General features: G+C 42.3%; 1 protein-coding gene across 3 annotated transcripts; it reads right to left on the bottom strand.

Moving 5' to 3' along the window:
- Positions 1–24,832: 24,832 nt before the first annotated feature.
- On the bottom strand, positions 24,833–101,661 carry SLC1A3 (solute carrier family 1 member 3). 3 transcript variants are annotated; one of them, XM_026506826.4, is made up of 10 exons: positions 101,201–101,661; positions 99,283–99,553; positions 79,935–80,072; positions 41,730–41,934; positions 38,878–38,920; positions 35,149–35,441; positions 32,495–32,728; positions 31,739–31,933; positions 28,832–28,966; positions 24,833–27,037 (listed from the first exon to the last, which is right to left on the bottom strand). In XM_026506826.4, exons 2-10 carry the CDS (start codon positions 99,461–99,463, stop codon positions 26,833–26,835), a joined length of 1,629 nt encoding a protein of 542 aa, XP_026362611.1. In that variant the 5' UTR covers positions 99,464–99,553; positions 101,201–101,661; the 3' UTR covers positions 24,833–26,832. The 3 variants fall into 3 exon arrangements, with proteins under 3 accessions (XP_026362611.1, XP_044242971.1, XP_044242970.1); XM_044387036.3 differs by lacking the exons at positions 79,935–80,072; positions 99,283–99,553; positions 101,201–101,661 and adding an exon at positions 79,488–79,574; XM_044387035.3 differs by lacking the exons at positions 79,935–80,072; positions 99,283–99,553; positions 101,201–101,661 and adding an exon at positions 79,017–79,102.
- Positions 101,662–144,179: the final 42,518 nt, after the last annotated feature.

Raw genomic sequence — 144,179 nt, 5'->3', positions numbered from 1 at the left:
CAGGTGTGGCTTCTCTGCTACTGCTGGTTATGTGCCCTATTTATTCTGGAGAGAAATCTGTCAGGAGTTACATGTCAGTTTATGTCTTTTATTGCTCTTTCATCTACTTTCGATTCTAATAAGAAACTGTACAGCTTGAAGAGTATGAGACCAAAAACTGCCGAGATACAGAGGGGTTAAGGAAAACACGTGCCACAGCCTCTATGACAGTGGTTCTCAAACTCACCCGCACGTGAGAATCATCTGGGGAGTTCTAAAAGTTCCTGATTCCTGGGATGTACCCAGATCAATGAAATCAGAATTTCTGGGTATGAGACTCAGGATTCAGCATTTTGGAAGCTCCCCAGGTGATTCCAATGTGTTTTCAAGTTGAAGAACCAGTTAAGTCTAGGAAGAAAGAGGTGAATTTTCAGGTTATGTAGGAGTTGCAGCTGGGGAGAAGTAAAATACTAGGAAAGTAGCAAAATCACCATCTCACACTCAGAAATCCAAAATGGGTCTCACTGGGCTAAAATCAAGGTGTCTGTAGGGCCGGGTTCCTTCCCAAAGGCACCAAGGGAGAATCTGTTTTCTTGCATTTTCCAGCTTCTAGATATTGTCTGCATTCCATGGTTCTTGGCCCCCTTCCGTCTTCAAAGCCAGCAAAGCCTGGCTGAGACTTTCTCATGATGCCCTCTCCCTGGTTTTGACTGTCCTCCTCTTCCACTTTTACGGACCCTGTGATTCCATTGGGCCGCACTAAAGTAATCCATGTTAGTCTTCCCCTCTCAAGGTCGATTAGCCACTTAACTCCACCTCCACTCTTAATTCCTCCTTGCTACGTAATCCGACATGTTCACAGCTTCTGCAGTGTTAGGATGCGGATATCTTTGGTGGGGGGCGTTATTCGGCTTACCATAAGAAAATAAGGGACAAGGACACTGGAGAAGAGACACCCTAGGGATTCCTTTCTCACACTCTTTGAATCAGAAGAGGCGATTGGAGGGTCTAAGTCACTCAAAAACTATCATACTATTAATTCAGATGTGATGGGAAGCCTGGTACACTGTATATTCATACTTCTGTCAGAAGCACGGTTAGCCAGAATGGATTGCTAAGAAATTAGATAGTAATTTGGGATTGTTTGGTCTTGTTACTTTTCACCCAGGTGCAAAATTATATCTCAATGATTTGAAACTTCTGTGCAATCACCTGGATGCCTGGCTACAGATAACAGGAAAATGCAGACATACAGCCCTTCCAGGTACCGATCTGTGGCCTTCTTGTTAGGAACCAGGAGGGGCCTACCACACACAGGTGGCCCTGCGGGCTAATTGTTTTTCTCTTTTTAAGCGCCATTTGACATTAACCATTCTAAAATGAAAATTATTCTTTTGGCAGATGTCCTCCAAAATTTATTGCTCTGTATCTAGTAACGGCTGCTGCAGACTAATTCATGTAGTTTCTCTAGGGGCACGTTGTACAGCTAATTCATCCAGGCAGGTTCACTGGGAAGCTTTTGCTCATGAGAGTATCTCTGAGAATTTTCTTCTTTTTGACCTTACTGAATGATTGGTAACACCTGCTTTAAGCAGAGTCCATGCCAAGAGCATCAGAGCCGTGATCCAGCGCATAGAATGCCACAATCTTAGTGTTCACTTGTTGCCATGCTAGAGTAGACCCGGTCTCCTGAGGAAATTCCTGGCTTTGCCACAGGTATCCAGCAGATGCTGATTTTTACCACTTATACCTCTGATCTTAAAAGCAGGGAAGCACCCTTAACCAGCATCTTGGACTGCCTACACATTGGGTCTTTGGACACTAGTCATCTGTGTTTCCCTGGGCCCATACTAAAAGGGGACGGGGTGGAGTTAGGTTGCAATAAGGGAAATCAAGTTGGGTATTTCTGGCTCACTGGCTACCCCCAGTCCAGACTCACAGGATCTTCGGCCTCACCCTTTTGATGCTCTTGCCCCACAATCCACCTTATGATGCCAGTGGCTCCTGCCATTCCCTTCTTTCGAAGCCTGAGGTTGGCCTCATGGGCCCTGGCTCCTAGGTTGCTACTCTGGCTGCCTGGGAACCTCTCTCTAGCTAAAATTGAGGCATAATTCTAGGCTCTCTGTAAGCTGTCTTAGGCTTTCCTTGGTCTTAATTTTCTATTTTTGTTTATTTTGTCCCTGCTGCTGACTCCTTATTCTAATTTATATTATGTCATAATATGATTGTACGGGTTCTTGCTGACAAGCTCCTCAAAACCTCTGAGCACTATTACAGGACACAAATAAGTATACAAGTATACAAACTAGTGGCACTCATGTCCCTCTCCCCATTGAGAGACTGGCGATGAACATCAGCTGTGTATTTTATTCCTCTGCATCAAAAGAGCGGTGGGGATGATGCAAACATGACCCATTTCACTCTATTGATCAAGGGAGGTCTTGGTTGCCTGGGTCAGGAGAGGGGAGCTTTACCCAACCAGGCAATTTTCCAGGTATTCCAGATAGGCAAATGGTCCATGAAACTATCACACACCAGGACTTAATCTCAGGACTGAGTGGGTGGAAAACATGATCACCTGAGTCTTTCATTTGTGTAAAAAGAAAAGAAAGAAAAGAAAAGCTAAATATAGCTAACTGAATTTCCAGTCTTGAAAAATGTTTTCTGGCATAAATTTAAAATATACCATTTTAGCTCAATTGGCAGCATCTAACAATCAGATTTTTTTTAAGTCATTTGGGATTGTGCATCTAGGGTGGAAGTTATGCTGAGGAGAACTTGTAGAGCTTGTCAGTCCGGTTCTTGGTCTCTCTTTTTCTCTCCTCTTTCTCCCCACCCCTGCACCTCTTACTGTGCCTTTCTCCTCAGTTTTCCTCCTCCCTTTGCCTAATACTGGATGGAGTTTCCCTGTGGGCCCCACGGTTGTGCTAATAATAGCGGTAGCTGCTATTTATCAGCCCTTTGCCACTTGCCAGGCGCTTTGCGAAGTACCCTGGATACATGACCTCAGTCGTTCCTCCCGGCAGCCCTCCATGGGGGTGGGCATATTTGTGTAATGAGCCCGGTCAGACGTGGTGCTTAATTCCTCCATTATGTCCTTTGTCAGCACTCCAAATAACAAAGTTATTGGTGTTCTTGACTTTTTCATGCTTGGCTCAAAATACATTGGTAAACATGATGCTGGTTACAGAAAGGAGCTAGCAGGTGGCCTGTGAGGAATTGGAGTTATGCTTTATATATACTTTCAATCCTTTCCCTGAGCAGTAATCACCGGTGGTAAATGAAAGTCCTGGGGCTGTTGTTCCATATTGAAATGTAACTGCTTCCTTGCCTGTGCTTATTTTAATACTGGTAGGGATGCATGAGAGCCTACCACATAGGAAAGTGTTAAGTTTTGAATTAAACTTTCCTAGTAGGCTCAATATTAACCATCATTTTCAATACTTAACCACATGAGAAAAACAAAAGTACCAAGTCTCTCTGCTGGGTATTTCATAGGCAAGACGTTCTGGAACTTCTGACCTTTTGGGTTGGAGCCAATGAATCAGGCAAGCATGGCAGGTCCATCGAGGCTGGAGTTGTTGTTTTGTTTTTTTTCCTGTTCCTGGCGTGTACATCATCTTCCTACCTTCCTCACCGTCCTAGCGAACCCACCTGTGTGCAGAGTTCTCCAGAGTTCTTCTGCTTCCCGTGTAAAGACCTCAGGTTGCTTTCAAAGTCAGAATCTGGAGCTCTGGGGACTGGCACACATTCCCCAGTCAGGCAGCTGAGTTCTCACACGGGGGACAGAGCCAGCTAGTGGGGCGAGAGGACACCGAGGGAGCACAGTCTTGCATCAGACGCTGCAGATCTTTCATCATATGGCTCTAACAATGAGGCTGAACAACCACAGCTGAAACTGATGCAACACGACGGAAGGGGCCCGTAGCGCTGGGAGTTAAGTTGCCCTTGCAAAGGGGAGATGGGAAGGGAAGTTGAAAACTGTGTCTTGAGGCACTGACTTTAAATTACCCACTGCATATTACTGGAGACCATCCCGCATCTTTTAAGATGAGCTTCAAGGGAATACAGTTAAGTTCCTCAGAGGGTAGGTGATAGGGATGTTAGAGATTCATCAGAATATTAGCCTTTCTTAGTTTTGTTAACCTGAATAAGATCTGGACAATAGTTTGATTCTTGTTATTGTCATTAATTTGTGAATGAAAACTTTAATGTTAAAAAAATCCATAACGTACTGTAGTGGGCTGAATAAAAGCTCCCAAAGATCATTGGTCCTAGTAACTGGAACCTGTGACTGTTTCTTTATTTTGAAAAATTGTCTTCACAGGTGTGATCGAGTTAGGGATCTTGAGAAGGAGAGATAATCCTGCATTATCTAGTGGGCCCTGCATAATTATAGCGTACTCCTTTTAAGAAGGAAATGGGGAGGTTTGACATACACAAAAGAAGAAGAGAAAGCAATGTAACTATGAAGACAGAGATTGGAGGGATGTAGCCACAAGCCAAGTAATGCTAGCGGCCACCAGAAACTAGAAGAGGCAAGGAACAGAATCTGTTCTTGAGCCTAAGGAGGGAGCACAGCCCTGCTGACATGTTGATTTTGACCCAGTGATACTGATTCCAGATTTCTTGCCTCCAGAACTGTGAGGGAATAAATTTTGTTGTTTTAAGCCACCAAGTTTGTGGTAATTTGTGACAACAGTCATAAAAACCTAATACACTTACCTAACTTGAACCTAGTGAGTCAGATTCTTCAGTCATAAATACAGATCTCTCTATTGAAAAATATGTCAGAACCAGTATGTGCTTGTAGAGAAGAAGATGTTCCTTGTGCCAAGAAATTGGCAGCCATACTTGCTTCTGGGAAGGGGAATGAACCAAGAGAATAGAGTCTAAAATAAGAGGCAGACTTACTGTTCCATTTTATATATTCTGGTTCTATTTGAGATTTTTTTCAAATGCACATATTTCTTTTTTAAAAAAATAAACTTTTTATAGACACACAGATCAATGGAACAGGATAGAAAGCCCAGAAATAAACCCACAATTATATGGTCAATTAATCTTTAACGAAGGAGGCAAGAATATGCAATAGGAAAAAGACAGTCTCTTCAACAAAATGGTGTTGGGAAAAAATGGACCACTTTCTTACACCATATGCAAAGTAAACTCAAAATGGATTAAGGACCTAAAAGTGAGACCTGAAACCATAAAATTCTAGAAGAGAGCACAGGCAATAACTTTTTTGACATTGGCTGTAGCAATATTTTTCTAGATGTGTTTCCTGAGGCGAGGGAAACAAGAGCAAAACTTAACTATTGGGACTACATTGAAATAAGAAGCTTCTGCACAGCAAAGGAAACTATCAACAAAATTGAAAGACAACCTACTGAATGGGAGAAGATATTTGCAAATGACCTATCCAATAAAGTGTTAGTATCCATAATAGATAAAGAACTTATACAACTCACCACCCAAAAAGACAAATAGTTCAACTAAAAAATGGGCAGGGGCAGGAACAGACATGTCTCTAAAGAAGACATCCAGATGGCCAACAGACACTTGAAAAGATGCTCAACATCACCTATGATCAGGGGAATGCAAATCAAAACCACAATGAGATATCACCTCACCTGTCAGAATGGCTAAAATCAATAACACAGGAAACAACAGGTGTTGGTGGGAACGTGGAGAAAGGGGAACCCTCTTGCACTGCAGTGGGAATGCAAACTGGTGCAGCCACTGTGGAAAACAGTACGGAGGTTCCTCAAAAAGTTAAAAATAGAGTTACCACGTGATCTAGCGATAATATGAAAACACTAATTCATAAAGATACATGTGCCCCTGTCTTTATTGCAGCATTATTTATAATAGCCAAATTACGGAAGCAGCCCAAGTGTCCATCAATAGATGGATGGATAAAGAATATGTGGTACATGTATATACAATGGTATATTACTCAGCCGTAAAAATGAGAAATCTTGCCATTTGCAGCAGCATGGATGGACCTAGAGGGTATTATGCTAATTAAGTGAAATAAGTCAGAGAAAGACAAATACCATATGATTTCACTCATATGTGAAATTTAAGAAACAAACAACCAAAAGGGAGAAAAGAGACAAACCAAAACCAGGCTCTTAACTATAGAGAACAGATAGTTACCAGAGGGAGGTGGGTGGGGGGATGGGTGAAAGAGGTGAAGGGGATGAAGAGTACACTTTTCATGATGAGCACTGAGTAAGGTTGAGAACTGTTGAATCACTATGTTGTACACCTGAAACTAATATAACACTGTGTGCTATCTATACTGGAACTGTAAATAAGTAAATAAATACATACATACATAAAGTATATAAAAAACTTTTTAATTTAGGAGAGTTTTAGATTTACAGAAAAATTATAAACATAGTAGAGAGAGTTTCCCCTATTATTAGCATCTTATATTATTAGTATGGCACATTTTTCACAATTTGTCACAATAAGCCAATATCGATACATTGTTAACATACTTTATTTGAATTTCCTTAGTTTTCACCTAATGTCATTTTTCTGTTCCAAGATCCCATCCAGTATCTCACATTACATTTAGTTGTCCTGTCCCCTTAGGCTCCTCTTGGCTGTGATAGTTTCTCAGACTTCCCTTGTTTTTGATGACCTTGACAGTTGTAAGACGTACTAGTCAGTACTGGCTGCTAGTCAGTATAATATCTCTTAATTGGGATTTGTCTGATGTTTTTCTCATGATTAGACTGGGACATGTTTTCCTTTTTCAGTTATAAACTAGTGAATAAAAAAGGGAATATATTATTAATACAATAAAAATACTTCTGTAGATTATTGTGAGGATTAAAAGAGTATATATGTGTGTGTATATATACAAATATTGTTTAGGACATTATTTAGCACTTACTATACACTGCATAGGTATTATCTATTACTAGTACTGCTATTATGAGGTTAAAAGGTTAAAAGCATACACTAAAATAAATGCTTGGATAAAAAGATGTTATGTAGGACAATGTGCTAGACTCAGAAAGATCTATGTTACAATCTCAGCCCTATCACTTGCTAGTTCTGTGATCTAGGACAAATAACCTCTTTGAACCTCAGTTTTGAAATCAGTAAAATGGGGATAATACATACTTAATAGAGTGGTTGTAAATATTCGAAAGAAAAACGTGTAAAACTTAATGCAGCTACAATAAATTTTGTATTGTTTTTAAGTTTAACATTGGAAGATAAACTAAATACAATGGATTGTGACTAATTTGCTTGTTTTTTTTAAGATTTATTTATTTGAGAGAGAGAGAGTAAGTGGAGGGAAGGGAAGAGGGAGAGAAGAGGAGAGGGAGAGAGAGAATCCTCAAGCAGACTCCCCACTGAGCACAGAGCCTGATGTGGGGCTCAATCCCAGAACCCTGAGATTATGAGCTGAGCTAAAATCAAGAGTCAGGGGCTTAACAGACTGAGCTACCCAGGCGCCCCCAGGCAATCTGTGACTAATTTGCTTGTAATATAGGTAATGTACAAATAAAGCAGCCAAGTTATTGCTTTTTTTTTTTTCTTGAGAGAGAGAGAGAGACAGAGCGCATGAGCAGGGGGAAGGGGCAGAGGGAGAGAGAGGATCTTGAGGGGGCTGGCTCCAAGCTCAGTGAAGAGCCTCATGCGGGGCTCCATCTCATGACCCTGAGATCAGGACCTGAGCAGAAATCAAGAGTCAGACACTTAACCGAACCGACTGAGCCACCCAGGAGCCCCAGACAAGTTATTGCTTTAAGTTACCTGTATTTATAAACATCTCAGCCTTTCTAATTGTGATTTATCTGTCAAATTCTTGTCTGCTAGAGGTGAAATTCTGTGCAACACAAAGTTACATAAGACACAGTGTGCTTGCTTACAGTATAACAGGGGCAGGAATGAAATGGCCCATGAGTGCAGAAGAAGGGGTATTTCTGGCAGTTGGGGTGGCTTTGTCAGAAATACAGGTGGCTAGAATCTTTATACTTTATATTTTCTTGATTATCAACATTTGGATGTATACTGCAGAAAATTTGAAAAAGTATAGACAAGTAGAAAGAAAATATTCAAACTTAATTCTATTTAGGCATAGTTCCTTCCAGTTTTTTTTTTCTTAAAGATTTTATTTATTCATTCATGAGAGTTAGAGGCAGAGGGAGAAGCAGGCTCCCTGAAGAGCAGGGAGCCCGATGCAGGACTTGATCCGAGGACCCTGGGATCATGACCTGAGCAGAAGGCAGACATTTAACTGCCTGAGCCCCCCAGGCACCCCCTTCCAGTGTTTTTAACCATGAATTTTTTAAAGAATTGCTAAGATCATATTATATACAATTATATACATATTTATATAATATACATATTATATACATATTATATTATTTACATATAATATACATATTATATACAATTTGGGATCCAGTTTTTTTCCCCTTAGTGTAACATAAACATTCTTTTGTGACATTCGAATGGCTTCTTAAAGCATCATTTAAAATAGTTGCATAATGTTTCTGTGTGCAAATAGGAAACAGGTTTGACTGTTGTGAAAGAGACACAAAATAAGAGTGGTTTAAACAAGATAGAAATTTGTTTCTCTGTTGTGGCCTCTGAGCCAGTGTTCAGAGGCTCAGGCTCCTTTATTTATTTATTTATTTTAAGATTTTATTTATTTATTCGACAGAGAGACAGCCAGCGAGAGACGGAACACAAGCAGGGGGAGTGGGAGAGGAAGAAGCAGGCTCATAGCGGAGGAGCCTGATGTGGGGCTCCATCCCAGAACGCCGGGATCACGCCCTGAGCCGAAGGCAGACGCTTAACCGCTGTGCCACCCAGGCGCCCCTCAGGCTCCTTTATTGTAGTGTTTTGCCATCCTCAGGTGTGGCCCCCATCTGCAGGATCCAAGACGTCTCACCACCACATGTATGTGAAAATGAGAAAGAAGGGAAAGAAGATAGGCAAGACATACCCCTAACCTTTAAGGACGAAACCCAGAACGTATGCTTTTCACTTCTGCTCACATCCCACTGACCAGCCCAGTCATGTGGCTCTAACTGGCCACAAGGAAGGATGGGAAATGCGTTTAATCTAGGCGACTATCAGTCCAGCTAAAACCAGTGTTTCTACTTCTTTCATTTCTCCTTCTTTAGAAGGAGAAGACAGATATTGAGGGTCAACTAGCAGTTTCTGCCGCACGTTGTGTGGCCAAATACTGCTTCTAGAAACCACATGCTATTGCTAGAGACTTCTGATATTTCCATTTTCTTTTGCTTTAACGATAAATCTTCAACATTTTTGTGTTTACCAAGTGTCAAGTGTTTTACATATTAGTTCATTTAAACCTCACAATAATCTTATGGATAAATATTATTTTCCTATTTTAAAATGTGGAACACGAAGTTAAGGAATTTGCTCAAGGTTATATTATTGGTAAGTCCATATTCTATAAGCACCACTATAGGCTCCTCGTCTTTGACCATGTACTGATGATTTCCTCAAAGAAGATTTCTAGAAGAGGAATTACTGAGTCAATGGCTATGGACATTTTGAAGGCTTTTGATATATTTTCCCCAATTACTTTATAGAAAATTTGTACCAATTGGTCATAACCTCTTATGAAAAGGAAAGATGTCCCCTCACTGGTCCAAAACAAATCTTGCCAATTGGGCACGGACATCATCATCGCACTGTCTCCCTGGAACTGCCCCCTTGATCGACTCTTCTTACACTAGGGCTTGGTTTTCCCCTGTTTAATCCACCACTGTATCCCCCTAGCTCAGAGTAGATCCCCAGTAAGTATTTGTTGGATGAATGAATATATCTACTGGCCCCTTCTTAATGATAACATTATGAAATCTTTGATCCAGAAGGAGTTCAGCAACCCAAAACATAGTACAGGCATACATTAGAAAAAGCTTCAAGAAAAAAACAGAGGTAACAATGATAAACATCTTTCCAAACATAGTGGTGGGAGTCTAATAAACAATGATGTTGGGAATCTACACCTTCTACTAGCCTGGCTCCATATCAGCTTGTGTTCGTTAGCAAATCCGCTTTCACATTTCTCTCCAAGCCCTTTTCTCTCCCTTTGGGGGTCCTCTCCTACCCTGTGGTCTCCTTTTTCTTCCACACTTCAGCCACTAAAATATTCTCATCTTTAATTTCCATTAATAACTCCCCAAGTGCCCCCATTGCTCTCTCATGATATGTTCCTTTTGGCACTCTAATTTGTATTTAAGTGGTTTCGTAATGCATATTTGTTTCTTTGGTCTTACTTTGAATTTCCTGAGGACAGGAACTACATCTCATTTATTTACCTTTGTTTCTCTCAGGCTTGGTGCTCATGGAGTAGGCCTTCAGCAATTATTTCTTGACTTGAATTCCCCTCCGGTTGCTCATGGAAGTCCATGGCAATCCCTCCTCTCTAGCTGTCTTCCTTTCGCACCACCTCTCCCACTCCCCACCCTTCACTATCAACCTACAGTGTCCTGAGCTCAGCCATAACTCAGTGAATAAGACTTTCTGCCCTGCTGGCCATTCCTATATCTGTGCTCTCCAACATGGTAGCCGCTAGCCACCTGGGGCTATTGAATACTCAGCATGTGGCCAGTGTAACTGAAGAACTGAATTTTCAGTTTCATTTAATTTTAAGTAAAATTGGCTAATTAATTTATATAATTGACTTAAATAACTTAGTTAACTTAATTTAAATTAAAGTAGCCACTACCATACTGGATAGCACAGTTCTCTAAACATGGAACCAACTCCTCAACCAGAAGCTCAGACTGGAGAACAGGCTTTTGCAAGAATTCTGCGGAAGTGCATTCTTGAGTCCAGAAATGAGGGCTGATGGAAAGCTGTACAATTCATCTCTAGGCAGGTCATTGCTCACGGTTGTTCTTAGGTTGTCTTGAGCAAGTCATCATGCAATCGATCCATGGACTATACGTGTAGACACCGCCTGTTGTGTATAGGGGGGCAACTCCATTGAAAGAGCATTCATGTCTATAGGATAAAATGGGGGAGACGTCTAAGTGGCCCATTATTGAATTGCCCTAAAATCTCTTCAAAGGCATAGAGACACTAACTGGAAAAAATTCTTTTTCCCTCCTCTTCATTTCTGTCAAATTTAATTTTTTGTTTTCTTTTCCTGGAACTCAAGTAGCTGTCAGGCATGTATCGCTGGGAGCCAAATTTGCCATTTTATCTTCGTCAGTTGAAGAACTTTGATTTTTCTTTCTAGGGGTAATGCATTTCCACTTAGAGGACAGCTAAGTGAAAATGCACTCCCGAAACAAGATTTGTTCTGCCGGCTTCTTTCAGTTTGTCAAAAGGACAAAAAATCTCACCAGCCTCCCTCTGTAATAATGCCTTGAAATTACTTAGCATCATCTTCCACCTACTTTTCTTATCTCCATTATCTCATATGTATGGCAGGGAAGAAGAAAACGAACACTTTTCGAATTTAATGTTCTGTGTATCCGTGTTTTGCCAGAGCTAATTGTTTTGAACAAGGTGTCTTATCACCGATTAAAATGATCAGTGCCTTAGAGCATAAAAGAAACAGTAGTAGAGTTTCACAAGTCTTTCTCGTAATAGAATCACATACTTAACTCTTTCATGTGCTGACACCGATTTCTAAGACGCAAGTCCTGAGTTAAGCCATGATTATCCTTCAAAATATAAAGATGAAAGGCACATTCATTAATGAAATTTTTTGAGGTTCCTCCGTGTGCTATCCAGTTAGAAAGAGAGGCTTTTTTTTTTTTTCCAAAATCCTCATTTACAGAGAAGGAAACTGAGACCACCAATCACTTAAGGATTTTTGCTTTTTCAATCCAACCAGGGATGAGCAATGTTGAATATTCAGCATAACTTTTGAGTCTCCTAAATCCAAGCACCATCTTCAAAGCCCAGAAGGCATTCCTCTTGAGGCTAGCCATTTGCTCCCAACACAGACCTGACGTCTACTGCTTGTATATTTGATGTTAACAATGGGTAATGTAATAGCAGAAAGAGATTTTTATTGTCTTCACAAGGTAGGCCCAGTAGAAAAAGAAGGATAGGATGACCTCATTCTTGCCCTGTCGCCAACATTTTCTTTTCTCTGGGTTCTTCCTCCTTGCCTCACCCTTCATCCCTATCATGGGCAGGCTCATCATGATAATGCTATTCCTGGGTAGCTCCAGTTCACTGTCACCCAAGAGGGTCCCCTGGAGGTCCTACTGTGTTCCAGGCCCTTTTCAGAGCTGATCTTCAATCCTCATGTCAACCCTGGGAGCAGGTGGTGTTTCCATTTCACACACAAAGAAACTGAAGCTCAGTGAGGTGCAGTGAGTTGTCTGTGATCCAGCTGATAAAAGGTGACAAAGGCTAGCTCAGAAGTCCTGTCCTTTGATCCCAAAGCACCATACCATCCTGTTTTACTGTAGAGAATAAAGGTTTGTTTCATGGATGTGGAGCCTGGGTCTCGTGGAGCTTCCAAGTACCATTCTGTTAGAGAAGAGAAGCCTTAAACTGGAAAACCCCTCATGGGAGGAAACCTGGTCTAGGTGTCTATGGCGGGCTGAGTCATGGTCACCCAAGGAGGTCCATGTCCAATCCCTGGACCCTATGAACATGTCACCTAACGTGGTAAAAGGAACTTTGTTAACGATCTTGCGATGAGAAAATTACGCTGGATTGTCTGGGTAGAGCCAATGTAATCACAAGTGTCCTTGCGAGAGGGAGGCAAGTTTAGAGTGAGCGGCAGGAGATATGCCAATGGAAGTAAGAGGTTGGAGGGGGGCCAGGGAGGGGCCACCAGCCAGGGAATGCAGATGGCATGTAGAAACAGAAAAAGGCAAGAATATAGATTCTGTCCAGTACCCCCCAGAAGGAATGCAGCCCAGTTAACACCTTGATTTTAGACTTCTCATCTCTAGAACTGTAAGAGAACAAATTTGTATTGTTTTAAGCCATTAAGTTTATGGTAAGTTGTTGCAGGAGTGAAAGGAAAATAACACAGCTTACTAACAAAGAGAAAACAGCCACCCAAGGTTTGGGTTGGCCGGCTGCTGTCTCCTCTCATTGGAGCCAGTGATTCCTCCCCACCTGTTCTTTTTTTCTGCATAACACCCTGGTGGGGGGACCTTTTATATCAAAAGTATCATGAAGTTCTCACTTTTTAAAAAAGTCATTGAATTGTTCTTGTGTTGTATATGTTTGTTTATATTATATATATTATATATACACACATGTATAATATATGTACACAAATACATACACACTGAATCAACTGCACTGCTGAAAGACCCAGAAGGTAGTACAAATTAAGAGTTTGGTTTCTGTGATTTCATGAAGGAGAATAGGATCTTCCACAATATCATGTACCTTACAAAACGAACAGAGTGCCAGATTGGGAGGAGCTTACAATGATAGGTAACTGACAAGCAAGGGTGTTAGAGATAGAATATCAAAATTCCATAAACACTGTGAATGCCTGATTCAGGGAAGTTATACTCCATCTAGAGTAAAACCACCTTTCAGCTACACTGGTTCTTGACCCAGGGAAGGTTGTTCTCAAGGGACATTTAAAAATGTGTGAGGGCATTCTTGGTTGCCACAGCAACGGGGATGGGAGATGAGGAAGGGTGGTGGAGATGGTCAAGGGGTGGGGGAACGACCAACAGTTAACGTCAGGAACCCAGGATGCCCGATGCCTGTGGTTCTCAGGACCCTGATGAACTGTCTCACCGAAAATGACAATGACATGTCTATGGAGAGACACTGAAAGAGGAAGAGGATAGTACTCAAACAGATGCTAACCCTGGCCATGTGGAATTCATCAAGTTAAAGATGATGCCGTTAAATTGAGAACTTGTTTAGTCTCAGTTCTGCTGTCACCCTGCTTTCAGACACTGGACGGGAAACACACCGAGAGTCACCGGGGCTTTCTCTATCTCTCCTGTGGTTGTCTTACTGTGCAGTCACAAAGGCTGGACCAGACTCCGTTACCCACTTGGCCATGATCACTACCACCGTCATCACATCAACCACCTGGTGAGGGAGTACCTTCTGCAGGCAGAGACTGCTCTGCCTTTGAAATCACAAGCAGTTTGGGAGGCTGGAACTACATGAAAGAAGAAGTGTGGTTAAGACAGAAGACTCTAGAATCGCATCATCTTATTGGAATTCCAACTTCACCGTTGGTTAGTTTTGTGACTTCAGGCAAGTGATTTGACCTAGTTTTCTCATCTGTAGAATGGGGGTAATGATAATAATTATCTGCAGAGTTTTAATAAAGATTAGATGAGACCATCTATGTAAAGAGCTAAGCACATACTAAGCAGTCACTATGTGTTAGCTATTATTATTGGGGAAGCGAAGAGCCAAATTTAGCTGAAAGGTTAAGAGTATGCTTGCTAGACCCACACTGTTGAATTAAAAACATTAGTTCCAGGGGGCGCCTGGGTGGCTCAGTTGGTTAAGTGTCTGACTTTTGATTTCTGCTCAGGTCATGATCTCAGGGTCATGAGGTTGAGCCCTGTATTGGGCTCAGCAGGGAGTCTGCTTGAGGGTTCTTTCTTCTTCGCCCTCTGCCCCTCCCCCCTCTCCAAACAGGCAAGCAAGCAAGCAAGCAGACAAACGTATTGGTCCCACAGCTTGTGGCCTTGGGAAACCTACTTAAACTCACCAGGCCTCATTTTCCTCATCAGTAGAATGGGGGGGATAATAGTCTCCATTTCAGAGGGCTGACAAGACTTGATTTTAACCATGTAAATCTCTTAGAACAATGCCTGGCACCAGGTAAGCCTTCCATAAACCTTTGCTATTCTTTTAATGGAGTAAGGCAGGCAAGCAATGATAGGAAGGAAATAGGAATCTAGATTTTATAGGTCAATTAATGAGTGCCTTATATAAAATGATAAAAGGGGCAAGAGAACCAATTTTTTTGAGTGCTTAATAAGTACCTGGAATTTAACATCAAAGGAGTTGTTTTGAGCATTGAATAAAAAAAGACACCCCCATGCCCACTGTGGGGGGTTGTTTTCTTTTCCCAATTTTGCAGCTGAGGCTTACAGAGGTTTACCCAGGATCTCATGATGGGCGTGATGGGCGATGGACCCTTGGTTACGTTTGCCTCTAAGCCCTTGTTGTTTCCCCCTCCCTGCTGTGTCCAACTACAAGAAGGGAAGTGATGCTTGTGGTGGGGGAGAGGGGAGCAGAACGTGAGGAATTAATTCAGCTGCAGTTAAGATTGTTAGGTTAATGCTTTCAAGTTCAAGATACGGCAGTGCCGGCCTCTTGACGACCACCAGATGTCAGTGCTAACAAGGAATTTCTCCCCTTCATCCTGTGTCCAGAGCTAAGTACCAGAGTAGACTTAATTTAACATTTGGCAAGAAGAATCAAGCCTGGCCTGTGGGGAGCATCGCTGCAGAGCACAGAGATAGACAGTGATTGCATGCCATCAAAGGAGAGCAGAGGATTAAAGAGAAGGAGAGCAGGGATGTGGACAAATCCTCTGAGCCTGGGCAACAGAGCCCCAGACTCCTGTGGATTCCTGCCTGGATGCGAAGGAGCAGAGAACGATGCTTCTGGCTCAGACAACGGGCTTGTGTTACAATCCAATCCTGTTTGGCCTGACTCAATTCCAGCTATAGGGCATTTTCCCAGATTCGTGAAACTTTAGAGTGGGAAAGGACTTGAGATTATTTGCTGCCATCCTGTGGCAGGATCCTTCTCTCTCTCTCTCTCTCTCTCTCTCTCCCTCCCTCCCTCCAGATAAAGCCAGCCTACACACACTGTGTGAAACAAACGTAATAATAACTAATAATAACGTCAATACTAACAGTAGCCAAAGGTGATAGTAAAAATACTTCACAATTGCCCAAGCATGGGTGCTGACTAATCAGAAGTGACGGAGCAGTGAACAGCGGGTCTGGCTGTCCTGGTGCCTACAGGGTTTCAGCCCCAGAAATTGCTACAGCGTATTGAGCACATGTATGTGCCGGGTGTCCCGGGCGTCAGCTAAGTATCACCTAATTAAATACCCATAAAACTCCGCGATGCCAATGATACTTCACCAGAGGAGGAGACCTTAGGTTTAGAGAAGTGGCATTACTGTCCCAAGGAAACACGATACAGAAGTGGAGGAGTGTAGTTTGAACTGGCAGCGCTTGATGGCAAAGCTGGTGCTCAGGCTTAGCCATTCTGGGGTGGCTCGCTGTCTCTTAAGCGCATAGCTGCGACAAGGACAGGGCAGCAGGAAGGGGGCATCTGCTTGCAGTCTGAGAGTTTGAGACAGGTGGGTGGGGCAGTCTTTTCTGTTCTGCTTGGAAGGACCCTTGATTTCTTCCAGCAAGGGCCTCTGAGAGATGGTGTGGCCATCCTGGTCTCTGATTTCCCTTAGGGCAGGAAATACCTAGTAAATGGTGACCTCTTTCCTATGTCAGGGTTTGCCTTGATTTTTTTTTTTTTTTTTTTCTGGGTAGGGGGAGTAGATTTGAAATACATTTCCATTATTTTTACTTCAAGTCTTCTGTCCACTTCAAGAGGGCTCTTGCCTTAGGGAAATGTTTGGACTCTATCCAGGCTGACCCCCCAAGGGCTAGAAGCCACAAGGTGGGTTCCATGATGGTGTCTGAGCTCTAGAACTCCTTAGCTTTTTCCCCAAGCATGGTTCCTTAGTCTTTCTCCCATGGGGCCTCACAGGGCCTCTAAAGTACAGAGAAGAGGTCCAGAGTGACCTGGGGCAGGTCACAACCTCATGAGAGAGACAAATGGAGGAAATAGGAAAATGGAAGAAAAACCTAGGCCAGACATAAAGACCCAAAATAGTTGTAATTTCATAAATGAATAAATCTCAGAGAGAGAAATAAGGATTTCTTAAGTAGAAGTAAAAAAAGTAGTCTTTGAAGAGAGACTGGAAAAAAAATCCATCAAATGATAAAGAACCACAGTGATGGTTTCCCTACCCCCGGGCTTCATTTTTCTGTAGTAATAATAATAACAACAGCAATGAGTATGATTACTACCTAATATTTTGATGGGAAAAATTGACATGATTTTCTCTTTTGCTTTTCTAAATAGGTTTCTGTCAACCCAGCCAAGGCTCCTCATCTGCCTCAAGAAATTAGGGAAATTACTGCAGAAAGAAATTAATAGTATTCAGGTTCTGATTTTCAAAATAGGGTCTTATTTCAAGGCCATAGAGTTGAGAACAGGCATTGTGAAGAGAGATTTTCTAAATTCCCTCATCTCCTTCCTTAGCTTATCAAGACCCAGGCCAGTGAACAAGACCGTAGGGTTTTCATTTGGGAGGTTCATGTAGGAAGAGAAGTGGATGGCAGAAACCCCACCTCTTCCATCCACAGGATGGCTGGAAAAAGGAGGGAGGCCCCAAGAGCAGGTGTCCCCCAAGCTGAGGAGCAGAGCGTGGGCAGAGCGCTCTGACCCCTCTCCTCCCTGCTCCTTCACTCTGCACCGGCAGACCGGCAGACCGTGTGGTCTGCATACCTGAGGCCTCTCTCAGTTCCCGTGTGGTGTGGATGTCAGGCTGAGAGCTGGCAGGTCTGTTGGGGACCCTGGAGTGAGTTCCAGAGCTGGGTGAAGAAAGTGGAGGGGAGGAGAGGGAATGGGAAGTCCAGAGGACTGCCCTGAAAGATGCCGAGCATTGAAACAGAAGGTAGCCAAGTTACCTAAAGGAGACTCTTTACGTGGGGAAGTGCTAGGACTGTTCATCCCAAAGGGCAAAGAGAGAAGGTAGAGATAAAACAAAGGATCTCCGGTCTCTCAAACCCCCAGTGGCATCCCATCACACCTAGAGTACAATCTACAGTCCTCACAGAGGGCTGCAAGACCCTGCCAGAGGGCTTCTCCCTCAGCCCCTCTCTGACCCTGCCCTTTTGTCCAGCCTTCCCGGCCTCCTGGCTGTTCCTGCCACACCGCTTGCACCACACACCGGAGGTCTTCGGAGGTCCCCGGGCTTGACCTCTCACTCCATTCAGGTCTTTCCTAAAACAGAGCCTCCTTGGGAAGCCTTCCCTGACCACCCCATTTCAATAGTGCTCTGATCCCTCTCCAGCTCTTTGCAGCTTTTCTAGTCTTCCTAACAGTGATTACAACTTGACCCACTGTCTTAGTGAGCTTGGGCTGCCTAACAAAATAGGGCAGACTGAGTGACCGAAACAGCAGAGATCTTTCCTATCACAGTTCTGGAGTCCAGAAGTCCAAGCTTCGGGTGCCCAAATGGTTGGGTTCTCGTGAGGGCTCTCTTCCTGGCTTGCAGATGGCAGTCTTCTCCCTGTGGCACCATGGAGCCTCTCCTTGGGGTGTGCACACAGAGAGAGGGCCACCAATCCTGTAGAATTAAGTACCTATTCTTATTACCTCACTTAAGCTTAATTACCTCTCTCCAAATACAGTCACAGTGGAGTTAGGGTTTCCACACATGACTTTGGGAGGGTACATTATCTAGTCCATTATAGTGTATGTTTATTGGACTGTAACTGTACGAACAGAGGGACTTTATCTGTACATCCCTACGTCTACATTACCCATCACTATGCTGGCACTCTATTAAATATATGTTAAATAGAGGAAAGAACTTCATTTTCTCCAGATATTTTACTGGTAGTGCGAACAAATTTATGACCCCGTTATAATAACATCCCAAACTAGCACCATTTATCGAGCATGTATATATGTCAGGGACTTTATTTATTTACTTAAGATTTTATTTATTTGAGAGAGAGAGCACAAGCAGGGGGAGTGGCAGAGGGAGAAGCAGGCTCCCGGCTGAGCAGGGAGGCCAATGAGGGGCTCAATCCCAGGACCCAGGGATCATGACCTGAGTCTAAGGCAGATGCTTAACTGACTGAGCCATGCAGTTGCCCCAGTGTCAGTGACTTCACCTTTGTTTTTTATCTAGCCTTTAATAATCCTAGAAAATAGGAATGATTATGGAGCAAATCAAAGCACGGAAAGGTTAAATGACTTGCACAAGGTCACATAGCTCATAAGCAAAGCCAGGATTAGGATAGCCTGTCAACGCTGAAGTCTGTTTCTTTCTGGACTCTAGACCAGTGTTCTCAACCTTTGGTGCTCATCAGAACCACCTGGAGGGCTTGTTACAACAGATGGCAGGCTCGACCCTCTGAGGTTCTAATTAGGTAGGTCTAGGTAGGTCTAGCATCCCAGGGGATGCTGATACTTCTGGTGTGGGGACCACACTTGGAAGATCACTCTGGAGACACAGAGTGCAAGTTCCTTTTTGCTTCTGAACCATTTTCTGTCTCTATGGCCTTTGCTTGAGTCAATCAGTGATGGGTTTCAGGTCCATGCTGTTTCCATGTGGTCTGGTCGGGAGTGGCCACGAGGAGCTCAGAGAAAGACCTTTGCCACAGGGTGGCAGCAGCACCCCAGGTACAGTGTTTGTTCCGGCCAGGGACAGCTCATTAGCACACCATCCCCTGGGTTCCCACAGAGCAAGGGCCTGACCGCCTCTCCATTTCCCCTTGGCAGGGAGGCGGAGGCTGGAAGGAGGCCTGGCAGAAGGGGAGGTCATTGGCACACAGAGGGGCAGTTTTGTTCTCTGGGAGACTCAGGAGGAAGCTGGGTGGTCTCCTCAGAGTGTCGAATTGTGCCCTTCACAAAACCACCATGCAGTGTGGTGCTGCTGGGAGAGCCAGGCCTAACAAAAGCCCGCAGAGGAGACTGGCAGGCCTGCGGGTCCGCCCCGGTGCAGAGGCCCAGGCCCCTCCGTGAGGAGGCCTGCGGGTTTCTCCTGGTGCCAGTTTCCAGGGGTGACGGGCCTCACACGCCCCCACCCCCCAGCCAAGATGTAGGTCTGCGGCCTCCTGGCCTCTTGGCCTCCTCGGGGAGTTCCGTCCTGCTCACAGTGGGCCCAGATGGGGCCAGAAAACACTCTCCCCTTCTCCAGCGTCACCCCCACCCTCTTCCTCCTTCACTGAGCCAGTTTTGTTCTAAACGTCTTAAGAATCTCTAAGTGCCAGACACAGCGCTGGCGGTGTTCTATTATCATCTGTTTAATTCTCATTACATCCTCCTGAAGAAGGTGGCATTATATTCATTTACGATGAGGAAGTTGAAGTTTAATCTACCGTTTGTCAAGCTTAGTTGACCACAGAACCCCATTATGACAGCTCTGCCAATATAGGGAAGCTTGATGGTAACATCGCTTTGAAGGTTGCGGGATTCACATGCCCCCGTCATACACAGCCGAGGGCACTGGAAGATCAGGTCAAGGTCCCACAGCTGGTTGAAAGCAAGTGAGAGACCAAAACTCCTTTCTCTTGTCTAAGTCTGCTCTCCACTCCACCAGTCGGGTGAAGCTGTTCTACAATTACCATTACCGCGAAGTCAACAGATTCTGTTCCAGGGTTAGTGGGGACGATCCAGGGCCCCTGTGAAAGCGCTCAGGGGCTCAGGTACAGCAAGTGCGGATTCAGCCCAGCGCCCCGTACAAGTTCGGATGCAACCACCGCTCTGAGGCGCAAGGCCTCTAGGTTTTAGGCCGCATGAAGCTATTTTGAGTCTAGTCGTGTTACTTTTCTAACTCACGTGGGCTTTCTCGAGTTTGTTTTCTACTTCTTTGGCTAATAGCTTACCATCAACTTAAATCACACAATGCTTCACAGAGGCCCCACAGTGCCAAGGCAGTGGAATTTGGTGAAACTTTTCAGACTGGTGTTGCTGACAGAATCTGTGAGTGCTGAGTTCCCCCCAGGGCAGACCCATCATCAGTTCCTTTCATGGCTTAGCTGATCCCGGGATGGTCTTTATTTTCTCCTGCCATGTCTGCCTGGCTCCTGGCTGGCTGCCTTCAGGCCTTTTATGATCCCCTGAACCTACAGAGTTGAAAAAGAAATTCGCAAGTTGTCATCTGACACCAGCTTCCAGGAGACTCAGTGCTATCTTTAACATGCGCATATGTGATGATTGGGAAAGAGTTTATGGTTTTTAGGGGCATGTTTTGTCCTTTTGCAGTATCTGTGGGGCCCTGCTTTTCATAGGCTTCAGCCTGTGGTTTAAAGAAGGGGCTTTTGTGGGAATGATGCCCATCCTTGGAGGCTGGAGTTGCCTGAAGCAGCTTTGAAAAATGCCTCATTTCCAACTTTACAATGACTGGAAAGTGGTGGTCTTTGAATAACTCAATATGAAAAAAATATGGGCACTTGCCTAAAAGGGGCACCCCAAATGAAAAAAATGTGTTCACCACTGGAAAAAAATTTTCAGCCCTGTAATGGATTACAGAAAATATTTTATGTTGGATTGGGGGCGGTGGTCAGGAGGAAGGAGTGAGAAAAAGAAAAAGGAATGAGAAGAAAAGAAAAACATATGAATCTTAAAATATCTCAAGTGTAGATATCTGAAATGTTATTTAATTTATTTAAGACTGTTCATGAAGTCTTTTTTTTTTTGAGAGAGAGAGATTGTAGGGTGGGAGAGGCAGGGGCAGAGGGAAAGAATCCCAAGCAGACTCCCTGTTGATTGGGGAGCCTGATAAGGGGCTTGATCTATGACCCTGAGATCATGACCTGAACTGAAATCAAGACTCGGACCCTTAACCAACTGAGCCACCCTGATGCCCCAAGACTGGTCTGTGAAGTCTGGAGCTACAAGACTTACAAGCACAAAATGAGTGATAACGTCCCCTGAGCAAATAAACAGTGGGAAATGTCCCAGATCTGGACTGCCTTTTAAAGCAGTGTTTTTGTTTGTAGAGAGAAATTAAAAGTTATGATGATTATTTTTAATAAGATCACACCAACATTTATCTACAGCATCACTTCATTGGGGCAAACATAAATTGTCTTGAATTCTTCATTTCGCTTGTGTAGGGTTGTTAGATTAACAAAAATACAGGTTGCCCCATGCAGTAGTTCAGAATGAACTTACACTAAAACATCGCTATTTACTACTTATCCTAAAACAGTTATTTCTCTGAGATTCAAAAAAAATTTTTTTTAAGATTTTATTTATTCGACAGAGATAGAGACAGCCAGCGAGAGAGGGAACACAAGCAGGGGGAATGGGAGAGGAAGAAGCAGGCTCCTAGCGGAAGAGCCTGATGTGGGGCTCGATCCCAGAACTCCGGGATCACGCCCTGAGCCGAAGGCAGACGCTTAACCGCTGTGCCACCCAGGCGCCCCGCCTGAGACTCAAAATTTAACTGGATGTCTTGAATTTTATCCCACCACCCTACTTTACTGCGGATTCAGTAAAATGTGACTTTCCAAACTGAAGATTGAGATAAGAGTTTTGTGGTCGTGACGAGGGAAGATCAGCTGGAAAATGTTACCCTCCCGCTTTCTGAGTTTCTGTCTGTGCCTGGGAAACATAAGTGATGGAATGGGAAGATGAGAATTCAGAACAGGATGGCAAAGAAGGCGTTGGTCGGGAAGAGAGGCCGGGCACAAGGAGACAAAACAGAGAATAATACCTGGAAGGAAAGGGGTTCCTGGGAGAGACGATTGGAGAAGGAGGATGACCAGAGAGAAGAGGGAAATGGGAGCACTGAAAACTTTTTAAACAGACTGATGGCTTTCTCTGCTCTGCAGAGCTTGGAATTTCTCACGTGTTTATCAAGCGAGTTCTAAGAAGTTCAGTCCTTGCCCCCCAAGCCCCGCCGCTCCGCAAAGGGCTCCGGGCTCCCCCTGGTGGGTATCTTGGGTATCGTCCCCCCCCCCCCCAGCCCCTGCCTCATTTATCCCGGAGATTCCTTATCTCCCACTTTCCTTCTCAGAAGCTGCCCATCAGCTTCCTTCGCTCTTGCGGCCTTGCTATTTTTCCGTCGGTTTATTCATTCCGAGCCTGCCTTCGGTGTGACACCTCCCAACAGTCCTGGCCCCCGGGAACAGGCCACACAGAGCTGGTCATTGTTGCCCCGGTTCGGGGACCACCCGGGTGGGAGCAGAGGCTGCGCGCCGCTGCGGAGGCTGGATGATTGACAGCAGCCTCGGGTCAAGTGCCCAGCGGCCGCCCGGAAAGAGGGCTCCCTGCGCCCCCCCGCCCCGCCCCCTCCGCCGCAGGATGCTCTTCGCTCGGCTCCCACGCGGCGGGAACCGAGCCTCTCCTCTAAGCTCCCTTCAGACCCGGGCAATTAACAGCACTAAAATCTCTGTTTTCAACATGGTGTGTATGAATAAAGTCTTACAAAAAAGGGTTTTACTTGGAGAGTGAAACTATTTAACTTGGGAAAGGGAATCCTGCTGGGGGTGAGACAGTGGTGCTGAAGGGATAAATATGAGAAAAGGAACACACAGACCCCCAACTTCTCAAAGCGTAGGATTAAAAAATTTTGTTAGAAATGTATTTACTTACCAGAAACATTTTCTTAAAAAGTTAACCTGAAAATTTTCAGTTAAGTTGGTGAACAGATCTGTTTCCTTCCCCATCATCTTCTGCACCGCACCCCCCCCCGCCCCGCCCCGCCAGGCCATACAGTCACACCTTGACAGAGCGGATATACCCCTCAATCATAATGCCGTCTCCGCAGACCTCCCACAGGTTGATGACCAGCTTGTCAGATTTGTACTTGAGGGGGAGGGGGTGCAAAATCCAGTTTAAGCTGCAGAAGTCGGAAAAAGGCTGGTGACTGCTGGAGGAAGCGCTTCCCTGAATGCTTTTGTGTCCAGAATGTCCTACAGGTGTACACATATGGGTCCCCTCAAGGTGGCCACGGCTGGTTTGGTTCCCTCAGGCTGTCAGCAGTCTCCTTCCACTTCCCCAATCAACTATTTGAAGATCACAGATGCCTTGAAAAAAACTAGGATGTACTGATCAAACAGTGATTTGTAAATTTTTTGGTCAAAAGATCCTTCTGACTACCCTGACATTTGTGTTAACTTTCCTCTTCCTAGTTTTTTTCCTTTTGCGTGTTTCTCTGAACAATATTTTGGGAATCTGAAAAGTATATAAGTGAAACTAAAGATCATTTTGGTGAGCATTAACTTCATTATGGTGTTAAATCTTTCTATCCAAGAATATTGCATATCTGTCCATTCATTTAGGTCTCTCTCAGTCTTGCAATAAAGTTTTATGTATTTTTTTCAGTAAAAAAAGAAATCCTTCAGAGAACGGATGGAAATTAAAATGTCTACCCCAGAAAAAAGCAAATACACAGAACTTTCCCTACAATTTCAAGGGCAATGAAAACTCATTTAAGTCTTCACATGGATAACCTAAGGGTTTACAGACCCTACTTAAGAGCCTCTCTGTTACCTACGGGTAGAGGGAGGGTCAGTCTCCAGACGTAACTTCAACCTGGGCATTCCATATTATCATCTGCCAATTCTTTATTAAAAAGCCTGAGAGGACAAAGCAGTAGTCCAAAAGTTGTTCTTTATGAATAGAAGGGGTTCGCTACCACAGGGGCTGCTTCTGAAACATCCCTTGAGATCTTATTCAGCTCTTTTCATAAATGGCAGTAGTAATCACACAGATAAATCTACCTAATTTGAAGGCCAGACAGGAAATTACTTTTTTGGAAGAGCAAATGGTGGCATTACACTTTTCTAATCCCCACATGGAAATGATTCAATTTATCTGAGAAATTTATGTGGACAAGTAAGTGCAGGCCAAAACAGTGAAGTGCTTCCCTCATCAGCTCCTTTTGGCTCCAGTTCCAGGAGCTGGGCAGGGAGAGAACGTGTCCTTCCTTATTTCCTTGGGACTGGCTCCCCCAGCCAGTCCTTCCACAACGTTACCTAGTATCACCTAAAAAAAATCTGCATGGTATCCCTTCCCAGCATTGCCCTGAGCTCATTACAGTACTTCCATGGATGGGACACAGATTTTCCTTCGGGGAGAGGAATAACAACAACATACAAGGTCATAATGTAAAACTAATTTTTTCTTTATTGAAAATACATCTACAAAGTAATGCTTCTCAGTCCCCACGGGGTGCATGCTGATGCAGAGCCTGTGATGGGCTGGCCAGAGGATCATCCTAGAGGACTTGCTTTCCGTAAGAAATGGTTAGTATAAAAAAAGATCACACTGTGTAACAGAATTAATTTGACATGATTAATTTTTTGCTCTACTGGTGTCACGAGATGATAGCCATGGATATTAACTTTTGTAGTGTATTTCCCAAATAGAGCCTCGGCATTAAATAGTTACTCCACCACAGCCTAACGTTAACCTTTGTACACATGTAACGCTCACGATCTATATAAAAAATCTAATTGTATATCGGGGGGTGTATGTCTAGATTTTCAGTCTGTTAGCATAATTAAGTCCATTCTTTACCATTTTCGGTCGGAAACTCAAACACAGCTGGTATTGTCTGTGAGCTCCCACTCCATGTCTTTGAATGAATACTCCTCAGGGGGTAAAAAATTAATCTCCTCCAAAGCTGGGAGCCGCCTCGCCTGCGACTGATGCTCCTGCTGGCTTTTTCTTAGAACCACATTGGCGGTGTCTTTATACTGATTCGTCTTCTACCATTTCTCTCAGGGACACAAACAAAATAAAACCAAACCCCACTCCAGCCGAAGGTTTTGAACGATTTGCTAAGTGGAATTCCAACACAAAGATATCTTGTTTCTCTCATTCTAGGAACTTTTGCTTATAGTCAAAACCTTTTCAAATCAGAGACCACCCACCCAGCTCACGGAACTCTATTACAGAGAGAGCTCATTCATCTGACTTCTTTAAAAAATATAGACGTGCCTATGTTGATAGGCAAACTTCCTTGGGGGATGATTTTGAACTGAAGAGAAGTATTTCAGGTTAAAAAAAAAATGAACCTCTCCATTTTAAATTCTTCCTTAAAGATGGTGTATAATCTTGGGGTTTTTAAATCCTCTCTCTAGTGTCAGTCATGCTCCGTTCTTTCCTACCTGGCTCTTTAGTGTTCTATAGTAAGACCGTGGGCACCCTTGCTGGCTGCTAGTCTTACATTTTACTTTTTAAAAGTCTATAGTCAGTTGAGGAGTGGTGGGAGGCATCCATCCCAGAGCAGTCCCTTCCGTTTGGGAAGAGTAGGAAAGAAGGGAATCCTTCCCCTGTTGGGAAGAACTGAGCAGAGTTTCATGGATTATTCCACTCCTGGAATGGCCTCCAGCCTGGTGACTTGTGTAACTGACATTTTGGACACAGGACCCGGTAAACCATACAGCCATCCCTCCCCTATTTAGAAAGGTTCCTTCCTAGTAAGTGTCCTTTCTGAAAGTCCCATGCTCCATGGAATGGTACTTGCTACATGATGTTCCAAGGAGGAACAGAAGGCAGACTCTTCCATGACGTCACGGGATGTTTGGGCTAGAAGAGACCATACAGGCGTCCGGAGAACTCACTCATTTTACAGATGAGAACACTGAGGCCTGGAGATGAGATGTAACCTGCCCATGGCCACATGGAAATTTCACTCTATGTGAGTCCTCACAGCTGTGCTAGCTGTGTATTCATACTGCCCTGCTGTTAATAAAATCAGGACACAAATCAGAAGAGAAAGGGAAAAAAAACCCTTCTACTCTCCCACTGATAACCGATTACAGTTTATCAAGTTGTTTTAATACTAAAACTGAATTGTATTCTGAAGGATTTTTAACTTTTGAAAGTTGACTTAAAAGCATGTTTTAGCCCACTATTTGACTCTTTAGCTTATAAAAAAATCACATTTACAGTTTTGTGTGCCACATAAACATGTAAGATCTGATCTGACTCGCGAAATCCTCCCTTGTTTTTGGATGAATACTTCCCAATCCTATCAGAGTACCAGGAAAAGGGAGGTAAGGGGGCCTCCTGGAGAGAATGAGTTGTAACAGATGGAAACATTTTACAATGGTTTGCAAACACCTGCTGCTCAAGAAAACATTTTTTTGTGTTAGTCTACATCTTGGTTTCACTGTCAATGGGTTTCTCAGTCTCGCTTTCCTGGGCAATCAGCTGATACGGTTTCTTCATTTCGTTCTCTTCGATGACGGAATTACCCATTTCGACGTCTCGGTTCTTCAGCTCGTGCCGTGACAAGTGCTCTACAATGCCGGCTCCAAGGGAGTCTCCCAGCACGTTAGTGGTGGTGCGGAGGCGGTCCCTGAGGTGGGGGGTGGGGGCAGAAAAAACGGGGCTCCTGTGAACATCACGTGATTTCAGCTCATATTTTGAACCAGCTGCTAAATCTATTGAGGCATCTTTTAAAATGCTGCAAACATCAACGGCAACATTACATAATAGACACGTCTGTTTGTAACAGTAGTTACTCAAAGTTGTAAGAACACATAGATGACCAAGGTTCAATTACTACAGTACCAACAGTGGGGCATGACCTCTCCCTTTCTCCTATTTAAAAGTTCTCTTTGCCTGTCTTTCCTACAATTCACCCTCCTTTATACCAGTCGTCTTCAAAGGGTGATCCAGAGACCCCTGATGGCCCCCGAGGTCAAAACTATTGTCACAACAATGCTGAGATGGTTTTGGCCCTTTTCATTCTCCTTTCCCGATGAATGCCTGGGTGGGGTTTTGCAAGAACTACAGCACAACACTAAAGGTACCACAACAGACTGAGCGCAGAAGCAGTTAGGAGACCCCGGCTGTCTTGTATTAAGCCAGACACTAAGGAGATACCAAAAATGTAAAATGGTATCGTTCTTTTCCCTAAATTTTTGGTTTGGTAAATGATGTTTTTTTTTTGCAAAAACGTTATTTATGTTAAGATGTAATGCATTTATTATTGTAAACTTTACATGAATTTAACATTTAAAACATTCTGTTTTCCTAATATGATAAGTGTTGATAGCTAAAACCCACACAGATAAAAGCTTTTTGGGTCCTCGATAATTTTTAAGTGTAAAGGGGTCCTGAGGCTAAAAGCTTTGAGAACCACAGCTCTATACTGTAGAAGTCCTCATGGCAGTTGAGTGCTGACTGGGCCCAACAGTGGGCGGAATGCCAGGCATCACTGCCCGAAATCCTTAAGCACCATGGGGAGGTGGGTGGCATTATCATCTCCATGTACAGAGGAGGAAACCAGGACAGCTGGGAACCTGCCCAACGTCACACAGGGCTGGGATGCAAACGCAGATCCAAGCGACTGTGGGACTCATGCTCTCAACTGATTACCCTCCTCCCACTTATCGTGCCTTCAGCACACCCGTCAGCTCTTCATAGTCCTTCCAGCGAAGGCAACACACAGGAGACTCCAACACCTACTGTATCCTTCTAGGCCTTCACTTTGGGCATCCTGTGGAAAGTCTTTTTTCCAAGTGAAAGGGAATTTATGAGACAAAAGATGTCAGCTAGAAGGGCGTGGGGAACATGGAAGAGGGATGGGCCCCCCGAGATTAGGGTCTGAGGGGATGGAGGGTACCTTTCTTGGAACTTTCCCCAGAGCCACAGTCAATTCTACTTAATGACGCTAGTGCTCTTCCCACTGCATGACCGCCCCTCTCCCTCCTGGGTTCAGACGGGAACATCTGCGCTGCATTACGCCATTGGAACGGGAAGCACAAGGAGGAGGGCCTGAGCCAGCGTGGGAGGCCTGTCGTTCTGCTCTGGCCACCGTGGGGATGTGTTGCGCAATTCGGAAAATGCCTTGCTGATTTATGTTGGCTTCGCAGACGGCCAGTTTCCCAATCGCTGAATGGCTTTATGGAGTGAGAAGTGTACTTGCCGGCTGTGCCCCACGGGCTGATAAGGGCGTAAGCACACTTGGCGTAGGGGCTGGGTCTCCAGATAAGGGCAGGGACTAAGCAGTGACGGCAATTTAATCACAGGCACGCTGCCCCTCTTGGTGGAGCCCTTCTGGCAGGTAGGCCAAGCTGCCTGGTGCCCTGGAGTAACAGAGGGGGCCTTGCGACAGCACGCTGGCCGGCCGTCCAAGCATACTCACAGGAACCAGTCCACGGCGATGATGAGCGTGATGTCGTCGGTGGGCAGGCCCACAGACGTCAGCACAATGACCATGGTGACCAGGCCCGCCTGAGGAATCCCAGCTGCCCCGATACTGGCAGCCGTGGCTGTGATGCTGTGAAAAGAAGTTCCAAAACATAAAACATTTGCACACCTCCCCCCAAACAGAGAGTGTGTCCTGCAGACCACGCCAGGGGCAGCAGTGTCTGCCTTGCCAAGTTAACAGAGCAGGATATGCTTTAGAAAAACTTAAGGAGACTGTAAAAAAAAAAAAAAGCCACTGAGCTAACAATAATATTAACTAATATTTATCAAGGGCTTATTAGGTGCCATCAGATACGCTAAGCATGGCTTATCTCATTTGAGCCTCACAACAACCCTTAGGAAGTCGGTCCTATTATTATAGCCATTTTTAAATGAATGCATTGGTGCCAACAGACTTTTTCACATACCTGAAAATATTTAAGGTCAAAAATACTGTAGAGTTACAATAACAATTTGTTTCCTGTTAACTCGTCTATGCAAGTAGAGGATTGTAAAGATACTGAACTTGTACGGTTAATGTGGTCAGAAAAAAAATCAAATGTATTAATTCAAAAGCAAAATGATTCATGAACAAATTTCTGTACCACTATAAGTATTTTTTATGGAGGTGGTACAGACCTGACTTGTAAGGCACACAACCTTGTTTGGGACTCTGTTAAATATCTATTTGATATAGGCTGATGTGAGAAGGTGAAAATGTTTTATAAAGAGTAAAATACTACCTTGATATAAAGTGGAATTAATAAAAGTCAGTCTGTAGAAGAGACTATCGTGTTCCCTTATATTGTTGCTCTTCTATGGTACTAGAAGCTTTACCTGGTCTACGGCTGCCCAGCGTGAAGACTAGAGGCTGGAGCTTAGACTAAGTTCTGGTCAATGAGATACGGGTGAAGTGATCACGCACCTTGCAGGCTGTGTCCTCCTCCGCTTCACAGGGGCTAGGATTCGAAGGTGGTGAAAAGCTATCCGGACCATTTGGACGAGGGTGCTACCTCACGGATGATGGAATCAAAGCCTGGGTCCCTTACCCCGCATATTACACCGCATAAAACACTTACCAGCCTTGAGGGCTTTGTGGAGTAATGGAGAAAGTAAGTCACTCTTAGTGTTATTATAATGTTTTACTCTGTCACATGCAACTGAGCCTTTTTTATAACTCAGGGCTTTTCAACCAGTTTGCCAAGGTATGCCCACGAATGGGTTATGGTGAGCTGCGATATTCATCTCCTAACCCCAGTGTAGCTAGACTGTGCTCAGGGCTCCCAGAACGCCCAGGCCAGTCACGTCTGGCTGTGACCAGCCTCATTTTTTTTTTATAAGCTATTATTGTTTTCTAGTAACTCAAAACATATATACAGAGTCTAACATAACTTATTTCTAGATAAACATATATGTACACACACACACACACACACACACACACTCACTCACAGTGGGGGAACTGACAGAGATTAAAACTAGACTGAAGTGACATGAAAACCAAATGCAAGCCATAAATCTGGACTTTATCCTGGTCTAGGGGAAAAAGTTATAAAAGACATTTTTGGGGCAACTGGGGAAATTTGGATGTATACTGGATATTCTTCAAGTATTTTAAAGAATCTTACTATTGTGGTTTTATAAAAAATGATTCTTATTCTCAGGAGACGCATGTTGGACTATGTATATGTAAAATATAAAGAAGGCAGAGAAAGAAAGAAGCAAAAATGGTAAAATGTTAACAATTCTTGGATCTTGGTAGATGTTTGTTGTAATATTATTTCAACTTTCCGTTTGTAAGATAATTTTTATAATAAAGAGTTGTAAAAAAAATCTGACTTATTTTGATATCCAAAATAAATTGCTAATAATTATTAGAACACACACAATGAACAGTAGAGTCTGATCTGGCTTGTGAGGCTTAACGTCTCCCTTACACTTACTTATTGGTCTGTTGTGCAGAACGGACACTCAGTAAGCCAAAACAGGGCGTTATAATCACATATACACATGCATATGCGTGGGCTATCTCCAGAAGAACATAAAAGAAATTAGCAAGCAACAGTGGCTGCCTCTGGAGAAGGAAATTGAAAAATCAGGGGAAGGTATGGAAAGGAACATTACCTTTCACTAGACACCTCAAATATAATAGTTAAAAAAGCAGTCCATAGAAATAAAATTCTCAACCTGTTTGTCAATGGGGTCTCTCACTATTTTATACTGCCTAAAAATTAACCCAAGAGAAAATGCTAATCCAGTTTTTCAAGTGTATTTTAGTTTTTTAATACTGGCAATAAAAGCCAACATATTTTAATGCCTTTTAAAACTGAAGAATAATCTAACATTTTTAAAAAAGAAATATCCATACTATGTATTCTGTAGATTTTAAAAGAGCTAGATGTTTTATCGACGGTACACTGATAAATCAATCCAGGGACAAGCAGTATGCATGGCATGATTCTATTAATTATACAAAGAGTGTATGTGTGTCTAGGTGTCGGAAAAGGTCTTTATACCGCAAACATTAATAGTGGTGACCTACAGAAAGATGGGGGTGATGGTGGCAGGGAAGTTCCATTTTTTTGACTTCTACATCTGTTTTAGTATATGTGCTGCCGAAGCGAGCACAACTTCTACATTTCTGTATCATTAGAACTTCATTATTAATAAATGTGTACATCTGTACTTTTTTAAAAAAATGAATAAAAATATCTAAATATCAAAAGTAAATCTACTGCCACAAACCCCAACCTCCTGTTTATGTTCGATCCCCTTTCCAACCAGTTTCTTCATCCAATCCTGATCATCTTCTCATCATTTAAAGGCATTCTTAAGAAAATGCTGTGTAGAATTTTCCTCATACCTGATTGTAATGATCTGTCCAAAGTTCAGCTCGAAGTTGTTAACTTGAGCGATGAAAATGGCAGCCAAAGCCTCATAGAGGGCGGTCCCATCCATGTTGATGGTGGCCCCCACTGGGAGCACGAATCTGGTGACACGTTTGTCCACACCGTTGTTCTCTTCCAAGCACTTGAAGGTGATGGGTAGGGTAGCAGAACTGAGAATGGTAAAAAAAAAAAAAAAAGGGGGCGTGTCAGCTGACCCTCCAGATCTTTTAGACCACGACTGTATGTTTGGTATTTTGGACAGAGTTCCTTCCTCTCCCATGCCCTAATTTAAAGGGAACTAAGTCAGCACTTGTAGAAATAGGGGAACAGGGTTAGAACAGTGTGGGTTGCCTCCCTGGGTTATGTGGCAGCTCTCCCACTCCTGGGTTCTTCTGTGAGGCATACTTGTGATTATTCCCCTCTCCCCACACCTGTGCTGAGTGACTGCCATCTTTCCCTCAGGCACAGGTCAGCTGGAAGAGAGAGAGGACGGTGGGCAGGAAAGGAATAGCTGATTTCCATATGTCTCCCCAAAGGGTATACAGCCAACCATTCCCTGAATCCCAACTAGGTCTGATTAGCACCTGCGTGAAAATGCCAATTCATATACCCGGAAGTTTAAAACCCAGAACCGCCCCCCCACCCCACCGCCACCACTACCAGGATTCTGGATCAAAGTTAAGTTTGAGATACATATTCTGATAGGAGTGAAGACACACATACGTACGCACCTGGAGGAGGTTCCGAGAGCCGTGATGAGTGCTTGCAGCAACCCTCCGATAAAAACCCAAGGGTTCTTCCGCGTTACCAGGAAGTAGAGGAGGGGCAAGACAATGACGGCGTGAATGAGCAGGCCGACGATGACAGTCACCGTGTACATGGCAAGCTGCCCCCCAATCACTCCCATGTCTTCCATCTCAACAATTTTCCCTGCAATCAGGAAGAGGATGCCCAGAGGGGCGTACCTATGCAGAAGCAACACAGGCACGGTTGGAAGTCTGGTTTCTGACGAGCTAACCAGCTATTCCACAGAAACGACCAAGTGACAAGAAAACGCGACAGAGAGCTGATAGCTGAACTTTCTGTGCCCAGGATACTATGAGAAATTGCAGAAATCGTTAAGGTTTTTTTTTTTTTAAATATAAATAACGCATAATAAGGCCTTCCGCTCACTCAGAATTTCTCTAGGTCACAATTTTTTTTTTCTTTTCTCCTGAGCCTATGAAAAAAAGACAGGTACAGAGGTTTTTAAACTCACTTCTTTTTTCTAGATCACTCTCCTTTCACCCCACCTGGGTTACTTTTGCGGTCCTCAGATGGCACCCAACTCCCCCTGCCTTCTGTTCTCCTTCTAAGTACTCTGAACAGCCAGAATCCACTGACCCAATATCCAGACTTTTGGGAGCATTTCCCACATCAGAGCCCGATTTCCAAGTTAAAGCAAGATGCACACAATACCATTTCAGTGTTTTAGATTTGCAATCATCTCTCTTAAAAGTCTTTCTTTTCCCACGTAACACGCCACTTACAATATTACTTAGTATTGGTCCTCAAATCAACTCTTAAATTTACTCTGAGAGTAAGTTTTATGCTATAGTGGGAATGGAAAACTAGTACCATTTGCCGCAGACTGAAGGCAACTATATAATAAATGCAAAGCTAAAATTAATAATGTGCATGTATGTATTACCACGATCAGGTTATAGGTGTTCTAATTAAGTAATTATCACCCACAGGCTGCTACTGGTATTTGTCATCTTCCCCCTGCAGACCGGCAAGAAGAAACAACTGAGACACAAAATAACTTGTACGTAGAACCACCTTTGTTGCATAAAGGTCCCTCTGCCCCACTTTCAACTTCCTTTGTCTGATGGGCACAGTAAACTGCAACCAAACTCACGTTACCAAAAACAGAGGGGCCAATCACCCTTGAGAAGGGTCTGCTGGGAACTGTGGAGGTCTTATTTCAAGTTGAAAATACAATGCTTCTTTTAAAAGTCCTTTCAAAACACAGGCCAGGAAATTATAAGAGTACCTGTTTTCAGAAAAGTAATAACTCAATGTTGAACGTGCAGGCGAATGTACAGCTTGAAAAGCTACATGTGAGGTTCGTTCAGCAGCCTTGAATGGGTTTCTTTCATGAAAGAGGTGAAAGGTGGAGGCATTTTAATAATATGAAGATAAATGTCCACTTTCAGCTCTGCCAGGATTTCAAAGGAGGGGCCCCAGGATTTCAACCGAGGGCTCCTGTGGAGATCACATTCTGATCAGCCTTCGTGCCCAAGTTCATATCCACCTCGTACAAGCTCCTGAAAAATGGATTTCTCTGGGCCTTGGTGGCCATAAAGACAAAGGGTATTTTTAATCATGTTGGTGAGTACTTTTCTTAGAAATGGATGCCTTCCTCCTACCAGTGCCAAGAAGGGAGTCTGGATTAGAAAAAAAGGATAAAGGGAAAGCAACCCCCACATGAGGCCTAAACCAATCAAAGGGTTCTCTCCCAGCTGGGGAGAATTTACTTTCCAAGGTCAATGTTCCTCTGCGGATTTAGTCTTTTCCTTTGTGTCCTACTCTCAACTTTACTTGAAGGAAGTTTTATTATGAATTGTGGATTGGCATTCTCTAACACTTCCCATGAGTCCTTTGGGCAGGCAGCAGGACTGCCATGATTTTACATTTCTTTCCAAGAGCTAAAAATGGAGGAGAGGAGATCTCACTTTTTCTGACAGTCAAGGGGCCTCTACGTGTGCTTTGCCCTCTACTGTGAATGCTCTTCTCTTGGCACACTGTGTGGCTAGTTTCTCTGAGTCATTCAGATCTTAGCAAAAAAGTCACCTCCTCAGAGGCCAAAATCCAAGGCAAATTTTGTGCTTCCTCCCCAGTCACTTTTTATCACATCACATAAAATAAAATCTGCTGTTTTACTTTTTCACAGTACTTGTTACTAAAGCATTCGGTTGATTTGTCTATTTTTCTATATCCCTTAAAAGACTGTAAGTTCTGGGACATCCTTGTCTGTTTTCTTCACTGCTATGTTCAGAGTGTGTGGCACTGTATGCTTGGTATATAGTAGACAATAAATAAATATATACTGAACGAATAACTAAATAGATATAAAATGAAGGAACGAGGAATGGCATCCCACTAGCCCTGGAGTAAAGAAGTAGACACCTTTCAAAAACGAGAAAGCAAACTTGTTAAGAGTGGCTTACAGACAGGATCCAAGGCCACTACAGGCCCCGACAATCACTAGATTTCTTGTGCTTACCCCAGTGAGATTGTTGCAACTGGCTATCCTGCCTGGCGGCATCTTCCTCAGCATAGAACCCATGCTGATGGCAATGAGCACCTGTAGACAGCGTATACAGCAAATGGAAATACGTACCACATTATCACTGCTACCAATCTCATGATGGCTTCATTAAGAGAATCAAAGAACTCTCTCAGGGCTTGCCCCTGCTCTTTCATGTTGCCAATCACAAATCCAAAGCACATGGAGAAGACAACCAGTCCCAGGGCATTGACCCCATTCACAGACCCTGGAACCGGGACCAACTCCTCTCTGATCCTTGTAAGAGTCTCCATGGCCTCTGACACATTGTTTATCACGGCACCCACGAGCGTTTCATTGGACTGGATGGGCACTTTAAAGCTTCTCTTCTCATAGTTGGTTTTAAACTTAAAAAAGAAAAGGCACAACAGGGGTTAGAGGTGATTTTTCTTTTTACTTTCTTATTCTCCAAATTTTCTCTAATGATATACGTTACCTCGCATTTGGAGACTACGGCTATAGAAGGTATCTCGCATCTGACCTGTGACAAACCTCTACTACTTCCTCAGCACGGACACACACCCCCAATGCAAGACAATCGTAACAGGAAAGAGGTATCTGGTTGAAGAGTCTGGACTAGACATATACATGTGTTTTTGCCTTCTTCTGAAACCCTAAAAAAATAGCCAAAATGGGCTTTAAAAAAACCCGTAAATCCAAATATTCACATCGTCCCTTTACTATCTATAGGATCATGCTATGGGATCATGAACAAATCTCCAATCATCATTTTGGTCTTACTTACATCTGTGAAACAGAAATAACCACAGTGGTTCTATCTCACAGGGCTGTTGATCAAATTAAGCAGAATATATGAGAATGCCTTGTAAGTTTTAAAGTACGACACTAAGGTTGGCTAATGGGGCTCAGTAACAAAGCCCTTTGGGGACCAGACTTAGTTGGAGATTTCAGCGAACATTAAAAATTTAAAAATCCCCTATGCACCTCTACGTTTATAGCAGCATTATCTACAGCAGCCAAATTATGGAAGCAGCCAAGTGTCCATCAATAGGTGAGTGCATGAAGAAGATGTGGTGTATACATTTACCACATGGACTATTATTCAGCCATAAAAAGAATGAAATCTTGCCATTTGCAACAACATGGATGGATTGAGAGAGTGTAATGCTGAGCGAAGTCAGTCAGAGAAAGACAGATACTTAAGAAACAAAAACCAAAAAAAGAGACAGACAAACCAAGAAACAGACTCTTAGCTATAGAGAACAAACCGATGGTTATCAGAGGAGGGGGTGCAGGGGATAGGAGAGGGGGGCTATAGGTGATGGGAATTAAAGAGTACACTTATCGTGATGAGTACTGAATAATGTATAGAACTGTTGAACCACTCTATGGTATACCTGAAATTAACATAACACTGTATGTTAACTATACTAGAATTGTAGAATTAAAACAAAACTTAGTGAAATTAAAAAAAAATTTAAAAATCCCAAAACAACCGTCTTCAAGGCATTTCTGATAGAATCAACGCATTTCTGATACTATCAATAGATGCTTGATTAATAGCTGAGGGTGACAACCCAATTCTCAAGTCTATAAAGGAATTTCTCTTCCTACTCAAGTTAGTCTTTTCCCAACAGCTTCTGCATAGATGGGCCAGACAGAAGATGCAGAGTCGATGATTGTGACCGTATAAAACAATCAAGCCCATCCATCTATCTATGATTTTAATGAGAGTAGAATCCCCAACCTTTATGTTGACGGTAGTAAAGGATCAGAGAGTAATGATGTACGGATGTTGACTGGGTCTACAGTCCAGGGGAAGAACACACAGCTGTACATGAAGTGCTGGGCCATTTCTCTACCAAGAGCGAATGGGAGGGGCCCCTGGGTGGCACAGCGGTTAAGCGTCTGCCTTCGGCTCAGGGCGTGATCCCGGCGTTACGGAATCGAGCCCCACATCAGGCTCCTCCGCTATGAGCCTGCTTCTTCCTCTCCCACTCCCCCTGCTTGTGTTCCCTCTCTCGCTGGCTGTCTCTATCTCTGTCGAATAAATAAATAAAATATTTAAAAAAAAAAAAAAAAAAGAGTGAATGGGAGACTTTTTTGTCCAGTGGGGAACCACTACTCTCCAACAAGGACATAGCCAGCTGTCAATACTATGGACACATCCCTGAACAATCATTGATACTGCTGGTAATTCTAAGTAACAAAGAAACTGGCCCGTTTTAGTCTCCTGTTCCAGGCAACTCTCAAATCTCTATTTCATTGGGATGCTTATGCATTTTATGGACTGTCTAGGTAGATTTCCTATCCTGATTAGCCTTTCCTATGGCTCCAACTCTTTCCCCTCAGACACAGTTTGTAGCGTACAGAAATTGCAACCTCATTTGCATTCTGGTCTAAGACAAATAGATCTGGGAAGATACATTTGCTTCCCTTTCAAAATCTTGTAAATGCAATCCAAAACCAAATACAATTAATCTGCTCGAGTCAGCACTTTTCCTAGTGCTGCTAGAAATCAGCACTTTTGATGTTGCCCAGTGCCAGCTAACTAACTAGAATAGTCAGCCCCATGGTGCTGGGGTTGGCTGGTTGGATTGAAAGGGGTTTATTATTTATGGTTATTGCAGGTTTTGAATAAAGAAAATTTGATTTTGGCTTCTTAGACTCTCTTTTTTTAAAAGAAAGGATTCTGTTTGAATTTTGCAGTGTGTGCATTCATTACCTATTAAAAATAGTCAATAAAAATTTTAAAAAGGGGGGAGGGAACCAAAGCATGACTTGAATGTATAAAAGTTAGTCCTCCATAAAGTAGGGGTTTTCTTTTTTTGCTTTAGAGATCCTAAGGAGAAGGGTTAGGGGATTACAACTAGGATGAAGTGACACCACCTGGAGAAATGCTGGGGAACTATTACTTAACCCAGAATGTCTAATTGTTTTCCTTTTAATATTTTGGGCAACAAAGCTTTTTTATTCAGGTGAAGTTACAACGAACTTTACCCCCAACAGTAAAATGTATTTGTATCCGTAACACTGAGAGCAGAGAATCGAGTAGATATGGGCTAAAAGGAACTGGACCTCACTATAGCTTCCAGGCGGGTGTCTCTTCCCTCTCCAGGAAGCAGAATGCAGGAGCAGGAAGAGGGCAGAATTTGCAGTCAACGTGATGAATTTGAATTCTGGATCTACCATTTATTACTTGTGAGATCTTGTGCCTTTTAAATAATCCTTCTGAATTAGCATAGATGAGTTGCCTCATCAATGAAATGAAGACAATGATACCCATTCCATTCATGTGAGGACCAAATACAACATTAGTGCTTGGCACATTGCAGGCATTCAAGAAATGATACGGTTCCTCCTTTAGAATCTATAAGGCCCTTAGTAGACTTCTAAAAAACAACCCATTGGTTTTTAAAATTAAACCCAGAAACTTGAATAATCTCCCTAATCTTTAAAGCAAGTTGTAGATGTGTTTATACTGGAATTTGTTTGCTTGGTGGGCTTTCATTTGTGGAATGTGGGGGCATAGAGAGGGAGGGAGTGTTCTGATTGGCCTTCTTAATAATTAACAGAGACTTAATCAGTTATTTGTATGCAAGATTTAGAGTATCTGGCAACTAGTAAGCCTTCAATACAAGGTAAGACCTCCCCACCCCTTGCAAATTCCCCAGAAAACCCGAGTGCTTTCTATCTGGTTGGCAAGAGTGTTCTTACTGTGGAGAAACGGAAAAAATAAAATAAAATAAACAAGAGGGTCCCAACTGTGTGGTATGCCAAAGAGGAATTTCAAAAGTGAATTAGTGGCTATAGAGTGTTTACCTGTTTAAAGCAGGCTTCCACCAGATTTGGAGGGAACATATTCCTGCAAAGAAAATAATGGTCATTTAAAAAATGTCTCGAATAGTAAGTTTGCTTCTTAAATACTTTTTCATTGGGTCTAAGGTAAAGATGTATTGAACTAAGCAGCAAATGGATAAAAAGAAAGGTTTTGGTGACTTTTATGACTTGAAGTGGGACATACTGTCATCCCTATGTGGGGCCCATGTAGTTCGTATTTTTCAGGGAAGTCTCAAATTCAACTCATCTGTCCTTTTGTCAAACAATGGGATTTTTAAATTTGGTAATTATCTCATCAAATCCTGCTCCCAGGAAGAACCAAAGTGAGAACGGAAACACCTTTGGTTATAAACATTCTGGTTAACTGAGGTATTATTTAATAGCAGCCATTTTGATTTTATGCCATGTGTCCAGGGACCAAATGTTCTGAATCAAATGTCATGGTCAGACTGTGGCATTTTGTTCCCCACAAAGTCCTTCCAAAGGCCAGCTGGGGGATGGCATACTGACCCTGAATTGCTGGCGCTTTTGAGGCTTTTTGGTGACCAATGGGGAGACGGCTCACGAAATTTAAACTTGTGGTCCATGTGGCAAGGCTTGTCACTTTCTCAGAGCAGTGTTTGAGTTCATGGTGGAGTTCAAGGGGCCATAATCTACCTGGGGAGTCTCTAACCGGCTGCATGAACTTGGCCAAGTCACTACACCCATTTAGATCTCTGCTGATTTATCTGTTAAAGAGGAGATTGGAATAAACTATCCTTAGGGCTCCAAGGTTGAAGACTGTGGGACGAGGAGACATGGCCCAGGAACTTGCAAAGCCTGAGATTCTAGCAGTTGTGTGCTATCAAAGTCATGTTTTAAGGTCATCAACTCTTGTCCCTTTCTTCTTACTGCCTAGACAATCCTGTTTCCTTTTCCTTCCTATCTATGCTCTATGGATCTGTTTATATAAATCTTGAGAGAAATGTGAGTTCAGGAGATTTCAGGAAAAATGCTTGAGCCAAGTGACTGGTGGGGATAGGCTACTCATACACCTACCACTGGGGCAAGGAGAGGCAGAAACACACAGCACTCCGATGGATCAACCAGACTTGGAATGACAAGATCCCAGTTCTTCAAACAAGGAGTGGAAATTATACAGAAGAGAATATAATAAAATACTCCTAACCTAACCTACCTGATGGTAAAGCTCATGGAAAAAATGGTGAAAAGCTGTAATTAATTTTATGAACTACATAAAATCATAGCATCAGGTGACAAGTTGATATGAAATAATGTTATAGGGTGGCTTCTTGGCTTCTTACCTTCAGATAATTGTGATTAATTCCCTACAAAGGGCTTTCAAGAAGAGGCTCTAAGGGGCTGGGTTGTGCTTATATACAGATGGGACAAAGTCATTCATGGTAGAAACAGAAGTGCTGCTGAAGGGAGCCTTTGTTGCTCAAATCTCTCTTGAATCTACCTGTCAAAGACCCATCCCTTGAGATGGCATGTGGTATCAAGTCCCTAGGAGGAGTTTCTTTCAGATGATCAGCGAGGGACCCTTTAGAGTAGGCATCTAGGATTGGCCAACAAGTCACTCTGTAAGGAAGTCGTACAGAAAGGAGGAGAGCGCTTGGTTTCGGGAGGACAGGCCGAGAAGGCTACATGGTGGAGGAATGCTGAGCAGGTGAGAAATCTAGAGGCTTGTGCTGGGGTACCTTTCATTTGCCCTTCTAGATCCACTCTCCATCCTGCTCTGTGCCCTAGAAGGCTGACCCCTCAGGTTGTAGCATGTGGGCTCTCTTGCCTTCTGGCTTCCTTTTTGGGTTTGTGCAGTGGGATGTGCTGACAGATCACAGGGTAGGAGGAGAGAGAAGTGGACGGATATATTCTTCAGCTCTCTGACAGGTTGGCAGCAGCTCCCTCCATCCTAATTAGCACTCCTGTTCTTATCATAGGGCCCTTTTCCAAGACCACAGCTCTTCCCACATCCCTTCCTTTGCCCCTCAGAGCTGGGGTTGATAACAAAACAGCTTCCTGTCGCTGGTAGCGCCTCGCCATCCCTTGTAAGTTCCTTAACCCTGCCTGTACCTTTCTGAGCCCCTTTCACTGATCCTTTTGAATATGCACTATGCTTCCTGCCAGGATCTGACTGATGCAAGGGCAGGTGTGGAGAGAGAGCAAGCAGGAAGGTGCGAGGATCAAACACTGGTTTACTTCACTGTTCTGTGTGAGATGACTCTACCATCAAGTCTGTTTCAAGTACTGGGTAAGACTCATTTGCAATCGGTGTATGGTTTGTACACAGAACAATGCTAAAGAAGCCATCCTTTAATCTTTCATTGCTGGTCTGCCAAATCCTTTCTTCATGAATAGTATAAAAGGAAGACCTTAGAACAGGTATGACCAGATGACCCTTAAAGTCCTTTCTGGACAGAAACTGTTGTGCAGAACAGATGATGATACAGATGACAAATTCTACATTAGAAGAGTCCCACCAACAGGCTATAGTTGAGTAAAAACTAGCCTCCAACAGCAAGGCAGTAGGGTAAAGACTTATTAACATTCCAAGGTAAGCTGCACAGCTGAGAGGAGAACTGAGTGATCAGATTCTGAACCCTAAAAGCAAGACACTCAAAATCTGTATCCCCTCTCTGCTCCTCACCTCTTTCCCATTAGATCAGAAAATAAAACCTTTAATTCTGTTAGGCAGAAGTAAAGATGTGACTTTCATTACAAGCCTAGCGAGGTTGGTTCCGTTAGACACCTGTTCTGCAGTCTGACTAGCTCCCCAAAAAGAAGGGCTGCAGTGGTCAAAACACACCCAAAGGGGCGGGCTTGCAAGGACGTACCTGATCAAATCCAGGAAGGCGTCTGCAGCTGTCACTTGTACAATTTTGCCTTCTCTGTGCATGTTTTCCTTTGTGCCCTTCCCGGGATGGATGATGATGACAATGATTATGCCAATCACCACGGCAATGATGGTCGTAGTCATGTAATAGACTACGGCTCGCATTCCCATCTTCCCTGATGCCTTACTATCTAGGGCCGCCATTCCTGGTGAAGGCAAACAGAAGGAGATTTTCAGGAAGTCAGTCCAGAGAATTCTCCAGAGGAAGGTAACGGGGACAGTAATTCCTTCTACACCCCCTTACCCTCATTCCACCCAGCAATGGGATCTTACACAAGTTATGAGAACCTGGCATCAGATTTCATCAGGGCATCATAAAAGGTGAAGGAAAAAAGCCAAAGAACGGCCAGTCATCAGCTGTGTCAGCAAACACCTGATCACCCGTTTCCTGTCTCAAGAGCTGATTTCACATGGCTCTCTACTGATTTAAAAGGGCAATCAAATTCTTTCCCAGGTGATTACTGGTTGGGGAAGCTATGCGTGTAAATAGTGAGTAGTGTGTGTGTCTCTGTAGATGAAGAAATACTCAAAAAAATTTCTGGCAGTATAACCTGAGCATATCTCAAGTCACTGTGGTGACTCACACAGATAAACTGGCATTAAATTCTTTTAAAAGACTTATTATTTTATATGTGTACTTGGGAGTCTTTTTTTTTTTATGTTTTTATGCAAAATATAAGCCATTATTCTGATCACCTAACAATTTATTGTCAATTTGCAGTTAAATTAGACATTGGGTTATAAAACCAAAGTTCTCAAATAGTTTCTCGGTGGTTTTCTCATCTCATCAAAATTTTAAAAAAATTCTCTTTTTTGGTGGGGTTCTTCTCCTGTTTCCACCTTCTCCCCTGGGCATGGAGTACCTCATCCCATGTTAAACATCTTCGCCCCCTCGTTTTCAGGACATCTGCAAAGTCTACCTCAGGTGAGGTGTTATCCTAGATAAAAAAGGAGGTGTGACTTTCAAGATTTCCCTTCCTGCTCTAGCAAACGAAAAGATCTTAGTGTCTCTTGGGATGGTAAAAAATTGGAAATGACACAAAGCCCTCAAAAGATTAGATTATAATAATATGGGCTCTTCTGTTTCATTAGCTATTTCTTCACTTTTCTTCTTTCTTTCCCCTCCCTAATCTCATGAAAACACGAAAATCCAATTATAGTATAATCCAATCATAACAAATGGGACTATTCTCTTTACTATTTAAAATTGCATTTTTATAAATGTATTAAAAGGTTATACTGTACTCCAATGATCAGTATCAGATTCTAATAGAGATTTAATCTTAGGTAGTGACCCTGTTCATACCAACATATTTAGAGTAAGGTAAAGTATTGAAAAAAATAGTATCCATGACTGGGCTGAGTTTGCCCCAAAATGTGATATAATGGTAATTCCCATGAGAACTGAAGCCAGGGCTTTCAGTTTATCATTTCATTTGTATTTGAATATCATTTATAATTTTCATAATAAGCACTTACTTATACCTGATATGTTCTTACTTTTAACAACCCATAATGCAGATTAAAAAACACTTAAGTGACTGTCTAAGGTCTTAGTCAACACCAAGTAAAACGGAGTGGGAACTTAACTTTGCTCTTATGTCACTAATTTTCATATACTTTCTGCTCCTGAGGAGACAGCTGCAGCTCCCACAAACAAGGAGACCAATTTGGCTTTAATGCATGAACTTAGCTTCTCTTACCCTTGCCCTGGGTTTCCATTTACTGGGATGGAGCCACTTCAATACTTTGTCAACCTTAAAAATGGGCTAATCTGTTTTCAGTCCAATGTCCCCTCCCCCCATTTTCATCCTCAGGTCTGAATCACATCTCAAATATCTTGGCTTCCCGTGCTTGCAATAATTTCTCAGAAGGGGCCCACTCTCTTTCCCATTATTGCCTGAGCTTGTCACCACTGAAGCCTGAAATTCCTCGGCGGCGAGTGGTGTGGGCACAATAGGCCGGATATCTCTGCTAGGGGGTACCAGGCAGCAGTATTTTCTTCCTCCGAGATGCTTTCTTTCCCTCTCGCCTTCTATTCTGTGGTGCTGTTCCGTTCTCACGCCAACTCTTCTCTGACGCTCCTGCCCACTACTCCCGACCTATAGCTATTCAGAGAGAGCGCTAAGTGGTCACGGCAGAGCACTGGAAACCAAAGTGGCAAACAAAGGAGGAGGCTTAAATCTCCCTCCCTCCCACTGCAGGGCTAGGGATGGGGGGAGTTATCCCAGAGTCCACAGCTATACGGCTATCAATGGGAAGAAACGAAGATTCTTATTTATAGGATTTTTTTTTAATTTAAAAAATGAAAACCAATATGAGAGTGTTTTCTCCATACTTTTGAATTCTGAAATAGCTGAAGACAACCACCAAGCCATGTTTTCAGCAGTGAGCCCAGAAGGAGAAGCGACAGTCAAACGAGAGGCTCACCAACCTCTACATATTGACCCTTTTCATTTGCTAGAGAACAGAGCAACAGCTGCTGTGATTTCAGCCAAGGAAGGAGGGGTGTGTGGGGTAGGGCAGAAGAGCTTCATGAACCAATTCTCCAAGTAGGTCCTTTCCCGAGAGGGGGCCCTGGTGTCCCACACAGGCTGCTTGCCTCTCTCTGCCCCTGGTCCTCCACCCCTCTTCACCACCTGCCAACTCTGACCACTCCCCTTTTCTCTGACACGGGCTCTTAAAACTAAAGGTACCACCATGAACAAGGTGTCGTGAGCACAAGAGCAGGATGGATGTGGACAATCTGCCAGACACAGGGCCTGAAAGAGAATGGTCCTGATACCGGTGGAACCAGGAAAATGGAGGATAAGCTCCGGAAGACAAAACCTAATGTGAGCGGTGTCTCTCTTCCTCTCTCTTACTCAAACCCAGTGACCATCTCTGATCCCCAGCCTCATGAAATCCAAGACAAAGCTCTACACCAGAGACTACACACAAATGTTCGAGGGTCTGGGGGCAAGGGAAAGTACTAAATCACTTTGTAGAAAAGGGAACTTTGGCAGGAAGTGCCCTAAATGTTTGGGAAGGGAAAATTTTAATTGAGTCTTGTCACTTCAAAATACGTGGAAGAAAAGGAAGAAAAGAGCACCAGGGCAAGGCAGACAGGAGGTCACTTGGGTGTGTAGGTACTGACGGGAGTGTGTTACAACTATGCGTTTGTCTAAACATACATTTGAGAAACACATTCCAGAGCAAGTAGTAAAGATAAGGATCTCAGCTGGTCTCCTTTTCTTCATTTGATCTGGGTTTAGCCAAACCAGACCCATTCAAGACATCTTGACATCTTTATTACGAAAACAATCTGCCATCAGAACTGAGACCCTCTTGAAACCCAAGAAATACTATATTGCACAACTGCTACAAGTACTGTGACTGGTCTTCCAATTATGATGACGTGTTTGTTCTCTTTATAGGCTTTCTATATTTTGAGTTAACTTGTGTGCTAGTTCCCTAACTCACTCGCAAAATCCCACCCCCAACCAATGGCACATGTTCATCTAATTTCATCACAACTGGAGGTTGTAGATGTCACTGATATCATTTTAAAGGTGAAGATACCCAAGATAGAGAAGTAAAATACGTTATCCAATGTTGCACAGCTAGCGAACGGCAGTGGCAGAATTCCAAACCGCACCGCCAAGGGATCGCCCTTTCCCCTACACCTCTCTTTTAATGGATGGGCTGGAGGAAAATTCCATGGCGGTAGGTAACTGGAAAACTCTAGCACATTACTCAGCATTCCCTACCTTCAGCGGAAGTGCGTTACACTGGTCACCAGAAGGACTAGCTAGAGTACTGATCGGTTAGTACGGATCTCTCATCATTTCCAGAGAAACAGCCACGAGCATGTTCTAATGGAGAGTGGAGGCTCACGGATACTTGCTGGCTGTGGGTACAGGAATCTCATTTTCCTTTCTAAAAACCAACCCATCAAGAACCAGTCATCAAGAAAGCAATCCATCGATCATTTCTGCAAACCTATTACATGTTCACTGATGAGTTAAGCATCTAAAAGGGAGTAAACAGACATTTTTTAGAATGTAAAAGATTAAGACTTTGCTTCAGAAACCTGGTATTTTAGGCAGCAGTCACTTTGAAGAGAGGAAGGAAGAGAAGAGAGTTTCTTAATGCAAATAGGTAAATATGCATTTACTTCTTTATTTATAAAAGGAGTCTTTTGGTAATTAACAAATATGCACCACATTCGTGGGCTTTTGCACGGATGGAGTAGGGAGAGAGGGTCTCATAAATACGTACGCGGAACTCTGTAAGTCTGTATTGTAAGTCAGATCTCTTTTGGTATAATATTTCGTATGACTTCTTGGATAAATGAAATATGTACTCAGCCGAGTTTAGAAGGATAATATATAAATAATGTCAAGTTCTCAACGCTCTATTATTTGCATGGATTTTATTCACCCATCTGCTAAAACTCCATGTCTTATCCATTCATGTGTCTTACTTTACTTTCCCCAATAATTCCTGTCTCTGGTTTTGAAAAAAAATTTAAGGAAGAAGCCTTCTGTGATGAATTGTCTCTCTACTCATTCTCATGGTGTTTCATTGTTCTTCCAGGAACTGGACCAGGCCCAGAAAGAACAGAAAAGGGGGGATGGCAACTGCTGACTCAAGAATGTTGTCTGTTTCGGTTTTTGTTTTACTTTAGAGGCACTCCTTTTCCACAATGGGCTCAAATACTCATGTAATGAAAGCCGCCTGTTCTCCATCCTCCTAGAGTTTCAAGATGGGCAAACTTACAACAAGGAAATCGAGGATGAGCTCCAGCCTATACCATATTCATTTGACTATAAGGTGATGATTTTTTTTTAAGTAAAGTTAAATTCAAAAAATACAATGTACTTCCTGTTTACAGATTGAAAAATGAGCTCTTGTGTCCTAAAGCAACTGCCCACTGCTGGAGCAAGGGCACACTGGAACCCTCAAAAAGGAGAGCGAGCAAGAGGGTCAAAAAGCTCGGGGGGGGGGGGGGGGGGGGGAGAGGGGCAGGGGTGGAGGGGTGGAGGGAGCGAGCATAAAATAAATCATTTTAAATCGTTCTAAAACTATATTATGTTTTTCTTCACTAAAATATTTTCTTCTTGTCCCTTTATAGACTAGATTGTAAAAAAAGTGAAGGTCTATGATTCTATGGGTTCTGTTAGGTTGGAAACGGTTGCTAATGATTGTATCACAATTTTGAATCACAATTAGAAGCAGGATATAGCCTCAGAACTTAATCTAAAAGACAATAGTTCAGACTAAAGGCCAACCTCACGCACTTTTGGAAGCATATTCTTTTTTCTCTTTTCCTTTTTCTTTTTTTTTTTAAATTATAGCTCAGCGATTAAGAGTTTAGGCTCTGAGGTTAAGAATACCTGGATTCCACTTCTGGCTCTGGTACCATATGACCTCTGTAAGCCTCTGTTTCCTCATCTGTAGTATGGGCGTAATGACGGCTCCTTCACTGGCTTTTCACTGGCATTAATGGGACTTCCATTCAGAAAGCACTTCGCATCGGGGCACCTGGGTGCCTCAGCCCTTAAGCATCTGCCTTCGGCTCAGGTCATGATCCCAGGGTCTTGGGATCGAGACCCACACTGGGCTCCCTGCTCGGCGGGAAGCCTGCTTCTCCCTCTCACACTCCCCTTGCTTATGTTCCCTCTCTTGCTGTCTCTTTCAGATAAATAAATAAAATCTTAAAAAAAAAAAAAAGCAGCACTTTGCATAGTGCTTGGCACATAGTAAGGACTCAACAAATGGTAGCTGTTATTAAGTAAGCAGAAAAGTAATAAACAAGCTATTCACTAAGTATTATTTGCCTTCTCTAAGCCTCCACTTCATCTAGGCAAGAAGCTAGTAATATTTATACTGCAAGCTTAGGGAAAACTTACACAAAGAATCTAGATAAAGCAGGTTCTTGATAAATGCTAGTTACCATCACTGTATGTGTCTCCCTCTACTAGACGTTTAGTTCCAAGAGAGCAGAACCACATGTTTTAGTCACTAATGTAGCCTCAGTGGCTAGAACGGCGCCTGCGCAGGAAGGCCCCCAATAAATACTGGTTCAACGGTCATTCTTATCACCATCGTCGTTGTTATCCTGGGGAGAGGCCACACACACTTTTTTTTTTTAAACATTTAGGTGAGGTTACTGTGAATTACAAGTACTAAAGTTGCTTTTGTTGAAAATACTCTGAAATTCGGATTCACCAATTTTAGTTGCTCTTCCCCCAGTTACACCAAAATAGTGAGGTTCATTCTATCTTGAAGAATGAGAGACAGCTCTGGTGGGTAAGAGTGACTCGGCATCACCTGGAGCTTCATTTCCACAGCTGGGATGGGGGGGGGGTGTCACTCATAGCAAGCTGCCCTCGGGATGGTCAGGAAGGCAGAGGGCTGGCCCGCCTCCACTACTCACCACCGGGAGCACCCTCCCTCTTTCTCTTCCTTCTCTCTCTCCCACTCCTGTGTTATCTTCCCTCTTCCACCACCATGATGCCCTCCCGCAGGTGAGCCTATGTAAGTAACCGCTGAAGTCCTTTTCCCATTGATGAAAGAGAACAGAACAGAAAATACTGAAGGGGTATCCCCTGTGGTAAAGGTAAGTATTATTTTGTGAAACTTTTTTCAGCTGTGTGTATGTATTGTGTGTGATGGGTCACAATGTAAACTATATTTGTGGGTGTGGGGTTTTTTTCCTTTTTTTGGAGGGGGCACCCAGATATGAATACATTTGTAGGTTCTAGTAAAAAAAAAAAAAAAGTAGTTTGCAAACACTGGTAGATACCACATTCAGTTAAAGTAGAGGCTTTAAAAAGGAACCATGAGCTGTGGTCTCTCCTTCCTGTCGTCCTTGCTTGCTATGACTTCGGGCTGCCCACAGCACCCAAGAATTTATTTCACCTAGCCAGTGGAGACCAAGGAAGTACGGATGCCGATGTCTAGTAACTGGTCAGTTGAGTTGAACAGAAATTCTGGAGACGTTGTAACAAGGGGGAAAGTTTGCAAATAGATTCGCTTCACACAATTTTGAGCAAAGAGGCATTTACTTTAATCAGTGATTCTCAGTGAAGAAGAGTTAAACCATCTCCATAAGCAGCTAAGAACAATTTCACGGAATTCACAATTAAATCACAAGTACCTTCACAGGGGTTTTCACCCTGGCCAAAATTTCCCTCCCATATAGCTGTTTATAATGTCACAAAACTTGATATTTCGTTCACCTACAATATCACTTAGTTTTATGAGGTTATATTGCATAAGAATGACAAGGAAGCTTCTCTATGAATTTATTGCTTGTGATAGCATATAATTTGCTGGGAAAATTGATTTTTTAATTTGACCCTTAAAACTGTCAACAAAAGTCTTTCTTCGAGTTCCACTGTTCACTAGTAAAATGAAGTGTGGAAAGGCAAAAGGGAAACATTCTATTTTGAAAGATTGTTAAACAGAAAAATCCCAGGGGAGCAGACAACATAATTAGTGGCATAAAAATTCACATAAATCACCCTTTATCCTCAGCAGGCAATCCCTTTTCTCTGGCTATTGTTGTCCCCTGAAAATGAACTTTCACCCGGGAAGCAGTGAGGGGAAACTGAGGCCCAACTTTAACTGCTGCTACCTCCAATATCAAAGAGCATCCAGTGGCCTCCTTGACCTTTGGGGTGGAGAACGCTTCTCCTGAGTTACCAGCCGGCAAGGTCCTCTGAGTGGTCAAGTTTGCTTTTTCTCTACGCTAGTCTTAACCCTGCAACAGACGCTCATTACAGCCTCGCTCAGCCCTGCGGTCGTTCCAGTGCCGCGATCTGCCAGGGAACCCACCGTGGGGACTTCCTGTCTCTGTCTCTGCAAGGTCTCAAGAAAACCTCTGAAGAGCCAGCTCTGAGATTCACTTCTCACAGGCACACAGCTGCCGGCGCAAGACCCACCGGGAGGTGATTTCGATACCCATTTACCCTTCTCATTAGCCCATCCTTCGCTCACGGCATTGGAATGTGCTGCACCATATGCTTTTCTGAAGAGGAACCAGGGAGTAATTCATCTTCTTTATGTGTGCTAAGCAGAGCAAGAGGGAGAGGCGAGCGGGACCCACGATGAGCTGGGGAGTAGTGATTAGTAACAGCTGACAGCCTCAGACCAAGACCCTTTCTTTGGTTACCTCATTGTAACAGCCGAGCACAAAGGAATGACTGTCCTCTCGCCAAGATTTAGAAACCCAGGACCACAGAAAATAGCGGCTCAAAGAAAAAGCGTGGGCTGGGCCATGGAGACCAGGGGCTGATCGGACCAGCTCTCGGTTATACCTGTGAAGCCTGGCTTTGAAAACAGACCTCCATCGCGTGCAAAGATGTGCCAACACGCAGTCAGCCATCGCCCAGCCCCCGCCAGGACCACCGATGTGACTGGGGAAGAAAGTAGGCAACTTCACTCACAGGAGAACGAGTGTGTGGAGAGCAGCAAACTGCTTCAGTTTAATGAGAGGAAGTTCTTTGAGGGCCAGAGCTCCAGCCCCCTCTGCCCTTTTCCCCAAAGAATCATGATTTACAACCAACCACTCAATGAGTAGTTTGCAGTTCCCAAAGCAGCTCTCTTTACTTTGGTTTGAATTACTTGCTGTGGAAAAGACCTCTACGTTCTGGGTCCCACGCGACTTTCTTAGGAAGATGATGGTCAAGACAGCACGTTTCCCAGCTGGCAGAATGCTGAGAGGGACTGAATTCCACAACTGGGCCAGACTTGTCCAAAGTTAATCCAAAGGCATTTCAAGCTGACTGCAGAGCATGTCAGACTCAAGGGGTTCCCTTTCTTCCCATGGAAGGCCTGTCCCTCACAGGAGAAAAGGAATTGAAAGCCTCACAGAAACTGAAAGCAACACATAGACATTAAAAACCAATTCGACCTGGCCCCGATTCCCAGAACAGTTGAGACAGGACTGTGTCTCCACGTCCTGAAATGAGGCTGGGAAGCAGCAGAGATTCCTGGGGCCAAAGGAGCCATACCCACGGTTGCAACCCAACATCCACCCCACTCCTTGCCATCAAAAGATTCTGGAACCATAAGCCAATCTGAGAACTTGGAAATGGACTGAGGTTAAGTTTGTGGCTTGAAACTGAAATTCGCATATTTTAAAAAGATGTGTTTCTTATATTAAAAAAGAAATGATAGAGAATAAAATGCATTCCCTTCAGCTATTCTCTAAATTAACTCCAGGACACAGGATCTTATATATGATATACAAGAACAATTTTTAAAAAATTTTACTCCACATTCTGGCCAGTTCAGAGAGCGTGCCGAGGAAGTCTGGAGACAGAGCTGGGGTTGAGACAATGACAGGAGGAGAGAGAAGAGGGAAAGACAGGGAAGGCAGACTACCCAGCAGAGAAGCGTGGAATGGAGAAAAAGTTCTGTGGGTGCTTTTATCTCAGTCAGCATATTTCTTGGCCTCTGGCCAACACACCCCTTTTCAGTTCTGATTAATTTTCTCAGCATTTAAAACTTCATCAGTTGTTCTTATCTAATCTATAAAGGAATAGTCGCACCCAGGGAGGGGGAGATTATGCTCGCAGCTACCTGACCCGAACAATAAAGCAGTATCACTTCACTGAGCGAAAAAGACTGTCCAAACTCTGGTCTTGGTCGGCTTCCCTTACCTCTGCCTGAAGTGTAGTAAGAGAACATTCTCTCCTTGAAACAGGAAAAGCTGCATTTTTGCCCCCTGGGCCAAGGGCGACCTAGAACTGAGTTAATCCTGATACAGTCCACCCGGACCGGCACCAGACTGCCGCAGCTTTTCCCTTCCCCCGAAGGGAGCTGGTTCGGCCTCTTCTACCTCAGTCTTCTAACACCTATGGAAGTAGTTTCTACGTGCTTCTCAGTTTCATATTTTGATTTTTTCAAGGGGTATTTAGAAATTCCCATAAGTGCTCCAAAGAGAACTATGGACAGCCCCTTCTATCCAACTCCACTTATCCTGAGTAGTCTTCAGGGATCCAGGAAGGTGGCAGAGACAGGAAGTGGAAGTGGTGTTTGGTTGAATCGAGACTGATGTTGCGTGGACTGGATTGTAAAAGTTATTCTTTAACTTGGAAAATGGGGATAGGGTGGGTAACGATGCAGTCGCCAGTGCTTGGAAAAAACACAACTACTGGATGGGTCTTGAGTAAAACCTAGTAACATTCGATGGCAAAAAAACAAAACAAAACAAACCCAAAACACAAAAAAAGGGGGGGGGAGTGAACTGTGGACATTGTTGCTAAAAAGATATGAGACAAAGATTTATAAATAAGGTAAATGAAAGGAGGATGCAAAACTGAATTCAAAGGAATGATTTCTTTTTAAAAGATTATTTATTTTACAGAGAGAGAGAGCGCGCGCAAGCAGGGGGAGTGGGAGAGGGAGAAGCAGACTCCCCGCTGAGCAGGGAGCCCGATGTGGGACTCGATCCCAGGACTCTGGGATCACGACCTGAGCTGAAGGCAGATGCTTAACTGACTGAGCCACCCAGGAGCCCTTCAAATGAATGATTTCAAATGAATAATTCAAACAGGCACCACAGCCCCATCACAAACCATGGAAAGAGGCAGCAGGGTAGTGAAGTTATATTAAGGGTAACTTGTTTCTTTTAAAAGTGGCTTCTACAATTAAAATTGTTTCACTTATTCATGCATTCATTCAACTTTTATGAAGGAACTTCTCCACGCTCCGGCCAAAGACATGATTGATAGGGCCCTCACATATTTAGTATAGTAAGATTTCAAAATATATTTTTGTGAAACAGCCCTGAACAAATAAAATGCATAAAATTATCCAGCAGAGTGATTTGGAATGGAATTGGGAGGAAAACGGGGAACTGTGTTGGTCCGTATTGGAAGGAAATAGTTGTAATAAACTCTAGAATGTGCTTTGTTTGAATCCTGGCTCCCTCACTTATTAGCTTGGGACAGGTTAAGATACGTAACCTCTCAGTGTCTCAGTAAATGAGGGATAATAATGGTTTACTTCATAGGGTCGTTCTGAGGATTAAATGAGTTCAACGTGTGATGCCTTAGTATAATAACTGGTACATATAACTTAGCCACGATGATGATGATGTGTTTGTTTTGTTTTATAAAAATATTTTTGACTCTGAAGGGGTCCTTGGAACACGACTATAAAATGTGAAAACTCAGTCCATAAACTCCACCCTGCTAGGCACACTCACTAAGGTTTTATCTCATGAAATCTCCCAGGCAACCTACAAGGTTGGGATAACAATGGTCACAGATTAGGGAACAGGGAGGTTAAGTCACTTGCCCAGGATCACACAGGTAGTAAGTGGCATTGCTGGCATATGAACTCAAGTCTTTCTGCCCCCAGAGCTCCTGTTTAATCCCTTCATCGACAGCCCTGGACAGGGATTCTTTGTAAAATAAAGTCTCCTTTGCACTGGACTTACATCAATTGTTGACTTGCATTTGATTCACCTAATGGGGACTTCTGACAAAAACCTGTCAAATTCGGATTTGAAAGGATGCTATACATCCCAGCTAAAAACAATGGTGCCCATGTTGAAAAGTAAAGCACTGATGATGAGTGGCTACTGTCAAAGCACTGAGCAGCCTGCATTAGAATTAGTCTGACATCTTATTGAACTGGGGAGTTCTAACATGCAGACTTTATTCAGAAGTTGATACAGTACTGGAGATCTTAAATCAAAGAAAGAAAGAAAGAACACTCAACCACGGATAATTCCACACTACAAAAGCCTTGGGTAATTCCTAGAACTCCCATGTCTCTTGGTGAAGCTGCAGCATTCCCCCTACACCCCCCCCCCCATTTCCTTTAGAGTATCTGTTATTAAACTCTCTCTGAGCCTAACCACAATGGCGCTCACCATCTCCTTGGCCAGCTCTTCATTGTTGGGTAGCTTTGAATTTTACAACAGAAAGCAGCTCAGAAAGATGCAAAATCTGATTCCTTATAACCCTTTTCTCCTGAGATAAAATTTTCCTTCTGGAAGAATATCAAGTGAGTCTGGTTCACATTTACCAGAGGGCCCTTGGTCTTTTCTCCAGACTAAAGACTCAACATTTCTCCAACTGATCCTCGTGTATCATGACTTCCAGATGTTCGCCAACCTGTAATCGCTCCCACTGCCTACCAGTCAGTGCCCTCACGCTCCAGTCCAAACCTTCTTTGCCCGGCTTTATTGCCTGCTGAGACCTACCCCATTCTTCCAGCAACTTCGCATACTCAGTATTCCCTAGCTGAGCCTTGAGTGTTCCTGTCTCTCCATCTTTGCTTTTAAGGCTTCCTCTGCCCTCGTCCTCATTTGCCGTGGAAATCCTACCCTTGGTCCAGCCCCTGAATTCCCACAGCCCTTTCTTTGTGCTTCTTGGCTTCCTAGTCGGCTTTGTTTCACAGTCATGTGCGTACCTGTCCGGCTCTCCATTTACTTTTTCAACTCCTTGAGGCTATAGACTGGCAACGTCTCTTCGTTTCTTTATTTCCCACATCGGTTAGCATGCTGCCTGCCCAAAACAGGAGCCCAATACGCGCGTCTTGGATTGGATTCGACACCCTCTTAGTAGCTACTTTGCTTTGTCAAAGTCACTCTTGAGTGTGCTCAGAATTAACAAATCACTCCCGATGTAGTGTGACCAGTGCAGAGTACGATGAACTATTAATAATTTTAACTGACTAGATTCATTCTTTTTCAGCCACCACATCCTATTGCTGGTTCATATTAAGCTTTTAGTCACATGAACTTGTGCCAAGCTCAGTCTTTCCCCATCCTGTAATTGCGCAAGTGCCTTTTGAATCTAAAAGCAGAAATATACATTTATCCCCCGCTCAACTTCATTTTGTTGGTTTCCATCCAGCACTGCAGCCAATTGAAGTCATTTTGAATCATGATCTTAGGCATATGTGGTAGAGCCATTCTTTTGGGGCTTATGTCATCTGAAAACCCAATGTAGGTGCCTCCTAGGTCTTTAAGTTTTTGATAAAAATATGAACAGGACACAGCTTTTAAAAAGTTCAACAGCGTACTTCACTAGGTGTCTTTCCAGCTTGATACAGGGCCTTAAACACTCCTCAGGTGTAAACGTTCAGCCAGTTTAAAATCCACTTCGCTATTTTATTAGGTCCTATTTTATTGTCAAAAGTATCACAGAAGACTCAAAACTTTTGAGAATGACCCAAACAAATAGTAACAGGAATCCCACAGCTAAAGGGAGTATTTTCACAATATAAAGAGTCCTTGTAGTGCCTGGGACAAGCTGTTTTGTGGGAATGCAGTAGGCCCCACTTTGTAACTTTAGGAAACAATTCTCTTTTCCTAAAAGCATCTGTGGCATCAATCTAGAAAGGTACATACTGATAAGTATCTTTTTCTACTAAATGGGAATGCAGTATCATTTGAATAAAGATATAAACATATCAAGAATTAATACAAACATAAGTTATTCATAGGAGAAAGAAATAACAATTATTTTAAGCTTCAGGAAAGTTTACCGGCTAGTTCAATGAAAACAATTCTGGATGTACTCTCCTGATCATAGAAAAGTTCCGTATTTGATTATACGCCTTTAATTCATCTTTGCTTTTACTCCTTCCACGGTAACACATCAGCTTGTGATTTTCCAGGTTATAGGCCTTCAGTTATAAACATACACAATGGCCCATATTTACTGTTATATGCCCAGTGGCTCTCGCAGTAGCGACTCAACAGATACTCGTTGAATGCATGATGACTGACCTAGTCTGCAAATTCAGCAGGTGAGACTAAGCAAATGTAGTCAACCCACAACTCAATGAGTTATTGACGTTAACATCTACACAACACAAGCTCACTGCTGCAACCAGAGCCGGGATGCAGATGTACAAACAGGAGCTCCTACTCCCAAGGAGATCTCTTGTTGAGAAGACAAGTCATAGTCTCACCAAATAATCAAACGTTAAACCACAGATGACAAAAAGTTAAGGGCACAAGAATGGGAAAATTGTGGAAAATATTTAGTTCATGTGGAGAGAAGACTCTACCATACGCAGTAAAATTAAGACAAAAGATGTGCTTTAGCATTATAAACTGATCCAGCACAATCTAGAAGCCGCAGTACATTAGGGGCTGCATGGCACTACAGAGAGGGGGCCTGAGTGACAAACGGATCTGAGTTTGAACACAGTTTCAGCTCCTTGCCAGCAGGGAAACCCTGGGGACGTTTCCTCGGCTGGAAAATGGAGACAGGAATATTACAATTTTGCAGAAGGGGTAATACGTATGTGTGTTCAACGCCTGGCATGTCTTTTATACTCAATAACTGCTAGCCAGCCTTATGGCAGGTGAAATACAAATGTCACTGTCCAATCAAAGAATAAATCAATCTGCAATCCAGATGATCATTTTATCACGTCAAAGTGAGAGCACGATCTGAATGATGATGCCAATGACCTCACACATTTTTCAGCTTCAGATGTAAACCACACATTATTGAGCTAATGACTGAGGAGTTACCATGTGCCAGGCTCTGTCCCGGGCTGAGTAAACCATGGAGTATTGGCTCTAATTTGCACACATCTTAATGGTACGGAAACTTGATTGCAGAGAACACAATCCCACAGGGAATCTGCGGACCACCTTGGGAACCAAGTCTATTATCAAAAAGCCAAAATTAAATGCCTGAAACTGGGGCTAAGTCATGGCTGAGGACCTCCAGGTTTGGAGAGTGAGGCCAAGAAACCAAGATTTGTCCATGTGATGTACAAAATGATACCACTGGTTAGTGGTGAGGCAAAAGCGGAATGAAAGCTTCACCAGGCCTTTGCCTAACGCAATACAGTTTAAAGCTTTGCGATAGCACACCAGCTTGAGACGAAGTTTATTAACAAATCACATTTTCCCAGTCTGGGAAGGTTGGGAACTTCCTGGCAAGTGGGTTTTTTATTCTAATGTAGATAATACAGTGATTTCAGCTGCTTACTCAGGCTCACCCACAAGCAGTTCTCTCATTCACAAATGCGGAGAAGTACCAGTAGGCATGTTATAGGAAGCAGCAAGTCAGCTGAAAGGAGGTGAGGTTACATGCGACAGGAGCTCTGAAACTGGCTACCACTCAGTGACAAAGGCAAGCTGGTGTTGATGAGGATGCCTCACATGGCCTGGGCCGACCGTGAGGAAATGATTCTCTCTGGGCAGACCCCGCACGCACAAGCAAGGAAGCGCCTTGAACCTGGCACTCACCACCAAGGAAGCCAAACGGGACTTTCAAGTTGATGTTCATAGTATCGAAGCAGAATCTGAGAGGCAGTATTCACCAACGTTAGCCGAGTGCCTACAATTCACGTGAAGCATGCTCACAGCCCCCATCTCAACTGAGCTCCCCTCGGGGTCCCCTGTGTGGCATGGACAGCCAACGTATCGATTACTATCACCACCACTCTTTCCACTCCATAAATGAGCCCTGGATGCCAAAGCGGCTTCCCCGTCACAGCTCGTCAGTACCAGCGACGCGTTTAGAAACTAGTCCGGTAGCTCTGAAGCTTGTGTTCTTAAGAACCAAACAGGGATCAGCACACATACACAGAACCCGAGCGAGCCTCCTCGCCAACTTCTCAGCGTAAACACTGCGTCTTTGCAGAGGAGGAGAGCCAGGCTCTCGGCTTCCTTCCTCGGCACCGAGCACAGCCCACGGAGCAGCTCGGTCCTGAACGGATTATTCGCCTCGACCAGACAAGAGCTGCTGTGCGCGACGCAGAGCACAGTCGCCAGCAGGACAAGGAAGGGAACCAAGCGGGAAAACAGACGGCAGATGCGTAGGGACTACTTCGCGTGCACGCAGCGAGACCGCAGCGCTATACGAGGCCTGACGACGGAAACAAAGGACAGCGCGCACTCTGCGGCCCCCCCCCCCCCCCACAGGTGCCTGCCTCCCGAATACCTGCAGAGTAACTCTCCCGTGAGTAGACAGGTAAACTATTTCAGGTAGGGAGACAAACTCTGCACCGCCCACGGGGGAGCAGGGCCCGAAGACGCAGACACGCCCCTTGATCCACCACTGAGTGTTCTGAAGCGTGAGGACACGTCCACGGGCTCCTCCGACCCACTGTGGATTTTCTGTATGCACCGACGATTACCTGTATGCTCCCTAGTGGCCCCTGCAGGGGCATCCGAACCCCCTCAGAGGTGGAGGCTGACCTTAAAGCAGACTGATAATAAAATATGAACTATTTTCCTTTCTCTTGGCTCACTTGAGATAAATTTATTGAGCCCTTATTGTATGCCAGGCTCAGAACTACAGATGGAAATACAACCTCGTGCTTGCTCTCGGCGCTCACAGGGCAGGCAGGGCAGTGGGGGGGGGGAGCCTCAGCCGGGGGAAGGGGGTGCTGAAAGAAGGGATGGGAGTGTGGCAGAAGAGAGGGGCCCTGGAGAAGGGGATTTGGGGAGCGGTAATAACCTACCCGCCGGAGTTCTGGCAACACTTAACTTTGCTGTCAGGGAGAACTTGAAAAGCACACTTAGAGAGAAGGAGCAATTTTAGTGCCAAATTAGATCTGCCCATGCACGTTTACCAGATTGGACTTTGAGAGCCAAGGATTTAGTAGTGATGTTGTCAGAACCAATAAACGGGTTAGGAGAACTGCTGAGGGGTAAACGTGGAGTCAGAGGTTAGGTATTTATGTGAACACTGGAACACATCGAAGGCATACAGGCTGTTCAAAGTCTAACTATGAGACATGAAATAACCCGAATTTTGAAAACTAGGACCCCTCAGAATGCTCCCAAACACCTAGCATCTGTTAAAATCTATTAGGAACCATTTCCTCAGGGAGGGAATGTGAAAGAATCGCAAGCAGCTGCCAGGAAGTGTGCTTGCAGGGGATGCCTGAATTTACGTGTGACCTTATTCATTAAGTAATACCACTGACCACGGACAGGCCGCAAAACGGGCGACGCATTCGTCACGAAGCACATGTGAGGTCAATGCTTCCAAGAGGTCATAGAACAATTCAAGAAGTTCCTCTTGGGAAACACACTAAAAAGCAAACTAGCACACGGGCCTGACTCGTCACACTTGGTTTATGAAGCGGAGCCTGATCTCTGCAGTGGAGGCACTGCAATTCTCAGGACCCTCGCCCTATTCATTGCAAAGCCTGTAATTTACAGAAGCTGTGTCAGTTTCTCTAATTCAGCCCTCAGCCCGTTTAAGCGTTTTGTTGGCGGGTTCCTAAGACTTATTTTCGGTGACATTTTCTTCCACCGGGCGTTTACTCACAGAGTCACTGTGGGAGGAGAATAATAAAGCCATGTGACACAGCAGTGTCAGTAACACGTAGCTATATTGGGTTACTTTCTTTTTACTGAACATTTTAGGCCCAGTTTTGCTCCCTGGGTGACTCTGGGAATTCTCCAGAGGCGTGCAGGAGACGTGAATCCAGCTCTTTGTGTTTGTAACTGTACACCTGTTATTGATGCAGGGGATGAAAAGAAAACACCAAACACACATTGTTCTATTTTTAAGCCGTTGTACTCCGTTCCAGGGGAGGGAAAGATGCCCTTTCTCCCCTTGAAAGTTACCAAGAGGCAGCTCTTCTGTTGTAGTGAAACGTAACTTCCCAACTTTCAAGACAGATGATCTTAAGTACCAAGGGAGAGAATATGCAGTGTGTGCGTGCGTGTGTGTGTGTGTGTGTGTGTAAGCATGTGTGTGCACACCGCTGGAGCTGGGGGTGCCAAAATACATCTTTCCTCACATCCGGAAATGCCTATCGGGGAAGCGAACTAGCTGGCACCCAGAAACCGCTCATGTACTGCTCACTGTTCTAACCGACGCCCACTCTCATGTCCTGGGGCAGAACTGCCTGCCTGCCATGCCTTCAGCCGGCACTCTACTACATGTGAACTGAAGACTGAATCAGTGAATCTTTCCAGGAATAGCGTGGCGAAGCACTCTGCCTGTTTCAAAAGCAAGCAAGCAAGAAAAAAGCCAACTGCATAAATTGGCAGGAGGTGTAATATTTCTCTGTCAAGAGTCCAAATGTTGGCTTTCCTATTCTGACACCACTCAAATAAGCCATGTAATAAGTTTCAGGAACAGCTAAGTCACCTTGGAATTTTGACCCTTCTTCCCGCCTATGTTCAAATCTCCAAAAAATGTTATGCAGTGTATAACCCTGTTTTACATGAGAATGGAGGCGTCCCTGAGACTTTCTAAAATAAGTGAAAACACTCTGGGATCTCAGAAAATGAGTGTTGCCAGCCCCTGGGGTTCCAGTACCAAATAAAATGGTTCCTTGCTTTCAACAAACTTACAGCTGGGTGGAGGAAGTGGGGAATGACGATGGGGCCACCTGGTTACACTGCAAGGGTAGGAAGGGTTTCCTGGAGGAAGTGACATCCTAGGTACGAAGTGAGGGTAAGGGGGGCGGGTGTTCAGGTGAAGAGGCTGGAGAAGAGTCAATGCAGGCACAGGCTGTGAAAAATCAGACAGAAATGGATAAGTAGGACCTGCTCACAAGTCTGACCTTTATCCCAAAAGCAACGTGAGGGTAAGGGCAGAGCTGAGTTTTAGTTACACTGTACAGTCTTCATGTAAAAAAGTAGGCAGGGGGACAAAGCAGGGGAATTGTTACAAATTAGGACTGAGACTCTGTTGGACGAAGGTGGGGACGGAGGCCTCGGTCAGAGTTAAGGTCAGAGTTAAGGAGGAAGAATCGACAAGCCTGGGGGTGGGGGAGGGGCCGGAGGAGGAGACTGAGTTTCTGGTTGAGCTTCTGGTTTCTACATTTCATTTGGATAAAACAACAATAACAACAACAACCCTTTTTAATAGTTTTCCTGCTCTTTCTTTCTAGATTGAAAACTGCTTAATTACCCCTCTGTATTTATATTTTTTCACCAGGAATAAATTTATTTATATGAACTCACTATTTTTATAATAATAACCAGCTCTTTAAAATCTTAGTAACTTGGGATGCGTGGGTGGCTCAGTCAGTTGAGAGTCCGACACTTCATTTCCACTTAGTTCATGATGTCGGGGCTGTGGGATCAAGCCCTGCATTGGGCTCTGTGCTGGGCATGGAACCTGCTTGGGATTCTCTCTCTCCCTCTCCCTTTGCCAGCACCCCTCCCCCCACCGTGCTCTCTCTCTCTCTCTCTCTCTCTCTCACACACACACACACACACACACACACACACACAACCTTAGTAACTTGGAAAGGACCAGTGGGCCCCTTTAAAGCCAGGAGGAGAGTTTAGAATTATGAAGTCTTTACTGGGCCTTTAAGCTTATTTTGCATACAGTTCTAGTTATGCGTATACCTGGTGACTCATTCTCTAGTTCTTGCCTGTTTTGAGAGGAATGAAAGAATCGCATCCTCAAAGGGCAGCCCTGCCTAACTTGATATTCTCTGGCCAGTTGAGTTTTATCAGCTCCTAGAAGCTGTGGCCACTAAGGCCCTTCAAGGCCTCTTTCTGTTACAGACTTCTAGGGCTGGTTATCTGTTTGTGAATCTCTTGGCCTGAAACCATGGTCTGAGGGATAGAGAAAGATGTCACACAACACTAGAGAGGTTATTATCAGCAAAATTCAGATTGTGGAAAGCTAATTTTACATGACAATCAAATTGCAAAATGACAATCAAATTGCAAAAGAAAAGGATGGGACAGAGAGAAAGAGAGAGAGAGAGAGAGAGAGAGAGAAATCCTATAGATTAAGAGATTTACAAGTACAAAACAAATCCAACCTAAAGATATGGCTTGGTTCAAACCAACAAACTATAAAAAGAGAGGGAGAAAAGAAGTGGGGATATTTGAAAACCAACTGGATGATACTAGTAAGAGATTACTGTTAATTTTTAAACAAATGATAATGGGCCTTATGGCTATGTTTAGGGAGAAGAATTCTCTTTTTCGACATAAATGACTTCAACAGAAACCAGACTTCCCCTCACACTACAGAAAGTCCTGATCCTGTATCGAGGAGACAGGCTTTCACTCTCACCCCAGAGCCAGACGTCGAGGTAGGAAGAGTGAACAAGTTCATCTCACATTTAATCTTATTTCCCCACCTGCTTCTGCACTAAGAGTTGCGATGCCCCAGACAAAAACAGAAGGTTGACTGATGTTCCCAGACTTTCACGTTTGCCCAGCAGTTTATTAGAAGCTGAAGGCGAAATCAATGATCCTAAAAGTTTGAGTCAAATTTTAAATGCACTAAAGCAATCCACACTGGAGCATTTTATAATTTGTTGGTTTTGGAAAATGCACAGTTATTCTCAGTTGGAAAGGCACCTCTTTACCAAGAGTTGGGATTCGAGGCGGGGGGGGGGGGGGGAGGATGAGTATCAGGGTATCAGAAAAATCCTTAGGGTCCTTTTAAACTACACAAGTTTACATAGCTCCTTCTGCTCTCCCCACACCAAAAACAAAACAAAACAAAACAAAACAAAACAAAACAAAACAAAACAAAACAAAAAATACACACACACACACACACACACACACACACACAACCAAAAAAACCAAACACAGAGATTGTATTAGCTACTATTAATTACTAAGAAGAGTGATTCTTATCCCTCAAGTATGTTGGGACTGGAAAAATTTTGAGAACCTTTGATCTGGACCTTCCTTTAGGATATTTTCTCAAGGTGAACTATACCTTGATCTTTCAACAGTCAGAAATTGTTTTAGAACAAATTTGTTGGAATGACGTTCCTGAGAGAGGAATATCTTTCTTTTTAACAAAACGAGCTACGCTAAGACAAAAGCCCTGCTCTTTATGTCACTTTTGATCTTGATCTTATGAACCAACAGAAGAGAGAGGACTGTTTTCTTTGAGAATCCCCGAAATAGGAATTTAAGCCAATTGTCCATTTTTTCATGATAGAGACAACAAAATACAGAACATCCTTTACCCATGAGCTAATCAGATAAACTCATTCAGTTAGGATTGACGTGGTGACTTTTATAATTAAACCTACATATTAAGACTACAATAACTAACTGTACAATTAGGGCTGTTCATTATACGTAGCACAAAAGTGTGTATTTGCAATGTTTCTTTTTTTTTTCTTTAAAGATTTTATTTATTTGACAGAGAGAGACAGTCAGCGAGAGAGGGAACACACGCAGGGGGAGTGGAAGAGGAAGAAGCAGGCTCACAGCGGAGGAGCCTGATGTGGGGCTCGATCCCAGAACGCCGGGATCACGCCCTAAGCCGAAGGCAGACGCTTAACCGCTGTGCCACCCAGGCGCCCCGCAACGTTTCTTTTGAGGGGGTTTTTGTTTTCGTATTTTTTTCTTCTACTGAAATCTTAGTAGCGTTTGAACCACAGGTCATTTATGCAGTTAGAGTCATGAGAGATGAAATCCTGCACTTTTGACATTGAGACTTTCGACAATGTATGAGGTTGAAAAGAAAAAGAGAGAGAATCGCCATCCGTAAAGACCAGTAACACGCTGGGCCTACTCAGGCTTAAAGAACTTTTCAAGCCCCTTTCCTGACGAGGCAGCATTTTTGAATGTGGATTTCAACGACCTTACATGTGGGAAGCTGGTATCCGTAGCTCCCTGTCATAAGAAGGACAAAGGGTTTATCCTACAAGAACATGGTGATTGGGGACAAAGCCCCTAGAAACGATAAATACCTCCAAGGGTAACCAAAGTTTGTAGAAGTCAAACTCTCAGACTGCGCAGAGGCGGAGACAGTATGAAATACACGGTACGGAGAACATCTGGAGGATGTTCGAAGAGCTGATTAATTATGGGGACAAAAATGGTAGATTTTGCAGCCTCAAACTGATTTAAGGACTGTGTTCTAAATTATATTAGTCATCAGTAAAAACATCTTATTGACACAAACCTCAAATTCCTTGAAAAGTCTCTAAGCTAAATTTTTGAAACTTAAATTTGTTGCTCAGAGTGGTATCGTCCTACGTGTAGGTAAAAAAAAAAAAAAAATCAAACATACAAATCTTTTCCATTTTCATCTCAACATGGAGACAGTGCAGTAATTTTTAAAAGCTTAATAATGGGAAGGTATTTAGAGAATAAAGTACTATTTCTTGCACATCTATGTGTTTGGTCCTCAAAATAAAAAAGGATAAATATAAACCAATTGGTAGGTTTGAAGCTGATTAATCCCTAATTAAAAGAAAATTCTAAGTGATCACACAGAAATGCAGAACAGTTTACATTAATCCTAATTCTATAAAGCTAAAGAAAATAATAGTCATTCAAGTAACAGGATTCGAAATGCTCACTACAAACTCACAGCCCTCAGGGCCCCGTTTAGCCTCCTCCACGTTAAGGGCTGGGATAAATCAAAAACAAGAAACAAAAAAGGCATGAAATTACAGTGATAAATTGTGATAAAAAAAGAAACTCCTCTCTTTTAAAACACAGTAATGGTTGTCACTGCTGCCTTTTCTCAAAAACTGATTTCAGTTGTAAAAATAAAATAAAATGGGTGATTGGAGTCTGGATGTTTGTTAAGAAAATAGCCTTTCGGTCAAAATTTGACCACAATCTGCCTTTTCCTGCTGCTGACAAAAATCTCTTTCCATGAAAAAATCGTTGATTTAATCTTAACTTTTATATGTACTCTTTCGTGTTAAGTAGACCAAGGGGTAGACTGGCAGGAAAAATGTACCAAAGTAAAATTGATTAAATTCGCTCTAATGTATTTGATCTCTGTTCTCTCTCCTACCCTTTCCTGAGCAAAGCTGGGACTTCTGAATGCCAAAGAAAATGTTTACTTAACAAAGATACATTTGAATTTGAGTGCATCTTGACTGAATGTCGAAAATGAAAACATTTATTTGGAAGGATCGCGTATGCTTTGCTCCAGAGTAATTCATGGCAGCCAATTTTGCCTTTTGTACATTAAAAACCATTAAATTATTTCATTCGAGTCCTCTTAATAAGTTGCATGATGATCGGCATGTGGCTGAAAATAGAAATTGGTTAACAGTGAGTGCTTGCTGAGTACTCACAAGACTCATAAAATATTTTAAGAGGAAAATGATCAAATCAGATTCTTGAAACGACCAAGGAAGAACTACACATTTCCAATAGGGTAATCGAAGACGACAAATGAAAATTAAAGCTTAGCAGTGCAGAATCGTGAAGCTTTCTTTGCATCTCCCACGTGAGTCTGATGTAGGGAGAGTCTAACTCTATCACAACTCTCACCAACATGTAGTCTAGAACGTGGTGTCGTGTGGGATGTGTATTTTATTAGAACAGATACATTTTGGGCTGTGGACAGAGATCATTTCAGTAAGAAACATCCCCGGGGACCAATTCTATCCCTAACTTTTATACCCCCAAAAGCACAATGAACATGGGATCTCTGATTCGCCCCCAGACATGAAATTGTACCCCACAGGAATTACTAGTACCTGCAAAGTTTCAAGGAACTTTTCTTTCCTCCCTCAAAAATTCCTCTTCGAGCATTATTTATGGGTAATGTAATTTCGATTTCTCGCAAGAAGAAATATTGAGATACAAAGTTTTCAAAGACTTAGGAACCACTCAGTGGAATCTTCTCCTTAAAGAGACCGCAAGTAGGATGCCACAAATCATTTTTCTTCTACCATCCAATTCCCCTGTCGCGGCAGGGAGGGGACACTGTCATCGTCAACAAGGGCAAACCGCTGCACAGCACGGCGCTGGGGGCCCCTCCTGAGGACCTCGAGTACAGAGCTGACCCAGAGCGGAGCCCCCGGTCTGCCTTCGTGCAGCCTGCGTCTGGAGAGGGCACTCCGGCCCCGAGCCACTGAAGCAACTCACAGGGCTGAAGAATAAAGCCGACGCACCTACCAGAGTGTGGTTCTGTCCAACCACAGGGGGCAGACATCACCCAACAATGTCTAACATTTAGATTTCCAAAAAGCTTGGGATATTTTGTTTATTTTTTTGAGGGTTTTAATCTTATGCCCCTTGTGTGGATTTCAACACAGAAAGGATAGTCTGAAACAGCAAAATAAACAGAGGAAACCAATTGTTAGTGAAAAAATCCAGCCCTTGTTATCAAGGATAGTTCATGTCATACTCTATCGGTTCTTTAAATTCCAGAGTTCCCTTGGTTAAACCAAAAACCCATCCTGTGTCTGGCAGCAGAACCAATGCTGCCTTCCTTGATAGCAACTTCAAAAGACCCAACCAGCTTTAGTTTTCCCTTAATAGTATAGCGTGGTTTTGTTGGTTTGTTTTGTTTTGTTTTTAAGAAGTGTTCACTGGCTTAAATTTAGCTTATACCAAAGAGTCTTTGGGGGTTTCTTTTAATGAACACAAAGGAATGACTTCTAATTAGTCCATACGTTATGTCTATCCCTGTAAAAGGATGTCCATATCAACACAAGAAGTTGCTTGGGCCATAGCCCTGTTCAGGCATAAAAATTAGCAATAATAAGGATCATGACAAATTAGCTCATCAAGTAAAAGTAGAATTCACCACTGGGAATTCAAGAAATAAGATGGAAGCTGAATGTAACAATCCTCAAATTAACTGAGAATGGTCAGTTGGCAAACATCACCTTGGCTCTCACTGATGGTTAAAGGGCAGTAGAAGTTACTCTTCAAAGATGCCGAGTTAAGATTTGGATCTGAGGTGTCCTAAAAAAGGAAGTGTCCTAAAAACATAACTTCAGGGGCTCTTGTAATCACCCAAATGCAGACACCTAGGGAAAGCAAACATTTACTTTCTGGATTGAAAATTACTGACCTGGGATAGGAAATATGTAATCCGATAGTACTGCAAAAGATCTGAACAGAATTTTCACCAGTGGGGCATGGGGCCACTCCATAAATGGAGACGTACCAGGCTGCTGAGACAGCTCCTAAAATCTACTTCCTACTCCAGTCTCAGCACTCCAGTCTTGGCATCCACGTTCCTTGAGTCAGGGGGCTTGGCTATGTCACCCAGAGGTTCTCTTGTTTCAGTCTGTGTCCTCCCCAACCTCACCCCCAAGCACCTCTTCAAGGCAACTACAGGGGTGGCTGAGGAAATGTAAGTTAGAGAGATTATCTGATCATGGCCCTCGAGAACTTACATTCTGGCTAACCCGAGTGCCTGTATTACACATTTCCAGAAGTGAAATCCAGGCACAGGGAGACAGCTCTACGGCTCAAACAGTGTGTGATGTATGTTGAAAGCTTTGTGTAAAAACTGTGACTGCGGTAGGTTAGAACGATGAGCAAACAACCGTTCAGAGTGCCCCTTCCAAAAAATTGACATTAAAATGTTACACCTCCCTTAATCAAAAATTTTTTAAAAATTGTGTTAAAATCATATGACATAAAATTTACTATCTTAATTCTTTTAAAATGTACAGTTCGGTAGTGTGAAGTATATTTACACTGTCATGTCACCTGGCTTATTTTTTGAATTAGCTTTATTTTTATTCACTATAACTCAAGAAATGAACATATTATATTTTAATGTAAAAAGTTACAATTGATTAGTCTACATATATTCTAAAGGATTTCAATAATATTTTAATATAGCTAAAGACTTCGCACTTGAATTTTACTATTTTTGAAATGAAAATGCACAATTATAATGCTCAGACTACATATCTTATGACTTCAAAAGTAAAAACATAGATTTTTACAGGCAAAAGCAAAAGAAAAAAAATTAGCAAGTGCTGACAAGAATGTGGAATAACTTGAAGCCCCATATACTGCTGGTGGGGATGTAAAATAGTGCAACTTCGGAAATAAGTCTGGTAGTTCTTCAAAAGAGTGCCAGAGTTACCATATGATTCAGCAATTCTGCTTCAAGGATATACCCAAGAGAAATAAAAACATATGCCCATAAACGTTCACAGGAAAATTATTCACTATAGCCAAAAAAAAAAAAGTGAACCACCCAAACGTCCACCAACTAATAAATGGATAAATACAAGGTGGTACGTCCACACAATGGAATATTATGTGGCCATAAAAGGGAATGAAATACTAAGATGTGTGACAACATGGATGAACCTTGAACACATGCCAAGTGGAGAAGCCCGTCACAAAGGACCGTGTATTGTAAAATTCCAGGTAGATGAAACGTCTTGAATAGACAGATCTATAGAGAAAGAAAATAGATTGGTGTTTCCTGGGGCTGGGGAAACGGGGTAATTAGGGAATGATGGCTATGAAGTGTGGGGTTTCTTTCTGGGGTGATGAAATGTTCTAAAATGGATTGTGGTGATGGATGCCCAACTCTGAATGCACTAAAAGCCACTGAATTTTGCACATTATTTGGGTAAACTGCATGCATGTGAATTATATCTCAATAAAACTATTAAAAAATAAGTGCCTTCTTGAAGGGGGTGCCTGGCTGGCTCAGTTGGTAGAGCCTGCGACTCTTGATCTTGGAGTCATGAGTTCAAACCTCCCATTAGGTATAGAGTTCACTTAAAAACAAAAACAAAAAGAAACCAGTAAATCCAAACAAACCATATTTAGGGGGAGCCTGGCTGGCTCAGTCAGTAAAGCATGTGACTGTTGATCTTGGGATTGTGAGTCTGAGCTCCACGCTGGGTGTACAAATTCCTTAAAAATAAAATCTTTAAAAAAAAAGGTACTATCTTGAAATAAGATAAGCCTAAATCTATCAATACCAATGAATAATTTTAGAGGCTTCATAGGGATAAAGAATCTCCCCCTCTATGGGAAAAGGGCTTCTATCATTTTGTCTATCTATCTCTATCTATCTATCTATCTATCTATCTATCTATCTATCTATCTATCTATCTATTCAGCCAGCCAGCCAGCCAGCCAGCCATGAATCCCTACACCCAACATGGGGCTCAAACTCATGACCCCAAGACCAAGAGTCTCACACTCCTCCAACCGAGCCAGCCAGGCGCCCCTGGCTTCTATCATTCTCAGGAACAAGGGAGGTTAATGGTGGATGGCAAAGGTTTTAATGCAACAGTCTCTAGCAGTTCAAAGTCTGATACATGTTGTTATGTAACTGTTTCACATAAGGAAAGCATACTTATGTGATGTATCAGGCACTTGACCTCACTTGGTAGTTGTTAAGTTACTGTTCAGATGTTTATTTAATAGGAAGTTATGGAGACTTTCAAGCCATGTTCCCATTGAACATCTGTGTTCTGTTAAGCTAAACCCAAATGTTTTCGGCTAAAATCAAAGGATACTGGGTACTCAATTCAGAGGGAAAAGTGATGAATAAAGTCAATAGATCGAATTCTCTCAGTTTAAAATTTGTCCACCGTGAATTTTTTTCTTTTCTTTTCTTTAGAAAGAGAGGGAGTGCGCGCAGATTTGGGGAAGGGCAGAGGGAGAGGGAGAGAGAATCTTAAGCAGGCTTCATGCCCAGCGTAGAGTCCCACCTGGGGATCGATCTCATGATCCTGAGATCATGGCCTGAGCTGAAATCAAGAGCTGGAACTTAATTAACTAAGGCACTCAGGCGCCCCCACCATAAATTTTTCTTATGGCTTTCTTGACTTCTACTGAACTGAATGCTAGCAGATAAAAGGGCTTGAAAACTATGAAATACTATACCTAAATGGTATTAGAGAAGTTAAAATTGCCAATCATGCTTAGGTTAATAGCTTATACATGGAAATATGTTTACAGTTTTGCCCTTACATTGCATGAGAGCCATACTGTCTTACAGTCAATGTGCTCCTATATCACACAGAATTTAATATGTAAACATTTTAACGTACCCATAAAAGTGTTATGCATTTTCAGTTTGTTATTTCTAAATATGATTAAGAACTACTACATTGCCTGGCTCTAAAACTGTGCTTGGGATCCTTGCCAAAAAGGAATGCTTGCAGATATGTCATTAAGCATACATCCCAAGATAAGACTCCCAAACTCAATTATAAAATTAAAAAAACATGGCAAGGTTCCAGTATAGAAGCACTAATGTTTCCATTTTTTCTTAAATACTTAGTGTGTAGGTCAGGTGTACTGATATTAAGGATTTTTTTTTCTTAAATTTGGGAATCTTTTGTGACATGCTTTTTGGTAGATAGCTTTAAAATAATGAAACTTCACCTCTTAGCACACACACCCTTGAGAACATTGCATTCGTATTATAGCTTACCTAGAAATAATCTAGTACAGGAACAAATTCTGGAAGTTGTAAATTAAAAGAGTTACCAACAGTTGAGGCACTGACAGACTTTCTTGAGTTAGAAGGACCTTGGAAAAAAGAACGAATATACAAAGCTATGTGTGCACATACACACACCCTTGCTGTAATGAACATTGTGCCCCCAAATTTCATAGCATAAACACCTATTGCATCATCCCCTACTAAAGACCTGCTCTGGCTGCAGAAGAGTTCGGTAATCAATGTAAAGCACTGGTACAGGAGTTTGTATCCTAAATGGAAAGAAAGTAAAGTGCTTGGTTGACAAAACTTTCTTCAAGTGATTGACAGCTCTTGGGGTATGTGTGTATGTGTTGTTGGGCGGCGTAGGACATTAAAGAAACATTAAACATGTTAAAATCATCTTAAAATATTATGCCTATCTTATGTTCCCTTTGCTTTTCTGTAATGAAATATCTGGCATTTGCTTCAAAATCATCCAGTAGTGGGACAGAGTGTAGGTCGGGGAGGAGTCCCAGGGATACTACAGATGAAACAAGACTGTGTATGTATACATACAGATATTTTTGCCAGAAAGTACTGGTAAGTTCTAGTAATATGGATGTTGTTTTAGCAGGCTGGATCTAGGAGACCAATAGTCATGTGGATCTTATGGAACACTTTCTGAAACATTAGCCAACAGCTCCTCCTGACTTGTTTGCTTGTCTCCTGAATCAAAAAACTCAGAAACTGGCCACTTTCCTCCAACACCCTGTGAAAGGAAACCCCCTTAGTAATTTAGGGGAATTTTCATTCCTCTGAAGACAGCTCGGGTAGAAACTCAAGCAATTGTTGAAAATAAATAAATAAATAAATAAATAAATAAATAAATACACAGATGGCAAAACCTCTTTCCCCACATGAGGAAGTTCAGGAAGGAACATTTGAAAACACTCTTACACTGTGCACTGGCTTACAGCCTGGGGATCTGCCATAATCAGGCAAACATCATCTTCCTGAGGAAGCTAAAAAGAAGCTTAAAACCTAAAATCCAGATTCTACCCAGATTCAAAACTGGCTGGATTATTCCAGCAGAACCATCCACCAGCAGATCAATCCTCCAGCAGAAAGTAATACCACCCCAAAATCTTCTTTCTGCTTCTTATGAGATGTTCTCTAAACACGGAACAAAGGGATGACGGGGTACTTAACATGCCTGGAGACGTACAATCCATGACACTGTCACAGAAAGCCTTGTCTGGCTATACAAACTCTCTCTCTCTCTCTCTCTCTCACTCTCTGGGTACGTGCGTACATGCATGCGTATGTGTCTTTCTGTTGGTAGACACTCTGGCATCTTTTCTCTTGGCTTTCTGGGACACAGACAAGTCTATTTACTTATTTATTTAAAAGATTTTTATTTATTTGCGAGAGAGAGAAAGAGTGAAAGAGAGCGAGTGAGAGCGAGGGGAGGAGCAGAGGGAGAGGGACAAGTAGACTCCACGCCCAACTCAGTCTCACCACCCTGAGATCATGACCTGAGCTTAAGTCAAGAGTCGGACGCCTAACCAACTGAGCCACCCAGGTGTCCCCAGGCGTCCCCAGACAAGTGTTTTATAACGGACAGAGGTAGCCAAACGTTTTCAGGGTAAGTAGTTCTCCTAGCAAAAGTCCATTCAAATCAGAATCAAGAGACTGAGCGTCTCTGTGTTTGGGAGTACTTTCATGGTTTGCTCTATGTATTTCTATATGTTTTGCTCATACAAATGGTAAGCACTCATTTTATTTAAATGATTTTAACTAAAATCCTATGGAATGAATAATGCTGTGCCTTTGGGAGCATGCATTAGTAGGGGCTAGAGAAAAGCCAGAGAAAGCTTCCTGGAAGACCGGGTATCTGAACTCGTAAGAACCTGACCTGAGTGGTCATACTCCCAAAGAACGAGTCTAGAAAAACTATAAAGTGGTAGTCCTTAACCCTGGTGCACAGTAAAATCATCTGGAGAGCTAGAGAGAAACATCAATTCCCAAGCCGCATTTCAGACCAATTAAGTGAAGAATTTGCGGGGGAGGGGTGATGCGTGGGCACTACGTCCCATGTAGTGTAATTAACCTGAATGGGACAGTATAGACTCTGAGAATGTGAACTCCAGAAGTGAGTGGTGCGGAAGATGCTGTCTAACTATAGAAGCACCCCATCCCCCGCCCTCACCCACCACTTCCAGTCCTTGAGCATAAATCTCCAGTCAGAATTCCTCAGGTAACTTACTCTCCAGGAAGCCATCATGGCATCAACAGAAGAAAAACATCTATTCCCAACACCCCCCAACAGACCTATAGTCCTACAGTGGTTTGAAGGAAATTATCAAATTGGTAATGTAAGGGGGAGAATTTCTTTTTCTTAGAGAGTGATTTAATTTTACAGGAAGCTTTTAAAATTTCTTTTTAATTTTTTTAAGGAAGCTTTCAAAAACTTCCTACCAACCAGAACTGATCGAAACCACAGGCTAACTTGAAGCTTCTGCAATTTACAGATAAGAGTTCCCAACTCACGCAGGCCCAAGCCTGCAACTTTCTGGAAAGTTGCTTCTGACAAAGAGCCTTGAACCTGTGGCCTCTGATCTTCCAACTCAAGAACTGTTCCATTTTTACCACAAACATGTTTCCAGAAACATTCAGTTCTGAGGGGTAGGTGACCACAGGCTGGACTCATCTCGGCCAATAGTTTGTTGCAGCTGATACGACAGCTGGCCCAAACCCAGCCCGTGTGAGCAGAGGGTTGGGTCCAGGTCAGTGTCCCTACCCCGTCATGTGACATCTGGAGCACTGGGTTCAATTCTGGGAGTGGAGTACAGGGGAGGGAAACCAGGGTGGTGAAGGGCCCTGGGATACTCAGCTTGTGTTTAGGTGGCCTTTGCATCACTCGAAAAACTGTCATCCTTCACTGCTCCATATGGCACAATTAGGACCACTGGGAGGACCTTACAGGAGACGGACTTCTCAACAGTTTGGAGCATCTGAGAGTGGAATGTTCAGGCGGCCGCTGACAGCCACCTTCCAGGGGTGTGGAGGGATTCCCGCTGGTGCCAGGCTGCACTGTATCACCTCAGCGGGCCTTCCAGCTAGGAGAGCCTCAAGTCTCCTGGCTCCCCTCCTGAAAGGAAAGTTTCTGTGGTCGAAACCCTGTCAGGAGACTCTCCTCTCAGACTTAACATTCGTGAGGCCATATTCCTGGGGGGCGGGGCGAGGGGGTGATTTCTGCTGGGAAACTCGCAGGGCCCCACCCCTGGCTCTTACTACACTTAATGAGGAAGAGTCAGGTGTGAGGAAAACAATGAGAACAACCCCAAGAGATGCTCCTTCTCTCCCGCTAACAGAGTTGTTTCCTGCTAGGGAGCACTAGTTTCCTGAACACTGGAGAGTCCGGAAGACGGATGGTCGCATTGCTCCTTGTGTCCTTTGTTTCCCCCTGGGCTCATCCTGCCTGGGTCACCACTCCCTGTCATACTGCCATCTCAGGCCTGTCTCCCAACCCGACTTGGAACTCCTTGAGGTCAGGGACCTTGTCTTCCTCGTTGTGGTATCCTCAGATGCTAGGAAAGTGGCTGGCATGTTTAAAGTCTCTACACATGTTTACTGAATGAAGTTGTCTGTAACAGAAAGGTAGACTTCTTCTGAGATAGCTAGACTTAAATGATTTTGTCTACATTTCAACAAAACCCCGAAATCACTAAAATTTTTAAAAATAAAAATTAAAAAATAATTACCCAGATTTCCTTTCAGTATGATGCAGAAAAGAAAAAAAAAAAGCCAGATGATCTCTACCCCACAGATGGGTCTTCCCATTATATCCTACCCCCTCCTTCTCTAAATGGACATTCCCTGCCTCCCCTTCCACGTTTCTGAGCAGCTCTAGAGAGAAAATAAAGCAGGACCAGCCTGTTGGCCTTAAATGAGCTGGGCTGAAGCTTCTTTCTGGCTGGCTTGTTTCCAGGGCACCACAAAGACTGTATGCGTGTTGAGACAGAGACTCAGTTTGTCTCAAGTTTTGGTTTGCGGGGAAGGCTCTGCTCACAGCATGGGGAACCCGGGGCCCTGTGGATTCTGGGGTGCCACACACTGGGCCTGAGTTTCTCAGGAAAGACTGTTGTATAACCAATGAAAATATTTAGAATTGTGCAGCTGGGATAAGGTAATCACTTCCCATGCTGGAGGGCAGAAACCAATCCCATCCAGTGGTGAGGAAGGAATTCTCTCTGGCTCCCTTGTTGTTACTCGATTAACTTCATGGTTTCTTAAATTTACCTTCAATGGGAAAGTGATCGCGGCGAGGATCACACACAGGAGACATGTGCAGTCTGGACGCTTCGTGCCATGCCTCTCAATGGAAGCGGCGTCCTCTCGCTCTAGAACTTGCCTTTATACAAAGCGGACCACCAGGACAGCTCCTACTGATGTTACTGTGATGGCCAAAAGCTTCCACTAACTGAGCACATGCTACGTGCCAGGCATAAACCCTCACAATTTAGGTACCCAAGACCCAGGTACTGTTATCACCTTCCTGTTACAGAGAATGAAAGGGAGGCCCAAAGAATCTCCTCCCCACCTAAGACAGACACTTTTGTTTCTTCTGTAAAATGTATGCATGGGGAAAACAGAGAAATCTACAGTCCCTTTTCTCATACATAAATGCCTGGAGTATTTCAAGTAGGCTTTAGCTATACCCCAGAGCCATGACAATCAATAGTTTAAGCTATTAAATTTTTCTTAAGTGATTTTGGCTTTCATTTTTGCAAGCCCTTAATAAGCCCTTTATACGTCCAAGTAATCGATTAGGAATTGTCTAGCTCACTGTTTGCCCTCTCATGTTAAAAGAAATGACAAACCTTTAGGTTATTCTTATTGTAACTGCCGTTTTTCCGAAGCCGGAGGGATAGACTTTGAGGTACAACATTTATTGTACTTTTTTTTCCTCTGGCAAAAGAGCCCTTATTGGCCTTAAAGATGGTTAAATTCTATGTTCCACCAACTGCATTGGTCAATAGATTGGGGAGGAGGCTGCCCAAGGAATATGTGACATGTCACAGAGCTTGTCACATGGAGGAGGAAGTACAGTCTGTTTTTCTGGATAAAAATACTTGTTTGATTTTGGATATAAATAGAATTCTTAGATTTCTAAGGGCAAATGGGTTCTAAAGATCTTTTGTCCTGGGGACTGTTTAGGCAGAAGCTGGACAGTGACTCGGAGGAGATACCGGAGGCTGGCTGGACCAGAGTAGTGCTTCCACAGCGGAGTAAATACAGTGGCATACATCTATTCTGGTGGGACAGAAACCCCTCCTTAATTAACATTAACTCCCACAGTGAGAAAGTCATTCTTTTCAATTCTCTTTCAGTCCTTGTATTACAGAAAAGACAAGTCTTACTATGGTACTAAATGCATTTAACACCTCATTAACGCCACCCCCTTCCCCCACCAGGCACCTTTTTAAACAATGAGAGCACAAATCTCAGGCTCTCAAAACCTTTGGCAGGCAATAGTAGCAATCTGGAATTTTATTACGTTGTAATTTCACAAGACAAGTAACAGGAATGTTCTGTAATGATTTAAAGCATTGGAAGAAAAGTATGTTGATTTCAAGAACACTTTAAGTAAATGAGAATAGGGATGGTAGCCACATACCTTTGGGATGGAGATGCCATGACTCAGAAAGTCAGATTTAGGATCATGTTCCTAAAATCAATTAAATGTCTTTCTTGTTGCCCTGGTTGCCCTCCCTGTACCTCACTCCCAGAACTGAACCTAGTGCTCCAGATGTCACATGCCGGGATTGGGACACCGACCTGGACCCAACCCTCTGCTCATACTGGCTTGGTTTGGGCCAGCTGTTGTATCAGCTGCAACAAACCAGTAGCTCAGAGGAGTTCAGCCTGTGGTCACCTAACACAGGTCACCTAACAGAGGACCAGCCTTACTCCCTCGTAGCTGGAATCAGGATTTGCTTAAAATATTGTTGTGATTTCAGAGATGCAGGGTAGCTCTCCCTTTCCACCCAACATACATCCTCTTGGGGACCATATCTTTGTGTTCATATATCTCTTGTGCCTAGCTCAGTGTCTGACATAGTAAGAGCTCAGAAAATAGCTGTTAATGAATGAGTGAATGTTAAAAGATAAACTTCATCCATCTTATAACCTCAATTCCAGAGTGCCCTACCATGGGCCCCAGACACAGCTCCCACTTTATTGCTGTTGGCATTCCCCCCCAACTCCCCTTTTACTTACACTATACCCAACTCCACAGAGATCGTTGGTCAAGTGTTGCTCCCCACTTCAAGCAAGCTGGAGACACAGTTTGAGGGAAGAGATCACAGAGGAATGCACATTTAGATGAGAAAAGAAGAAAGTACTAGTTTTCTGAAAAGATGGAGGAGGAGGTGATAGTTATGTCTACAAAGCACAACCTGAAATGGAGTTTAATTATTATCTAGCAAATTTAATCAGGCTAAGCCAGCCAAACCAACTCATATTTCTGGCATGAAACACCTAGTTGGTCTGCCTATGCTGACCAAGTCAATAGAAATTGGCGCCAAACCTCTATTTTATTGTGTGGTGTGTTGGCACAGACTTACTCTTCTTGTTCAAAAACACAGGTACTTGAGTACAAATCCAGCCGTTAGACTTGCTCCCAGCTTCTCTCTGGCAGCTCTGGAATGCTAATACACACCAAGGGTATTCGGCAAGATTGGAATTTCAAATTTGGGAAGAGGAGAAAATGGCTTACTGGCGCTTTAGAGCCCCAATTCACAAACATGGATGTTTCAAGTATGAAAACCTAACTTAGATTTCTGAGTTTAAATAGGATTTAACACAATTAAATGTACATAAACTTTTAAAACAGAGCACCTAATCCAACAAATGCAATAAGGGCTTCGTGCATTTCAATGTGTGTAGAAACTCTGGGACTTTTGACGTGGAAGCATTGAGCCTGTCAAATATTTTCCCGCCGGGAAATATTTCTAGGGGAGCATGAGCCCCGAGTTTTGATTCTGGTATTCCTGTCGGGTGCAGGGAAGTTCAGCACAGATCTGACACAACGTGGTTATACCCAGAAGATGGGCAGGAGAAGTCTTCCAATCGCTATTTGTTTAGGTGGCGATAAATGTTCAGTAATACCATGGCGAGTGGAGTTTTGGCAAGGGACCGTCAACAGTTGAAGGCGGCCGTAAGGGAAACCCAGTGACTGCTCTATGGCGCACCCTTAGCAGTGCATCTTACAATGAGTAGCACTGACGTTCAAACCCGAGTTCCTGTACTGGCAGCTCAGGAGTTGGTTTGGCCTGCAGACGAGCTTTGTTTGCCTTGCAGTGTTCTGTTCTGTTAATTTTATCGACACTGAACAATCTGGAGGTTCTTAAAATTTTTTAGATTTTTGGACTCTTGAAAAAATCACATTTGGGTCTCGGTTGACACATGGCAAAAATTTCGTCTTGTCTACACTATTCTGCAGCTGGATCACTTTCCACACTTATCACGCTTGTCCCTGTTACTTCTGTCAAAGAAAACTATTTCTGTGTATCCATGGCTCTATCAAAGTAAGAAAACAAAGGTAGCCTGAAAGGGCAGCTTCATACATAATCATCACCTGCTTGGCCACGGGAGGCATTTGAGTTTGCTTTTCCATTCTAAAATAATGGCCCTGACTTTGTTCCCTCCCTAGGCAACACATTCTCCGACACTTTATCCACATTCTCTAGCGTCTCCCAACACACACGGGGGGTCCTCCAGGGATGCATGCAATTTGCAGAAGATCCCCCTCCCCATTCCCATTGGGTCATACAGCCTGGCCCCCTTTTCGGTTTGGAATCACTGTATTTAAAACCCTGAAGGAAAGTCTTATTCAATCAATCATTCATCGTAATTGATCATAAGTATCCAAAATACTACACAGCTTGGAAATTACTGCTATGAGGTTAACACCTTAAGAAGATCTTTAGCAAACTAAATTATGTCCCTTGTCTTAACACAGTCCCAGAAAAGGGCTGAGACTCTTTCCATGGTCCCAAGTGGCAGCATCCCCCAACTTGCAATTAGGTTACATTTTAAAAGTTCATTTAATATTGGTTGCTTGCAGCTTATAATTCCTTTCAATATTATAAATGTTGCTAGTTCTTCCACGGTTTACCCACAAATTTCTTTTCAACCATGTGAAGGGATTGCATCATGGTGTGGGGTTTTTTTTCCTGTAAAATTACTCAGTGAAAGCTCGTATTCCTTCAATAAAGTTGCTGTGCTAAGTATTAGAAAACATCACGAAAATCCACTTTGAGGTAACTGTTAAGTAGGATTGCTACTAAGGGGAAGTAATATTTTCTCTAGTTGTACCGAATGAGGGCTTTCTTCTTAGAATGAGTGACACAGTGGGTTTTAGCACAATTACCAGAAAGCAGAAACCTCTAAACCCTGGTCCCACCCTTGGAGAGACAGTATAAAGGAATCCAGAACCCCTTAAGTTTCCATCCAGGAAGACCGCAGCGACACAAGTCAGATGTCAGCCAGTAGGGATGGGGAAGAGGGATGCCCTGCTCCACTACGTAAAATGACACATGTGCGTGCGTTCTGCCCTCTCGGTGCCACTGCAAGAACTTGCTTCCCAGAAAAATGTCAATACATGGATAATAAAATGAGAATGTCAGCTCACATCAGCATTCATCTAGCTTCTGAGTTAAGAGCTGGGGCTGCTAAGATTACCCCTGGTCAGCAATGGGCCAGGTCACTTCAGAAACAAGCACCTCAATCATCCTGCCTACATGATTGTTTTATGGGCACTTCCTCCTCCAATGGGAGACTCCTGTACAGGCAATCACTTGTTTAAAGACCTGAACAAGTGGAAGCCAGCAGAGATCCGCGAGGCACCGGGGAAAGCTGACACAGTTCCTGTCCAAGTAAGGCTAGCCCTCCCAGGCATGCAGTCCTCAGAATCTTGCCCCATGACTTTCGAGTTGTGCTATGAAGTTCTTACTACACATAGATCTTGAACAGAGATTATAAATATCCTTGAGAATCCCTGGGAGGGGAGAAGATGCTCAGAGCCAGCTCACACAGAGGTGGACTGATGTGCCCAAGGAGGGACAGTGAGCCAAGGGTGGAAAAGAGAACAAGGTCAATAGTACCTGAGTTCTGGGTTTTAGCTACAAACCCAGAAACCATCCTGCTGGGACAGTGTCTATGGACATTCTTTCTTCATGTCAGAGATGTGCTGTGGGGAAAGAGAAGAGTGGGCAGGAAGGAATGTATAATAACTTCTTTTTTTTTTTTTTTTGCAACTTCTTGGCTCTGTTGGAATTCACCAGTCACACGTACAAACGACTCTTGAAGCATCTCCCGTGCAGGCGTCAACTGCCAGCGGAGAGTCACAGAGAACAGATCCTACCCTGCAGAGCCCCCGCTCGCTGCAAATCCAAGTGTCGATGGACAAAACAGCCAGATGGGGAAATCTCCCGCCCCCTCCCCATTCTCCCACCAGCGTAAAAGGTTAACGGGGGTGGGGGACAACTGGAGAAGGAAACGAAATCATGCGGGTTCACCAGGAAAAGATCAAGTGTTGGTGGCAGCAGAGTTGGTGAGTGTGTTGTGGGCATTACCTCTCGATGAGGCTTCCAAGAAGGCTCCCGCTCAAGTCCTGGCGGCTCTGAGAACAAGCATTCTTGCATCAATAGCTAATAGGCTGTCCAACCAGATGTTATCTGGGTGGGATAAGAGGGTGAGAAAACAGACCTGTTGTACGCTGTTGTCAACTGCATCGCTGTGGTCAGAGAAGGCTGGGTGTGTAGTGTTTAGCGGGGTGCCTCTTTCGTAGTGAGGCAGACCAGATTACGTGGTGGTTTAAATCCGTTTCCTCTTGTGATTGGTAAAATACGAGAGTTATAATCATTCATGCATTACTAAAGCCTCCTTTCCATCATTCTGAAGGGACTTTTTTTTTTTTTCTAGAACAGAGCATGCATCCAGCAGAAACCTAAAGCGTTTGCTTTTCTAAGCGATCTTTTGCAATAAGCACACTTAAAAAAAACACAAACCGCGTATGGTACCTGTAACAAGACTGGAGATGATCAGCGGTAACACCAGCATCTGCAGCATCCTCATCAGAAGCTCCCCAGGAAAAGAGAAATACTTGACTTCCCGGTAGCTCATTTTGTACGGTCGGAGGGTAAACCCAAGGATTGTACCTGGAGGGGGGAAAAAAGGAGAAAAGCTGAGTTTTTTTAAAAACCGAAGTCACAGTCCTAGGGAAATGAGGAACTATTTGGCTGGTGGTCACTCCTGTCAGACAAGTGTACATTTATTTAAGCAGTAAATATTTGTGCTGCTTTAAGAGCTAGGGGTATGCCTGTCTCTTCGGTTGTAGTCTGGAAGGGTCTGGCTGAATCCAGGGCTTTCAGTAGGACTTAGAGAAAAAATGTTACTGGCTTCAGCAAATGAAAAATTTCTTTGTCTAACTTGAATGCAGTAGAACCCATTTTGACACGGCTTAGTACAGAGTTACAAAGATAGGGGCATAACTGGGAGACAAATCATGTATCCATGAATAAGGCATATAGGGGGGAAAAAAAAGCCCTTATGATGAATTTCCTTTGTAACAACAGATGTTAGGACTGCTAACATAACCACTTACAAAGGGTAGTGTCATTTTATTTTTTTCCAATTAAAAAAATTCCTCTTGTTCACACTGTTAATCCATTTGCATCATCTCCCTGTCTGCACACCATGCTTTCTGTCTACACACCATGCTTTCTGTCTACATGGTCTTGATATTACCTTGGCAACTGTATTGTACGGCCTTGTTAGTTGCTGGCAAAAGGAGGCTCCAAAATGAGCAGAGACTTTTTTCCAAAAATTTTCCCTGAAAACTTAGGGAGGAGTAAGAGAAGGAGAATGCAATTTTCCCCTTAATTTTCCTTCTGCTCCTGGAACTTTAAAATATATTTTAAAAAATAACTTTATCTGTAAATTAAATTATGCACGATAGCTTCTGAAGTGCTCGGAAATCAACAGACACATTGAATAAATGTACCCCCTCCCCCCTTTCCCTAATTTACTTTCCTTGCCCAAGAAAACTTACTTATTCCAGTATTGTAAGTATTTTCAAAAACTCTGTCCTGCTATTACTAAAACATGTGAGTTATAGAGAAATACTGAGTTATCTAGAAGCTAGAGGTTGGGGACGGGGAGAGAATACTGGGTAGACGTAAGTTTTTCTAAGGGAAGCAAACAGTTCTTTAAGGAAACCGAATCATCCTAACTTCTTATGAAATGGGCTTCTTCTCTTAAGAAATGAGGCACAAAGTTCATTTCAGTTGTCACAGCAACTCCAATTTCATTTCTTGGGTCTCAGCAACCACGAAGTATCCATGCTCTGATTATATACGTGATATTCCAAGTAAGAGTCTCAATCTGTGTGACTAGAAAATCTGGCTGATCCAGTTTGCAGGGCCTTCAGGAAAATGTTTATCGCGTTTTCCCAATGCAATGATCCTACGTTCAAGCGAGAAAAGGTGATCTGGAAAACACAGGAGAGAGAGGCAAAAGCCTGCCCGTGTTGGTTCTACACTAAACAGCATATCGCTAACGCTCACCGAGCTTCTGCCAGACGCCAAGCGCTGTCAGTGCTTTACTTGTGTTGGTATATTTAGTCCTCACAAAAACCCCTGGAAGTAGGTCCTTCTTCACCACCAATGTACAGACGGAGAAATCTAATCACGGAGAACTTCGAACTTGCCAGATTCCAACAGCTACTCAATACCCAAGTCACAAAGCGACTCAAGTGACGGAGCTAGGATTGAAACCCAGGCACTTGGACTCAGAGCTGACACTCTTGACCCCCTCACCGACTTCCTACCTCTCTCGTAGAGCCAAACAACCACTGTTAGTGTGTCTGTGAGTTTCTTTTCAGAATGTTCTCATAGAGCTAAATATAGGGAAATCACACAGAATATCCTTTTCCATATACAGTCACCATAAGCATCGCTTTTAGCCTCATGATATCGAATCCAATGGTTGAACCAAATTTACTTAATACTTCCTTTGTCATTGAACAGTTAGGTTGGTTGGCATTTTTTCACTTTTATGAAGAACACCACGATGAATGCACCCGTTTTGTAACTAGGAATATTTTTTTAGTGCAGTTTAGAGAAAGGAAACCCGTGCATTGAAGACCATGATGACTTTGATTGACGTTATCAATTGTTTTCCCAGTGGGTTGGCCCCTCAGTTTAATGCTTTGTTAGTGAGTGAGAAGGCTTTAGTATTATCTCTACCTCTAGCAGCTGAGAGAATTTTCATAAAAATTGTTTAAACAACTTGTGAATGTGATGAGTAAATTGTACATATTTTTTATTTCTTTTCAATTTACTTAACATCTATTGAGGTCAACCATTTCTCCTAATTGTATATTCTCCAAGCATTTACTAAATCCTAATAGTTGAGGAGTTTATGTGTGTGTGCTATGTATTTGGTTATAAATTCCTTGCATAATAAAGATAATTACCCTTTGCCTATGTGTAAAATATCTGCTCTATTTTTCTGATTTGCTGGCCATTTATTATTATTCTAAAATACAAAGGTGTTTTGCATTTTTATAAAATAAGGTCTGCACACCTTTTTTATTAGGTGATTTCTTCAAGAGTTATACACTTTAATTTCTCTCCTCCCAAGTTTGATAAATCTTTAATTCATTTTTCCTGCTTTCATTGTTTGCTGGCTTTGTTTTAAAATTTTGAAGTTTTAATCTTCCCGGAACTTGGTTTGGGGTAAGGCACTGAATTCTAATTTTCAGTGCGCATTATTCCACACAGCACCATCAACAGCACACAGGAATTATAAAAGGCACTGGTAATATCTAGCTCTTTCCTGCCTGTTCAAATAAGACCAAGTCACACTGAAATAACTGCTTAATCTTATAATAAGTAAGTAAATAAATATTTATAAACCTTACTTTACTTCCAATCAATTTCACTGGAATTGATTGTTTTCAGAACTTTATTTAACTGCATTTAAACACTTGTCATTTAAGTATAAAATGTGCACAATAAACTCTAGAAACTCATTTTGGTCATCTGGAATTTGACCATGTCAAAATATTAGGAATTTCAGGTATCTCCCAAATAATAATTAAAGACCAGTCTTGGTTTTATAAGTTCATTTCTAAGTTGGCTGTTTGTTATTAGAAATGTATTTTTTCAAATACAACACACTGTTTCCAAGAATGGGTAGGATCCTGGCTAGTCTAGAAGTTAGTTATTAAATTGAAGTTAAGAAATTTGAATGAGTTAAGGTATCATTTAGAAGAAAATGGTAGAACAGCTGCTCAGCCAATGATACAGGTTCTAGGAGCAAGAGACAAGTCAATGTCGATGAAGGAAGGGATTAATCTTTCTAAATACTAGGTGCATCAGATCCCATTTCCCAAGGTCTGACTCTTGCCAACACTGACTGTATTCTTCTCTCTACAGCCACACCAGCTGTATCCAGACTCTCTCTCCCTGGGAGCTCTATGTACTCTCTCTCCTCTCCCCCCCCATCAAATACCACATTTATCCAGTGCCACCAATCTTCATCTAGGTGCAAAGCGGGAAAGTAGGCTAGCTCACTGAGTCCCAGGCAGTGGGTAAATGATGTCTCTTAACCCCAGTCCATCAGGTAGATATCTAACAGAGCAGCAGAAATACAGCCAGGGGGCAAAGTCTCAAGAGGTGATGATATTTTTCTTCTGTTCTTCCAGTCAACAGGCTTCTTGCTTGGAAGCGTAGTCCTGGCATCAGCTAGTCTAGAACGTCTCAGTTTCTTTACATTATCCGATATGGAACCCCGATTTTCTTAAAGCTCTTCTTTATAGCAGGGATAGCAGATAGGAGTCACCATTTATTTCTTCATAAGGGACAGTTTCAGGTCAAAAGCTTTGAAGAGAAGAGTTGTTTAGAGTGACAGCACATTGCCAATACTCTTTCAATCAGTTCTGCCCCTGACTAAGCTTTGGTCTGTCTACTATCTCTGGGTTTACCAAGTGAGCCATTTCTACTCCTAGGACAGAGGAGATGATGTTGGGAAGGGGAGTATTTATTGAGCCCTTAATGGGAGCAATGGTGGCCTGATCCTCATCACAACTTTATGAGGTAGATAGTGTCACGTCTATTTTTTAAAAATAAATACATCGATTGATGCTCAGAAGCTAGTTAACTTGCTCAAGGCTACCGAATTAGTAAGGGCTTGACTTGGGAATTTTAAAGAAAACCCAGAGCGCTTTCTACTACACTCTAATGCCTCTCAAACACAGACATATCCTTGTAGCCTGGGCCTGAGGACAGTTCTCAAAGGAGCCTGGCTCCTGGGTCTTCAGCACTTCCAACCCTGAACTCTGGCACTTGAGTAATAATCTTGGATCTGCTAGAGATGTCCCAGAGGCACCCAGCACATGCTGAAACCCATCAGAGGTCCCTTTATTTGTTGAGGATCTCACAATACGGTCATCACATGTACAAAGTCATGCTGACCATGACTACGGTCAACAGTACTAAGTCACTGTTTAAAAGGGTTCCACCCAATTCCTTTCAATGGAATGATTTAATTAAACTTACATAAAACTTATAAATTAAAATAGCTTGCCTCTTCACCCCACTTCACACATTGTAATCCTTGGAAACCATCAGTAACAAAGCTGGAAAGGACATTGAGTGAAAACATGCTTCAGGCGCCCATGTTTGAGGACAAGGGCTAGCAGTCATCAAGTACAGGCAAGACGCTGTGTCCTCATGAGCACATTGCCTCACGGAACCATGGAGGCCAGGATTCATATTACCTACACTTCACAGATGAAGAACGGGAGTCATTGAGAGGGTAGGTAAACTGCCAAAACCTCACAGCTGGTACAAGTTGGGCCATGGTCAATGCAGAGAGGGGTCCAGCTGCTTCCCCAATGCCAGGTGAGTGGCTGAGGTGGGCTTCACAAGCAGGCTGTCCAGCTCCAGGGCCCGGACTCTCACCTACTGTGCTGTACTCCTGGCTAATTTAAAGAGCCTTTAGGACACAATATTTCGCCTGCCTTTTTGTTCCATTTCAAATTAGTTTAACTCATATGGAGACCGAGTTGGGCAAAGGTTTTGTTGGTGTTCCTTAATGAAGTCAACATCCAGCTTTTTTCCCTTCATTTGTTGAATGAATAAACAAAAGACATTATTTTTTTGGCTGTTGCTCTGCCAGGCAGCATTAGAGGGGAGGCCAGGGCGGGAAGGTCAGCCAGCTACCAGCGTCCAATCAAGAGGAGCAAATGCTCTGAATGCGAAGACTGCTTTTTTGGGGTAAGCAGTTCAGGTTTCTGATTACACAGCCCAGTGATGAGACAAGTCTTCCCCGAAACATCCTCACAGACTTCTCAGAGCCCTCCACTCTCTGCCCTTCCGACCAACCAGAGGCAGCAGGGCGGGGTGGCCTTCTTCACTGTGGTCAGCGGCTCACTCACAGCCTCTGAGGAGCTGAGGACTCTGCACGTCCTTGAAGCACATCGATTGAGGTTCGCAGAGCTAATAAAAACCTTGATGGCCACCAGGTCTTTAGTGCGAAAGAACAGATCCTTTATTATTGATTACTCTGCAAAAACAACGATACAAATCCGAATAACCTCCCCATGGGATCTGTTACAGCTGAAGTAACCTTTGTAGTGTGCACCTTGGTGACATTATATAAGACACATGTCACAATGGGGCGCCTGGGTGGCACAACGGTTAAGCGTCTGCCTTCGGCTCAGGGCGTGATCCCGGCGTGCTGGGATCGAGCCCCACATCAGGCTCCTCTGCTAGGAGCCTGCTTCTTCCTCTCCCACTCTCCCTGCTTGTGTTCCCTCTCTCGCTGGCTGTCTCTATCTCTGTCAAATAAATAAATAAAATCTTTAAAAAAAAAAAAAGACAGATGTCACAATTCAATTCGGATTGCACATTCTCAGTCAACAGTCTTCTTCTATCATTCCTGTTTTGGTATTTTACCGGATGTTTGGAATCTAGTCAGTATCTTAACTGGAACGCTGAAGGTGATGAAAATGAACTGTGCTGGTTGAATGCGATGAACAAAGACACATTTCTGTTTCAAGATGTTCTCCTAATACAAAAAGCTCAAGAAGTGAGTCCTTCAGGGGGGTTCGCTGTCTCCCCTAGAGAGTCGACACAACAAACACTTCTTTGGTAGATTAAATATCACTTCGCTTTCCTAAACCAAGACACAACGTGGACACTAGAGCCTCAGAAAGAACACATCACCACACGCTTCCTTTTGAAAGCCCAACACGTACAGCAAGTTAAAAGCTAAAGACATCTTTTAAGAATTTGGCCCATATTTAATCAGATAAAATTACTGAAAATATTAAGAAGTCAGAAAATATTTAAGAGTAGAAAAATGAGGCACAATTTGAAGTAAAATTTGGACCGATTCAACTTCTAACTTTTGATAAATGTTGGAGTTTGAAATAGTAAAATTTTATTCAAGTTCCCCTGCCCTATTTCCAAACTGTCATGAACAGATTGGCAGACCACAGCTTTCTAGAATAATTGCTCACCATACAAAATTCTCCAGAAAAAGACAGGATGCCCCCCAAAGGGCTCAGATACCAAAAGGAAATCTAAAAGTCATAGTTGCACTGATCTTGAGGGGAAGACTTTCTGTTTTGAGGCCACAGTATGAAAACTACCAAATGTCCACCCAGGATGAGCCAACTAGCTCTTCTAACACTGACACTGCAAACCAGGCAGCGGACATTCGAACTCCTACCAGAATAAGCTTGGCCTGCAGATCTGTAGCCAGAAAGGGTCCCTTGCCATCCACTTGTATGCAAGATGGCTCAAGGAAAATGACGATTTCACAATTTGTGCTGATCGCACACACTGGTTTTATGTGACAAAATACTACTATCCCCCAGCTGGGAGCTTTTCATTTATGTAGGAACAGTAACAACAAAAGACCAGCACTATCCTGTCCCAAGGCGACAATGGTCAATGTATGAGGAACAAAAGCAGGAATGAACCCACCATCTCTGCTACATTCTACTGGTTAGAAGCAAGTCCCGGGTCCCACCCACACTCAACCAGTAAGCGGCCCTGGACAGTTAGGGGCTGACTCACAAGCAAAGGTCTTTCGGCCCCTTTATCCAGCTGCTCCTCGTGTGGTATAGACACATGCAGAGACAAGATGCTCCATAGATGTTTGGCGAATGAATGATGTTGGGATGGTAGTCCTAGGCCTGCCTTTAACTCTTCATGTGACCTTTCCTAGGCCTCATTTTTTCCCCTAATTTATAAAGGAAGAATGCTCCAAGATTCAAACATCACCCTCCTTCTTGCCGGGGCCTATTGCACAGCTTTCCAACTGGTCTCCCTGCTTCCACTTTGCCATCCTACAGCAAGCACCCTCCCCCCCCCGAAATACTACCCAGAGGGGCACTTTCAAAACCCAAGTCAGAGTGTTGTTCCTCTCTGTCCCCTCACGGCTCCCCACGTCACATGGGGTAAAAGCCAAAGCCAAAGCCATGTGATGGCGGCATCTGGCCTGCTTCCCCAGCTAAGCCAGATTCAGAACTCACCCCCCCCCCCCCCCCGTTGTTGTTCCACCATCAGACATGATCCTGCTCTAGGGGCCTGGTGCTGGCTCTGCTTCCTGCCTGGGACACCCTTCGCAGAGGTTCCCAGGTTTACTTCCAGTGTCACCTTCTTACTGCAACCTACCCTGAACTTTCTTCTCCCTCGGCTGGCTTTGTTTCAGGAGCTCTTACCACCTTCCAAAACACGATATAATTTTCTCATTTCCTGTGCTTGCTGTTTATTGTGGTCTCTGCGTCCTCGAATATAAGCTCCAAGGGATCCAGATTTTTCTTTCCTGAGTATTTGTTTTTGTTCAGCGATATATACTAAGCCCCTGAAACAGTTCCTCACACATACCACGTGCTCAGTACGTTGCTGAATGAACGAACGAACCGCATGGCTTAGCTCTCTTTCAGAAGACCCGCGCCCAGCCGTGCCCAGCCGCCGGCGCACACGTGTACCCGATGGAGGGATCTGGAGGAATCGCTGTGCTGTGCGCTTCCCCACCGTGTTCTGTGAGCTCAGTAGCTTACCCTCAGGAACAGCCCTTCTTCCAAACCGTCATTTCTCTCTTGTGATCTGTGAAACTGGATCGCAACTGAACCACGATTTCTCATAGGGCTTAGGTTTTTAGAATCACAAACGAGGAGGGATAGTTCCCGATTCCTGTTTCTCCCACAAGGCTTGATTTTTTTGAGTATGAAGGAGAGCGGGTGTGAGGCTACAGAAAGGTCATGGACTGAGATTTCAGAGATGAGGTTCTGGGCCTGAGGCTGCCAGCAAATGATGCTGGTGGGTACTTTAAAGATTGAATCTTCCTATCAAACCTGCAGCATTTAATTATTACCCTCTTACGAATGAGGAGACTGAACCCTTGAAAGAGGAAGCTGCTGGTTCTGGGCGACAGGACCAGTGACTGATGTTGGCAGAATGGGGTTGCAAACGGAGGTCTGCCCATTTCCACAGCCCACGTCTTCAAATCATGACACCTCTTTGGACCTCTCTCTCTTTTTTTTTTTTTTTTTGTCCACAAAATGGTACGGATAGATCAGGACAGGCAGTATCTAAAATCCTCTTGAACTTTAATATTCTCGGCGAAAGGTTCTGAGTTTAAGCTGAAAGCATTATACATCTTAGCTGCCTTACTCTGAATGTATCTTGTTTCTTCTCATGAATTCTCAAGTCCTTGAGAAGGCATAGGAAAGCATTTTTTAATACGTCAGAAAATGCTTTGTCACCTTGGCCATTACAGTTATTATGGCAGGTAGGCAATAAATTATTTGAGAGATCAAATAGAAGTTTCTATTTTAGAACTTGGCTAGCTTGTAGCCCAGGCTGGAGAAGTCTTTTAAGTCGGTCTCATGCAAGCCTGATGAAGCCGGTGTGCATGAAGTTCCAGTAGTTTATTTTTACAAGAAGGGCAAGGGCGTAATGGTGAGTTTACCTGCCCAAGGGGTCTGCTGCTCCAGGTCTTTGGTTTCACCCCAAACTTCCAGGCATTTCCTGGAGAGAAGCTACTCTGTGGGAGGCAACCTTTCAACCCTCCCCCACTCCTCTGTTCCCACATCCTTCAGAGATTTGGGCCCTGGCTTGGCTCATTCTTTTGTCCTTTGGTATTTCCTGTTGCTGGAGGTGGGAAATACCTGATCCAGCCTTGTTCTACCAGTGCCGCCCAGAGGAACCAGCCCTGGGGACTGATGCAGACAAGTCCACTCGGCGAGCAACTCGGAGAAGACAACTCTGTCAGAAGAGCCCTAGGAGTTCTGAAAAGCCTGGTGCTTTCTTCCTAAAACTGCACTAACGCAGGCTATGTGAAATGGCGATTAAATTTGCAAATAATCCTACAGGTCTCTTAGTTTATTTTTTTTTTAATTTTTATTTATTTATTTATTTATTTATTTATTTATTTATTTATTTTGTTCAATTAGCTGATATATAATACATCATCCGTTTTTGATGTAGTGTTCAACGATTCATTAGTTGTGTGTAACACCCAGTGCCCATCACCACACCTACAGGTCTTTTAAATGCCCAATCATTAGGACCTGTTGCATTCCTTTCTGGTAAAACATAAAATAGTGATATGAATGAGCAGAAATTGTAAATGCAGTTTCAATTCTGGGGATGTATCCGCCAGATACACTTTACCTGGGGGAAATCACTGTTGTACAGGAATATTCATTGTACCATTTAACAAATGTATCTAAATGCTAGGAACAATCTGAGTGCCCATCAACTGGGAATTACTTAAATAGATGAAGGTACACCCATATAATGCACCCCCAAGAGAGAAGGAGGGGGCTCTTGATGTGCTAATAAGGCACGATGTCCAAGGTATATTGCACAGTTAAAAAAGTAAGGCATAAAAGCAGGCTATATATATTATGCCAGCACTTGAATACAAAAGGCAAAAAAGGGATAGACATGTATTTTTTTATACTCATAAAACAATTCTAAAGGCGCACAAGAAACTGGTAACAAGATATTTATATCCTTTTGAATTTATTTTGGGCAACGTAAATGTATTTTATAAATAAAATAACAAAATAAATAAGCAAAAAGATAATTGGCTTTTTTTTTTTTTTTTTTAATCTGACTGAATTCAGGGTGCCTGTCTGACTCAGTCAGAAGAGCATGTGACTCTTGATCTCCCGGTCATGCGTTTGAACCCCATGTTGGGTGTAGAGATGAGTTAAATAAATAAAAACGAAACTTGCAAAAAAAAAAAATCTGAATTCCAATCTATGTATTTCTGCTAGATGCTTGGATCTTTCTAAAAAGTCACTTTGGGTCTGGGTTAGTTTCTCCTCAATCTTGCTTTAATTTGCTTTAACACTGAGTTTACTTAATTTGGGCCATGGAGAAGAAAGTCACTAGCTGTGCTCAGATTTCTAGTGAGTGGGTCACTTTCCGACCAAACAGTTCTCTTTTTTCCTGGAGACAAGGAAGTGAATCTGAAAAAACTTTGAACTCAATCATGATAGGATCACATTGGCTTCCACTCATTAGCCCTTGGAGTAATGAGTGCCCCAAAGCTGCAAAGTCGCCTCGTCAACCAGTAGGCAAAGGTAACAGGCTCTTTCATCATCCATCAGACGGCGTAAAGCATGGCAAGGGCAGCACGGACAAAGCCCTGGGAAGTCTATGGAGTCTCAGCTTTTTTATATGACTATTTCATGTGCCTTAAAACAAATCCAAGAGGAAATAAGAAAGAAAGAAAGAAAGAAAGAAAGAAAGAAAGAAAGAAAGAAAGAAAGAAAGAAAGAAAGAAAGAAAGAAAGAAATAAGAGTCTGTTGAAAGACTCACAATTTCCTTCTCGATTGTCACTCATCACTCACATTCAGCAAGAAGCTGGAAGGCACCAGGAAACACATGGATCCCTGGGGTCTTGCCTTACTCGCTTTAAAGATGAAATTTCCAGGGGTGCAAAGTGTCTAAAAGCAGGGGCCGTCTTTTCAGGATGAGAAGGGCAGTGGTTGTTCCTCTCTCATTAGGGACAAATGAGCTTCATCTTACAAGATTCTGAATAGAAAGTCTCTCGCTAACAGCCATTGTTTCCTCTCTGGGAAGCAGAAGCCAGTCTGCGGCCTGCAATCATTGTTGCAGAACTGGAGAAGTCTCTTTGGGTATAAGAAGAATGGAGGTGCCCTTTCTGGAGAGGGGGACTCAGTCTTGAAATTCAAAACTTAAGGGTGCTTTTAACTCGCTGCTCCTACATTTACCTTTGAATTTTCGATTTGATACGCAGAGTGAAGAAGGAGTGCCTTTCCCCCTCTTGTCTTAATTCATCCAGGGAATACCTTCCTTCATCTAGTTTTGGGGCTTTCATTCTTCTTTTTTTGGCTTCAAAACCACTCGGGGACCTCTCTTGACCAGGCACAGTGATGGAAATATTCTTGGGTTAGGGAGTAAGCGCTGGGCAACTTTGGTAGCGGTGAAGCTTGACCTAAAACTCTTCATTTTTATACTCGGTGAACACAATGGCTAAACTTCATGCCCTCAAGTGCTCTGTGTGTTTCCTCACCGCACAGCAATGATACAGCTCACCCAGCTGCCAGACCAAATAGCTGATGAGTGATAGCACCCCAGTGTTCCATAAATATCAAGCGCTCCAACACCTGGAATGCACAACTTGGAAAAGACAGTGCTTAAATTCCAGCGGCCTTTTCCAGAAACTGTAGGCTCTTCCCTGCCTTGCTGGCTCTATAGCAAAAACAGAGAACTCGCAGCTCTTCTCCTCTGATTTATGAGGGATGGGCTGCAGGGCAGAGACGGCTTCAGCATGCCTCACCCGCGGGCTCCAACACTGGTTATCCCACCCAGACTGCAGGAACATGGTGGTCCTCAAGAATTTAATGGGAGAGAAGGGGGCTGCTTGTGGATGGGAGAGCCTGGCTAGAACGGGCCGGGAGACCAACGGTATAGGCTAGAGGTCCCTGCAATTGTACAGCATGAAGGGGTGGAAAGAAAACACTGTCATGCTTTACTCCATACATTCTGCTTTAGAGGAAGGCAAATCAGACGTTAAGTGATAGAATTTTGTAGCTGGAAGCAGACGTTAGTCAAATACATGATTTGCTGACGAGGAAACCTGAGGCCCAGAGATTTGTCCTGATCATAAAGTGAGGGAGTTGATGGCAGACCTGGGTCTGTAACCAGGACCTTTAGACTCTCAGCGCTTCCTCAGCTGCATTCCAGACACGTGCAGCTACTGCTCAGGAACACGGACTGGGCCCAGGACTTGAACTGCAAGAGAGAGCACTGCGCAAACGCTTTGGAAACTGGACACCGCAACAGTGGAAGGTATCGCTACTGCAGGCAATTGTTCCCAACACACCTGCTTATTTGATAACCTACTTAAGAGAAACAAATTTGAAGTTGCCTGCTCAGCTTTCTCATTATCTGAACAAACAGGAAGAAAACAGCAAAATAAAATCCACAAATAATCTTCGAACTACCATCACGCCCTCTACCCAGTACCAACTTTCTTAGGAACCAGCAACACTCCTCCCAGGTTTCCAGAACCCCTCATCTAGCCTGTCTGGACTCTGATGAGGTGGCCGGTAACAGGGAGTAGACCCCAAAACGCTGGAGAAAAGGGAGAAACCAGGGAGGTGGTGAACTTGCAGATTGGTCCCAAGTGGTATGAACAAAAATGCATGACTGAGCAGGTTACAACATTTATTGAACACATCTCCTCAGCAACTCTCTTTGCCCGAGAGAGACATCTACCGTCAGGCAAGCCCTCCATTGAGCAGTCTACCGTGATAAGGGCTGCGCTGGGGGGATTACTTTCTGCTTCCGTTCAGGAGGCCAGGTGGGTGAGGGACAGATAATGACAGTATCTCTTACTCCCAGCCTTTCATCTCGGCCTCTCGAAGCTCTTTACAACCACTAAATCTCTCCCTACAAGTCTTCTTGGCTCTCTTCTCTCGCCAAGGAAACAGAAGCCACTTCTAGACCTCAACCAGGTGACCATCTACTCCCCTTCCTGGCCTGTCCTCGCCGCAGCCCTGGCTCTCAGTTCTCTGGCAGAAGCAGCATCAAATCAGCATGTATTTTCACTTGGTGCCCCAGCAAAGTCCCACGCAAAAGATGAGGGGTTTATGGTTCCTATGGATACTCTTAGCTGCCAAGCCCTTACGGAAACTATGAAAGGTTACGTGGTTGTACGTGGCGGAACTGGGGTATCAATCTTGGCAGAGGTGTGAATTATTCTATTTTACACATGAAGGAACAGAGGCGCAGTTCCAGAACGGGGACATAAACGTCAAAGTGTCGGACTCCAGACTCCATAGCTCTGATCCACTCCCCTGTACTGTCCTGACTACACCCCCACGATAGGAGGCAGCTCCCTGGTTCGAGAATGAAATTGAAGGCCAGGATCCAGGCCGGCCATGAGCACATGTCAGATACTTGTGTTATCGTTGTCCCCGACAATTTTTTTCTGTATTTCTGCTCCCTGGGGGAGAAGACAAAGCAGAAGAAAATCCCTAGTCCCTACACCCTACCTTTGTGTCCCTTCTCCAGAGCAGGGCATGGTGAGTCCACGGCTTCTGAGCTCCTGAGGCCTAGCCCCTTCCCTCCCAGCCCCTGCCCCCAGGAGCCTCTGTGAGGAGCTGGGGTCCAAGGCACCAGGCGAGGGCCTACCCCAGAAGCCAACTTTTCTTGTAACTTCCCGAAGCTCCCTCTCTCTTCTCGTTTCCAGGAAGTGTTGAAGAAACCATAAACCCCAGCCTGGAAATCTTTCACCATTCTTTGGATTCCTGTTGTGCAACTGTGTGGAGATGCCCGTCTCTTGGTAAGTGGAGAGGCCGCCCTCATAGGGGCCGCACGGGGGCCGCACTGCTAACTCAAGCCATCGGCTCCTCTGGTCCCGTTACCAATCACCTGAGCACGGCAGCCGCTGGCTAACCACATCACTAACCTTGTCTGACTGAACTGACTGACTCAGCTGGGTAGTGTGCACGTGTGCAAGGCACAGAACCCCACTACGGCGTTTCTGGGAGAGTCTCGCTTTGTGCACAGAGAAGGGCCCTAGAGTTAACAGCGCTCTGAGAAGAGTCTCTCTCACAGAGTAGCTTCTTCAGGAGGACAACCCGATTCACTGATCACTGTTCATTTAACATTCCAAGACAGAACCTGTCCTGGTTCTGCTTCGACATCAAAACACCCTCAAAATCTCCATGTCCAGTGAGCCTCTTGCACTGTATCTCTGCGGTGGCATTTGCATCTCAAAATCCACACGTCCAAGAAACTGAAGTCGCCCCTTCCATTCTTGCCCCAACCTTCTTCCTGTAGTCTACCCTTACTGGTCGCACCAGCATCCGCAGTCACCCAAGTCACCCAAAGGCCTGCAGGCCAGCTCTTCCGCTCATGCTCACATGCAACCAATTGTCGGGACACAGAAGTGCCTCGCGTACTGAGGTCTCAATTTCACCCCTCCTTTCCTGTCGTTGGGTCAGTGCACACCCTTAGCTAACTGATGTCATAAAACAAGAAGGGACAGGTCCCGAGGGCAGGCACCAGCACTCAGAAGAGTGGTTAAGAGTCTAAACGTTGGGCCAGCATGGTGGATCTGAATCCCAGTCAAATATGCTTCAGCTGTGGGAAAAGTATCTGAGCTGTTTCCTCATCTGTGAAATGAGAATAAGAACACCTCCCTCCCTGGCTTGTTCTGAGAATTAAATAAAGCTAATGTGTTGACAACACTTACAACAGTGCTTGGCACACAGTATAAATGTTTGCAGTGTATATAATATGTGTAATGGTAGATGAGGAGACCAAGGCGCAGAGCAGTTAAATGCCTCGTCCAGGGTCATACAGCTACTAAATCATACAGTTGGCATATACATCCACTCTGTCCTTCATCAAAAGCCACACTCTTTTTTTTCCCCACATGGTTTTTTGTTTTAAGATTTTACTCATTTATTTGAAATAGAGGGTGAGAGAGAGTGCATGAGTTGGGGGCAGAGGGAGAGGGAGAAGCAGGCTCCCTGCTGAGCAAGGAGCCCTACGCGGGGCTCCATCCCAGGACCTGGGGACCAGGACCCAAGCCAAAGGCAGACACTTAACTGACTGAGCCACCCAACCACCCCCCACATAGGTGTTAGTAAGAAAGTAGAAATTCGGGGCTCCTGGGGGGCTCAGTCGTTAAGCGTCTGCCTTTGGCTCAGGGCATGATCCCGGAGTCCTGGGATCAAGCCCTGCATCAGGCTCCTCTGCTGGGAGCCTGCTTCTTCCTCTCCCACTTCCCCTGCTTGTGTTCCCTCTCTCACAGGGTGTCTTTCTGTCAAATAAATAAATAAAATCTTAAAAAAAAAAAAAAAAGAAAGAAGAAACTCTAAGTATCAACACAAAAATCATGTATTATATAGAACAGTACTGATAATATGATCTCACTTAAAAACTGTTTAGAGATAATTTAAAAACTCTCTGGTACTACCTCTGAACCGTGTCTATTTGTCTGTCATCTCATTTTATCCATTTCTCCTATTAAACAACCTGGGGGAAGAGACTCCCCACTGCATAGCACAGGCCAGATACCCAAACATTCAGCATTTGTTAAATTGCTGAATCTTTAAACAAAACCACACATTTATTTAGCAGATAATAGAGAATAGTAGATAATATATGACTGTGGTAAAAAGCATTCAAACCATACAAAAACTTATTTAGAGGAAAGTAATATACCTTCTATCTCATTACCAGATACCCAGCTCCCATCCCAGAGGCAGCCACAATGACCACTTTCTTGTATATCCTTCAGAGATATCGTGGAATTGCATCTAATTATAGTGCAATTTACATTCATTGCTGGAGAGCATTAGCGAATGATGGGAAATGTTTTCTACACATTTAGTCAGTATGTTTTCTTTTCTGGAAAGTCACCAATTCTTCTCAAACCCATATAAAGGACAACCTAAACATAAAAGGTGTGTGTATAGACAAACAGTAGAGAAAGGTGCTAGTCGCGGGGTTCCTGAGTTCCCTCAAGTCAAATCACCCTCCTATCTATGCAATGCTATTTAGTTTCCTTCTCCTTGCAGCTGATCTTATGACCCATTTCTTCAAAAATTTTTAGCCGGAGATTTCATTTTTATTGTGCTATTTGTTCCCTGGACACGGACAGATGGGCATTCTAGGATTTGAACACGACAAAGGACTTTCCCTTTCTTTCAGCGAGGTGTCTGAGGTCACTCTCAACCCACTTACCACAGTTTGAACCGAGAAATGCTTCCTGGAGGGAGAAAGATAGTAACCACTCTCCTCAGTGTGGTTTTCATCAGACAGATGTCTGCAACAGCCCTGGGAGACACTTTATCTAATGCTTTAATAATGAACCCTCTTAAAGGGACTAACACTTGGCAATGCCTTCTCTTAGGTTGCAAATTTGTTCCCATTACACGGCCTTGTCAGAGCATGGCACATTCCGACTTTGACATCGCTTAGAAATGACATTAGACATTAGGCCTTCTTTTTATTAAAAGTGATTAAAACCTAAGAATTTGGTTCTTCTCACCTCCTCTTTGGGAAAAATAACTTTTCTTCTTCCTTGCTAGCGTCTTTCCAGTTTTTTTCCTACGATGCAGCGAACGGGTTAGAAAGTTAAGTCCAGACATCTTACTATTCTTTTAGGGCTGAAGTACACATGGTACCCAGTGACAAGCTAAATGGGGCCTTTGTTGCCTCCACTGGGCCCTCAGTGGAAGACACACCAAGAGATAACGGAAGGATTCTTCCTTCTTTCCTAAGTCTGTTTGCTACTGAGTTGTCTGTTTGCCTTTCCAAGTCTTTGGTGTAGACTCAGTGGTCTGACTGTCAATGAGCTCTTTTTATGTGTTTCTTTGTTAGTGCCTTCTTCTTGTTATTTCTACCTCTTCAGTTTCCATTCGTAAAGCCAACCATGAGGACATCCTGCCAAGTTATCTACCCCGGCGTAGCCAACTCATTGCAGTTCTCACAAATGTTAGGAAAGTCCTCACTGGGCTAGAAAATGATCCCAGAACTCATAGAGAAAATGGACTATTAAATCCTGGCATTATCTTCCTTCTATTAGAGATTTGTCTTTGTAATCACTTAGGAACTTGCTTCTCCATCAATCTGACTCCCATGTGCAGGTTTTATTACTTTCCCTTCCTCTATTCTTTAACTGAAATATTTCTGTTCTAGAAATCGAACTCTTCTTGTGTTTAGAACATCGTTTTGAATACGTGTTTCTGCATCTTTTCCAAACATACGCCAGTAACACTGAACTCTAATTAAGGGTGTAGGATTGCAGAATAAATGAGTATTTGTTAAATGAATGAGAGGGATGTGGCTGAATCATTTGTCGGAGAATTACAAGTTTTCTGCTGATTTAACTGGGTAAACCATATAGTAAAATGACAGTGCTATGTGAATGGACCCAGCATTGCTTGCTAACTGGCCTCTACCAAGACACACAGCAGCATTTCTCTTCCTGGCATCTCTCACGAGACACCAACCAGTCCACAGAGCAAGAAGGCAGGATGGCAAAGTGGGTAAGAGAACAGCCTCTTGGCCGGACAGCCCGAGTCTGACTTTTAGCTCTAGCACTTACTATCTGCATGACGTTGGGCAAGTTGCCTGATCTCTCCTTGCTCACTACTCTCATCTATAAAATAAAGATCATACTAGTCATACCTTCCCACTCACCCACAGGCTTGTTTGAGGATTAAGTAAGCTAATAAAGGCAAAACACCTGGAAAGTAGTTGGAGTAGCACTGCATGATGTTTGCTCTTATTACTCAGCAGCTACTGTTTGGCTTGCTGGCTGTCATTCAAGCATTTTACATCAACTTCCAAGACAGTGATACAGCACTGAACTACTTCTCCCAGGAATGTATTTCAACCCGGGAATCTGGGGCGCCTGGGTGGCTCAGTCGGTTAAGCATTCATTGCCTTTGGCTTAGGTCATGATCCCAGGGTCCTGGGATAGGGCCTTGAGTCTGGGCTCCCTGCTCAGTGGGGAGCCTGCTTCTCCCTCTGCTCCTTCCCCTGCTTGTGCCCTCTCAAATGAATAAATAAAATCTTAAAAAAAAACAAAACAAAACACCAAGCAAACCACAACAAACCTGGGAACCTACTAAAGAAAGCCACTGCTTCCCTGAGTCAATCAGGACCTTTTCTCTCTGAACATCTCTACAATTAGTTAAACGGTCATTCATCACCAACAATTACTATAAGGAACAAAAGATGTTGAAATGGAATACATCTAAAGTCTTGTGACAAACTATTCTCCTGTTGTACTCTTATTTGTCTACACTTTAAGAATCCTATTTTTTTGGATAAAGTTCTAGTTATATTTACATGCTACAAAATTTTCTTAGTTTTTATTGTCATTACCTCTTTATATTTGATGGAGATCCTGGCAAACTCAAAGGTAGAGATTAAAACTGTACACAATGCCCCCTCCCCCTTTTGGGCCACACCGTAGAAATTTACGTTAGACAGTTTTTACAACATGGCATTGGCTTGTATGTTTACCAGCCCAAGGACTTCTGTATTGGTTCGGCCAAAGATTCCAAGTAAGTAGCTTCTTCAGCTGTATTTTAAAGTAGGATCCACGCCACCCATAAGTAGTAAGTGATAATTTCAGGTATCAAACAAAACAATGTTTTATTAGTACAGATTGCTGTTAACACGCTACATTTGTAAGAGGCTGAAAAGGGATAGACAGCTATTTATGGCAAGAAATAAATGAAAAAGATCGGTGTCAACATTTTTCTCAATTCACTTTTTCCAGTCACTGGATGGGGGAGTGCGAACACCAAAAGACTCAGCCTCTACCTCCAGGCATGATACTCAGCTTCAAGTCAGCACCAGCTAGAAGATAATTACTATTAGGATCCTGTACCGCATTTTGGGTGTACTAATTGTATAAATTAGTTTTAAGTGAAAGTGACATCGTATAATGATTACATTTTGTCCAAATCTAGCCTGCCTACTTGTTTTTATTGTTATTTAAGTGCTCAGGCCTAATGATTAAATTATCACTCCTTCATCCTTACACGAGATGGGAAAACATTTGATTTGTTTCCTTTCTCCACACAATCAATTGATTTGCACCATGCCTAATGATGCTTCTTTCAGATTCCCATGTGTTTACCATATATTGCTCCAAACATGCCAACAGACTGTCATTTATGGGAGAAAAAAATCTTCCAATACAGATGAAAGCCTGGACTATTATTTTGAATACCTACAATCAGTCCATCTGATAATATGCTCAGGCAGCCAGATGCCCCAGAGAAACAAGATCCTTTTTTTTTTTTTCTTGGTTGTTATCAAATGACTTACCCACAATGACTGCAGTGACAGTGAGCAGCACAAAAGCATTCCGAAATAGGTAACTTTTAACATCCTCCTTTGTGATATTCTGCACTTTCCTCTTGGCCAAGAGTGTGCGCTTCCGAACTCCTCGCTGGAATCTCTCCATCCTGCCCCCCATCCTGGGCTCTTCTCCATTGCTTTTAGTCATATTTTACTTCTCTAGGAGTCTCTTCTTTGCACTTCAGTGTCTTGGAATCACCCCCGGAAAGCCAGACCTCTTTGGTGTTAGAGAACACAACTAGAACCAGGAGAGAAGGGACAAGAGTTACAGCCTGCAGGGCTGAGAATGCAGGGGTGAGAATCAGGGAGGCCCCACAGCAGGGCAAGCTGTTGGCACACCGCATGATCTGGGTAGGAATCAGGGGCTAGAGAGCCGCAGTGCCAGGTTTCAAGGCTGGGATGTGCATATTTTACTGGACCCCTTGTGGGAAATGTGCATAAATTCAGAAATACGAGCAATAAAATATGTATGTATATACAAGCAGAATTGTGTGTTCTATTTTAAAAAAAAAATTTTGCCCTTCCCATTCCAAGGAGGCTATAAAAGGGTTCATCAGAGCCCTGAGTGTGACTGAGCAGACCCCACCCCCTCATCTCCCCGGAACCTAGCCAAGTGCTTTTTGCACAACGTTCACCCTCAATAATGTCTAATTGAACTGAATGCACAGGAAGCGCTCAATAATTGCTTGATGGCTCATGTTGCGTACATGGTGAAGGCATAACCAGGTCAATAAAATGAATTAAGATATTGATATTTCACTTTCCGAGCTTTGTTATCTATAATAAAGTAACGATTTTCTTCACTAAAAAAAACATGATAATATCAGTTGGTAATTATGGGCATGAAGAGAACGCAATAAAAAGAATACATGCCCAGGACTTTGGAAATATATTTGACTATTTTACAGGGTCACTTTTTAGTTTTTTCCCTGAAATAAGCAAAGATCTCCGAGGCCAACTATACATTATCTGAAACGGTAATTCATTTCCATTTTTGTTAAAAGTAGAAAGTAGTATCTGCCTTTGTGGCAATCATATCGGAGTCTTCTCAGGAAACCATCAGCGACTTCTGGGCATTTCAAAATTTAGGATTTCTAGAACAGATGAGATGAATCCAATTTTCATTCCAAACATTACAGTGTGTGGTTTCCATTTCTTTAAAGTGCTCCTAGGTTATTCAAATAGATCTAAGTCCATCTCTCCTCTGTGGAAATCAGTTGTTTTGAAGAAATCAAAGGATTCCTCCTGCTTTATAAGATTTGTGATCCATAATCCTTCCCGTGATCAATCCCAGTGAAAATGAGTGGTGCCTGTGGACGTGTGTACATGGCAACGCAAGCAGCCAGCGTGTGCGGCTGTGGGGGAGGTAACTGGAAAGCAAAGACTCCTCCGAAGCTTTTGGCAAATCCAAGGGTGGAAAAAAAGACTCGTCTTAACAGTTTTGACTTTTAAATAAAATTGCAGGTTGGGGTCAGTGATAATACGACCTTACAGCTTGCTTAAGACTTCACAGCAGATTAGAAATTGAGGGAGAAGGGAAGGAGGGATGACACGAGAGACCAGATTTTTTTTTTTTTTCCTTTTCATTAATCTCTGGTTCCCTTTCCAGTCCCTTTTAAACAGACCAGCTGAGCCTTGATTCTTTTCTGGCTCTGGAACCACCATCTACCCGAATCCAGCCCGAATGACTCAACTCCAAATTAAGCGCGGACGCGGCATAAATAGACACCATGCGCTGGTTACATTAAATTACTAACGTGGACTTTATCTACCAAAATGGCTAGCTTTCTACTCTCGCTGCTCCTCCGCTAGCGAAACGAAATACACGGGTGGAGAAGTGCAACCAGGAGCGAAGCCCAGCAGGAATACAGAACGTCAGACTTACCTTTTCTGATTTTGTAACGGGTGGAAGGGACAGCAGGCAATGAAAGGTGAATTCCGCAGCAGGTACGGCACAGCCACAAACGCTGTGAGCAACGCATGCACGCGCTCTGAAACTGCAAGTTACTATCAGGGCAACTTAAGAAAAGGGGAGGAGTCTGCGCCCGGGAAAGGGGGAGTGGGGAAAAATGAAAACACCACAGGGAAGGAGGGGGCAAACCCGAGGTTTCTGGAATATTGATTAATCTTGGCTCACCAGAAGCATGCTTGCTGGCTTTGTTTTGCTCCTTAGACCACTTTCACGCTTTGCCAGTTCACTTTCATTAGGAATGCAAAACCGGGACCAGGAAGAATTGCAAAATAAAGCTCACACACACTCAGAAAGCTGGAAGTCTTGATCAGAACGTTTCAAAGAAGACCGTGCTAAGACTAAATTTAAATATCTCACTTCATTGCAGGTTTCCTCCCCTGAAGGAAACATGAGAGTGTGCTCTTTTGCCTGGTTGTGCAACTGTTATAAAGAGTCCCTCGTTTTGGAATTGGGGGAATAACTGACGTTTCTTGGGAAGACCCAGAACGCAGCAAGTATGGAGAAAGAGAAATGCTTACTACAATTCTGCAAACTTGCCCGAAGTTACTCAAAACGCAAGATGAGGCATGTCTCTATGTTAGCAGTTTAACTCTTCTTCTAACAAATCTAATTTAGCTCAAACTGCCTGCATTACAAAGACACACACCGAGACCAGTATCTTTGCTGAGCTATAAAGTAAAAAGCGTTTTAAGACCAAAAGTGTAAATGCACACCTGAAGGTTTGTGATTTCAAAAGATAAGTTGCTATATAGATAGATGCTTCAATTTTAAAGGATGCTGAATATCGCCCCGCCCCCCCCCCCCCCCAGCCCCGGCGCCATCGTTTTTTAGGAATTAGAAAATTCTCATTGCAGTTTTAGCCCTCTTTTCTTAGAAAGGAAAATAGATTGTGGAAATAGATTTTTAAAAAATGAAAAAAAAAACCAAACACATTTTTTTAAGCCTGACTCGGCTCCAAAACTTTGAACTTGTTTAGCATGAAGACCAAAGTTTGAAACAAAAACCCATACCAAAAATGACAGCCAGAGTTCTGTACTCCTGTTCGTTAAATCTCGTGTTCTCCATGCAAAATCTGCTTCGTTCGTGCGTCTGTCATCCAATAGGGAGGTGTGTTTTTTCCCTCGTTAGCAAACCCAGGGAGAGTCTAAAGATATGTCTCCTGCCAGCTTCCCTTCCGAACGGGTTGGAAAGCAAGGGCGAATCGTGTAAATGACTTAAAATTACAAACGAGCAGCATTTGTTTAACAAATCATAACAACTTTTCAATTTGGCGTAATTTTAAGAGTTTATTGAAAATCACGCTCTTGACAGTCTCAGCCCTCAGGGATCTTTCTCTTGCTGTGATCTCCTAGGTCACTTAGCATCTGTGCCACATTGTTTAACACTTAATTACGCTCTGTCTTCTGCTAATCCTGTCTTTTTAAAATCATGTTAAGCTTTGGCTTCTTGACCGAATTATAAGTTCTTTGAGGGCAAGAACCAGTCCTATGCCTGATACAGAGCAAATATTAAACAGTTCTTAGAGGTGGACGGCGTAATGTAAAAGTATGAAATAAAATGCTTTTCAATCTTCTGTGTTAAAAGGAAGTTGTTTGTTTTTCTGTTGGTGCTTCTGGCCTAGGTGCGTGGAGCAGAGTCATTTCTTAACACCATGAGCACATTTGAAAGCATTTATTTACTGCCCTAAGTCCTATCCGAGCCATGGGTTTAAGAGTAATTTGTCCATATTTCTTGTGGAAGTGACTTGTATTTTAAGAGAGCTTAAGAGAGAAATCTTTAAATGATTTTAAATGGAGTTTCAAGCCAAGTGGCATTTCCGTTTCTAAATTCTGTTTTTTCATAGGCAACAAAGAGGACTAGAAAAACCACACTTTGGTTAGCATAGAGATGAGAAGGCCCTACTGCCCTTTCTTTTTTTCTTTTTTCTAATCCCTAAGGCTTGGTTAAAAACCATTTCATTATTTTAGTTTGCGCAGACATTATGGGAGTCTGGTGTACCCTTGAGAGGGGAAGTAATTCACCACTGAAAGTTTTGTTGGCTGTAATAAAACCTAATGAGAAAATGAGATGCAAAGAGTCTCAGTTCAGAGTTCATCTGAATTACAAGGTTTTAGTCTGGGGGGAAATATCGAGAATTACTTCTTTTAAGCACCACTTTCTCTTTGGGAAAGCTATTAACAATAATGCCCTTGGGGCGACCTAGGCCCCAACTCAACACACATTTCTACCTTTTCCCTTACTTCATAAATAAGACCGTTAAGCATTAAAATATTTTTTTCCTTCATAGAAATGTGAAATAAATGAAAGATGAAGAAATTATGAACAAGACTCTATAGGCTGGATTTCATTTAAAGCTACTTTGGGTAGGAGACACAGAGCCAGGGAATCATATTAATTTTGGTATTCCAGAGTGAAAAAAAAAAATCACATGGGGCAAACGCTGCTCCTTTTGAAAAATCTTCCAAGAATCCTCTGTGAACATACTATTGTAAAGTATGCTGTACATATATTCTTTTTTATTTTTTGAGAAAAAAATGTCACTGGAACAACCACCAAATCTAACGTATTCTTAAAGGGACTGTTTCCATTCATTAGCCTGAAGTACGAAGGATCGTGATTAACGAGTAAGGGCTGGAACACAGTACAGAACAATTAATTTCAGTATTCAAGATAAGGGCATTCTGGAATTAGAACAAGAAAATGGATTAGAAAATATTTTAACCTTTACCAAATGTTTTCTACTTTTATTTTAATTTCATGTTTTGGGAGAGATTTTGTCGTCCTTTATTCAAATAGCTTATGTTTTAGGATCATCAATAGGGAGTGTCAACTCTCCTATGATTTGGAAACTATAGAATGTGAAGACATGAATGGAAATTGATTTAACCTGGGTGGAAATGTTAGCGTTGTAGTTACAGTAGAAGCAGAACTTATGGTCGTTGGTCTTTCATGTTGTCTCGAATTTTTTTTCTTAGGCTTGAATGTAAAAAGCAAAACAAAAAAAATCTGTGCTGAATTCTGGTTAGTTGGATTTTTTTAACCGACTGGGTTTATTTTAAACCCAGATGAAGCCTGAAAAACCCAGCTCTAGGGGTGGATTATAATTAACCTTTATCATATTCATTCATTCGTTCATTCAACAAACCTTGAACAAGTATTGTGCTCCCAATGCCAGTCCCTTTCCTCAAGGAGCCCACAGACACACATCTGTAATTATTTTTTTTTAAAGATTTTATTTTTATTTATTTGACAGAGAGAGACAGCCAGCAAGAGAGGGAACACAGGCAGGGGGAGTGGGAGAGGAAGAAGCAGGCTCCCAGCGGTGGAGCCTGATGTGGGGCTCGATCCCACAACTCCGGGATCACACCCTGAGCAGAAGGCAGACGCCCAACGACTGCGCCACCCAGGCGCCCCACACATCTGTAATTATTATGCAGTGGGCAAGGGGAGAACCCCACAGGGAGTTATGGGAATTCTGGGTTGGGGCCTATTTACCAGGTCTCTCTACGAGACTCAGAGTTCCCTGAAGGAGCTGGGCCTGGCTTCACGTTGTATGTACAGAGGATCCGAAACACCATATTAAAGAACTTGAACTCCCAGGCACAGGAGTGATTTTAAATTTGGGGTTGATGCAAATCCTTTACGTGAGGAAGACTTGAGTTAGGAAATGGAAGTGAAGAGAAGCATTTACCAAGTGGGATAGTTCACACCTACATTAAAAGGAATAGTTTCTGTTGAAAAATACAGACAATCTCATAATATCGAGGCCCCTCGGGATAGGCTGGCATTGAGCAAGACCTCCTGCAGTAGATGGGTGTGTACTCCCCACGTCACTGGCCTGCCCTCTTTGGTTTTAGTTTCCTTTAACATACTCTACTGTTTGGACCTTTGGAAGTGGTTTGAGCAAGGGCAGAGGCCTAGAGAATCCCAACATAAGGGGGAAGAAGAACAAGAGGAGCTCTCTAAATAGACCCACTCACGGTGAGAAATGACACCAACCACGTGATCACAAGTTAGCTAAGAACTGGATCTCATGGTGGTTTAAAGAAATTGAGCACATTTTCTTCATACTGAAACTAAGGACGGTCCACTTTTTAGTGAAGATTTCACAATTGCTATTAATTGTGACATATTGTGAAATGGCTTTTTTCCCAGTTGCTCCCAGTTGCCAAACCTCTGAAGGACCAGAATCTTGGTTTAGTTGAGGAAAATCATGTAAGTTAATTGGAATTAGTCTTTGGCCGAGTGCTAGCAACAATAATAGTGAACATTTATATAGCGCCTCACAGTTTTATAAGGACTTTTATGCATGTGATCTAATTTAGTCTTTGTGACAATGCTTGAGGCATATTCTATTATTACTAGTCCTGTACACCCAGATGCTGACATGGCGTTTCATAGGGATTAAGCAGTATGCCCAGGATTACAGTCAGTGAGTGACAAGAGTTCACAATGATTCTGAGAACTTGAGTTTCTTGGGGTGCCTGGCTGGCTCAGTTGGTAGAGCACGCAACTCTTGATCTTGGGGTCGTGAGTTTGAGCCCCATGTTGGGTGTGGAGCCTACTTTAAAAAAATAAATAAAATACTTAAAAAAAAGAAAAAAAAAGAACTTTAGTTTCTCATCTTTTTCCAAAAGAAGTTCCTGGTAGCTTTTATTAAAGATAGATAGAAAAGAGAGTAAAGAACATTAAAAGGAGGGCCTACCATCTGTTATTTCTTCTGGAAAATCAAGAATAAATTTCTCCTCCACCTCTTCCTCCTCACCCTTCTCCTCACCCTCCTCCTCACCCTCCAATCCTTGATAGGTTGATTGCCCCTCCTGTCTGCTCCCAGGGCTCCCTGGGCTTAACTCTCTAGAGTGATTACCACTCTGTTCTTTGTAGACTGTGGGCTCTTTGAGGTCAGAGCCGGTGTATACAACCGCTGCATACTCTGTAACCAGCACAGAAGGTCCTCCGTGAGGAGTCGCCATGAACAAACGGACAACACAGCCATACATCGATCCCTCTCTAATCCTAAGACTTGGAGAAAAGACATCAACAAACACCAAACTTTAAAAAGTGGGGGGAAAAAGCCAATGAATTTCTTTTTCAGTCTTTACGATGTAAAATAGATCCAAGTGGGGCCACTCTAATTGAATGGGTGGGAGGTGGGTGTCATGGTCTATTTCAGTGTCCCCCTTCCTCAGTTAGCCCCCGAGGTACCTCACCAATCCATGGATTCCACCCATGGTCCTTGAAAACAAGATGAATGACGAAGTCAGGTTGGCCTTTGCTGTTGTTCCTTAGGGCTAGGTTCAGGTTTAGAACTTGGGTCCCCCATTCTTGCTCCCGTGGGTTTTCAGTCACTAAAGCACATGTTTCTCCCCTCCCGATTTTGAATGTCATCTGTAGGATGAGGTGGGACTACATTATTTCCTCAAGTTGCTTTCCCTATTAACATTCTATGATTCTAGATCGTGTCATGCCAATAATGGGCTTGCCTTATCCACTTCTGCCTGTTTAGGTAAAGACACAAATTTTTATATGCTCTCAATGATTAATGGCTTCTCATTAGATTTCTCTGCCACAAACTAAACACAAACACATAAACAGTCACAAAGAGGAAGCTCATTGAAGGGCACGGGTTTTATGAAGCACAGCGATGACATGAATCTTTTATAACTGTTTGCTGCTATAGAATCATAATTACAGCAATCAAGAGAGATACACATCTTTTGTAAGGAAGAAAAAGTAATTATAATTTAAAAGCACACAGCTCAAAGTTGCCATCACAAAAACGACTATTATAGCAACTATTTCGCATTTGGACATTTTTTTGGCAGGAGGTCTGGGCATTGTTTATTGTGAGTCAGAAACAGGCACTGAGAAAATATGCAAATTTTTTAAGCAAGAGAAAATGCAGCTTTGAGTTGAGAAAACAGGGTGAATGGTGGAAACTGTCTGGGCCTTGAACACAAATCAACCTTAGCTGCTGAAATCATTTTTGGTCATTGGATGCTGTTACAGGGATCTGGGGTAAGGTCAGAATAAAGTTATTTTATGTTTTAAAACATACATTCAAGATTAGGGCTATGCGCCCGAGTCAAAGTCTCTCTTCTGCTAATGCTGTGTCTATGGATTGATTCTGAGTAGAAAGACCAGGGAAGAAAGCCACCAGAATGCTCATGGATCCCATTTTCCTCGGCCAGGCAGGGGAACTGCCGTTGCCTGGTGAGGCAGTTCACCTATGGGTCACAGAAGAGGCAAAGGCAAACCTCTTTCCTCACCCAGCTGCTCCCCCACACAAGATCACACCTGCTGAAGTGAAGTGAACTCCGGGTGACCAGTTCATTCCTGTCAACAGGTCTCGGCTGTGAAAGGTGTTTCTATTAGAACTGCATTAAGTCCAATCAGTTCTTAAAAAAAAAAAAAAAAAAAAATCTCTTAATATCAACAGGTGAAATGAAGGGAGATAATATGATGTTGGACAAAAATACACTAAAACTGGAGTGGGGGTGTGTAAACCTTGGCAAATATTGTGGCCCTGCCCTCCAAATGAAAGGTGAGACAAGGGCTGGGTTTAAAAAAATTTTTTAACCCTTTGTTCAAATAAAATCTCAGTGATGAAAATAACAGCAATGTGGCACATGAAGGATAAGCCACTAGGTTTGCCCTTCCTCTGGCTTCTCCTTCCCCTCCCCCTTTCCTCGTCTCCACTGCCAGCACCTGGACCCCGAATGGGTGCCCAGGGTCAGATACGGAAGCAACTGAATCAGGTAATTCAAAGTACTCAAATTCTAAAAACAACCCCTGAGGAAAAGACAAAAGACATAAAGTAAACTCTAAGAACCCAAGTTTAAGTGATGCCTCAATTAATATATTTTATAGAGGCTGCCTCATTCTAGTAAATTCCATGATAGGTAAGATGTGTAGGCATATGTGTTTCAGGTCTCAGGCTTAGGTCTAGGGGTTTGGGTGGTGAAGAGACAGACTGGACTGAGGGACTGGTCATGTTTTGTATGGCCTTGTGACCTAGCTAAGCCCCAGGACAGATGTGAGAAACGAAGCATGGCAAAACAAATGGTTTGCCCCAAACCAACCAAATGAATGTCAGAGTCAAGACCAGAATCCAGTGTTCACTCTCAGTTCTACTCATTTTCAGAGAAACATATTGTCCTTTAATCCCAATTACATTCAGTGAAAGAAGTGATTTGATTCATTCATGAGGCCAGTGTTTTAAAATCCAATATTTTAAATCTGTGTTTTCTAATATGGTGGCCACCCTCGACATTCAGCTATTGAGCACTCAAATGCAGCTTGTGCAAATTGAGATGCGCTGTAAGGATAAACTATACACTGAGTTTTGAAAACTTGATCCAAAAAATGGTAAAGTATCTCATTAATAATTATTTTTATTTATTATACATTGTAATGATAATAGTTCAGGTATTACATATATTAAAATCAATTTATCTGTTCTTTTTGCTTCTTTTAATGTGACTAGTAAAAACATTTTTAATTACATATATGACTCACCTTCTATTTCTATTGGGCAGTACTGTTATAACATGGTTATTCTTTATAGAGGAGTTCTTGTTCTTTATAGAGGAGTCCTTGGAATTGTCACAGCCGGCAAAACCTCTTCTCTAGCCCATTCTCTCCCAATTCATTTAAATAGATTAATGTAAGGTGAGAATATTTGGTCTCTGCTAGTGGTCATACTACTACTAATAAAAACAGCTACCATTAGTTGAGTCTTTCCTATGTGCCAGGCACTGTGCCAAGTGCTTTATATTTGCCTTGTTTACTTGTCACAACAACCCTTTGTCACGAAGTTTTATTATTCCCACTTTACCAATGAAGGAATTGAGGTTCAGAGAGAATCAGCAACCAGCCAAGGTCACAAGCTGGTTAAGTGGTTGGACTGGGATTCCACCCCAGGCCACTTACATTCAAAGCTCAGGCCCTGGAAGGCCACACAATTCCTCTTTGCCGGAACTAACAGTCTCAATGAAAATACTGCCCTCAGAATTCTACAAATTCCCAGCATGTTTAAAAGCACTGGAGGGAAGGTAGAACACACAGAGAGGGCCAAAATGGTTGCAGTCCTCAAGGACATCACAATACAGTAGGAGAAAGCAAATGCATGATGAAAGACAGGACAAAATAAAACCTGATGAAATATTTAAAATGGATTTCTTTAGACAGGAGAGAGATTAATTCCAGTTGTGGGGAAAAAGAGTTTCACGGAAGAGACAGCATTTCAGAAGGAACTCTGAAGATGAGGAGGTTTCTCCCACAGTTCGGAATAGCTCGGGAGAGTCATTCCAGGTGGAAGAACAGGCCCGAACAAACACAGAGTAGTGTGAGGGGACCAGCAAGGACTCCAGATGGGCTCTTAATACATGGCTAAAGGACAAAGAAAAGACCAAAGAGACAGGGTATACCATGTTTTGGACAGAAAGGTGGGACGACACTAGAAACAACTTGGCATACCTGGAGTTCTTGACGTTGCAATCAGAGCATTTCTTAGGTTGGAAAAAAAGTCTTTAGGTATGACTTTCAAAATCAGACAGTTTTGTACTAATGCATTTCATAGAATGCTAAAGTCTTTTTTTCTAGAATCTGGCATAACAAGCAATACCATTATCACAAACAAAATCAGTCCCTAAGACCTTCCAAGAACTACCCAATCTTGATGAGCCAAAAGGAATATATCCATATGTAACAGAGACGCCATGGGAGTGACCCCCCCTGTGGCCAACACTCTTCCATATGCCAGAATCTCTATCAGCAGAAACAGAATGCCTTCTCATCCCCCACCTTCACCCCAATCCGCACTCTGGTCAAAATCTCGGTTTTCTATTCGATTAGAGGAGGATGGGTCTTGGTGGTAATAGATTCACCAGGAATAACCACTACTATTTACAAGGCAGACAGAAAAGATTAGAAAAACACAGCTTTCACCAGACGTAGAAAAGAGTGAATAATTTTATCAGGTAATCTGTTGGAGTCCCTTTTTTAGGTGTCTGCCTTGTTTTTCAAATGTAATATTTAAGATAGAAATCACTCCTCACATGCTTGACACAGTGGCGGGTGTTTCCCCTTCCTCTAGGGCTGCTTATACTTGCATCTTTCCTCCCCTAAATCCAACAGGACTCAGAATTTTTATTGTTCGTTCTGTGTTCAAATTCTTCTAGGACATTGGAGCCGCCAGGTGAAGCCTGCTGTTCTGGAGTAGTTTAATGATTAAAATGTGGCCCCAATCTAATCTCAGCCTCACGGCTAAAATGTGTGGGGATGGGACTAATGAAAAGAAGCATGCTGGGGGGTAAATTTACTCCAGGTTAACCACCCTCTGCACTTTTTGCTTCAGACTCCTCACCATAGCCCCGCACTAGCAAATCCTACTCCTCCTGAGACTGGCCCTATTCCAGGAGGCGTTTATTGTCAATCCTGGAGCTATCCCTCTGGCATTCCTTTTATCCACCAGGAATATCTGGTTTTCCCAACTTCTTATCATAGAGAATTCATTGCTTTCTTGCTGGCCTTTTAGAACTGTTTTCTTGGGTCTTCTTGATGCGATTGCAATCTTTGAGATATTGGGCTTTATGGTTGAAGGTCCTTCCTACAGGCTTGTCTTGAGCTGCTGAGAGCTGTCTAGAGATTTAAAAATGCACATTGACTGCATGATGTGACTTGTGTGATTAGGGTGAGAAAGAGGAAAAGAACAAATGAGAGAGTGGACAAGGGCACAGATAATCTTCAAAAGGATAGAGACAGGCTATGGCCAAAGCTGAGATTTTGTTTATCACAAAGCCAGTGTAGATTAGAGGAAGTCTCCTTTCTGATCTTTCTCTTGAGGTTGACTTAATGTTTTCAGATTCCTCAACTGTACCAGCATGGGCCCTATAGATCTTTCTCTTATTCTAGTGCCCCTTCAGTCTTGTATTGAGCTTGCTCTTGTTGACACATTTAAATAAATTTTTTCTCTTTAAAATGTTTGAAGACTTGGGTCTTCAAAATATCTTCTCTTCACAAAAGAGTAAAATATATAAAGTTCTTCGTGTTGCCTTTCTACACTGCCTCACACTCTTCACCTTCACTCCCATTCAGAAGCTTGTTCACTCTTCATGCAACAAACATCAATTGAGTCCCCATTCAATGCCAGCACTGTAAAGTTGTGAAAAAAGGAGAGGAGTTTTGACTCTCATGGAGCTTACATTCTGTTTGGGAGGAGACAAACCCTGTACAAATAAATGCTCATTGCTTCTGGAAAGGGCTTTGGACCTCACTCTGAGTGGGACAGGAAGCCATTGTAGGGCTTAGCTCCATGCAGAGGGGTGGGATGGAATGGCTTTTAAAAAGGCTGACTCTGGCTGCTGCATGGAGAGTGGTTAGCAGTACGGAGACTAGTTAGAGAATTATTGGTATAGCCCAATGAGAGATGGTGGTGGCTTAGATTAAGGTCACTAGCCAGAGAGGTGGTGAGGAGTGGTCCCATTTGGGGATCTACTTTGAAAGAACTGTCAGGATTTAATGACAAATTGGACAAAGGGTATGAAAGAAAGAGGGTAGTGAAGGATGGAACGAAGGTTTTAGACTTGATAAGCAGGTAAATAGAGTTTAACTGAAATGGGGTGGAGAGCCTAAGGTTCAGGGTAGGTGTAGGCGAATAAAGAGTCCTGTTTGGGATCCTCTCAGATCTCCAAATGGAGCTGTCCAGGTGGCAATGGCATCTAAGAGGAAGAGAGCGCTGAAATTCCACATTTGGAACTTGTCACACACATGGAATTAAGAGCTTCAGCTCTGTATAAACATGCCAAGGGAGTGCGTGAGAATGCATGAAGACAGAGAAGATTCATAACTGAAATGGAATGGAATAACTAAGAATTGAATAGTTGAGGTTGTTGCGTTTAACATTATACGCGCTAGTACACCAAACATTATTGCAAAGGCTAGAATTGTATCTAATGGAATCTCTATTATTCTGCCTCATATTGTTAGCCAAATTTTTATAGGCATTTATTGCCTCAAAAAGGATGACACCAAGGTTTTTGGCCTGAGAAACTGGAAGACTGTAGTTGTAATTTACTCATTTGGGGAAGATCCGGAATAGATTTGTGTGGGGTGTGGTCAGGGCAAGGAATCAAAACTTGAGATAATCAAATGGAGATGTTGGATAGGCTGTTAGATATAAAAGAAGGAATTCAGGGGAAAGGTCTGGTTTGAGATTAAATTTGGTGTTATTAACATCTAGATAAGGTATAAAACTATTGTACATTTCAGCAGTAAAGGACTGGATGTCAACTCCAGGGGTGTGAATGTAGCTAGAGAAAAGATAATCAAGGACTGGCCCTGTGGGCTCTCCAAAGTCTAGAAATGGAAAATACATGGAGGAATTGGAAGAGAGACGGTGAGATAAGGGAGGAAAAAACAGAAGCGTTGTCTAATATACCAAATTATCTTAAACATTGTAAGTACTTAAAATATTACATAGTCACAAATTCTTCTAAAACTTAACACAAGTATATTGGGGAGCCAGGGTGGCTCAGTCGGTTAAGCGTCCGACTCTCAATTTCAGCTCAGGTCACGGACTCAGGGTGGTGAGATAGAGCCGGGCATCCAGCTCTGTGCTGGGTGTGGAGTCTGCTTGGGATTCTGTCTCTCTCTCCCGCTGCCCCTTCCCTCCCTCTCTAAAAACAACAACAAACCAACTTAACACAAGTATAGAGTCCCATAGTTTTGATTTCCATTGTCTCTGTATTTAATTCTAAATCTCGCCAGGATTATGGATACTTGCCTTTGGAAATAATTACGTCATCTAAATAATTTCAAGGTTGCTTTTCCAAAGGAATATTTTGGAATTATGTTTGGTGCTATACCTTTTCAGCTAATTAGCATTGCACATTGACCAGAAGTTTTGGCAGGGTATGATATTAAAACTGCAGACATCACAGCGTGGCTTCTCAACCCCTGACTGCCATGCGGAGGTGCTCTTTAGAGTCTCTCCCTCATGCATTTAGAGGGTAGAGTGTAGGGTGGTCACATAACTCAACCCCCAGGGGCTGAGTTTCTTCCTCTAACACTGAAGTCAGGCTGGAGTCTTTAAGCGACCACAGGGGAGCTAGAGCATTCGATTGGACTTTGCATTTCTTTGTCTTTTGTGATTGTGTCAAGGTCTTTCAGGTCTCTCCCTGGAATTCTGAACCTAGGGTTTGAAGAGCCTTCCGAAGGCTCTTCTGGGAATAGAACCAAGGGATCTGTGAACTTGGATGGAAAAAAAATTACATCTTTATTTTCATTAACTTTTAACTGAAATTCAGCAGTTTCTTCAATTATGAACGTAGGCAACATATCACATTCGTATCAGTTGTACCCTGATTTTGATACCAGTAGTAATCACAGGTATTATCACATTGCCCTACAATTATTTCAGATACCCTAAAATGTTGTCTATGCTCCTCATGATTTCAAAATTGCATAGTTGTCAGACCTGACACTTGTCTTTTTCATTGTTGGTAAAGAAGCACAAATACATATAATTGTATTTCAACATAATTGGTTCCCTTTGTAATATTTTGCATTTTATTTTATGTACTTATAACTTTTATTTTATTTTGAGGAGGGACTTTATTAGTCCAGCAAAAAGGACAATGGTGCAGAGAGGCAGAGAACCTCTGGTGTCTCTGACTCTGTCTCAGCGTTCTTTCCCTAGACTTCTCACTTCTTAGCACCAGGTGACAGAGATAGTGTAATCATCTTCTACTGGGTATCTTGGGGGTTTGGTCAATGGCATTATCTTTGTTCACAGCATCTTTTCTCCTCTGAGGTTTTTAAATTTTAGGTTGTCCAGTGTGCTATTAATTTTTTTTTTACGGCTTCCAGGTTTTGAGTATTTCTTGGAAAGATCTTCCCCACTCCAAAGTTACACAAGTATTGTACTGTACTCTCCAATGTTTTCTTCCAACATTTTTATACGGTTTTTGTTTTGTTTTTTTTAATCTAGCACTTTAATCCAATTGGGATTTCTTTTTATATCTGGTATGATGTGTGAAATGAAATAAAGGACACCTCATTTAAAACGGAATTGGGAGGCCCAGAGAGCGAGTCCTCATGCCCTACCACTTTGTTGTCAGTTGCAGAACCCAACAGGAAGAGCCCTACTTTCTCTCCTACTCCAGCAGGAGGAAAAAAAAATTTCTCCTCGCCCCCAACAAGCACAGCCAATGAGAAAATACCACAGTCCAGCCAATGAGAAACTGTCACCACCCTAGTCTTTCGTGTTTCCTCTAATGGACTTCCATTCAAAACAGCCCCTCCCGACCGAGAGGTCTCCTTTTCCCTGTAAAGGAGCTTGCTTCTCCTTTTACCTCTGGATTTGCCTGTGCTTTGCCATGGTTTACCTGTCTTGGATTGCAATTCCTCTGGTATTCCCAAATAAACCCATTTTGCTGGAAAAATAACTGGCTGTTTTGCCTTTAAGGTCAATAGATGTAAGAATCTAACTTTTTTCATTTGTTCTCCTAAAATGGTAACCAAATATTCTAAAACCATTTATTAAATAGTCAATCTTTTCCTCATGTACCATTGTTTTAGAAGCTTTGCTGAGTTAGCAATTGATACACAATAAACGCCACATATTAAAATTATACAATTGGATACATTTTGACATATGTATTCACTCATGAAACCATAACCACAACCAAGATAGTGTACTACCCTTATTTCTTAAAATCTTCAATTTTACTTATTTATCTTTTGAATAGTCAACACAGTCACATGGTTGAAAACGTAAAGACATAAAATGTTTTATTATAAAAAGTTCCATTACTCATACCCAATCCCAGCCTTGATTGTTCATTTCCCTCTCTAGAGACAATCAGTGTCACTAGTTTCTTTTGTATCCTTATAGAGATGTTTTTTTATACATATGTTTATTTTTTAAATTTAACTTTATTTATTTTTTGAGTAAACCTGCCCCCAATGTGGGGCTTGACCTCACCACCCTGAGATCAAGAGTGGCATGCTGTACTGACTGAGCCAGCCCCACACCCCCATATTATTATTATTATATAGCAATTATACCTCAGTAAAGTTGCTGAAAATATGGTAAATGAGGAAAAGATCGACTACCCCAAAATAGAAATATTTTTGCACATATAAGCAAATACATACACAAATAGGATATAATACTAGTATATAATACACGTTGTTTTTCAACTTCCTATTTTCCCTTATTAATATATTTGGACATCATTTCATACCTATATTTAAAAAAATTCTTCATTCTCTTTCACCTCTTAGAATTTTATTGTATGTATATACTCAACAAATATTTATTGAAAACATAATATATGTGAAGCACTTTTCTAAACTCTGAAATATTAGTGAACAAAACAAATTCTTTTCCTCATAGAGGTTATATTCTAATGAGATCTATCATAATTTATATACTCAGTTCCCCGATAATGGATATTTAGATGGCTTTCAGTCTTTTGCTCCTATAAACAGTGCTGCAGTGATACCTTGTATAAGTCATTTTACACCTGTGCAATATATTGAAAGAATACAATTCTAGTGGAGGAATTTCTGGGTAAAAGTGTATGTACATTTGTAATTGATATGATCAAAGTATTCTTGGTAGAGGATTATCAGTTTATAACTCCTACCAATATTGTATTGATAGTGCTGGTTCTCCATGCATTGTTCCATGTGGATTTTTATTTTTGCCAATTTAATAGGCAAAAAAATGACAAGGCATTGTAGAGTTATTATGTGTTTCTTCTGATTAATGATGCTGGGCATTTTTTCATTTATGTAAGAGTCATTTCATATTTTTTTTCCTTTTTACCTATTGAGTTGTTAGTCTTTTCTTGCTGATTTATAGAATGCACGTATTGGAAAGTTTTGGCTTTTCTCCCATGATTTAAATTTCTAATATTTTGACCACTTTGTCATTTATCTTTTGATTAGGGTTATTATGGGTTTTGCTATACATAAATTCTGATTTTTATAAAACTGAAATGATCAATCTTTCCTTTTGTGGCTTATGGGAGGTTTTTATGATACTTAGAAAATTTTTCCCCACTGTAGGATTATAAAAGACTGTAATGATTTTTTCTTGAATTTTTATTATTTCATTCTTTGAATTTAAATATTTAATCTACCTGAAATTATCTTCCATAAAGAATCCAGCTTAATTTTTTTCTGTATGACTGCCCCAACACAACTCATTAAATAATTTTTCTTTTCTCCATTGATTTAAAATGCCGTCTTTATAACTATTAAATTTCCACATATATTTTCTGCCTTTCTTCTCTGATCCATTGATCTGTCTGTATATTCAGTGTGCTGAATACCACAGTTTAATTACTGTAGCTTTATAATCTAAAAACCCATTTTTTTACTAGTCTCATTTTTCACAGCTGTCTCAGCTATTCTTGCTTATTTCCATGTATACTTTAAAATTAGCTTATATTTTCCAATATCTAATTATTTTGTTGGGATTTCCCAGGAGCTCAATATATAGCATTTATTTTCTCTGTCCACATTTTGAACAAATTGAGAAAAGAAGGTAAAGAGCTAGGCAGATGGGGAATAAACGTATAACCTTTATTAGAGACCAAAACTGAGTTGGATAGCTAAGTATACTTCCAAATAGGTTTGTGACCTGAGCCTCAGAGCCAGGCAGATACTTTGAGTCAGAGGTAACCTCTTGAGATGGGAGCTGTCTAGGCAAGACTTTGGAACCAATGCTCCTTGTAGTCTGCTCACTTCCAAAAAAAGAAGAGGAAGAAGAAGAAGAAGAAGAAGAAGAAGAAGAAGAAGAAGAAGAAGAAGAAGAAGAAGAAGAAGAAGAAGAAGAAGAAGGAGGAGGAGGAGGAGGAGGAGGAGGAGGAGGAGGAGAAGGAGAAGGAGAAGAAAAGAAGGGGGAGGGGAGAAGAGGAGGGGGAGGTGAAGGAGAAGAGGAAGAAGAAGAGGAAGGAGAAGAAGAGGAAGAAGAAGAGAAAGAAGAAGAAGAAGGAGAGGAAGAAGGAATGAATCAAGAGGGTAGATTTTATTCTTCCCAAATTTGTCAGAGGACGAGAAGGAGGAATGAGCAAGGGGTTGGAAAGATGCCTTAAAAGTTACCCTCCGCCCCCCACCCGCACCCCGCCACCGGTATGGGAAAGGAAACTGAACCTTTCCCTTCTAATAATGTGATGCTGGTAGGAGTAAATTATTATCCTCCTTTTTAAGATGAGAGACATAATACAAAGAGATGTTAAGAAGTGATACGACACCTTCGTCTTCTAGCTCGGTTTATTCCATAGGCAAAGTCTTTCTTGCCTTTGACAAATCCCCTACATTATTTATTTTGGAATATTCTCTCACCCCAACATTAACATGAGAGAAATGATAAAGATACATTTCTCCATTGATTTGGGTTTTTTCTTCATTAAAATGATTTGGAAATGATCTTTAATATCATCTCATGGACAAATAATCCTCAATTCAAATTTCAATGGCTTCCAGGTGCCAGTTCAACACCAAGCTCAACTCTCTCCAGTGAGACTTGTTCTAGGACAGCATCATCTACCTTTCTTGGCATTTGTCACCCAGTTTGGCTCTCTGACTCTCTCACCTCCAATTAAGTAACCCCAAAGTGATGCCAACCTGCGTGCCTAGTTTCGTCTACATGGGGTGTTTTCTGGACCTTGACTGTGTCTATGGGATTATTGCTGTGGATCCTAAACCTGGGGAGGAAGACCCAGCACCTTTTCTGATTTGCTACACTTGAGGCTAGAATGATTCAGGGCTAGTTATCTTCCCTACCCCCGTTCTACTGCCCCATGAGATCTGGCTGCACTAAAACGGACCTGTCTTTTGGAGGACCATATCTCTTCAAGGACCACTGAACTTCTCCTAATCCACACATTCCTCTAGGTGGTAGACCCCCCTTAGCCCTCCAACTCTTGCGCTCCACCCTGGGACACATGACTCTGTGGAATTCCAGGGCAGGGGCTTTATTCCCAAACATATGCTCTGAAACCAAATAATGGTTACTTTTATATCACTATGTTAATATGGCAGGTGCCCACAGGAAGAGAAAGAATAATCTTAAGTGTATGTCATTACTGGAATCAAAAGAGAAGAGTGAATTTATTTTTGAATGTGCTGATGAAAAGGAATTCAGCTTTATTGCATAATCTCCTAAAGAACTAATGCAAGTCATGATCACAGCAGGCTTTTATGGTCTTTCTGTGTGTGTGTGGTTTTCTTTCCGTGTCTTTCTTTCTTTCTTTCTTTTTAATTTTAAAAATTATTCTCTATCTTTGTGCGTCCAAGTTCAAACACACTCTACTTAAGAGCTTGTTAACGTTCATCACAGCATCTGTGTTGTATTTTGGGAGGTCCATGGAACTTAATTAGAAAGAAAGTTGGCTCTAATTTCGTCTTTTAGTACCCCCACTTGAAAAAATAAAGACTGGCTGTTTGAAGATCCTTTAAAAAATTATTCTTTAGTTTCCTCTTGATTTGTGTTTATTGCTCCAAGTCTTCCCAGGGAGGGCTGGAGGCAACTGTAGGACAGTTGAGGCGTTCTGTTCTATTCCTTTTCTACCACCGAAGGGCTCCAGATAACAGCCCCAAAGAAGGGAACACATTCAGGCCTCACAGCAGGATGTCAGTACTTTATGATAACCTCTCCCACAGCCTGAAGCTCCCAGCACTACTCACTTTGTACTAGCACCCTTAACCCAGCACAAAGGAAGACTTTGAAAGTCCCTGGACCCCACATCCCTGCTGAGAGCCTAGGATGCAGGATACTGCACAGCAGTCTTCAAAAAGCCCCCTAATTTTATTTCCATCTCTGATTTCTGGGCCAGAGTCTTCTGCTTGAAGGAGGGGGAGCACAGCTGTGTAAATAAATACAGATGACGGCAACAAGCTGAATGCTTCCCCAGCCGCCTGCGGTACCCATATAGGCTCTCCCCTGACTGTGTAGGCTGGGTAAGCACATGGACCGGAAGTGCTGCGTATATGGTATTCTTCAGGGAGGAAACTGTCTGGTGTTAAGCACCTGGGAGAGTGTTCTGTATGAAATAGGGATGCTGGGCTGCCGGGTAACCAGAAACAGTTAACTGAATCCTATTATTGTAGTTAGGAACTTTCAAAAAGCCCGTCTTCCTAAAACCAATCAATCATTCATCCAGAAAACATTTGTTGGGTATCTACGACACACAAAGCATGCTTCTAAGTGTTTCTGGGGACCCTTGGCAAACCTCAGTGAGGTCTGTCCGTGTCGTTAAGCCTGTGGATCCGAGCCAAGGGATAAGTAGTGATTAAAAGTGTAGTTTCTGCAGTCAACTGACTGAGGCTTGAGTTCTAACTCCATTGTCCACTCACCGTGTGGCCTTGGGCAACTGGCAAACCCTTTCTGAGCTTCAGAGTCCTTGTCGCTAATATTATTTTACATATAACATCATTGTGAGGATTAAATGATGTCTTGGGTCTGCCCCGCAATAAACTTTCAATAGAAAGATTAGTTATCCTATTAGATAGGGCATAGACTAAGCTGATACAGAAAAAAAAAAAAAAAAACCCACCCCAAATTCAGCAGCAGAGCAAAATAGAGGTTTATTTCTCTGTCTAGAGCCAGGAAGTGTGGGGCTGTAAGGGTATCTCTGTCATTTTCAACATGTGGCTTCATCTCTAAGGCCAAGATGGCGGCTCCAGCTCTTACCACATCCCTGCCAGCAAGAAAAGGAGGGGGCCGGGGAGGGCATGCTTATTCCTTTTAAAGGTACAACCCAGATGTGGCACACGCTATTTCTTCTTACACTCTATTTGCCAGAACTCAGTCATGTGATTGTGTCAAGCCGCATTAGAAGGGTGGGAACTGCAGTGTCTAGCTAGCCTTACGTCCGGCTACAACTCTTAACCACGGTGTGTGAGACAGTGGGCTGTAAACCAGCCTAGCCACCGCTGTCATTGTTAGCTAGCCATAGGGCTAGGGACAATCACTGCTGAAGGAGACTGGGAAGATCGTAGGAGGTAGACCCCTGGACATATGGATTAGAAAAAAAAAAATCCAGTGGAGGGATAGACAGCTCAGAGACATCAAAGAGGGGATTTGTTTAGAGTATATTGAGAAGTCTGGATTATCTGGAATGCAGCATGCAATAACAGAGCTGTGTGCCGAGCCGAGCCAGAGCATAGTTTAGCAGCAGCTCATGCAGGGTCCGAGACATTTGTACTGTATTTTTCAGGCAGTGAAGAGATAGTACAGATTTCTTTAGTAGGGGAGGGAAAAACAGGGGATGTGCTTTAAGAATAGATGGGACGGCAGTGAATAGGTAGGACATGAATGAGCAGTTGGAGAAGTCATTTTAGTAAACCTGGGATAAGATTTTGAGGGCCTGCCCTGGGCCCTGGTGGTGGTGAGATTGTGAAGACAGAGCCACTTTTGGAAATAGAATCAACAGAATATGAGAACCGACTAAGTATGGGTGTGAAGAAAATGGGTCAGGACTGCCCCCCAGATTTTCTGCCTTCGTTTTTATCAGGACAAAGATGCCATTAAGAAGCACAAGGAAGCCAGGAAGAGGGGAGAGAAGAACTAGGGTAAGGTAAGGTTTTGTGAGCAGGTGAAGAGAGTTTCATGGTACCCTTATAATTTAATGAATGAATGAATGAATGATTTTGATAATTGCTTAATGTCTGCTCATGCCATCACTACTCTGTAAGCTCATCTATAGCTGTAAAACAAACCATCTCAAACTTTGTGGCCTGAAACGAGCAAGAAAGGTCATTTATTAATATCTTTCATGGTTCTGACGGTTGACTAGCCTCAGCAGAGTGATTACCACTAAGTCTCTCATTTAGTTATAGGCAGACAAGGACAGAGTTGGAATCATCTCAAAAACCCCGCTGTCTGGTAGTTGATAGTGGCTATCGGCTGAGACCTCAGTGGGGACTGTCAGCCAGAACATCTGTATGTGACCTCTCTGTGTGGCCTGGGTTTCCTCACAGCACAGTGACTGGGGTCCAAGAACACGTGCCCCAGAGAAACCCATGGAGGAGCTTACTGCTGTTTATCACTGCTCCACTCGGGGGCATTTCTACTGCGTTCAGTTCATTAGAACCGACTTACCAAGCCGACTCATATTCCAGGGCTTGATGGGAAGAATGTGAAAAATCTGTGGACATGTTTTAAGATCTCACAGTCTGTGAGGACAGGGCCCAAACCCTGCCAGTTTTTTAAACCACTATAATTTCAGTGCTTAGGAAAAAGTAGTATATGGTGTAGTCAATAAAAATTCATTGACCAGTGAACGAAGAGAAAAATCAAAGTGCTTCAGTGCACAGATTATTCATAACAAAGACTAGGGAATGTCGGCTCTTAACTGTTATTAGCGGCCCAGCTGTAGGGCCGCCATGTCTACGTGGGGGACTCGATTTTCAGCAGCAGCCACTAACACCACTGGGGAGCGAGAACATTATACTCAGAGGGCCGTTGGCTCCTGAGTATGGCAAGTGGCTCTGAAAAGTGTTAAAAGATAAACTGAGGTGTATTAACATTTTTAAGAGTTTATTTGAGCAAAAATCTGCTGGAATGGACAGCCTCCAGTCTAGCAGATAGAAAGGAGCTCCAAGGAGCTGTACAAAACGAAAGACTTTTCTGGGCAGAAGGGAGCAGGAACAAAGAAGTTATACGAAGCCAGAAAGCAGGTTGGTTATTGCAAAGTTACTTTCGTTTAGGGAGCAGCAGGGCTCTGTCAGGCGGATGACCCAAGTAGTTCTCATCAGGTGATTCCTGATTGAGTTAAGATTCCACTTCTCGGAGAGCACAAACTAGGATCCTCAATATGGCAGCATGGGGCTTAGCATAAGCTTCTCCGGTCTGGTTTCTAAGTCAGACCAGGTCTCACCCCGAACCAGTCCTGTTCCTAAGTTGGGCCCAGCTCGACCTGGACCAGTTTTTAAGTCGGACCCAGTCTGACTCCGGCCAATGTTCCAGCCAGCCCCCATCCAGGACGCAGCGAGGAAGCAGCCCCTCAAGGGCTCCACAGGTACCCATGTTTGATTGCTCTGTTGCTCCTGGGGGGACCCTTGGGGTCTCCTCGGTTCCCTCTTCTGATACTTAAACTGTTGAAAGATAAACCGAGGCATATTAAACATGTTACGAGCTTGGGCAAAAATTGATTTAAATTGGGCTGCATCTGGTCCAGGAGATAGAAAAGAGTTTCAAGGAGCAGTACAAAATGAAAGACTGTTATAGGCAGCAGGGAGCAGGAACAAGGGAGTTACATGAAGCAAAAAAGCGGGTTGGTTGTTGCAAAGTTACTTTCCTTTAGGAAGCGGCAGGGCTCTGTCAGGCGGACGACGTAACTAGGGCTCATCAGGTGATTCCTGACTGACTGAGTTAGGTTGCATTTCCGGGAAAGCCCAAACTAACATAAAGTCAAGTCTCAGCTTTGTTATAAGGCTTAGCGTAAGTTATTCCACTTTGGGCCTGTCGTCTTGTTTTTAACAGGGACAACACCTGACCCAAATGCCTACACCTACTGGTGTAGCAGTTTTTGTTTTTGTTTTCTGTTGCATTGCAAATTACCACAAATTTAGTGGCTTAAAACAACAGCCAACATTTATTAGCTCCTAGTTCTGTAAGCGAGAAGCCTTGGGTTCTCTTCTAAAACTCAAACCAAGGTGTTGGTCAGACTTCATTCTCATCTAGAGCTTAGGGTCCTCCTCCAAACTCATGAGGTTGTAGAAAAATCTAGTTCCTTGTGGTTGTAATACTGAGGTCTCTTGTTTCCTTGCTGTCAGCAAAGGGTCACTCTCAGGGTTAAGAGACGGTCAGCATTCTTTGCTGTGTAATCCCTCCTCCATCTTCAAAGCCAGCAATGGAGAATTTCTCTCTCCTTGAATCCCTCTCTTATGCTTCAAATCTCTGACTTTCTGTCTCTGGTCTCTAGACCCAGATTTAAAGGGCTAGAGTAATTAGGTCAGACTCACCTGGATAACCTCCCGATTTTAAGGTCAGCTGATTTGGGGACTTAATTACATCTGAAATTAGTATTTGAAGAACTAGGAGTTTGCAGTATTAGTGTCTAAATAGCTGGGAGGTACGTGTACACCAGAGGCTGGGAATCTTGGAGGCTCTTTTAGAAGTCTGCTGCCACAGTGGGAAATGCCCCAAACACAGGAAGATGTACGGACGGTTCCAGAAATAGAAATAGAAATAGAAAAAAAAAACTTTACAAATGTCTACTACAGAAAGAAAGAGGACAAATGAAGTGATACGAAAACTAAAAGGTAAGCATCTGAGATTGAAGTTATAAATTCTACTAAAGAATTACAGATGGACAAAGGAGTGAGGAGCTATGTTAAAAGCCAGGCTAAGGTTAGATGCAAAAAATGGCACTGGAGGCCCTTGATGTTCTTAATGAGTTTCGTAAGCAATTAGCCGCAGCAATGAGTAAAAAAAGATGAAGCTGGAGAAATTGAATGCAGGTGTTTGCGTAGTATGAGGATCGGCAGGGTAAACAGCATTGGTCATGGAAATACAGGATCACAGTAAGAGCACTACTGCAGGAAAATAAGCTGGAGGTCTGAATTCTCCTCAGCCATATGGGTTTTGCTCTATAGTCCAGCAATTGCACTACTTATTTATCCAAATGGTACAAAAATAATGATTCAAAGGGGCACCTGCTCCCCAATGTTTATAGCAGCAATGTCCAAAAGAACCAAACTGTGGAAAAAGCCCAGACGTCCATCAACAGCTCAATGGATAAGGAAGATGTGTTATACACACACACACACACACACACACACACACACACACACACACACAGGAATATTACTCAGCCATCAAAAAGAATGAAATCTTGCCATTTGCAGAGATGTGGTTGGAACTAGAGGGTGTTATGCTAAGCAAAATAAGTCAGAGAAAGACAAATACTGTATGAGTTCACTCATGTGGAGTTTAAGAAACAGAAGAGAAATCATAGGGGAAGGGAAGGAAAAAATAAAATAAGATAAAAACAGAGGAGGAGGGAAACCATAAGAGACTCTTAACAGTAGGAAACAAGCTGAGAGTTGCTGGAGGGGAGGTGGGTGGGGGGTTGGGGTAACTGGGTGATGGGCGTTAAGGAGGGCACGTGAACTAGCGAGCGCTGGGTGTTATATGCAACTGATGAATCACTAAATTCTACCCCTGAAACTAATAATACACTATATGTTTACTAAATTGAATTTAAATTAAAAAATACAAGTAATTCAACCAGAAAAAAAGAGGTGGGGGTTTTGCAATGGATAATGTTCTACCCCTGGCACTGTAACATCGTGACTTATGGTGCGGCCACAGCGTGCTGCTGGGTGGGAAAGCAAGAAAATGATGCTAGTAGAGACAAAGAATAGGGACTGGAAATCATAATGAGAACAAAGATTAGGGTCCTTAGGATTTGATGGAATAAGAAAGTGTAAGAGTAAGAGGGTAAGGTAAGAAGTTGATTTTATGCTACTTCCCATAAAATTTCAAAAATTTATGGCAATATACGTCCTTCCCCCCAACACCTTTCCTTGGTCTATTATTGTGATAGATTTTACTTCTCTGTATGGTATAATCCTCACAGTACTTTTTTTGTTTGTGTATTTATTTTAAAGGTCAATTATCATTTAAAGACTTAAGCAAATGAAAAATAAATGTCTTTTGTATTTATCTGTTTATTTACCACTTAGGGCACAATTCATTCTTTTGTGCAGCTTTAAATTCCCATCTGATATTATTGTCCTTCAGCCTGAAGCACCTTCAAACATTTCTTGAAGTGCATATCTTCTGGCAATGAATTCTCTCAGCTTTTGTTGTTTGTTTGAAGATATCTTTATTTCAACTTCATTTTTGAAGATTTTTTTTTTTTTTTTAATATAGAAGGCTGGTTCCCCCTTCCCTCGCAGGCCCTCTTTAAACCTTCAAAGGTTGGTCTGTTTTGTTCTGGCTTGCTTTGTTCATGATGAGACATAAGTGATAATTTTTATTTTCTTGTATATAATGGGCATTTTCTTTTGCTGCTTTTATGATCTTTCTCTTCATCATTGTTTTTTAGCAATTTTATTATGATGTGTCTTGGCATGGTTTTCTTTTTGTTTATGCTGTTGAGATTTGTTGTGTTTCTTGGATTTGTGAGTTTATATTTTTCATCAAAATTGGAAACACCTTGATCATTATTTCTTTAAATGTTGCTTCTATACTCTCGCCAGGACTCCAATGACACAATTATTAGACAACCTGATATTGTCCCATGTATCACTGATGTGCTAATAATTTTTTTAAGCCCCCTTTAACTTGTGCTTTATTTTGGGTAGTTTCTATTGCTCTTTTTAAAAATTTACTGGCCTCTTCTTCTGTAGTGTTCATCAGCTATTAATCTCATTCAGTAAATTTTTCATTTTGGATATTGCATTTTTCATCTCTAGAAGTTCCATTTGGTTCATATATATTCTGTTTCTCTAATCATTATGTTCATGCTTTTCTCTAGATCCATGAGCATATTTGTGATATTTTCAACAGCTGTTTTAAATCCATCATCCACTACTTCCATAATTTCTGTCACTTTTGGGTATATTTCTATGATTAATTTTTCTCCTAATTATGGGTTATATTTTTTTGTGTCTTCGAATATTTAGTGTTATTTGACTGGATGGCTGGACAGTGCATTTAAGTGTCTGGATCTCTTTATCTTCCTTAAGCAGAAGAGTGGATAGATTTGTTCTGTTGTGTAATTAATTTACTGGTGGATCAGCTTCACCATTTTGAGGCTTGTTTTTAAGTTTTTGTTGGGCAAGCATAGAGTAACTGCTCTAGGATTAATCTGGCCCTAATGCTATGGCTTGCCCTTTATGGGGTCTTCAGTGATAACGAAATATCTTGGGTATTCAGTGAAGTTTCTATTTTTCTTTGATTGGCCTCATGTAGTATTGCCCTAAGCATGCACAAGGTTAGTATTACCCTGTGCGTGTGCAAAGTTAGTATTCAGTCAAATACTCAAAGAGACGCCTGTGCAGAGTTCTAAAGCTATATGTCTGTGTAGTTCTGTCTTCACTGCCCCACACATTTCAGCCACCTCATCTTATGTAAACTTCACCGAAGATCTCTCCCACTCAGTGAGACCACTGTGCTCGGCTTGCTTTCCACTTCCATGGCCTGGAGTCTGGTAAATGCCTTCAGAGAAAAATATCATAGAGGTCATCATCAGAATAATTTCATTTGTTTCCCTTCTCTCGGGGGTTACAGTTCTCTGATGCTGGTTGTCCACTGTCTCAAAATAGTTGTTTCACACATATTTCCTAGAGAAGAAAATAGGCAAAGGACTCTTGTGTCTACCTCTGACCTTCCTGGCCTCTTCCAAAATACCCCTTGTGCAATAGGTGAAATTCTGAGTACAGGGGTTGGCTGAGTTCTGAGTTAGGAGATCTGAGGTGGGTGCTGGGTCTTACTCTCTGATTAAAAATGCAACTCAGAACAGGAGACTCCAGCCTTTCTCATTCAGAGCGCTTCCCGGGAAATTAAGAGCTGGCCAAGACAGGTGTTTGGGTGGTTGGTAATACGAGGCAAGCAACAACTATCTCCCTCCTCTAGGTCCTTCCTGAGTTGGGAAGACTCTCACTGATAAAGGCAGGGCCTGAGCTAGAGCTTGGGGAGTGGGCTTGGAGGGGTGGGAGCAGGGTGTAGTCAGCAAGGGGCTCAAGCTCTCTGACTTTCCCCCTTGCTTTTTTTAAGGCCTTTTCTCCCCTCCCCCCAATTCTGATTATGCATTGCCATTTTCCTGAGAGCTTACTTAAAAAAACTTTTATTATATCTTAAAATAAATGAATAAGACAAATAAGAGAAGTATTTATTCATTGTAGAACACTTGAAAAATACTGAGCATCCTTAGAAAACTGCCTTAGATGGTATTACCTTTTAATAAAATAGATGGTTGGGATAATACAATGCATGAAGTTGTACATCCAGTCTTTAAAACCTATCATTCTAATCATTTTTCTAAAATTTCTACTCTGCTGTTACTTGTTGTGTTAGCTTGGATGAGTTACTTAACCTCTGGGAACCTCAGTATCCTCATCTGTACAATGGAGATAACAAATGTACCTCCTTCAGAGATGGCTGTCAGGACTAAATAAGATAGTGTATGTCAGAGTCTTAGCTAGTCCCTGATTTATGGTAAGCACTCATTCACTGTTAGCTAATACTTTTTCATGGCATGCATGAATTCATTATATTATTAAAGTATGACTTTCCAATGAGTCTGTATCATGTTATTGTATAACGGTATCATGACTTATTTAATTGTGGTCCTATTTCAGACATTTATATTGGGTAAAATTTTTGTGATTTAAATGATTTTGTGATGAAAGGCTCTTGAATATGAAACTGCCTACCTTTCACATGAAGGTAAATCCCTGGAAGTGGAAGGAATAGTTGAGGGAGAGGAACCAGAGCATCAGTGGAGGTAGAGTTTCCTTCATCCATCTCAGCTCGGACTCCTCATATAAAGCCTCTGAGAAAGGATAGCAGCTCAGGGATGGCTTCTAGAGGAGGCTGGGCTGAAGGAGAAAGGAAGGCCCTTTGGAAGATTTCTGTCTTCCCTCCTTTTTGTTTCAAATTCTCAGAGGGTTGGGACTCACTGAACTGGGAAGACCTGAAGTCTATATCCAGCTCCCTGGCCAAGTATGTGACTTTGGGCAGGTTACTCAATTTCCCTGGGCTGCTTCTTGGGTAAAATGGAGGAGTTGGGCTTTACTTCTAAAGTTCCTTTAAATGTTAGCATCCTGCAGATCTAGACTCTGACAACCTCATATCCAATATCAACTTACCCCACCTCCTATTTCGAGTGGAGAATTTAGTTCGTGCAATCTGCAGTTCATTCATTTGGTCAAGAAGCATTTAACCAGCACCTACCATTCATCCACCATAGAGGTGAATTACATGGTCTTCAGTCCTTGAGGAACTCCTACTCTAGTAGAGAAATACGACAAGGAAAAAATTATATCGACACACTGTGATAAGTGCTGTAATAGAGTCTATTACTGAATCCCAGGGAAAGACAAAAGGAGGAGATACCTGTTATGTTTTTAATAGTGCTGAGTGGGTGGGTCAGATGAGGAGTGGATCACCTAGGAAAACAGGCAAGCTGTCTCTAATCCCCTCTATGTATGAGCCTGATTCTGAGTATTAACGAAAGCTTTCCTGATATGAGACGATTGTTGGTCTTAAAACATCTCCGTAAGGCAAATATTGTTGAGAAACTCCAAGATGAGAGAAAGGAAGTTGACTGTAGAGATGAGCAAGACATTGTCTTTACCTCCTAAATAGTGATGAGAAAAGGCAGTTATGAAAGTAATCAGTATGGAAAGTAAGTGTGGAAATAATAATTGGATGGAGCAATTCTATTCCTTCAGAGATTTGGGCTAAGTGTTCCTTCTGGTTGGGTGGAAAGAATGCTGGCTTTGGAGTTGGAGTGGCCCGGTAGCTCCAGGGTCTAGGACAAGTTGCCTGATAGCAGTGAGCATCAGTAAACAGACCCGGGAACACTTAGCTGGAGATAATGCATGTAGATCTGGCGTAGACCAGACACTGAAGAAGATGGTCCTTTCTTCCTGCCTCTGGTTACTAATCTTTCAGTCTTTGTTTACATATCCTAGAGGTGTGAATAGTACTTTTCCCTGAAGGAGTAGAGATGAAGTAATGAGTATGGGGGCTTTTGGCACATGCCAGAGCATTACTGTGGTTCTGGAAGAAGGATATGAGCTGGAATCTTAAGGAACAGACTTGTCCAGTAAACTTTTTAAAGAGGATTTTGGCATTCACCAGGGAGTTGTTCTCATTGGCAGAAGGGCACCGGCACCGTCCAGGAGCAGTTGTTGGAACGGGGCCTGATGCTGCGTGGTGGTGGCGAAAGCTCTCACAGGAAAGGAAAATGGAGCAAAGGGGAAGGGGGACAGGGCTAGATGACTCAGTCTGAGTTGGCCCAAGCGCCAGTAGGGAAGAGGCACTTAGGCAGGGCGGCGTCTGGGGGTGGGTGGCAGCTCACAAAGTGCTGGTCACTTCACACCGTGGAGAACATGACAAATACTGGTGACCACTCTCACCTCTGTCCCTCCTTGTTGTATTCCAAAGAGAAAAGCTGTGATGAAAGGGTTAAAAAAAAAAAAAAAAAGTAGGGCAAGGGAAAGATAAGCCAAGCAGGGGTTGCCAGGACAATAGTGAAGAGACAGCTGGGTTGAGTGTTTGGGGCTGTGCGGTGAGGGAGAAAGGCCCTGAGAAGCCCTGTGTTTTGTTCTGAATTCAGACGTAATGTGCAAGGTCCAGTGTGACCCTCCCCCCCAGCCCTCCACCCCCCAAAGTCCTTCCAGACAGGGAGGGAGGGAGAGAGGGGGGAGATTTATTTTGGCGTAGGGTGCTTTGAAAGCAACATGGAAGAGAGAGAAAGTGAGCGCAGAGAGAAGGAAAATGCAGGATATCCTAGGGCACCTTCATGAGGCACCGGGACAGGAGAGGGCGTCTGCAAACCTAGCCGCGCACTCACCATCACCTCCATGTGTGGAAAGCCCACTCTGCGCGTGGAGTTGAAGCTGGCAGCCTTTTTGAACGGAAGAGCATTGGGTCATTTGTAGCATTTGGGATGTGCTATCTTGGCATGTGTTTCCTATGCACACTCTCGTGGCAGCAGAGTTCTCCCCAGTAGCTCCCTCCTGGCTTGTGGAGGGGCCCTAAGTAAGTCACGTAGTGTCTCTTGCAAGCAGAGTCGCGGCATCGCGGCGGTTAAAAACACGGACCCGGCACCACGCTCTCTGGTTTTGTGATCCAGTTCTACCACTTGGACAAGAACTTAACCTTCCTGGGACTCCGTTTCCTCATCTGTAAAATGAGATAATAGTAATATCAACTATAGATAGGCTCAGATGGGCTTCTACATGTGAGGCACTGAGGACCTGCCTGGCACATGGTAAGAACAAGGAGTTTGGCTATCGTTATTATTAGTTATCTGGTGCTTAGAAGGTATTCAATGATTGTCAAGCGCTGTCAGAAAAATCATCATATCAAATACTTCCCAAACCCCATGTGTCCATGATGCTGTCTCTCCTCTATGCTTATTTATGGTGCTCAACTGAAGATCTGTTTTCTGTCTGGTAACTTACTTTCTGGGGTGGAGATGCTGATTTGGACATACACAAAAAATTGAAGAATAAGATGGGAATAAGGCACAAAATACAATGCATCAGAAAAAGAAAGATGTGAGCATAGAAAAACAGCCAAAATTTGTGTTTGCTGTTTTAACAAAGTAATCTCATTTCTTACTGTTAGGGATTTAAAATTGGTTGTGTTGATAGGTCAGTTTGCAGCTGTTACATAGTCATATGCGTACATGGAAGTAAGTCTCTATTGGGATATCACAGAAATCATTCTTGTCCTGGTGAATTGTTTTCCATAAGAATATTTTATTATTATAATAAATGATAAGCATACTTAATGTTATATTATAATAACTATATTATAGCACTATTTTATTTCTATAATAAAATATTGAGAGATATACCAGCTATTAAGTCATTTAGTCATCTCAAGATCCTGTGATTTATTATTCCCATTTGACGGATGAGAAAGTGGAGACTTAGGTTGAAATTGCCCAAGTCTATATAGTTAATGAAGGGTAGAGCTGGTATTTAAACCTATTTGAATCCAAACCCATGTTCTTAATGACAAAGAATCCAAAGCTAATAATTTAGACGATCAGAAAGATCTTAATAGATATAGAACTATGGACTGAAACTAACAAGACTAGCTAAAATGGGGATAGATGGGAAATTCTGAATGTATTTCACCAGCTGTTTGAGTTTGAAATGGAGAGACTATGGCTTAATAACCGTGTGAAATCCACTTGGATTTTCTTTCTTGCTTGCTTTTTGTTTTTAGATTTAAGTTTAATATGAGCCAACACATATATGACATGGCTGCCCATAAAAGCTAATTGCTGTGGTTGCCGCAATAGACGTATTATCTAGAAACACAACCGTAACAGGGAGGAACTGGTAAATACAACACTAAGAGAGCGTTCATGTCAGTGAAGGATCTGGAAAATACGTTGATTTCTAACAATTTCAACAACAAAGAATTACTGAAAGAATCATAGTGGTAGTATGTGTGTGTATTTTCTAGAAAGCAGTAATAATTTTAATAATAACATTTAATTCTGATAAAAGTTTCCTTGACCCAGGCGTATTTATATGTATTAACTCTTTTATATTTTACAACAACTTCATGAGTAGATCTATTATTATTTTTGTTTTATGCATGAGGAAAATTTGTTATGCAGCATAGAAAACTAATGGAATAGCTCTCCACCTTGTGTTTCCGTCCCCCCCGCCCCGCCCCGCCATGCTTTTAGCTTCTGCCATGGTCACAGGTAAGATGCAAGTGCAGTGAACAGAGTTTTTACTTTAACATGTGGTCAATCTGAAAGAGGACTAATGAAAACTCATATCTCTTTTCCCAACTGTTTCCAGATGTAATTAACTGCTTCTTTTCAAGAATAGCACGCAGGCGGGTAGCTGTTAAAACGAAATGCTTTCACACGTGAGCTAACTCCTTTTACTCTTTTGACAAGAGGCTGCCTCTGCTGGTCAGCGTCTACCAGCCAGGTGTGCTCAGATATGTGCCATGGCCAGGGAGAGTCACAAAGTCATGAGATTGTCCATCAGTGGGAAACACAGGGAATTACAAGTTACGTATATTCAAGATATGTGCTGGATATAAGGACTGACAGTCCTGACACAGATACACAAAAAGTAGTGTAAACTCTCTTGCTATCATGGTTTTGACATTTGTTACTTGGTAACTCTATTTAAAAAATTTTGCAATAAGTACTTTCAGCAGTAACAAGCTAAAAAACAAAAGCAACAACAAAACAAACAAAACCCAAGAGCCCGAAAGAGTATATTTAATGAAAAATGAGGTCCTGAATGTTCATTTCTCAACTTTGTTGATGATGAATATAAAACTTGCACAAAATGTTTGTTGACATCAGGGGCTTAGTGATATCATTAAACACATGAAAAGCACAGACACACATCTGCTGAAGAAGCAACAGCACCTACTTCAAAGTTAGAAGTTGTTTTAAGAGGATTGTGTCCAAAGAAAATAATTTAATTTGTGCAGTTGTGGAAAGCTATGTTTACATGTCACTCTTTGAAGTGTGACTTTTCATTTAGATCGAATATCTGTTCTTCTAAATTAATTTCAATCATTTTCAATTTCAGGATTTCTTGTATGTTTACAAAGCAATGTTAAAGTGTTGGCTCTATCAGCAATAGAATGATTTTGCGAACAATTAAATAATTCCAGTTTTTTTTTTGTCAGGGTCATCAGATACTTCAAATAGGAAATCAGTCAAGTTAATTCCAGTGGATGACTCAATTCTTTTCCCATCTGACAACTCGTGAAATCCAAGTAAAACTTTCAGAAGTTTATCTGTTGAAGGCAAAACAACTGATATAATGCTGAATACTGTGATGGATTTAGTAAAAAATTTAACATTGAAGATGAAACTATTTGTTGCCTTGGTGATATTATGAATATATGTTTTGGAGCATAGCACCATGATAAAAACTGTGTTCTAATTACGACATCTGTGGAGCACAGATATAATGGGAATTGATTTTGGTGCATCCACAACTCCTAATTTCATTCAGATAAATTTCAATATTTTAGCAATTGAAGTAGAAACTGATAGTGGTTAAATTTTACAAATATTTTTATATATACACAGAAGGACTGAATTAAAATTTTGTGTGTGCAGTGAAGCTGACGTTAATAAACAGAACCTTCAGCTTAGCAGTATGCATTTCCTCTTAGTCATGCATCATCAACTGAGTTTTATATAAGTTTGAGCTTTTTGAAGAATTACTTGGAAAATCAACTTAAGTGTCAACCATGGGGAAGAATTTCTCTAAATTTTGATTGTATTTTATCCAAAATCAATTGGAAATATCTAATCAAATTATTCAATAAGGGAACAACCAAGATCTTTAGCTTTTCAAGCTTATAGCAAACTGCAATTATTAAAATCAAAGCTTGCAAACAGGGGAATATTGATATTTATCTGCACAAAAGCAAACGAAGAAGCAAACACCTTAATTAATGAGAACTCCAATGGTGGGCTAGCTCAACATGTGAATAGAAAAGATTTGATTTTTAATTTGGTAAGTGTATATTCTATTCTGGAGTGAATTGAAATTGAGAAGACCTATGATTTTATATAATCTCAGTTTGACGAACTATTTAGAAAAATCATTTAAAAACACCTTTTAAGATGAATTTTATCTTTTAAAAATGTTTGTTGAAGAAGGAACTTTGGGGTTAAAATAAAACCTATAAAAATATGTGGGTTGAAATATGAACAGATCTTAATTTAAAAATTAAAATCTGAGAATAGGCTCTCTTTAGCCAACTTTGCTCGGAGCTGCCTGTAGAGTGCCGGGCACCTATAGAGAGAGGAGTTTCTTGGATAAAAATATGGTCAGAAGAAAGGGGTCAGTGGAAGTTGTCACAATTTGCAAACTTATTAATCATAAAATTCAACTATGAATAATACTGAAGGCAAATTTATGAGGAAATTAAAAATAATAATTGCATATTTGAAAAAATTCTTGACCAAAAAATGCCTGTGACAGGGTCTTACAGGCAGATAAAGCTAAAAATTGATTAAAAACATGAATGTGTACCAAGGGTAATTATTTCATTTTTATTATTTTTGGTGTTCAGATAATTAATGTAAAGACTTAAAGTTTGTACTAATATACTCAGATACATTAATTTTAACTTTTTATGAAAGAATTTTATTTATTTACTTATTTTCTTAAAATAATTATTTGAGAGAGAGAGCGAGTGAAAGCACATAAGTGGGGTGGGGGGTGTGGGGGGGAGGGACAGAGGGAGAGGGAAAGAGAGAGAGAGACTCCTCAAGCAGACTCCCTGCTGAGCGTGGAGCCTGACCTGGGGCTCCATCCCAGGACCTTGAGATCATGACCTGATCTGAAACCAAGGGCTGACCACTCAAGGCCGGCTGAGCCCCCCCAAGTACCCCAAAAGTAATTTTTAATAAAATAATTTATAAGTTCTCCAATAAAAGAACACCTGTTTGTTGGTCACTTAATATTTCAACATAGTTACATGATTTAATTATTTGTCTTAGGTTTTTATTTGGATGCAATTTCTAACTTAGAGAAAAGTTGCAAGAATATTACAAGGAGCCCTGGTATTCCTTCACATTTCCATTTTGCTCCATTGACATTAACATTTTCCCTTTTCTCTTTCTCACTCCCATATCAATGTATTTATGCACATGAAATCTTTTTTTTTTTTTCTGAAACATTTAAGCGTAAGTTTAAGACACCATGCCCCTTTTCTGTGAAATCATTTCATGTGGTTTTTCTGTAAGTAAAGATACTGAATTCAGGAAACTTAACGTATATGTAGCACTATAAGCTATAATTCACATCCAAAGTTCATCTCTTGTCTCAATAATGTCGTTTGTCGCTATTTTCTTCCTGTCCAGGATTCAGTCCAGTTATCATATAACGCAGCAGTTGTCAGGTCTCTTTGCTATCCTTCATTCTGAAATAGTTCCTCCGTTTTTCTTTGTCTTACTTAAACTTGACATTTTTTCGGAGAACAAGCTAGCTGTTTTGTAGAATGTCCCTCAGTTCGGGTATGATTAACTTCAGGCCGTGCATTTTTGGCAGGGATAACATGATAAGTCCTTCTCAGGGCATCACACCTGAAGGCACATGGTGTCAATTTGTCCCAATATTAGTGATACTGACTTAGATTATTTGGATAAGTTGGTGTCCACCAGATTGCTCCCCTGAAGGCACAGATATATTTTGTAAGAATTAATTGGAGGTCATACAAATCAAATTTTTACCCACTGTATTTAATATCAGTTGATTTTATCGATTGTCCTAGATTTGACCAGTGGGGCTCCTCCAAGCTAGCTGGCTTCTTGTTCCCTTGGCATGATCTCTTATTCTTTAAGCATTTCTTTATTTTTCAGCATGAGGTATTACAGGATCATCCAATACTCTTACTGCTTGAAGCCTGGAATCAGCCCTTTCTCCAAACACCCCTCGCTTTTGAGTAGAGTGGTATTTTAAACCAAGATCTGACAACGATCGAACTATGCTCGTTACATGTGAGTCATTGCTTATAAGCCCTCTCGGCGGTAGTGCCAATAAACACACAAATACACACTCACACATACACACACACACTCGTATACATCCACACACATGCATACATAAGCCTGTACATATATGAATTTCTCTCTCTTTCTCTATGTATGGTATAGAGCCATGAATTTATGCTGATATTTCCAATTCAATCCAACACCACAAGATACATTCTAGTCTTCTCCCTCTCTAGACCTATAATATATAATTACTCATTTGTTCATGCCTCAAATATACAGAAAGTGGCTTCAGAATTGCTCAACTATACTGCTGTGAAAAGCAAACTTACTAGCTAGAATTTAATATGCATTTACAGGTTTTTATAGGTAAATATTACATATATTGAAGTGTAAAATCTCCAGTGTACAAGTGGTGGGATTTTCAAATGGATATATACGTGTAACACGATCCTTACCAAGATAAAGAGCATATCTGTCACTCCAGCGAGTTTCCTCTTGCCGCTTCGCAGCACACAAGTCCCTCCTGCAATACACATACGCAAAGGTGGTTTTTTTTTTCTTTCTGATTTTTAAAAACCACTTTAATTTAGTTTTGCCTGCTTTAGAGCCTCTCCTAGATCTTCCTAGAAGCTTTACAGTTTTAGTTTTTATTGTCAGGTCTATGATCTATATCCAATTAACTTCTGTGAATGATAAGATAGGAGTTAAGGGTCATTTCTCCTTCACACATATACCTAGTTGTTTTAATACATGTATGGAAAAGGCTTTCCTTTTGTTCTCATTGCATTGCTTTGGTGTCCGTGTTGAAAGTCAATTAATTGTGTAAGTATAGTTCTGGACTCTTTTGTCCCGTTGATATTTATTTATCTTTATGCTATTATCATACTGTCTTAATTATTATAGTTTTATAGTAAGTCTTAAAATGAGGTAGTGTAAGTCCTCCAACTTTGTGCTTTTTTTTTTAAAGATTATTTTAGTTATACAATTTTTTTTTTAAAGATTTTATTTATTTATTCGACAGAGATAGAGACAGCCAGAGAGAGAGGGAACACAGTCAGGGGGAGTGGGAGAGGAAGAAGCAGGCTCATAGCGGAGGAGCCTGATGTGGGGCTCGATCCCATAACGCCGGGATCACGCCCTGAGCCGAAGGCAGACGCTTAACCGCTGTGCCACCCAGGAGCCCCTATACAAGTTTTTTTTTTCTCTCATTCTCTATATACATTTAGAATTATCTTGTCAGTGTCTATAAAAATACTTGCAGGGATCGTAACTGGGATCGCTGTGAATCTATAGCTCAGTCTGTGGAGAGCTGACGTTTTAACAATATTGAGTTTTTCCAATCCATGAACAATGCATATCTCTCCATTTATTTAGGTCTTAATTTTTATTTCAGTATATTTTGTGGTTTTGAGTATAGAGGTTTTGCACATTTTTGCTAAAGGTATTCCTAAGTGTTTTATAGTTTTTGATGCAATTGTAAATTGAATTTTCTTAAATTTTATTTTTCAATTATTTGCTGCTAATAATAGAAATCCTATATAATAGATTTTTAAATATTGATTTTTATCCTGTGATTTTGATAAAATCACTTATTAGTTTTATAGTTTTGTAGCTTCCTAACAACTTCCAACTTAACGTGTATGATGTCTGTGACTGGGGATTATTTCACTTCTTCTTTTTTAATCTTTTTGCCTTCCCCGCCCCTTTTACTGGCCTTATTGCTGTGGCTAGATGCTTACATAGTTCTTTTATTGAATTTGTATAAGACTGATATTATTACCTCCATTGTTTCTGATGAGTAGTCTACCATTATCCATACCATTGTTCTCCTTTTAGTAATATGTTTCTTTTCTCTTAACGCTTTCAAGATTTTCTTTTTATCATTGGTTTTCACTTGTTTGATTAGAATATGCTTAAGTGTGTTTGTATTTATCCTTTGGAGTTTGCTGATGATCTTTTTGGATCTGTATGATGTTTTTCACAAAAACTTGGGAAACCTTTGGCTATTATTTCTTCAAATAGTTTTTCTTCCTTATTCATTCTTTTCTTTTCTTCTGGGGGTTCTAATTACAATTATATTAGTCTTGTTGACATTGTCTTCTATGTCCCTGAAGTTTTGTTTATCTTCTTTCAATCATTTTTTGCTCTTTTTATATTGGGTAATTTCTGTTGACCCCTTATTCAATTCATTGACCCTTTCTTCAAACTCTGTTCCTCAAACCAGTAAGACTGGGAATTTCTGCTTACATTGTGGTTGCTTTAGGCTTGTGTGGACTGGGGAGTACTCTCAGGCAAAAACCTATGTAAACACAAATTTTATTGAATTCAGTTCCCCTCCAAAGATTGACTACCGTCCAGTTTCTACTGCTTTTGATTGCTCTCCAGAGCCTTCAAAAGGTTGTTTTTAAATAATTTTTTTCTGAGTTATCTGCAGAAAATACAAGGTACCTTGCCAATATCAGATATGGAAACAATAACACAAATGTTATTCCCTAATTTACCTAATAAAAGGAAAAAAAGTGTATATATATATGTATATATACATATATATTTAACAATTGAAATAGAACAATGTTATAAAAAACAAAAAATTTAAAAGATTTTAAAAGACTCATATAAGTACCTGGGTTATACTTGGCAAACTTAACCTTAAAGTATCTCATGTGTCAACCTGAGCCTGTCCTCGTCACTAGAATGTAGCTCACGCTCCATGCAGTTCACCCCAATCAACAGCCCCTGAACTGCTCCATTTGCTGTTTAATGAGGTGGGTCTACAATTACGTACTTGAGTGTTATGGCTGCATCAAATTGCTATCAAGGTTTCTAAATGCATACTCCTGTGTGTACTTGTCTCATGGTGGTTCAGCCACAAACGTTTCCCAGATTGGCGCAAGTCTGCAAAAGGCACAATGAGGAGTGCCGATAAACATGACGTTCTCCTTGGCACTGTGGACAAACCTCTGAAAAACAGCTGTGTATGATCATTTAGAATAAGACAGGTAACTAGTAAGTGTACCCTTATTGTGTAGTGAGTACTGCTGACCTTAACCCATCTTTCTACTCTTCTATAGTCCACATTGACAAAACTCTTGCGACACTCATGGCATAGCTTTCATTGGTGCCAAGGTCTCTTTCTTCAGAAGATTTCTTCAGATATCATAAGTCACCACTGTTGCAGCAATAAACAAGTATTGTATCTTACCATCAAACCACCTGCTTTCCACAGATACTCCATCAGCAGCAACCACTGAAGATCCTGGCACCCATCAGTGGACGGACTCCTCATGGTTTCTGCTTTTCTTCCATCACGAAGACAATGATGACTCCTTGGATTTTTTTCCCTTCTCATGGAACGTGAGACACCATGAAAAGGTAGGTATAGTTTTTCACAATACAGGAGTGGGATGCACAGTTATTTAATTCAAATATTAAAAAAGACAGCCCTCTTTTTTACCCCATATTGGTAAAGGGGGACATATCAGTCATAAAAATAGATATATCCAAAGGGATGTATCTAAAACCCCAGGCAGCAGAGTCAACGCCAGAACTATAGTTTGTGTTACGATCTTTATAAATATTGGTGTTTTTAGGGCAGAAATTTTGGTTGAGAATGCACTGACTAAGTGGATAAAATCCTCATTTTATTTGTATAAGTCTCTTTCCTAAAGAAGTAGAATTTTAGAATGTCCTATTTTTTATGGTATAAACTTGGGCTTGGTTAGATGTTGAGACCAATGATGAGGATGTTTGTGTGGAGAGAGGAACACGGAGACCTCAATTTAACTGGTTTAATTTACCAAGCATTACTGTTTTTGTGATCTGTTCTTACTCTGTTTGGGCCAGTGTGTTGATTTTGAAATGTTTATCTGTCCTTGGAGATTTCAGTGATGAGAACATTTTAAGAACTCTTGAAAAAACGTTGTAGTTCTTTAAATGCAATCACCTGTTGACATGTGGTCAAGTCATAATTCACAGTAAAACATTTGTGTTGTGGGATTAGTTCATATCCATCAGGGAAAAGCTCGCCTGGTCAGTTGCCTTTCCCAAAGGTCCTGATGGGAAGGCTTGTTGTCTGTTTTGTTTTAAGATGACTCATATGAAGGGTTAAATTCCTTGATCCTTGCTGGGGTTGTGTGGTCAAGCGTATGCTGGGTATGGTATCTTACTTTCTTCATCCAACAACTGGGGTTACAAGACTCTCTTCTTTTCTCTCTCCAGAGTCAGAACTAGCATCTCTTCATTCCTTCATTCCCATTCCTCTTCTCTTCTACTTCTTAACACTCCACTCGTGGGCTGCCTGCCTGAATGAGGAGGCAATGAGGTTTCCACTTAATGTCTTCATGTAAAAATTTTAGGTGACAAGCAGAGAGTATACAGCCTGGCAGGGAAGATGCCTAATGAGAGATGACAATGTGTGAGACAGATGCTCTAATTAAAGTAAGCACACTCGGTTTCGGTGCCTGTAGGAGGAAGCTCACCTTGAGAAGGTCTGAGAAGGTTTTCTCTATTAGAAGATATGTAAAGGAGCACAGAAGTATAACTTGAAAGATAAATAGGGGCTAAATCATTAAAAAAATTGAAATAATATGTTAAGGAATTCAATCTTTAATCTGAATTATGAGGAGCCATAGAATATTTTTAAGTGGCACATAAGGTTAGTATCTTTGAAAGATTTCTCTACAAATTGTAAGGGCCCAAAAGTAGGGGCAACGAGTTTGTGAAAGAGGAGAGAAAGAACACAAGTTGTTTTAGGACAGACTCCACAGGACTTGGATTGGCTTAGATGAAGGGTGGGCAGATGAAATAGGGCTGGGGGCAGGGAGTTAGGATGAGTCTCCCAGGTTTGATAGACCGATGGAGAGTAGGGGCGCTGGCCAAGAGGAATATAAAATATAAATGGAATATAAAAATAGAAATGAGTTAGTGTGGGGGTGTTTGGGAAAGAGATTCTGAGTTCAGTTTTGAGAACACTGGATTTGAGGTGCCTGTGAGGAGAAATAATCATGTCTAAACATGGAATAAAGGAGAAAAGTTTTTGTTTTTTCTTGTGACAATTGGTAACATTCAGTAACTTTTCAGTCCAGGGTATTTTTTCCATCATACTTCTTTGTCACAATTTTCTTGATCTATTTGGTCACTCATAGATATATTCCAGTCTCCTTTGAATTCATATTCTGTGAGTTATTTTTGTATCGTGACTATTTTTGATTAGAAATACATTTTACTGTAAAATATGCACTTAGAGTTTCTTTTGTTTGCATTATTGTTTGCTATTCGTTATTGTTTGCTATTTCAGTTCAAAACACTTTTTACATACACATTTTCTTTTCCTCCATGCAGCAGTGCTACAAGTAGGTGTATCAGAGAAGGAAACTGAGACTAAGAGGTGGCAAGCAAGCACTTGGCTTGTGCAGAGAGAGTTCACAGAAATAAAGCTGGAGAAGTGGGTCTGCTCTAGGTCTGCAAAGGAAGCGTAACCAGAAGCAAGTGTCAGAGCTGCGATAAGAAAAAATAGTTTGCCGATATGGCAGAGCAAGAGGGGATCACTAGCCAGCATCAGAAATAGCAGATATTGCCCTGGGCTGGGCTTCTCCCTATGCATGCGGGACAGTGCAGCACCTGAGTCCATTTCAGGAACCTCTAGGCATTCTCATCTACTGTTCACGTATGAATGGAACATCTACTATGTGATTGGCAGAATGTTAGGAACTGGGGATAAAACAGTTAAATAAGACAGTTCTTCCTCTCCAGGGAATGAGAGTGATAGATGTATAAATAATAGTTGACTATATACAACTGTAAAGTTCTAAAATAGAGTGAAGAATCATATACCTGGAGAATAAGGGAAGAGAGAGTAATTAATATTGTACAAAAGTTCAGTAAAGAGAAAGTGAAGAAAGGAGTTACATTTGAGCCCAAACTTGAGAAGGCTGGGGAGATGTCTATCAGATTGGAAAGGAGGGCAAGGGTGTTCTAAGTATCAGGAGAGCAAGGGGAAAAGCTGGGAAGTAGAAAGGTGCATGGGGATGGATATATGTTGGGTCAAAGGTACTACCAAGGGTAGAACTCTTCATGGGAGAGACCCGCAAGGAAAGGTGGATATATTATCACCATTTTGTGGAAACTTTTCAAAGGCAGGGCCAGGGAGGGGAGGGGAGGGAGGAGCTCACAGACCAATCTGTTAGATTGCTGACACCTGTGATCTAGATTGTTTAACGCTGTCTTAGGTCCACAGGTCCTAGGAGGGTGAGAAGACTGGCCATGAGTGAAAGTTTGGTAGAGAACACCCTCCGCTTCTCTCTACCTTGGAGCAAAGGGAAGGCAAGTAGTTTTCTACAGGTTGTTAGGTCCGACACCATGACCCTGGTGTCATTTGGGACTCCCTGCAGTAAAGAGATCTAAGAAAAATGGGGTAGAAATCAAATGTTTATCAATTGTGGGAGAGAGGGCTCCATGAAAAAGACAGGACTCAAGTTCACCTGGAGGTGTAAGTAGGACGAGCAGGTGCACCCAGCAGAGTAGATAGTCTGTGGAGGTCAAGAAGATATGTGTTGAAGGAGCATGGGAACTGGGCTCCAGGGAACAGAGTGCTATGTCCAGACAAGGCTCATGTCAGCAAGGCTATTTATAAAGTATTTATATCTGATGTGTGGGTGGGGGAGGCTTCTGACCATTGGGTAGTGAATGAGACCTTTTAGGGAGATGATTCTGATGGATGGAGAGCTGGGAGTCTCTGATTATACGTACGTTTTCAACTCCTGGGTTCTTATGAAGTGGAAGGAGCCTTCATATCATTTTCATGATAAACAGACCCATTTGATACCCATCAGACTCTTCTTCACGATGGAAGGTTCTGGTAAGCACAGGAATGAGTTGAGGGGAAATGGCGCGAAGCCTGCAGTCAGTAGCTGAAACCAGCAGCAGGCATTTTATCATCCCTGTGCCATGTGCAATGGCTTTTCCCAAGTGTTTTTTTATCTGTGTTTGCTTCAACCTCAGAGGACAATCTGTTCTGTCACCAGAAGGGATACCTTCAAAGAGTTTTCTTGGATAAAGTCCACTCATGTGGTCAGCTGTGACCTCATCTTACTGCTCCAGGGGCCCTGGTTTGGGACTTGATATCTCGAGTTCCTGCTTGAATGGGAAGCAGAGAGGCCTTTCTATTTCAATGCCTCTCATTTTGGAACACATCAGAAACCACCAGTTAGCTTGTTAAATGTTTTTCCAGATTTTTTTTCATTCTTAAATAATTTAGCCCATTGCCCTGCTTATTGTCAAGAGTCATTAAAGACAGCCAACTGCTTATATTCTTTTCACAAGCAAACACAAACTGGGAGGTTTGGGGAGGTGCAGGGTGGGAAGAGGAGGGCTTTTCACTTTGCTGGCACAAAATTTGGAACTGTGGAGAAAGAAGAATAGAAAATACTGGTTCAGATTTTCCTAAACTAAATTGCGAACTTGATGTTTCTACCAGCGACCATAGTGCTCATCTCACGGAAATGGTCACATTTCTCTTCCTTCGCTGTCTCTTCAAATTCGAAACTATTCTGAGAGGGCTTCACATCCCCACATTTTATTTATTCTCGAAAGCAAGGTTCCCAGGCTGACTCCCACGACTCCCTGGAGGGGAAGCCATAGCCAGGGCATCTTTCTCCTGCCAGCTGTGGATGCCAGTCCAAACCCCTCAACTACTCACATCCTTCCCCAGTAACTCAGTGGCTGGTGAAGATTGTTTGCATAGCAGCTGAGGGGATAGACGGGAAGGGTGTGAAGGGGTTGGGGGCAGGTCTCTTGTTAGGGCCCCAGAGAATGAGGCTGTGCATGGGAGACCTGCTTCCAGAACAGGCCGCTGCTGCCAGAAACAACTCATTCCCTGAAGAGCCTCTGACTCATGCCTCTAATGGGACTATTATGGTTTCCTGGCTGCAAAGTGGTCCTTTCGAAATTCAGGGTTTTTTTTTTTTTTTTTTTTTTGAAATTTGAATTCTGAGTTATGTGTGTAGATTAATTCCCCTCTTTCGTGCTCTCACAGTGCTTTTTGAAGCTCTCTTCACAATATCCCTTTGCCTGACTAGATTTTAAACTCTACATACGCGAGGACTGGTGTGTGCTCTATATGTTACTGTATGTCCAGGAGCTGGAATAGTAAACGGAGCATAGAGGCACATGATAATTGTTTGTTGAATGACTGAATGAAAAAATGGTATGTTTTGCCTATGCAACCGTACCAAGGAAGAAAAGATTTTAAGAGGCATCAGGCCTCCCAAAGCAACAGCAGGAGGACAACTAAGGAACATGTCCCAGAATTTCACTAGGCTTTTATTTGGGACACAATTCAACAAGTGTGGTCATTTGGTTTCTATGCGATAGTATAATAGAAGTAAATTGGAGTGGGGAGGTAGGGTACTGCTAGCGAGAGGTGACTCTAACAGAAAAAGAGGGAACAGACTATAAAAGGCAGGCCAAATTTTAGCGAAGTGGAGGAGTGAGGCTACTGATTGAAGGGGCCTCCCACCCTACAAATGTCACAAGCCCTGAGAACATCTCTCCATTATACTTAAAATGTAATAATTGTACTGGCAGCGGCAATGTTCAGTTATCTGGGAAGTTAACTTATGTGAGCTAGCTTATTTCCAAATGGTGCTGGGCCCCTGAGGTATTAGCATGTTTTGGCACGT

The sequence above is a fragment of the Ursus arctos genome, unplaced genomic scaffold (assembly GCF_023065955.2).
Source record: "Ursus arctos isolate Adak ecotype North America unplaced genomic scaffold, UrsArc2.0 scaffold_15, whole genome shotgun sequence".
NCBI classification, from domain to species: domain Eukaryota; kingdom Metazoa; phylum Chordata; class Mammalia; order Carnivora; family Ursidae; genus Ursus; species Ursus arctos.
This window is presented reverse-complemented; position numbering and strand designations above follow the sequence as displayed.

Bases quoted from the DNA above. Each gene is read 5' to 3' on its own strand.
- SLC1A3 (XM_026506826.4), bottom strand. From the start codon at position 99,463: ATGACTAAAAGCAATGGAGAAGAGCCCAGGATGGGGGGCAGGATGGAG. The intron at 35,442-38,877 runs GTAAACACTCTA...TTCTTTTTTAAG, and splicing joins TGGAAGCCTGCTTTAAACAG to TTTAAAACCAACTATGAGAA. The intron at 27,038-28,831 runs GTGAGTATGCTT...CCCCCACCTCAG, and splicing joins ATCGCCGTGGACTGGTTCCT to GGACCGCCTCCGCACCACCA.